Here is a 121,896-nt window from a genome sequence, read left to right on the forward strand (position 1 = left end):
CCACTACTAAGAGGGCTTGTTCTCAGGATCAAACTGAAAGGTCAAAGTGAGAGCAAGTCGCAAGAACCTGTCCCGTGGATGAATTTACTCTTGTGCCCCGGGCCCACCTGGAAGGATCACATTACGCTCAGCCCCCCACCCTAACCATGCAAGCAGGTCTAAGAGCATAAAAGGAACAGAGCCAGGGAGGAAAATCCTTCAGATCAACATAGTTTCACTGATCTTCTAGCCAGTACTGGGTAAAGGGCCAGTGGAATTTCTAAAAGGAACATAACCTTGATCCTTGTCCTCAGGCAGCTTATGATCATTGAAGAGAACCAAGATTCTCACATAAGTGAATGAGACCAGCCACCATCGGGAAGGAGCAAGTTCTCTCCAAGACAAGTCTGTGTAATGAAGAGTGAGCTATGCAAACTGTAAAGTTGGGGGGGGGGGGGCGGGCGGGGAGGCAGTGAGGCAGACGTTACCACAGGCATTCTGTTAATTTGCTGGGGCTGCTGTAACAAAGTTGTGTAAACTGAGTGGCTTAAACCACAGATATTTATTATCTCACGGTTCCAGAGATTCGTCTTGAAAATCAAAGTTTGTTCTGAGGGCCCAGAGGGAAGGATCTGTCCAGGCCTCTCTCCTCAACTTCTTGATGGCCATCTTCTCCCTGTTTCTCTTCACATCGCTGTTCCTCTCTGCATATCTGTGTCCAAATGTCCTATTTTTACCAGGACACCAGTTATATTGGACAGGGCCCAGTCTCATGACCTCGTTTTAACTTGATGACCTCTGTAAAAACCCTTTTTTCCAATAGGGTCACATTCTGATGTACTGGGGGTTAGGACTCCAATATATCTTTTCTGGGGGACACAATTTAACTCGTAATGGGTGGCTTCCAGGAGGGGGACTTGAAAGACTTGAAATTTGGCCATTTGAAGGGGGAGGTCCCCAAGCACAGGTAGGTATTGCGTAGTCTTGCACTTTGTGATTACTGAATTAATTGTAGGATTTGGAACTGTAGGAACATCTTCAAGGCCAAAAGATACCATGTTGCAGAGGCCTTCTTTATGCCTGTGCATATGCCCCACATATGGGTAAAACAGAATCCTGGCCTCTGAGGAGACTGTGCCCAGCCATAGGCATTGGCTAAAACCAAGTCCCCCAGTTTTCCCACCAAAGGGGAAATCTGCTGGGATACCCCTTGAGGACCATAGTGGAGACTGATTCAGAGGACAGCAAGCAGCCAGAGTTGCCTAAGGGGGAGGGAGGACCACCACCACACACACAAACACGGAAAAATCAAGCCCCTCCCCCTGCCCTCTTGAATGGCTTATGGGTCCAGGACCCGGACAGGGTAGAGGAAGGAGAGCCACTGGGCCTCTGCCTTACATTCGTGATCTACATTTTACTTCTGATGTTATTTCCAAATGTGTTTGTTATGAGCTGAGTTGTGTGCTCCTGAAAGGGCGGGCCTACGCCGGCCAACTCCATCTTGTTCTGTGTCCTCCACCTTGAGTGAAACCTCAGACCACGCCTCCACCCCTTGAGTAACCTCCCGCTCACCCATTCAAGCTTCCCAATCAAAACACGCCCAGCGACCTGTGTAATAGGACTCCGACCCTTCCCCAGCCAATCGGCCGAGGCCACGACCCTTCCCCAGCCAATCGGCTGAGGCCACAGCCATTACTTCACCAACTGCCCCTAGACCCTAATAAAACCTTTGTGCTTTTGAAACTGGCTCTCTCTCCCCGGCATCTCACTGCTGCGTGGGTGCAGGTAGAGGATTGAGCTGGAGCTAGCTCCAATAAAGGCTCTTTGCTTTTGCATCGGACTTGGCTCCCTGGTGGTCTTTGGGAATCACGAATTCTGGGCATAACACTCCCAAAATTCTAATGTTGAAATTCCTAACCCCTATGACTTCAGAATGTAACTTGATTTAGAGATAGGGTTATAAAGAAGTAATTAAGTTAAAATGAGGTCATTAGCGTGAGCCCTGATCCAACATGACTGGTGTCCTTATAAGAAGACAACTGGACACAGAACACAGAAAAAAACATGGGAACAGATGGAAATCTACAAGCCAAGACGAGAGACCTCATAAGAAGCCAACCCTGCAGACAGCTTGATTATAGACTTCCAGCTTCCAGAACTGTGAGACAATTTCTGCTGTTGAAGCCACCAAATCTGTGGTACTTACAGTCCTAGCAAATCAATATTCCTACCAATATTCCTATTGTGTGTGTTATTACACATTTTTTTAAGTGTATTTACATATTTTGAGAGAGATAGAGACAGCACAAGCAGGGGATGGGCAGAGAGAAAGGGAGAGAGAGAATCCCAAACAGGCTCCGTGCTGCCAACCACGGAGCCCAACATAGGGCTGGAACTCACAAACCCGTGAGATCACGGCCTGAGCCAAAACCAAGAGTCAGATGTTCAACCAACTGAGCCATCCAGGTGCCCCTTTCACATTAATTTTTAAATGAAAATATTAAAAGACTATAACATTTTAATCTGGGTATTTCTGCCTTTTCAATATATTGGAAACCACTACCACCCCTCAAAAATGAAAGCGGCTCGGGTCTCTCTGTACCTCCGAGCAGCCCGGATGCCGTGTCTCGTCTGTGAGAAGAGAATCCAGCAGCCTGCTGTCAACTCTCTGGAGATCCGAAATGATAGTGTGCCTAAACGCAGCCTTCATATCTGGCCCGACAGCCAGCTGGCACCCTTGAACTGAAGAGAGGGCTCTGAGCTTTCTCAGCAGGCTGGCAACATCCCAGCCCCCCTCCTCCCAACCCCCACACAACCATCTGGAAAATGAAAATAATACCTTCTGCTTCCTAGCAAGCCCCAAGGACCCCGTGAGGGACAGGGAGAGATTATCCACTAAGCCCCCACATTCCTAGAGAAGGTTGCCCTGGAATAGGCTATTGTCCAGCCTCCTTTACCCTAAATAGCAGAAGATGTGCATCATTGCTCTCTCCGGCTGCCCTGGCCTCAGGAGCCCCTGCTGCCTCTAGCCCACAGGACTGAAGGCGAGGCTTCCCAGAGGCTCCAGCTCCTCAGCCGGGCCCCTCTCCTCCTGCTCCCTGCAGTGTTAGGCAAACTTAGTGCACCTGGGGATTTGTTAGACTGCAGACTCTAGCTTCTGCATTTCCCCCTGGTGATACAGATGTTACTGGTCAGGGTGGGAAAGTGCTAGACAATACAGCAGGAGGGAACTGGAGTCTCACACGCACTGTGGCAGAAACCTGGACTCCCAGTCAAGCGGCATGATGGTTGTTTGGAGGAAAGTGTGCCGCTCTCCCCGGTGGCTCAGAGGGGGATGCAGATCCGCCTGAGCTTTTGCCCAGACACATTTGCACACACTTCAAGGTGGGCACACGGCCCCAGAGTTAGGGCGGCGTTTAGCTGGCTTTCGGTCCGGCGCCAGCAATTAATCTGTAAATTAGGGCCCTGGAATCCATAGGTGGGCACAGTTCAGTTTTGAACTGTTTCTCAGGGACAACGCAGCCCCTCTCCAGATGGACTTCTCTGCACCTTCCCTCCTTCCAGTGAGGGCTGGCCCAGGCCCCAGGGAGGATTCGTTCTGGTTAATTGCACTTTTCCTGGCAGGGTTTCCAGGCTTATGAATTTTGTCTCTTGCCAAAGGCAGAGTATCAGCTGGCAACCGAGAGCGCGGGCTGCAGCTAATCAGGTACAATCCTTTTTTAATGGCATCTTTCTTCCCCCTGATTATCAAAATCATGCAACTCACTTTAGCAAATTCAGAAAACATTGAAAAGTATAAAGAAGGAAATAATCCTGCAATTCTAGAAGTCAAAAAATAATCCATTTTAACATTTTGAAAAATGTCCTTCCCATCTTGTATGTACTTAAGTGCCATCAGTATACAGTTCCACGCTGGGCTCCCCAGGCTCCCTGAAAGCATGATTTTCAATAGCTACATAATACTTTCCCCAAATGAACTCTGAGCCAACTTGAGGGCAGGACTTGTTCCCTTTAATATTCCTAGAATTTGACAAATAGTAGGTGTTCAACAAACTTCTGTTGAATAAATGAAAATTTCCTGACTGTATTGCTTACTGCATGAAAGATTATACGGTTTTGCTCATTTCGATACCAGGTGAATCTCGGAAGGCTAGGTAAGGGTATTACAAAAAATACAAATAGAGGTCAAGTGCCGTTACCCTCTGCAAGCAAGGCCATCTAGAACTCTCCTATGGATCTACGATAAATGTTCAGTGGGGATTCCCACCTCTGCTAACAAATGAAAATTGTAGAAAGGAAGGATATCCTTGATTGGGGTGCTTAATAGATTGGTCACAAAGTCAATTCAACATTGAAATGGATAGAAGACATCAATTCCAACAAATGTGAAAGAAATCAACAATCTGGCCTCATCTGGGAAAGCCATGCTGAGGAAGGCTGGGGGTGGTAGATGAGTATGGGGCAGGGCTGAAAGCCTCGTCTTGGCTGCTGCAATGCAAAATCAGGCCCCTTACCTCTGGTGCGGCTGGCATTCTGTCTTGTCTTTCCTCTCCTTGGAGAGGCAGGCTATATTCAATCTCCTTTACAAACTCTAAAACCAGGCTTTCCTGTCAAGAGTCAGGGCCAGACACTTTCCATTGCCTCTTGAACTGAGGATATTTTACCTGGGCCTCAAGTCCTGTAACATCGATAGTTTCTGGGAAAAAAACAAATGAAAATCCAGCCTTGCTATGCCTCCTCTAACTGAAAAAAGGGTGGGACAGGCCTAATCAGTCCAGGTCACCACGAACCTTATAGGAAACTTCAGTCCATAGTCCCCATTTCCTTCTATGGGACTTGCGTGCTCTCTCTCCATGCCCTGTGGCTGAGGTGGGGAGTGACAGGGAGCGCTCACAGACCCTCTCCCCCACTGTGGGCAGAAGCTCAGTGGCAGAACTCAGAAACTGGTGGCTTACCTCCAAGAGGATGTCATACACCCCTCCAGTGGCCCGGAAGCAGCCAGAGCTCAGCTGGCATCCAGCCCCATGCATCTGACTCATTAGCACACCTCTGCGGAGCCAGACCTGCCTGGAGGGCTTAGCCTCCTGGAGACCATTGTTCATTCCACATCCCTGCTCTGGCCATCTAAAGTTGTGGAGCCCTGAACTGCAATGACTAACCTAAGCACGCGCTAGAGAAATAACTCAGAAGGAAAGTGGTGCAGGGAATGGCTTAATCCAACACTTGGAGGTAAGACAGACCTGAGTTCCAGTTCTCACTCTGCCACTTAACGCCATCCAACTGCAGAGGGAATATGACCTCTCTGAGCCTCCTTTTCCTCATTTGTAAAACAGCCTCATACCGGTACCTACCTGGGAACTGGTGGGAGGTTTAACTGAGGTGTGCTGGTCCGGCACTGTGCCTGGTGCCTAGCACATATTAAGTGCTCAATATTAGAAATGACGAAGGTGATGATGATGATGACATAAGTTTGCCACAACCAAGAGGAAGGCGGCAGATGCTGACCAATAATTACATGGGCACACTGACTCCACAGTTCCAGCAATCTCTTTCTCTGATTTTTTTTTTTCCCAATCTGTCAGCACATGCCATTCCATCAGCCCTGAATGCTCCCTGATGTTTTTGCTTAAAATAAATGGTTAGGGACACCTGGGTGGCCCAGTGGTTGAGCGTCTAACTTCGGCTCTGCATGACTTCATGGTCTGTGAGTTCGAGCACTGCATTGGGCTCTGTGCTGACAGCTCAGAGTCTAGAGCCTGATTCGTATTTTGTGCCTCCCTCTCTCTGCCCCTAGTCCACTCACACTTTCTCTCTCCGCATCTCAAAAATAAATTACCCCCTCCCCCCACCAAAAAAACCCAAACAAACAGATTGTATTAGTTCCCTGTGGTTGCTGGAAAAAATTACCACAAATTGGGTGTCTTAAAACACAGAAATTATTCTCTAACAGTTCTGGAAACCAGAAGTCTGAAATCAAGATGTCGCACTCCCTCTGTGTCCCTCTGTGTCCATCCCTTGCCTCTGCTAGCTTCTGATGACTATTGGCATTCCTTGGCTTGTAGCTGCTTCCCTCCTATCTCTGCCTGGTGGGCACAACACCTTCTTTTCTGTGTCTGTTTTCTGCTACGGTGTCTCCTATAAAGAAACTTGTCACCCACCTTATTAATCCAGGATGCTCTTATCTCCAGTTCCCTAACTTCATCACATCTGCAAAGGCGACACTCATGGGTTCTGGGGATTAGGATGTGGACACATCTGAGGGAAGCCACCTTTTAGTCCACCACTCAGGGTAACTAAGAACACAGACTCTAGAATCATATTGACCTGGACGCCTACCAATTCCACCACCACTAACTAGTTACATCACTTTGATTAAATTACTTCACATCTTTGAGCCTCCGTTTTTGGGAAAGGGCCAACAATGCCAATTCTTCAGGATTGCTTGTGAGAATTCAAGAAGCCAACAGGTAAAAAAAGTCCTGACCAAATGCTAGCTCACATTAATGGTGGGTTTACCCTACTAGGCTGCCAGCCCTCTGCTTCCTTCATGGGTCTGCACAGTGCACGTGGTCCACGCTCAGCGAAGACGGGCGGAAAACTTGCCTCAACAGTGACCTAGACAGCAAGCATCACTAAGTTCATGAGATCCCACAGGTGAACAGCAAACTTGGGTTCAAGTTCTCCAGAGATCTGAAAGAGGCTGCTAGAGGGCCCAGCTGCACGGGCCGTGAGCAGAGAATAGGGCAACCAGGGCAGGCACAGAACTGTGTTCATTGGCCCCGTTGTTACCATTCTCTGGACTCCCTTCCTGGTGACCTCATTCCTTGGAGTGGGGCAGGGGAAGCTACTCTGGAGAAGCCCCAGAATTTCACGAACCCCAATTCCCAGAGTGGGGCACTTTTCCAGACCTCCACTGGGAATTCACCTAATCATTTCTCCTATTCTGAAAGAGCCAGCTGCACTGGCATTTTACAAACATTACAACATATCTGAATAACCCAGGGAGCTTGCTGATGCATATTCCTGCCCACGCCCCCCGGACTGGCAGAATGAAGCTTTAGTGAAGTGGAGCTAGGAACTGACCATTTTATTATTATTTTTTAAAATGTTTATTTATTTATTTTGAGGGAGAGATAGAGTGCCCAGGTGAGAGAGGGAGGGAGGGACAAAGAGAAAGAATCCCAAGCAGGCTCTGTGCTCACAGAGCCTGACATGGGGCTTGAACTAAAAAACCCTGAGATGATGACCTGAGTAGAAATCAAGAGTCAGATGATTAACCAACGGAGCCACCCAAGTGCCCCAGGAACTAACCGTTTTAAACAAGTACCCTGGGTAATTCTGATTCACTTGGAGAAAACCAGCCATGATAAGGAAATTATAACCCAACCAACCAATCCAGAGCCATGGGTTCAGTCTCCAAACCCTCTACCTGAGAGCCAATATGTCAAACTGGAAAGAGTAAGAATTTGGGAGTCAAACAGGATTGAGATCCAAACTGAGGTCTTCAGGGCACCTGGGTGGCTCAGTCGGGTAAGCATCTGACTTCAGCTCAGGTCATGATCTTATGGTTTGTGAGTTCAAGCCCCATGTCAGGCTCTGTGCTGACAGCTCAGAGCCTGGAGCCTACCTCAGACTCTATCTCCCTCTCTCTCTGCCCCTCCCCTGCTCATGCTCTGTCTCTGTCTCGCTCTCTCTCTCAAAAATAAATAAAGATTACAAACTGAGGTCCTCCACATGAAAGTTGTGGGACCCTGGGCAAATTACTTGACTTCTCTGGATCTCAGCTTCCAGTTCTGTAAAGTGGGAGTAGTATATCACTCAGGGTTGCAGGGTTGATTAAATGACAATTATGTAGAATGCCAGCAATAGGTTGAAGCAGAGACTGCCACCGTTCACCAATTCATTTCCTTCTCTTCACTGCTACACACCTGGGCCATATTTCCAAACTCCTGATAGTTAGGTATGACTCTGTGACTAGTGCTCACCAAGGAAATGAGTGTAAGTGTTGTGTGCTTGTGCTAGACCAAGGTTTCAGGAACAGATGTGCCTCCTCCATGTTCTCTTCCATTTTGAACCAATTGTATATAGGTGATTAGTCCTAGTGAAAAGCCAAGCTACAATTATGAAAGAACCCTGGGTCTCTGAATCACTAGATAGAGGAGAGCCACCACCACCAAGAATACTTGCCTTGGAATTTTTTTTTTGCAAATGAGAACTAAGCCTGTATATTTTTGGAATCTATTTTTTACCACTAATATATAAGTGGTCAGGAAATGTTCATCTTCTTTCTGCACCTCCAAATAATCATTACACATTACCCAGAACTGGTGCAAATTTTATTCTACTCAAAATGTCTTTTTCTTTTAGATATTTAATTATTTACTTTGAGAGAGAGAGAGAGAGAGAGAGAGAATCCTAAACAGGTTCCAGACAGCAAAGAGCCCAACACAGGCCTCGATCTCATGAACCATGAGATCATGACCTGAGCTGAAATCAAGAGTCGGATGCTTAAACAACTGAGCCACTGAGGCACCCCTCTACTCAAAATATCTTTATAGGATAAAACATGATCCCTCTGTGATAGACCGAACTCTAAAAACGGCCTCTCTGAGATTCCTGTCCACTGGTTATTCAATCAACTGAACACAAATCTAGGTACTTTTGTAAAAGAATTCTTCACATGTAATTAAAGGTCCAAGACAACTGACCTCAAAGTAAGGAGATTATCCCAATGGGACTGATTCAATCACATAAGCCCTTTAATTTTTTTTTTAATGGTAATTATTTGAGAAAGAGACGGAGAGCAAGCAGGGGAGGGGCAGAGAGAGAGGGAGACACAGAATCGGAAGCAGGCTCCAGGCTCTGAGATGCCAGCACAGAGCCCGACATGGGGCTTGGTCCCACAGACCGCGAGGTCATGACCTGAGCTGAAGTCGGCCACCTAGCTGGCTGAACCACTCAGGCGCCCCTGAACCCTTTAAAAGACAGAAGGGGAAGTCAGAGAGATTCAAGTGTGCTAAGAATCCACATGCCCTTGGTGCTTTGAAGATGGAGGGCTTTGTGAGAAGGAATGGGGGGTCGGCCCCTGGCTAGCAGCCAGCAAGGAAACAAGGACCTCAGACATACAGCCACAAGTAATTGGATTCTGCCAATAATTTGAAAGAAGATTCTTCCTAGAGCCTGCAGATAAGAGCTCTGTCTAGCCAACATCCTAATTTACAGCTTTGTGATACCCTGAGCATAGAACTTAGCCAAGCCCACCCAGACTTCTGACCTTCAGAACCGTGAACTAATTAATTTGTGTTTTAACCCACCAAGTTTGTGGTAATTTGTTATAACAACAATAGAAGAGTAATACGTTCCCTAAACCTTTTTTTCACTTATTTTGTAAAAAATATGGTGTGGGATGGGTGCCTGGGTGCCTCAGTCAGTTAAGCCTCCGACTTTGGCTCAGGTCATGATCTTGCAGTTAGTAGACACCCATGTCGGGTTTCCACTGTCAGTGCAAAGACTGCTTTGGATCCCCTGTCTCCCTCTCTGCCCCTTCCCCATTAATGTGGCTCTCACTCTCTCTCTCTCTCTCAAAAATAAACATTTAAAAAAAACTTAAAAAAAAATATTGGCATGGGAGTGCCTGGGTGGCTCAGTCAGTTCAGTGTCTGACTCTTGGTTTCGGCTCAGGTCACAAGCTCATGGTGCATGAGTTCGAGCCCCGTGTCAGGCTCTGTGCTGACAGTGTAGAGCCTGCTTGGGATTCTCTCTCTCTCTCTCTCTCTCTCTCTCTCTCTCTCTCTCTCTCTTTCTCTCTCTCTCCCTCTCTCCCTCTCTCTCTGCCATTCTCTCTTATCACTCACTCTCAAGATCGCCAGGGTTGATTCGGCTGATCTGGCTGGCTAGGTGGGCGTCCCCTTCCTCCCTCACCTCTCCATGTGTGTCCCTCCAGAAGCTGTGTGCTTGGTCGAAGAGGATGACTTTCCCAGATAGAGGAGGACCGCTCTTCAGTCAAGGGTATATGAGTAGCTGCACTCCCCTGCTAGAACCTCCAAACAAGCTCTCAAAATAAATAAATAAACTTAAACAATTTTTAAAATAAATAAATAAATAAATAAATAAATAAATAAATAAACGTGTGGAGAATACCATTTGCTCAGTTCCTAGTGCCCAGTTGTATATTCAGGAGCTCCTTGCTCCTTGCGGTGGGAGCACAGCAGGGGCTGGATGTTAGCTTCAGCTTTATAGCAGTGACAATCTACCCCCCACTTCACCAGCCCCCACATCCAAAACTTAGAAGTGGCACTGCTGTCAAGAAAAAACGTTGAGCAAAGTGATTTCAAAGGCCAATGTACTTCCCTTCAAGTAATGGGGCTGAGTCTCCTGCTCTGTAGCAAGCTCTGGATAGGCGTTGCTTCTTCCCACGTAGGAGGTCTTTATCTATTTATACCAGACTTCTTTTTCAAGTAGATTGAGGGTTCTGAGATAAAGTAACATATTAGTTGTTTTTAGTAATGTGAATTATTCACACTAATTCCAATAATAAAAAGGGAATTTTTATATAAGGAGGCTACAAGAGTGTTTTGTGGAACCTCAAGGTCAGGAAAGCATCTGAGCCACAGGAAGACACTAGAACCAGAGTCTGGAAAACCCACCACAGATCTCTCATTGTCTTGCATCTTGTCTTAAAAATCTTTCTTTTCCTTGTCTAATTGAAAACAGGCTTCATTCTCTGTACTCTGGTCCACATGACAAAAAATGTGACTGTGGGAATGGCCTGTGTTTAATGGAGATTGGCCACCTGTAGAGAGACAACTCTCCCTCCCCACTCCACACCCCATCTTGATTACAAATTCTAGGGGAAGGGACACAAACCAGACCACCTTGGGTCAAGAACCATTCTAGAATAATTCACTAAGTCCCCAACCCCCTAACGCAGGCGGTGAGTGGCTGTGGGCAGTCTTGTTTAGGAATGTGGCAATCATCCCACCCCTATAACGCTTTGGAGGAAAGGCTGGGGAGAGGACAGTTCCCAGAGAAAATGTAGAGGGGCAGACAAGCCAAAGGGGTTTACCCCATTCCTGATAGCACAGTGAGATAGTAGTTATATGGTGCTAGACTGTGCTTCCCAGTATCTCAGTATCACTAACCAACGTGGTATAGTCAGATTTCCTTATGCAGCCAATCACCCATTCATTCATTTAACAAATAGAAATTGCAAACCCAACATTACACTAGGTACTTGGTAAAACTACAATCTCTGCCCTCTTGCAGAGGGCCATACCACCACATAAGTGGAAAATTACAATACTGTACAAAATATTATAGTCTAAAACCCAAATCAGATCAGGGGTGGGCCTGAGGAGAAGGCTGTCAAGAAATGCTTCCTAAAAACAGGATACTTTAAGGGAATCTTGAAAATTAGCATGGTTGTTAGACATAGGGGAAGGAAAAGTGTTCCAGGCAGCAGTAAGGTTCATTGCCAAGGAAGAGCATTTGGGGAAACCAAAAGTAGCACAGAAAGGTTGACATGAGATATGTCGGGGTGAGAGTACTGGGAGGTAGACTAGAAAAGGGGACAGAGACTAGATCTGAAGGGACATGAAAAACATAAGCATATGATGAAGGCAATGGGCTTCTTATATAGGCATGATGTAGGTAACTTGAGTTATCTTCTTGAAAGGTCAGCGTGACTTGTAATGGATTGGGAGTATCCGAAGATGGAAACATGCAGGTGGGCAGTTGTTGCAGTGACCTTGGGATGGCCAAGACAAACTAAGATAGTCGCTTTGAAGATGGAGAAGAGCAAAGTGATTCAAGAGATGTCATTGCATGGGTCAAGAAAAGGCCATGCAGTGGGTGGGGTGGTGAGAGAAAGATACATAAATAAAGTTAATACTTGAAATAGTGGAAAAAAGATTAAGAGATGGATTCTATCAGCATTTATTGAGCAGACACACAAGGCTGAATCATGAACCTTCTGTAATTTAGTCTAAAATTTGTGCAGTTCAGAGACTGAGTGAGGAGGAGTTTAAGGGTCATCTATCAATGTGGTCTCGGTTCTGTCTCCATGGGACAAAGAGGAAGAGAACACTTCAGCGTCATTGTTATGAAAGTTCAGTTAAATACAATGTGAAGTCAAAATAGTGGGGGTGGGAGGAGAACTGAAAATCTGAGTCTCAATCAAGTAGACTGGGACAAAAATGACCAACTAAGCAGAGATCCAATTTGGACTATAAAAAGCTAGTTCATCAGTAAGATCAGTACTGACTATAAAATCAGAAGCAAATGAAGAGTCAATTAAGCACAAAAGTTTTGCTGTGATGTCATGCAGTAAGATCCAAACTGTACTAAATATGAAACTTCCTGCCAAGGAGAAATATAATCTTCCCTGGTGGCAAAAGTCAGAATTTCATAACATTAGCCAGATAACCACAAAAGAATGTATCTTGTAATACAAGAGGTCTGTAAGCCATCATGAGACTATGCTCTCCCTACTAATTAACTAACATTCATCATTTACTGACTGATATATTTAAAAAACACATTCCATTTTGTAGCCATGTTCTTATTATGCTGACAGGTTGAATAGAGATATACCTAAAATGTAAGCTTGCCAACAATCATTTTTTCCTTCAATGTTGTGACATTTATCTCTTTAGAAGAGTTGCACACATACCACCTGCTGTTATTAAAAACAATGTTATCCACTGCATTTTTGCCCAAATAAAATGTATAAATTTTAATCTGGCTACCAAATAAATTTTTAATTAAAAACTTTAATTTAAGGGGCGCCTGGGTGGCTCAGTTGGTTAAGTGTCCGACTTCAGCTCAGGTCATGATCTCGCAGTTCATGAGTTTGAGCCCCACGTCAGGCTCTGTGCTGACAGCTCAGAGCCTGGAGCCTGCTTCGGATTCTGTGTCTCCCTCTCTGTCTGCTACTCCCCTGTTCATTCTCTCCCTCTTTCTCTCTCGCTCTCTCTCTCTCTCTCCCTCTCTCTCAAAAACAACAAATAAATGTTAAGAATTTTTTTTTAAAAACTTTAATTTAAAGTGTTTAATCTGGCCACAGTATCTGGCCACATTCATTGTAGAAATTCCAAATAAGAAAATTAAAATCATATAATTCTAACAGTCGGCAGCAATCAATTCTGTAAATTAGGACATATTGACAACATGTGTGACAGAAAAAAAGGAAAATGTAAAAAATTTTTTGAAATTTCCTGATTCCTGGGGTACCTTCGTGGCTCAGTTGGTTGAGCATCCAACTCTTGATTTTGGCTCAGGTCATGGTCTCATGGTCATGGAATCAAGCTCTCCATTGGGCTCTGTGCTGAGCATGGAGCCTGCTTGGGATTCTCTGTCTCTGTCTCTCTCCCCCTCCTCCCCACCCCCAACTCCCCATGCTCTCTTTCTCTCTCTCCAAAATAAATATTTAAAGAAATATAAAATCTCCTTATTCTCCTATTATAGATTATACGATTATTCTAAATATTTGCTCCCCCACCTTTGGGGGGATATATTACTTCCCTGTCTCATTACATCAGCCCTGGGTATGTGACTTGTGTGGCCCTCCACGTGGGAGGATTATATATCCCCTCCCTGCTGACCTCAAGAGTGGCCATAGTACTTGCTTTGAGCAATGTAATGGTAACAGAAAATGTGTACCACCTCTGAACAGAAGATTTAGGAATCACCATGTGTTTCTGCCATCTTCTCTCTTTCTTCCAAAAGACCAGTGTAGGGGCAAAAAAATAATTTCCCTCTACCCTTCTAAGTTCTAGACAGGGGACCCTATAACAAGAGTTTAAAAACAAACAGAAGTTTATTGACGTCTCATAGGAAAGAGAAAATAATTTTCACTTTACCCTTGAGTTCTTGGCTGAGATTCTTATATTAATGCTAGATTAGCAAGACAAAAACAAACATAAGTTTATGAATGTGTATATTTCATGTACACATGGGAGATATCCAGGAGAAAATGAGTAACTCCCTGACATGGCTTAGAATTCAGGCTTAACTACAATCTCAATAGGAAAAGGGATGAGGCGGTGGGATGGGATGTAGGCCTCATAGGGAGAGTAAAGGATTTTAGGAAAGATGAATGGGCCCTTAGGAGAATGGATGGGAGGTATGATAGTTTGGGATGGTTCATCTGGGTGTGGTGTCAACTTCTAGTCTCTCCTGTGATGAAAGTCAATCCTTTTGAAGGATCTATCTTTACACAGACAAGGAGATTTGAGAAAAAATTTCTCCCTGCATTTGCTGTTTTTAAAGTTCATACAGCTCAAAATAATCAATATGCCCAAGTGGCATGTTTGCTACCCATCATTCTATACCCCATGTAAACATGAGAGATACCCAGGATAAAATAAGTAACTCTCAGAAATGGCTTACAACTCAGGCTTAAATAACATCTTCAGCTAAGACAAAAGAGAGAAAAGTGGAGGGGAGGTCATTTACGGACAGGTAACCGAAAGAGCACGGCAAACCAGAGTAAGGTTTAAAATTTAAGTCAGTGTCTCCTCCATTGTTGACTTCTGGGATTAACATTTCTCCTTCCTGGTACAGAGAGGTTGGGGGATAACTTTGTAATTTTATGCCCTGCTTTTAGGTAAATAGGGAGAGAGCAGACCTTTTCTTCTATCTGTTTCTTCTCACTTACCTTCAGCTCACAATAATCCTTATGCCAAAGTGGCCTAGGGACACATTCTGTCACCCTTCATCAGAGAATGAAGCTATTCCCAAATAGAAGCTGTTATATCAATCTGGCTCCCAGAGTGAAGAGAACTAAGCAGATGGCCCGCAGTTGACAAGTAACATGAGTAAGAACAGAATTTTGGTCACTGTGAATCACTGAGACTTCTGGAGTTGCTCCTTACCACAGCATAACTAAGCCTATGCTGACTGATACACCCACTGTCAACAGGAGTTTTTATGTCTGAAAAGAGCTTTCTGCACTGCAATAAATAAGTTGAGTTTCAACTTACATTTTATATATTTAAGTAATGTATTTTAAAACTTAATTTCTAAGCCTTTAAACTCAGGTAATTTTATTTTCAAATTGATGAATTTTGTGTTAATACTTAATTGTCCAATTTCATTTGTTTTTGACTAATAAATTTATAAGCCTAATTAGGTAATTAGGCTTATAAATTTGATAAAGTACACCCCAATATTTATCAGCTTTTTAAAATTTTTACAAAGTTCAAATTACAATCTAATAAATTTGATCTTGTCAAATTTCTTCAAATTCAAAAAAAAAGTAGATTCACATTCCTATAGACTAAATCTTTCTAGATATTTAAAACACACTAAACTGAGGCACCTGGGAGGCTCAGTTAGTTAAGCACTCAACTTCGGCTCAGGTCATGATCTTGCAGTTTGTGAGTTTGAGCCCCTCATTGGGATTTCTGCTGTCAGCACAGAGCCTGTTTCGAATCCTCTGTCCACCGCCCCCCCCCCGCCCCCACCCCCCGCCTGCCTCTCCCCTGCTTATTCTCCCTCTCTTTTTCAAAAATAAACAACCTTAAAAACACACACACACTAAATGTAAAAAGTTTAACCATATAAGTTTAATACATTAAAACTTAAACATTTAAACATTGACTTCAAACTTAATTACCTGTATCTTCTTATGAATTATTGATATAATTCTAAAATCAGTCTCTTTACTCACCTTCTCACCCCAAAAAGCAGAAAAACACACTACATATTATAATGGTTACAAAACTTATTTCTAGGTAAAATTCATTACTAGACATAACTTAGCTTGTCATCAGAGTCTTTGAAAGTATTCTTATTTACTGACAATAACGGAATATTCCAGCCCCTTAGATTTCCTGCCCTCAAATGTGCAATGTTCTCCTCACCAGGGAGCCCTGAGCCCTACCTTGGTCTTTTGCCTGGAATGTACAGAAGATGGATTTGCAAAGTAGCCCCTGAGGGCCACAAAGGAAAAGTCGGAAATTCACAGTAACCTTTTGCCTGACATCCCTGAGATGCTAAACCAAAATCTCTGGTGTTTAAGACCCTGAGGTCCAGTAGGTCACACAAGTGCAATTTCTCACCAACATAATTGTTATACAAATAGAGAAACCAAGAGAAAACTATACACGTAAAATGGAAAAACTGACCTAAAGGGGTGATGGGGGTGGGAGGCAGAGAGAGTAAAGAGGGGAAAAGGGGTGGGGAGAGGGGAGATTTGGCCACCTCTGTAAAAACAAATGCATTTCGTAAGAATCTTAAGAAAATTTGCCCTTTTTCCTCATGTGTAAATGAGGGTTAGAACACTAAGGCCCATAGGATCTTTGTGAGAATTATGCCAGGCACAACATCAAGGACTCCGTAAACCTGAATTTACCATTATGGTTTTAAAATGGAATTCCAGAGGGGCGCCTGGGTGGCTCAGTCGGTTGAGTGTCCGACTTCAGCTCAGGCCATGATCTCATGGTTCATGAGTTCAACCACGTCAGGCTCTGTGCTGACAGCTCGGAGCCTGGAGTCTGCTTCAGATTCTGAGTCTTCCTCTCTCTCTGCCCCTAACCCACTCACATCCTGTCTCTGTCTCTCTCAAAAATAAATAAACATTTTTAAAAAATGAAAAAAATAAATAAAATGGAATTCCAGAATGGATTAGAGCTGGGGGGACTGGATGCCATAGGACATGCAGAAGCCCGTCCTCGCTCCCTCTGCCTCCCCTTTCTCTTTCACAACTATTTCTCTGCATGTCTGCTTCAATCCTGTAGCTTTCCTGTAATTTGGCTTCTTCCCTAAGTCACTAACAACATCGTTTAGTTTCCCACCTCTTTGGTTCAAGACAGCAGGCACTCTAAAGCTCTAATTTCAGTCCTAAGCCCAAATTTCCAGAGGGGTGCTGCCATGAAGACCAGAGATGAACATGTGGGTACATTTTCTGGATGTGCATGCTTGTGCGTGTGTTCTGATAAAGACCTTCTCTTCTCGACCAAACTGTAGTCAGGCTCCTCTGGGCCCTCTTCTTGACTAGGCCTGGGCCTTCTGTGTCCATCCTCTCGTTGCTGGGCCTGCACAGCCCCATCTTAGCAAGAATCCCCCACCCTTGATATCCGCTCATGTTCTTCATTCCTCACCTTCGATGTATAAATCCTTGGCCGGGCTTTAGTAAGAGTCTTGGTTTTGTCAGTTGAACAAGAATCCCCCTACAGTTGACGTCTCCTCTCATAATCTCCATCCACTTATCCTCTCCCTCTGCTCTTGGCTACACATCCCCACTTATCCTTGTTGCGTTCAGAGTTGAGCATATTAAAAGGTAAACTGAGACATATTTAAAAATTTAAGAGTTTGAGTAAAATTGGATTAAAATTGGGCAGCATCCAATCTAGCAGATAGAAAGGAGCTCTATGGAGCAGCACGAAATGGAAGACAAAGACAGAAGGGAGTAGGAATGAGGTTATACCGGCAAAAAAATGGACTGGTTATTACAACCAGTAAACACAAACCAGTATTTGTGTTGTCAGCACAAAGCTGGATGTGGGGCTTGAACCCACAACTGTCAGATCATGACCAGTGCCAAAGTCTAATGCTCAACCTCAACCAACTGAACTACCCAGGTGTCCCTGTTGTCTTGTTTTTAACTGCCTGATCTCCGCCCTATTGCAAAACTCCAACTGCAATAGTCCCAAATAAAATCTTCCTTACAGTTTTAACAAGCATCAGAGTAATTTCCTTAACAGTTCACACACACACACACACACACACACACACACACACACACACACACACGATGTGGATTGCCCTGCAATACAGTTTTCTAAATTATTTTTCACTTACTAACACACCCGAACACATTCAATGAAATACTTTTATTTTTTTTATTTTTTTTAACGTTTTATTTATTTTTGAGACAGGGAGAGACAGAGCATGAACGGGGGAGGGTCAGAGAGAGGGAGACACAGAATCTGAAACAGGCTCCAGGCTCTGAGCTGTCAGCACAGAGCCCGATGCGGGCCTTGAACCCACGGACCGCGAGATCGTGACCTGAGCCTAAGTCGGCCGCTTAACCGACTGAGCCACCCAGACGCCCCTCATGAAATACTTTCAACAGCATTGATTTATTAGTTACTTATCATTTCTAAGATGCCACAAGCAAAATGTGGCCTCAGGGTCAAGACAAAAGCCCTCTCTGCTAAGACCTCAGAAAGACTTAAGGGAGTGATTTCCAGATACTCATGGCTAGACAAAAGGACGCCTGCAAGATTAAGGGCATTGTCACATAGAACTCTGACCTGTAGTCCGAAGTAGCAGACGTGTATCTGGAAAAGATTGGCAGAGATGGTTTCTATCTGACCTAGTGAATCCCTTAAGATTCACAGAGAACACAATGTTTTTAAGAGAACTGAACAAAAGCACCAGCAGCTTAAGCTACAAGACAAGAACCATTCAACCTAAAGCTACTGACTCCCAAATCATTATGGGCAGGACTCAGGATGAGCAAACTAGTTGGCTAGAAATCAGGCCTTATGGAAAAGAGAGGATGATCCAGAAGATGGTTCCTTGGCTGTGATTCTGTGAGTTGGAGACTGGGAGCTAAGAAAAGTTATCTGTCTCTTCTGATCTTAAGTACGATGTCAACAGGAGCAAGATAACTATAATAGACAATCCCTTTCAAACCATGGAGATGAGTATTTGGATATGTGAAATCTCAATAAGGTAATTTGGTTAATACCGTCAAGTGCATCTGATAGGCCACATAAGATAAGGACATTGGAGTCAGCCACACAGAGGTTACCAATGACCCGAAAAAGCAGTTTCAGGGAAAAGGTGTGTGTAAAGCCTTGTTGCAAAGGGTTCAATTCGAGTGAAAGGAAGAAACAATGGCAACAGTAGAAGCAGAGATTTTGGATATTCCTGAATTCCCACATAAAAAGAGGAATTAGCGCAACCAAAAACACACGGACAACATTTGCAACACGAAGCAGTGAACCCCAAAGTGCAAATGGGCCAGAAGACCTGAACAGTATCAGCTTCTATGTGGGAAGAAGCAGATGTGGGCAGGAAATGAAGCAAATGACAAATTCACAGAGACAGTAGAATAGTGCTGTCCAGCGGCTGGTGGGAAATTGCTGTTTCATGGGTGTAGAGCTTCACTTTGCCGGATGAGAAGAGTTCTGGAGATTTGCTGCACAACAGTATAGATGTCCTCAACACTACTGACTGTACACTTTGGAATGGTTAAGATGGTCAATTTTATATTATGTGATATGCACAATTTTAAAACTCAGGAAACTAACCTCACATTTAAAAAAGGAGTAGAGGGGCGTCTGGGTGGCTCAGTCGGTTGAGAGTCCGACTTCGGCTCAGGTCATGATCTCAAGGTTCATGAGTTTGAGCCCCATGTCAGGCTCTGTACTGACAGCTCAGGGCCTGGAGCCTGCTTTGGGTTCTGTGTCTCCCTCTCTCTCCGCTCCTCCCCTGCTCACACTCTGTCTCTCAAAAATAAATAAAGATTAAAAAAAAAATTTTTTTTAAAAGACTAGAAGAGCCAACTTTGGCTCAGGTCACAATCCCACACTTGGTGGGTTCGAGCCCCACATTGGGCTCTCTGCTGTCAGCGCAGAGCCTGCTTCAGATCCTCTGTCTCTTTCTCTCTCTGCCCACCCCCACCCATACTCTCTCTCAAAAATAAACACTTAAAAAAAAAGGAAAAAATTTAAAAACTTACATAAGTGAAACACTATCCTAGATCAGAAGACTTACTCTAATTCTCATATTTAAGAAAGTATAGCACCAGCCCAAGAATGGGAAAAAGAAAGCAAGACCACAGAAGTTTTCAGGGGTGAAAGAAAAAAAAACTTGGGTTTTTGTGTTTATTTTCGTTCTCAAGAATTGGAACAGACTCTATGAAGCTTGAGAGAAAGCTGATTAACACTTCAACACTTTGGAAAACACCACCTAGAAGACTTCAGGTACAAACACACACACACACACACACACACACACACACACACACACACACACAAAACAACAACATAGTTCTCCATTTTAAGTTTTATTAAAGTACAGAGTTAACAAGTTTTGAGTTTTCTACCTAGGAAAAGACTGGTCAACTTCAGATGCTTCATAGAAAAATTAGCATTCAAAAAACAAATACAAACCCACAGTTGCCTTTGTGTCTAGAGGGTAGAAAATAACTTCTTAAAAAGTTACCAAAACTATAACCATATCCAAGACTATTATAAATTTCAAACAGTAAATTTACCACACATTATACATTTCAAATTCTAATATAGCAAAACATAACCAATAATTTGGCTACAGCTAATTATTTCACAAAAGTTTAAAAAATTAACAAAGTTATGATTATAAAACTTTCGTAGAATTTTTTTTGCAAAGTAAAAAAAAGAACTTAAATCTTTAATATAGGAAAGCAAAATAATCCTCTTAAATTTCTCATAAATAACTCTCAAGACATATATTACACATCTGTTGCAAGCTTTCTTTACCTGAGAGAACTTCCCAGGATCCTTCACCCAGAGGATTACCTTAAAGAATGCTTCATCATTTTACTCACATAAATATGATCAAACCCCTACAGAAGTAGATTTGGCCATAGGCATTTTTAATGTATCCTCACCCAATTAACTTTTTCTGAAGGAATTTTGCCTAAAAACAAACAAACAAAAAACCCTCTTTGGTAAAAGCCAAATATTTCCTCCTTTCAAAACGAACGCCTCTGCGAATGATCTACTGGTGAAGAAAATTTTAAAAAGAGAAAGATCTTTAGAATGACCAGCATTAGTCTGAAAGATCTGTGTGAACAGCTCTCTAGTCCTGTAAGGTAGGTCCAACAGGTCCAACATACCTCTGCCTGAAATGCAACACTAGATTAAAGTGTCTGAGGCTTTACAAGCATCCTAAAGATGGTGGGACACATGGTGGCCACCTTAAGAACAAAGCAGAGGGGGGGGCGCCTGGGTGGCGCAGTCGGTTAAGCGTCCGACTTCAGCCAGGTCACGATCTCACGGTCCGTGAGTTCGAGCCCCGCGTCAGGCTCTGGGCTGATGGCTCGGAGCCTGGAGCCTGTTCCCGATTCTGTGTCTCCCTCTCTCTCTGCCCCTCCCCCGTTCATGCTCTCTCTCTGTCCCAAAAATAAATAAAAAACGTTGAAAAAAAAAAAAAAGAACAAAGCAGAGGGAGCTCGTTCTATCAGGAGAATATCCTGATAGAGCTGGATATGAGCAGAATTCTATGAGCAGACTGGCTACTGCACTGTCCTTAAGGAGGACCCAGCGTTCTCTCTGAACATGTAGGGACTTAGCCCAAATCACCTTCATTTCCAAGAGGAGTAGAATACAAATGTATGCCAAAACAAAATGCTATTTAGAAAGGCAGTCAGAGGAGGAAAAAGCCAAGGCAGCTTAAACACAGGCTCTCAAATTCCCTTTGCAGGGTAACATGAAGCACCAGCACCAATGGTGGTAAACTTCTGGCTAAAATTAAATAAGTACATAATCTTAAATAGAGAGAGGGGGACAATATGGGGGTGGAAGTGGGATTAGCATTGCATGAAGGTCATCCAGAACAAAGGCTCCTCTGAGGAACTGGAAATAAACAATGAGGTGTGGGGGTGCAATGGGAGGCGGTTCCCCAAATCTCCAGTAACCCCACCCTCCAACAGCTCACATGCACACAGTCCATCTATTCACAAAAGAGCCCCAAGTATCTCTGATGAACAATTCTTTCAAGCCATTTCCAAGAAACCAAGAGGACAAAAGCAAAACCAACTAACCAGTATTAAAAAACTCAACCCAGTCTGGATGAAGTCGGGTTGCCAAAAGCCTGGGACAGAAACATCTCTGGCCTTCAGTGAGGTGACACATCTAGGTACACAGCAACATTCCCAGAAGACTCCCTTCCCCCACTTAGTGTTTTTACTCATGAAAACGAGAAGGGAAAAAATCTCCACATGGAAGGAATAGCACAGGGGAAACATACACATAGTTTTTTAAAAAAAACTTCTTCCACTTTCATCACTAAAGGAGTCTGACCAGCAGCTACAGGGAATGTACTTTTTTAAATCATGTACAAAAAGTTGTAGGAAGCAAAATTATATTAATAAAAGATCAGTGAATTTCTCAAATGGACACCATGACAGCAACTCAAAGCAATTGGCACAATTTTTCCAGTTTCTTAAATCACGGTAGCATAAAAATGTAGGTTCTTTAAACCCACAAACGTTGACTCATCACCTGAGTAATGTTTATTACAATTAATAATCATTAAAGTCAACTTATTTGTATGCCCTCAATCCTTAGAATATATCCACATCGCGTGCACCATTCAGATAAACTTGCTTAAATACCCAGCTGAGCATAAAAATCAGTGGCTGCAACCGTTCCTCTCGCGTCAGACTAAACTTCAAGAACTTTGGGCCACAAACCAAGTTTTAAGCAGCTGGCAACCATGGGATTGGCTGGGCCAGCTAAAGAAGGAAGCTCTGAGGGCTCGGCCACTGGCAGTGGATGTCCTTTTCCTTTGTGTTTCCCTGAGCTTCTTTCTGCAGGGGAAGTCGGCCAACGAAGGACAGCCAAGTAACAGCAGCCTTGTCAGAGGGACTGTGAGCTGCCGAGGACCAGTTCTAAAGTCACACAGCTGGCTGCTCAAGCCAGCTAGACCCTACCAGGAAGAAACCCACATTGAAACTGGCATCCCAGCTCTTGAGTTCGCAAAGCCAACCTCAGCTTACCCAGAGCCCTGTGGCACTACGGCACTGTGGCAGCTTCTCCCAGGGGGCTGTCACACATACCCACAGCCCGCTCCCTCGATCTGTCCCCGACCCACAGAAGTCCCAGTCCCACCGGCTTAATAGGGGCTGCACACAGCGGCTATCCATTTTGTGACTCCAGAGGACCTGTCAACTGCCAAGCTCCAAGAGCCTCTGGCCTAAAAAAATCAAATGGATGAAGTTTACAAAACAAGGCCCTCACACACACATGAGTGCCTTTATAAATGGAACCTTAAACATTATAAACAAGGCAAGAGTCTACAGGAATTCATCCACTGAATTTGTTTCCCCTCTGATTTTCCTGGGAGGAGGGCAAAGGAGTAGAAATGAAGAATTTGACTAATTCCCCACACCAGCACTTTGGCACACTGGGACCCAATTCTGCCCAACTCGTACAGTAGGGCACACAAAATACAGGCCGAGTCTCTCCATTTTCAGACCCTCTATGGCCAGGGAGCTCAAGAGGACTCTTTCCACCCTGTGTGAGACACTAACAGAAGCACCCCCACCGTGTCTCCACTGGGGTCTCTAACGGCCTTTCCACTGAGAAAACTCTTCCGTGACTGAGGAGAGCAACACTGAACATGGAAATCTTCTTGGGCAGCTGCGTAAAGTCACATCTCCTAGGAGTGTTCCAAGTATGTATTTTTGGAACTCTCCATGGACGTTGTTTATGGCTTAATTAAATACCCCTCCCCACGCCCCACCCCTCACCATTTCTTCTAGGTATATTTGGCCATTTCTACAACTTGTATAATAGGCTTTTATCTGGTCAGCCCAGTTGGAGGGGCTGCCTGGGATCCTTACCTCAGCAAATCTACTCTAAAAAACCACAGTGGATATTAATGCCATGGTCACATCACAGATCCTGGAAACAAAAGCCCTTTTGCTGTTAGAATTTCAAAGGCCTCAGGTGGAAGAGAAACTGGTTGACTTTCATAAATGAAAGAGGGGTACAGCAGGCTTCAGTCAAGAAGCAACTTTTTAGGTAAGGTCCTAGAATATTATTACTATTAATAAGTACAAACATGTGAGAACTATAAGAACTATAGCCCTCCATTGTTCAAGCGAAGAAAACAACCCGAACACTGTTCTATAATCATGTGAAAAACACCACAAATGGGAGTCACAATTATTGCAGTAACTCAGATCAGGTAGTAAGAATACAGTGGGGACCACACGGTAGTGATGGCAAAATTGTGCTTTTTCACATTATTAAGCAAAGATACTCAGCCCAGAAAGAAGAGGGGACCTCTGGGAAGGGCAAGGGCAGAGAGTGAAGCTGTGATTCCCAGCATCACAGTTTCAAAGGGAAACGCTGGGGGGCCAGGAGGAAACAGCACAAGGGTGGAGTTGCAAGCAGGTGCTTCCTCTTGGACCCTATAAGTACCAAGTAGCTATGAGCAAGGGGCCTGCAGGCTGAGTTCTGTCTGCAGAGCCCGCTGGGGACGAGACTCCGAGCTGAGGTGTGTGAGAGGGGTCTGCATTCTATCAGGGGCTGAGGGCTCAAGATTTTGGCATGTTTTTCTATTCCAAGGATAAGAATGACAGGCCACACAAAGGAAGTTGTATCCCTTTGAGAAGATGTTGTGCCCCAAACCCTATTTTGGTAAAAACATACAGAAGCAAAATACTAGCCTATTCCAGTTTTTAGGGTTATGACACACACAAAATACATGATCACTCGGGATCAGCCTGGCTGAAAATTTCAGTTCTTTTGGGATAAACTGGTAATTTCTTTTTGATTTTCAGAATTAAAAAGCTAATCAGGTGATTTTTTTTTTTCTGAAGGCCTTTTCAGACCCACTTCAACCAGCCTGAAGATGCTAGCTTTTCACAAAGCACCAGTCACTACTCAGACCCTTGTTCAAAGGATGTCACTTCCAGCCTGCGGGCCTGGTCAGATGCCCCTCACACGGAGAACTGCCGAGAGGGGCAACAGAGGGGAGCAACCAGGGTCCCCAGGTATAATAGGACACACATCCAGCAGGAGGCCATCTTGACCCAGAAGATGGACCAGCTTCCGCTGAAGAAGGTTTCGATGTTGGCACTTTCATAGCTGTGGAAACAAGAGACCCAGCTGTGGTCAGAGCAGGAACAGAACGAGGTGGGGGGGGGGGGGGGGGTATCTTCCAGCCGGTGTCTCCCCGATTCCATCCCCTCCAGTCTTTCTGTTTTTTTGTTTTGTTTTCCTAACAGCTCAATTCAGATACAACTTACACCATTTCTCCACCTACTTTCTATCTTTATGTATCTGCCTACTCGGGACATTTCACAGAGATGGAATCATGTGGCCTCTTGGTTTTCACCAAGCACACTGTTTTCAAGGTTTAACCATGTATTCCTTTTTATGGCTGAGTAATATTCCATTGCACGCATATGGCACATTTTGTTCATCCGTTCATCGGCCAATAGGCATTTGGGTGGTTTCTCCTTTTCCCTAGTATAAATGAGGCTGCTATAAACACGTAGGTCAAAGTTTTTGTGTGGACGTACTTTTTTTTCCCTATTGGGTAGATACTTAGGATTAGAACTGTCAGATTGTGTCATAACTCTATGTTTAACATCTCGAAGAACTGCCAAACTGTTTTCCAAAGTGGCAGCACCATTTTACAATCCTACCAGGAGTATAAGAGCTTCCAATTTTTCCCACATTCTCAACATCTGTTCCTTTCTGCCTTATTGATTAAAGCTCTCTCCTTTAAGCTTTCCACACCAAACCTTTCTAGGGATTATCAAAGCATTAGAAGCATTAGGGACATATTAGAAGCTCCCTCCTCTCATCTCCCTCAAGATGTTCTGGAAAAATCTCCCCAGTGAAGCATTCTGCTATCTCCACCATCCCCAAACTTCACCTGTTACTCCTCATTTCTCTTCCTCAGTTTTCTCCCTAATAGTTATTAGCACTACCTAGCACACTGTATTTGATTTGGATCATGGTCTGTGTCATCCATTCAATTATAAGCCCTGCCATTTGTAACAGCATGGCACATGGGAGCCACTCACACAGTTGCTGAAAGAATGGATAAAAGAAAGCACAATGAGCCTAAATGTCTATCCCATGTTTATTCTGAGTTATAACAAATTATTATCCAACAAAAACTTTGGATCAGTGAAAAGTGATTAAAAAAGAATTAAAAAGAACTTCCATGCAGTGATAGGGAAAGTCAGACCCATCACGTACTGTTAGCTTTAAAAACAAAATGAAACAAAAAAATCTCAAGGGGAAACATGTATAATCATACTTATATTTAAAAAAATGACACAGGCTTGAGGCACCTGGGTGGCTCAGCCAGTTAAGCATTTGACTCTCGATCTCGGCTTAGGTCATGATGTCACATTTATGAGATCGAGCCCCACATCGGGCTCTGCGTGGACAGTGTGGAGCCTGCTGGAGATTCTCTCTTTCCCTCTCTCTCTGCCCCTTCCCCAGCTCGTGGGCTCTCTCCCTCTCAACACTTAAAAATGATCAAACATTTAAAGACATAATAAATAAATAAATAAACAAATAAATAAATAAATAAATAAATAAAAATTTCAAGGTGACACAGGCTTGTAAATGCATGGAAAAGGAGTGAAAGAGTATGCACCATGTTAGCAGTAGTCATGGGGCATAGCGGGCGGTCAGGGAGAGGACACTGTCACTTCCCATGCTTCTATGTCAGTCTTTTTAAAAAAGATGTTTAAAACTTTCATAATAAAAGTGTAAAATTTAAAAAGACGAAATACAAAGTAGAAAAAACAGGTATTTTCTCTTTCTTAAAAGCAGATGACTGAGGCACCTGGGTGGCTCAGCTGGTTAGGCGGCCGACTTTGGCTCAGGTCATGATCTCATGGTTCATGACTTTGAGCCCCGCATCGGGTTCTGTGCTGACAGCTTGGAGCATGAAGCCTGCTTCGGACTCCCCCTGTGACTCCCCCTCTCTCTCTGTCCCTTCCCCAGCTCATGTTCTGTCTCTGTCTCTCAAAAAATAAATAAATGTTAAAAAAAAAAAAAAAAAAAGCAGATGACTGCTGAGGTGCCTGTCCGGCTCAGTCAGAAGAGCCGCGACTCTTGATCTTGGGGTTTTAAGTGCAAGCCTCACATTGGGCGTAAAGATGACTTAAATAAATTAAAACTTAAAAAAAAAAAAAAAAGCAGATGACTGCTTAAGAATTCCAAGTTTTGGGGCACCTAGGTGGCTCAGTCAGTTAAGCATCGACTTCAGCTCAGGTCATGATCCCATGGTTCATGGGTTCAAGCCCTGCATCAGGCTCTGTGCTGACAGCTCGGAGCCTGGAGCCTGCTTCAGATTCTGTGTCTCCCTCTCCCTCTGCCCTTCCCCTGCTCATGCTCTGTCTCTCTCTTTCTCTCAAAAATAACACTTAAAAATTTTTAAAAACACAGAAATAGAATTCCAAGTTCTTCCTCCATTACTATTACTGTGTTCCTCAAGACTGCCCGTATGCGGTTAACATTTCCTTCTCTTTCTTTTTTTTTTTAAGGTTTTATTTTTAAGTAATCCCCACACCCAACATGGGGCTTGCATTTACAACCCTGAGATCAAGAGTTACATGCTCCACTGACTGAGCCAGCCAAGTGCCCCAACCTTTTATTTTCTTAAAGCTGCAAGGAGCATCGTCAATTCCAAGGGTTAATTAAGAGCATAACCACAGACTGTTGAGACCCCAGCACTGTTTCTGTGTAGGTGAGCACAGCAGGACTTGGAGAAGAGCTAAGCCAACTGTAGGAGATCAGGTCTGTGACTCAGTGGGCCTCAGCACTTAAAGAATAAGACTTCACTTGGTTTTCTAAAGATCATCCCTTCTAAATGGTCTAAGACAAGGGGTCACACTCACTTGAACCAGCTGGTGACCGTCATCATCACATAGAGGGAAGCCAAAAAGAACACAAAGTGGAAATAGGAATAGCTATAGACGGTGCCTCTCTTCTCATCATAAATGACCCGTGGTCCCTCCTTCACGTTCTGCTGCTCTTCAGTGTCTGTGAACGACAGAGCGAGTGCAAGCTCATAGAGTGAACACATGCACGCCTGCCACTTCAGCAAAGCCACACTCACTAACTTCAATCCCAGGGGCTCTTGAGTAGGGAAGATGTCGAAAGCCATCTTTACCCACATCTACACCCTAAGCACAACCCCCACCCCAACTCTAAAACCATCCTCCACAGGATGAGTTACCTAACATCACATTCACTTGAACAGAGCAGAAGAGAGCCCTTCCAAACGTGAACTTATGATAAGCTCAGATGACAGTGAGGGAGCACACCAGGGGTTCTCAAGCCCCTGGGATGCTCTGATCCAAATGTTCATTCCTTTGAAAAATGTACTTCCTCCTTCTCTAAGTCTCTCTGTATAATTTAACTTACATGTGAACCAAAACATAAACTGATTCCTGCCTGCTAGAATACGAACACAAATAAGACCCAGTAACCAGGAAGAATATGGAAAGTATATCAACAGTAAACCAGCTTTGGAGTAAGAATCTCCTCTTACCATTCAAGTAATTTTGCTTGAATCCCAAATATCTACTCCTACAGCCTAGTGCCACAGGTCCGCAGCACCACAAGGCTGAAAGGAAGGGGAAGTTCTCTACTCACCCTCTCCATCGGGGCCGAAGCAAAAACAACAGCGAGCCACCTGGAAGAACAAACCCAACAGAGTCAGGTGGCTTGCATCCCACTTTTCTACCTCCACATCAGTAAAGTACTAATGGCCGTCTGTGTGACATGCCAAGCCTTCCCGTGGGAACTGTATCCCAGGCTCTGAACTGCGCACATTGTTTCCCTTCCAAAGGATTTGATTAAGCATCTGTTCTTCCCAAGTGCTCTTGTGCTGGTGATAGGAAACACAACACACATGGGTTGAGCCACGCACACCCCCTCAAAGGTGTTCACTTAGTGATTGCTCAGCTACTTAGAATGCTGTGAGCATCCTCTGGATGGCAGCTCCTAGGCTTTGGCTCAGCCACAGAGCATTACTCTGCCCTACAGCAAGCTTTTTTGCTACATTAAATGACTGCAAATGGCAGGGGTGTAAAGGCGCAGCCATTGACCCTTGGGTACAGCTCTGATGGGTCCTATCTGCTCTGGAGCACCAAAACAGTCAACAGTGGCTTTGTCCGGCCTCCGGTGCCCTTCGACTTCACCCTCTGCCCAATTCTGCTTCCTTCCTCTTCCTTCCTTCCACATGTGTTGATCACTAACAGACACACTGCACATCAACTCTGCCTTGGCAGCTGCTTCTGGAAAACTCAACCTGAATCACAAGGTGAATGAGACAGATTCTCACTCTCCTGGAGCTCACTCCTGGTGATGATTTGCTCTCCTTGCTAGGATTATTATCCCGTTTGCAGGTAAGGAAACTGAGGTCAGGCAGGGTGAATAACTGGCCTGAAGTTACAAAACTAGTTTAGTCACAGAGCTGGGATATAAATGCAGGATGGGAAATCCAAGGCCCGCAATTCACAAAAGGCAACAGGTAGCATGTGAAATGTAGGAGACGGTGGAGCTGGCAGAATCAGAAATGGTTAAGGCTATGAGGTCTGGAAGCAGGAGGCCCACCTCCATTTCCTATGAAATCAGGCTGCTCAACTGTCTGCCTCTATGGAGACAGGGGAGCCGGGGACCGGGATGGATGGGATGCTTTCCTTTGAAGACTCTTTGGCACCTTTTAAACGTGGTACCATGTTCATGACCTACTCAAAACAAGAAACTAGTAAAAAAAATTGGATTATGAAAAATTACTACATGATTGCAGAAGGACTCTGGTAAACGGGGTAAAAAACATTACATGTACCAAGACAAGGTGGGAAATGGTGGATCCTTGGCACTTCCTGGCTGACCATGTTTTTACTAGAAAGAACAGAGAGCCAGGGATAAGGACATAGGTGCTTGAGCCTTTGTCTCTTTTATATACTTCAAGGCCAAGCCCCTGTTTCCCTACTACATCAGGGAAACTTCTAATAAAGGGATTGGCCTTGACAGAATCTTGGATCAAGTTACACAGTCTAATCATTCAGTGGGCTCAAGACATGGTGCCCTGGGGTCCTAGTTCTTCTGAAGCTTCATTTAGCATAAGAAACTACCAACTCTCTCTTTCAAAGGTGTATCCTGTGAAACGGGATAGAAGGAGAGCAAACCAACTTCCGTTTTGCACGTTCTTCGGTTCAGAAGGAAACACTGGGACACTTTCCTTAGAATGAGAAGGAAAACATCCTCTTAAACCTAACTTAGAGACTTGCTGTTCTTTGAGCTTACGCTCTACACAATCGGGACATTGAAGCCACAGCGGCACAACCGCAGCAGGTGGTCACCCAGCCAGTGGTGAGAACAAACGCCTGCCTTCTAGAGACCATTCTTTTCTGTGTAATAAGCAGTAACCTATTCAGACTCAGCACAGATTTCTCCTTTTTCAAGTGACAGAGAGAGCTGCTGAATGCTGCTGGCAGACTGACAACCCTTCATAATGTTCACTATCTCCAGGTCAGGTGCAGGAAAGACCCTCCCCAGAGACCCAGCTGCACAGAAGAGTGCCCGTATCTGGAGAGACACCAGGGCTCTTCCATCCAGGGAAAGCTATCAGGATACTGTCTGGGGCCCGTGTCGGGCAGGGCTGGCAGCAGGGTCAGGAGCCAGGAGCCAAGCTCTCGGGCAGGGGCATTCAGGAACACAGACTTTGGAGCCAGAGCGCACGGTTTACATGCCGGCCAATCAAAAGTTTAAATAACTTCTGCTTTTTCCCCTCTGTAAAACAGAGATCAAACCCTTACTGGGTTTTTATGAGGATTAAATGAAATCACAAATGTAGTGCTTAGAATAGTGCCTGGCATATAGCAAGTGCTGTAAGTCTCAGCCATCATTGGAACCTCCTGTTCCATTCCTGGGCTCAGGGTTGAGTCTTTTCCTGGCTGCCTCCATGCGATTAGAACTTTCCTGACCTTAGTGGATGTTCCAGAGGGCCCCAGCAAAAGACTTTTGCACAAATAAGGAAATAACAGGCATTCTGCTGACTGATAGGCATCTGTTCACCACCCTGATTCTCTGGACACCTACTGTTCACAATTCTTTACGCGGTGAAGGAATGGACACAGTTAAATAAGCTCATGCACCGACACTGCTCAGCAGTGTGGCATGGAGCAGATGCTGGTTCCTTCCCTTCTCCGTCTTTTTCTCCTTCTTCAAACAGCTATTACATATAACCTCATGGTCATGCTATATACGGAGGACAAAGACAGGTATGTATCAGAGGAATGCACTAGAAGTTAAAACAAAACAAAACAAAACAAAACAAAACTCACACACATTCCATTATGACAGAGGAAAAGAGCAGAGAGCAGACGGACCAAGCTACCCAGGCCTCTGGTGGAGATGGGCAGCAAGGCCCAGCAGAGGCTAATTTCGTCGGAGGAAAATCAAAGGTACATTTGAATCCCCATAGTATCTACAAGGCATTGTTTTTTTCTGTACAAAAATATGGTATGCTTCTTCGAGGAGAAAAATGGGATCGTGGAATGCCAATCAATAAAGATGCAAAAACACGTAAAGAGACTTCCTGGAAAATAGGTCTTCTGAGATGAAGCAGAACAAGGGGAGGAAATGAACTTACTTCCAGTTCAGGGGCTGCATATCGGCCTTGAAGAGCGTCAGAACTTGACCTTGTCGTGGACGTCAAGCTAAGAAACAAACACATGTTATATCACATCAAAGGAAGGGCAGAGCCGCCTCCCTGCACCCTCTTGTTGGGGCTGCTTAAGTCTATTTCATCTTTCAGTACCCCACTTTATTCCAAAATGGATGCATCGTTTTTATAGTTCATGTCTTTTTACACGGATTGCATTGGATCATTTTAAGCAAAGAGAGGTCTGCAGATGAAGAAATAAATCTTTTGGTCCTATTATCTTGGTTTTCACTTCTCTCTCTCAAGCTGCCCAAAATAATTTTCTGATTTCCCTTTTATCTTTCCCCTCTCTTTGACTACTCTTACTTAGAAGGGATCGAAATCAACAAAAGAACCCAGAGACAGCAGTAAAAAAAGCAAGGGCGTGAAAAGCAAAGGTCACAGTTACTTACTGTGATAATCAACCTTTGGCAGAACAAGGTTTTCTGTTTGCAAATTCAATAGAGTAGCTGTGAGTGTGATTAAAAAAAAAAAAAAATTCTTCCTACCACTCTCCCTACACCCAGATAGGTAAAATGTTATAAAATCTGGCTTACAAGGGTAATATAGGTATATCTTCTGGGCGAAGAAAAGGAAATACTTTAAGCAAACAGAAATGTATAAATACTTAAGTTTCCAGCTAACTCTATAAATTCCTTTAGCAAATATCTACTGAAGGCCTGCCATGTGTCAGGTCCTGTTCTAAGCCCCAGGGAATTTAGTGAAAAAGACAACAAACCCTAGCCCCTTGCACGAAGCCACACATGCACGGACATATCCTATGTGCCAGCCTGGAGGCGGGTAGGGAGTGTGGCCACTGGAGAAGCAGGAATTAGCAGATTCATTTCAACCAAATAAACCCCAAGAGGCAACACTGCTTTTCTCTGTTCATTCTCATCCTCTTTCTCAAGGAGAGAAGAGACCAATGAGATGCAAATAAACAATAAAAAGACTTCCTCATAAAAAAGTCTTCTGGGATCCAAGCGCACTCCTTTTGTGAGCCACTCAAGCCCAATAGCGTCACTTTGGTTTCTGCTCTGAACAGATGGATGCTAATGGAGGCCCACTCCATTCCCACTTCCTAACCTCGAGCCTAATCAGAGGAATTGTAGAGATACTTCCTGATGGTTGTGCACCCAAGAAACACACACACCTTGCTCCTGCATGTAAGAGCATGCTGTATTTTCTGCATGTAAATAATGATTTAATATATCATTTCTGTGGAGGAAAAGTTAGGTTTTGATTCTGGCACCTCTGTTACTTTACTTCCATCATCAGAGAGCAATAAACTAAGCTTTTGTTCTTCTAAAAATACCTGCATTCAGTTCATCATTAATGACACAGAACTTCTCTAAGTAGATGCTACTATAAAATATTATTATAATTCAGTCATGGCCTTTACCCACAAAATACTCTTCTTGGAATTACCTTAGAAACGATGTTTTTACAAACTCCTTAAAAGCCTAGGAAATTCTTATTGTCTGCATTCTATTACTCAGAGCCATCTGTTTGGTGAGCACAAGACGAGTTGCTAAACAGCAGCCCCTGGATTATGCATAACCTCCTCCTTTCCAGGGCTAAGGTACAAGCAACTTTCACCCAGTGCTTCCTGTCGGGGGGTGGAAGGAGACTGACAACATTTGGTTGGGACAGTGTATCACCATACAGATAAGTCATAGCCTATTCACTGTCTCTAGTCTTCACTCACAAAAAGCCAGCACTGTCTGGCAGTTATTGTGACAACCAAAAAAAAACACCTCCCCTCCAGCCACCCACCCCCTCCCACCACCATGCCCAGGGCCTCTTCCATATCGGCAGAATGATTCAAAATGCAGGTGGCCCTCCACACCTGCTTCAGCTGCTTTTGGAACTGGCCAAACTCCCCCAGATCAAAGAAAATCTCTACAGGACGTGTCCAGACTTTCCTGTTGGAGACCATAGATTCTGCTCCCTGACAAACTTACAGGGCCCTTGAGGGATCCCATGACTATTCCCACCCTTAAAGGGAGGAAGTTCAATTATGTTCCCGGTACACAGTATAAGTGGTGATTCACAGCTCCCAAAGGAGACCACCATCCCATGTGAACTGGGCGGGGGTGGGGGTGGAGGGAGGGGGATGCCTTTACATGCCCCCGATGCAGAACCAGGAAAAAATTTTTTTAAGTTTCTTTATTTTTCACTAATCTCTACACCCAACCTTGGGCTGGAACTCTTAACCCTTAGGTCAAGAGTCGCATACTCTTCTGACTGAGCCAGCCAGGTGCCCTGAGCCAGGAAGATTTCTGATAGGTGAGGAAGTGGCAGGATTCCCAAAATAAAGGCTGTACACTGCTCCTCTTTTTTTAATAGATCCGCCTTTCTTAAATAAAAGTGGCAGACACAAAACACACCAAAAGCATAGACACCTTGATTTGCCAATTCTTCTCAGTTTAAGCCAATCTTCTCTTCAATTCTCTTACCAACCTTATTCTTACTTCTACATAGTCTACTCCATTGCCACGAAAGTTTCATTTGGAACTAGCAAGCTGTTTGACATTTAATAAAGATCCGTAGTTTTTCTAATTTTCTATTCAAATTTCTTAACATTTAAATAATTTTTTTCTCATAGGCATAGTTGACACTGAAATAGCCAGGACCATTTTACAGCACAAATACCTCTGGATCACAAAATGAGACAAATCATACACCTTATCCTTGTACCTCAGAGAAGCATCTGACTCCAAGCAATTCCAGGGGCAAAAGTGATTATGAACATGCCTCTCCGAGTACTCTAGCAAAGGAGACTCAAGGAGAAGTTTCCTGAGATCGGGGGTAGAGAATCACAGAAATAGGCTCTATGCCCCTCAGTTTCCTTTTTATGTACAAGGGAATTGAAGCTGATTGCCCCCAGGATCCTGCCAGACTGCACAGTCTCAACTTGAAGCCAACAAAATAGTAATTTCAATCACCTAGCGATGCCTAGGTGGCTCAGCTGGTTAAGTGTCCAACTCTTGATTGCTGCTCAGGTCATGATCTCACAGTTTGTGAGTTCAAGCCCCACATTGGGCTCTGTGCCGACAGTGTGGAACCTGTTTGGGACTGTTTGCCTTCCTCTCTCTGCCCCTCCCCTGCTCACACTCCCTCTCTCTCCAAAATAAATAAATAAAACATTTTTAAAAAATCTAGAGACCAAGAAGGGGATTAAGGAATAGTTAGTGGAGGGTGGGGCCCATTACAGCAAAGATCCAGGCCTAAGTGGGGGTAGGAGGGTGGATCTATAGAAAGAGCCATTGGGGAAACTCCTACATGGGGTCCAAGCTGTGACACTTCTTCACAGCAATGATGCCTGGGTACAGTAGAAGGGGCATCTGGAGGAAAACTGACTTCAGTTGGAAAGCTAGGGAGTAGGTTTAGGTTGAGCCCTCTTTCAAGCTAAAACAGCAAAGATAAAACATACTCATAGTGAGTCATGAGAGCTCCCTAAAGCAGCATGTATGTCTGTGTGTTGGTGGAGGGACAGTGGAGCTGGCTGGCTCCAGATAGGGAAAGAGATAGTGCAGTGAGCCTTCCAGGACCTTACAAAAAAGTTAACCCCAATCCCAAGCAATCATGTGACTTTCAGTGAAAATGTGTGATGTCTTCTTGCCATTTGCAACTACATGGATGAAACTAGAGGGTATTATGCTAAGCAAAATTAGTGAGGCAGAGAAAGACAAATATCATGTAACTTCACTCATATGAGGACTTTAAGAGACAAAACAGATGAACACAAGGGAAGGAAAGCAAAAATATTATAAAAACAGGGAGGTGGACAAAACATAAGAGACTCTTAATTATGGAGAACAAACAGAGGGTTACTGGAGGGGTTGTGGGAGGGGGGATGGGCTAAATGGGTAAGGGGCATCAAGGAATCTACTCCTGAAATCATTGTTGCACTATATGCTAACTTGGATATAATTTTTTTTAAAAAATTAAATAAAAGAAAAAACACTTATCACGATGAGCACTGAGTATAGAATTGTTCAACCACTCTATTGTACACCTGAAACTAATATAACATTGTATGTTAACTATACTGGAATTAAAATTTAAAAAGACATTTCAAAGCATAATAAAAAAAAAAGAAAATGTGTGACTTCTTCTCCTTGTAACATTCAAACTACACAGTCTTCAGTTTTCCTACAATGTCTATCAAGAATTCTAAATATTCCTTAAAAGGGCGGGGGGGGGGGGATTCTAGATATTCCTGCAATCATCTTTTTTCTTTCTTTCTTTCTTTTTTTTTTTTTTTTTTTTTTTTGAGAGAGAGAGCACACGCGCAGCAAGAGACAAGAGAGAGGAAGAGAGAATCTACACCTTCAGCACAGAGCCCGTTGTGGGGCTCAATCCCATGAACCGTGAGATCATGACCTGAGCTGAAATCAAGAGTTGTATGCTTAATGGACTGAGCCACCCAGGCGCCCTTTCTGCAATCATGTTTAAATGACAGTTTCCACGCAAGCAATGGGGCTTCGTTTTGTAACATTTTCCAATCTCTCATTCCTCTGAGTCTGGGAAGAGACATAATCTCTAGAAAGTCAAGATCCGAAAACGTAAACTGGGCTGCCTCCCCTTCCCAGCAGCATTCCCTGACTTGAGGCTCTACTGGGCCTGATCTCACTTCCCTGGGAGCCCAAGACACTTGCCTAGAGAGTTCTCAAAGCTGACTCCTCCCAGAGCTACACGGATCCTCACAGCGAACACTAATCACCAGCCTCCGGAGGGGCGCTTCACTGAGTCCTGGGAGAAGTAGCTGCCCATCACAGGGAGTGTGTTTGTGCCCTGCATCCCACAAACACTCCTGGTCACTCTGCACTCCGCTCATGGAGATGCTGTTAACGCCCCCCACCCCCACCCCAAATCAGGTCTCGTTACTAGCATTCAGAGTATTTGTTACCAGCATTCAGACAGATTTTAAGTAGCAGTGGTCAGCTTTGAAAATTGTTATCTTTTGGGAATATCAACCAAAAGGGGTGAGGTTTTATTTATCACCTCTCACGCAAGGGTGGCAGTGAAAATCTGACACGGTGAAAAGTCCATGCTGCAAAACAACACCATGTGGCAGTTCTATCAGCACACTAAGTAGAATTGTTGCCATCTTTCCACTGACAGATTTATAGCAAATCTAGGCCCTGTTTCATCTAAGCAGCAGACACCTTTTTTCATGTGTGATGAGGCATTCAGCAACCCACACAAACACAAGAGTTTTATTCTGTCAAATATCTTTCTAGGTTTTTTTAAATAATACAAAAACAAAAGAAATGCTACCTCCCTATAAAACAAAACCAACAACAAAAATAAGTTATCTCTAATACCACCGCTATTATAGGTTTGGTGATTTTTTTCTATATAAGTAAACATAACCATATTTCATTTGTATTCAAAAAAATTTTTAATGTTTATTTATTTTTGAAAGAGAGAAAGAGAGACAGACTGCAAGGGGGGGCAAGGCGGGGGGGCAGGCTGGGGTGGGAGAGGGAAACACAGAATCCGAAGCAAGCTCCAGGCTCTGAACTATCAGCACAGAGCCCAACATGGGGCTCAAACTCGTGGACCACGAGATCAGTACTTGAGCCTAAGCCAGACGCTTAACCTACTGAGCCACCCAGACACCCCAACTATATTTTATTTTTGAAATGGAACCGTCTATCATTACATTTTAGTAATCTACTTCCTCCCACATATTTGCCAATATTTTTTTACATACTAATACAGAAAAAACTGAGTGATAAATGATGAAATTAGTCACGCTACTGCCATTTCCCCCAAAGCTCAATAATGACAGACTCAGGAAGGAAAAGCTTACTCAGAAAAAGGAGAGCTGAGAATTGGCAGTCAGCATTTGGCTGGCTTTATGGTTTTCCTGAAAACATTCACGAACTTGAGCCTGAATCCCATCCACTACTTTGGACGTAGTACGTACTCAGTGAACAACTATGGAATTAATAAGAAGGAAAGGTCGAAATGGTGACCGTGGTTCTTTCTGGTGTAAGAAGGAGAATCTGTCACTATGTCAGGGGCAGGATATGAACCTGTATCACACAACTGTCCCTGGAACAACCACCTGCAACACAAGCAAGCATTTCATGGCTTGATGCGTGACTGAACAAGTACTCAAGACCCAGTTCCCGCATCTTCAAAACGTCTGTCGGTCCCTTTCTAAAAGTAGGGAGTGTTAGAAGCTGTAAGAGAACGTGCCAACGTTCTCAGAAAGACATTTTATTTCTATTAGCCAAGGGAAGATCATAATGTACCTATGCCAAGTTGAAATTTTTATACACTGAAACGTAACAAACAAAGCGGAAAACCTAAACGTGAAAAAGTCACTGTCAAAAGGAAGCTTAGTGATCAGCGAAATACCTATCAGAATCAGTAACTAAGCATATCTACCTGTTACTTTTCTCCCTTGGGCAAACCCTTAAACATTCTAAATAAAGGTGGAACACACCCCACGACTAGCATGTGAACTACAGTCTGCTTTAACAGCACTGTGGGTTTTAGCATAAAAGAAAAGGGACGTTTCCTGTCTTTCTCGGGCCAAACACAAAATGACTGTGTAAGTACTGCTCTGTATTCTTTCCATCAGCAGCAGAACAAATGATACTTCCCTTGGATTAAAAAGCTGCCAAAACATTCTGGCACATACTATCTCTTCCCTGCTTTGTATTCCCTTGCCCTCCAATATCCAACCGTCTCCTGAATGGCTGAATGGCCAACTAATATCCAACCGTCTCCTGAATGGCTACAATGTACTATGTATCTAATTTATTTATGCATATAAATGCAAGTAAGGAAAGTGAAGTCCAAACACCGTGCTTCCATGCTGTAATACAAACTTTTAACTTCAAGCTATTTTTCCTCTTCCTCAGATGGGATTTGTTTTGCTATCTCATACTTGCTGCAACTTACTTAAATTTTTCTCTGCACTTTTAAGTCTGCAAGGATGGTCTCAAGTTATCTCCTAAGACTTACCATGAATATAAGATGCACACGAACAAGAGAGTGGTACCTAGTCCAGTAACCAAGTTTTCGTCTCTGTACAGGTCTTGGCCGAACTCTGGCACACAGATCGTAACGTTCTTCCCATGCTCATCTAGAACTTACGACGAAAAGACAAAATAATCACAGTTAATCAGAAAAGCTTTTTGTAACTCACAGACGCATTCATTTTGGGAAAATCTGCATATCTTTAGAAGAGTGAAGACTTATCATTGGAAACTTCTAGTCTACAGCCCAACTTGACTCAGACTAGACTAGATTGTTGCTATGTCAAAGCACTCCCTCCCACCTAAGCACCCTCTTAGCACAAGACCCTCAGATCCCAGCTCCAGCGCCAAAGGGTTCTTCTGTTCCATGATGTAATAAGAGTCTTGCTCTTCTCAGTACTATTCAAACAGTAGCAAAAAGTAACATTAGATCCATTTATCAGCTGACTCAGCAGGCTCTGAACAGAGGTAGGATGCAGACATTAGCGAGTTTCCACTGTTGTCTATCCTCTGTGGAAGAGCGGTGAGGCTACTCAACAACCAGACATGACTAGCTGGTCAATAGCCACCTGACCAACAGCCTCTACCCAGATGTGAAGTCCCTTAATTGCCAGTAACAGGATGGTCATGACTCTAGTATCCTTTGCTTGCTTGTTACCCACTTTCCCAGGAAAGTTCTCCCATAGCGATTCATTTCTTTAAATTCTTTATACTTTTGTTAAAAAAATTTATATATATGTCGTGTTTCTTTTTATTGATCAGGTATCTAAATTTATGGTGCTAAAAAAATCAGTTTATTTATAAACAGAATAGCTTATTTAAAGAAAAGGTCTTTCCTCAACAATACTGCGGTTTGCATTAATTCCATTTGTTACTATTATGCACAAAAACCTTGCTTACAAGGGGATGGTATAAACATATCATTTTGTTCACTGTATTGAATAGGCATAACTGGCTAATATTACTAAATCATAATGTAAAGAAATGTGAGAGGTGCCTGGGTGCCTCAGTCGATTAAGCATCCGACTTCTGCTTAGGTCACCATCTTGCAGTTCATGAGTTCGAGCCCCACGTCAGGCTCTGTGCTGACAGCTCAGAGCCTGGAGCCTGCTTCAGATTCTGTGTCTCTCTCTCTCTCTCTCTCTCTCTCTCTCCCCTCCCCCATTCGTGTTCGTTCTCTCTCTCTCAAAAGTAAATAAAAACATTAAAAAAAAGAAATGTGACAATATTCAGGTACATGCTTTCTGAATGTTTCAAATTACAATCTATGAGGGCTGCCGATACCCATGGGAGAGAAGAAAATTACCTGTGCAAAGATGGAGGAAAAAATAGTGTCTAATCTGGGAATATTCTGAGATTTTCAGGATTTCTTAAAAATTTTGAAAGCCTACATCATAATAAAGATTTCTATCATATTACCATCAGTGGTACTTTTTACTTAACATGGAATCTCCTATCTATCTATCTATCTTTAAGTAAATTCTACACTCAACATGGGACTTGAACTGATGGCCCTGAGATAGAGAATTGCAGGCTCTACTGACTGAGCCAGCCAGGCACCCCCAGAACTTCAATTTTAAATATCCAAGTTAGATCTGATTGCCAATAAGAAACATAAACATAAATTAACAGTCTAAAAATCATCTTACACACATGTACATTCTAATTATTTGAAGTCGGACTAGAATTATTACTGGTACCCACATTTGAAACAGTAAAAATAACTGTGTATGCTGTGATTTAAGGAATCTTTATTCTTAGGCCAACAAAAAATAAAATTTCCCAGGCACCCCAATAAAATGTTTTTAATTGACCAAAATACTAACTTTTCTATTTAAGTAGTACCACCTGAAATTAAAAATAAGTTTTTTTCTGTTTTTAAGTGATACTTGCCATTTAAAAGAAAAATTCTGTAACCAAAAACCTCATTAAATTAAAACCAAAAACTAATAGTCATAAAAGAAAGTGTTGGGGCACCTGGGTGGCTCAGTTGAGTGAGCATCCAATTCTTGATTTCGGCTCAGGTCACGATCTCACAGTTCCTGGGAAAAGCCCCCTGGGCTTTGCGCTGAAAACACTAAACCAGCTTGGGATTCTCTCTCTCCCTCTCTCTCTGCCCCTCCCCTGCTGAAGTGTAATACACACATACATATATAAGAAAGTCTTAAAGAAACTAGATTTAGGGGCGCCTGGGTGGCTCAGTCAGTTGGGAGGCCGACTTCAGCCCAGTTCATGATCTCATGGTTCATGGATTCGAGCCCCGTGTCTGTGCTGACAGCTCAGAGCCTGGAGCCTCCTCTGGATCCTGCGTCGCCTTCTCTCTCTACCCCTCCCCTCTCTCTCAAAAATAAATAAACATTAAAAAAAATTTTTTTAAGTAGAGTCAAGATAGAGCTATTAAAAAAACTGAAGCCAGGATAGACTATAATTAATATAAGACCTACAACTGTATCATTTTGCACCAAAAGTAGCCATAAAGACAAGACTCACACAGTATGTGTATATAAAACTTCCAAAATTATCTTTGCATTTTTTCTACATTTAAAAAAGGAAAACAACTTCAATTTCCTAAAGACAGTATATTTATTTAACCTTATTTATACAAGACAAAATGTACCCCCACACACATTTATATATAATTATGTGTATATATGTGTGTATACATTTGTATCCACATTTATATACCACAAAAGTGAAACAGATGATGAAATAAAATGAGCTCAGAAATCAAAAGATGGAATGGTCTTTTGGTCTTTTACTGGCAAGTTTCAGGTGCTCATTATTATAACAATTTATAATATAATAGGACTCTTAGAGTTCTTCAGTAATCATTTCAACTACTCTGTAATAACAGCTAACCCTTATGGAGCACCTATTACATGCCAGGAACACACACACACACACACACACACACACACACACACTCTCTCTCTCTCTCTCTCTCTCTCTCTCTCTCTTTGAATTCTTTAAAAGCAATCCTATAAAATAAGAATCTTATTTAATTACCTTGTTAAAATAATAATTAAAATCCTTATTTTAAAGACAAGGTATCTAGGCAGAGAGAGGTAAATAACTTTCTACAAGTTACTGAAGGGTCAGAACCAGGCTATAAAGCCAGGCGGTCCGACTCCAAAGTTCACACATGTTTTGTTGTCTCTAAAAATAAACATTATTTAAGATGAGCGATTCGAAGTCACACAGCCAGCATATGATAGAGGCAAGTCAAATCCTGTCTCCTGCTTCCCATTCCCATGTTCTTCCCAGTCTCTCTGACAGAGAGATGACCACCACTTAAAGAAAATTAATTAATAACCAATTAAAAAAAAATAAGCAAAACACAAAAGTTCTTCGAAAACACAGATTAGGCCCAAAAGCAAACTCAACAGCCCATCTTTGTTTCCGTCTTTCCTACACAGCAGGAAGACTCAGAAGAAGGAATTTTCATTTTCACATCCCACGTTAAGGACTTTATTTAGAGAAAAATCTAGATCTCTCTATTTCGATTTATTGCATCTTTGACATTCTAAACAACAGTTCAGTAGAGACATATTCCTTCCTCCACAATGAAAATATTAATACCACAAACACCTGCTCCCTAAGAGTCCAGCTGGCTTACCTATTTCTACAGGTTTGCTGGAGAGAGCTGAGAAAGTGAGATAGGTCACATAGCAGCTTATGAGCCCCGACTGCAGTAGCCCGGAATGTGGCTGTCCTAGAAGTGAAAGTGATAGATTTCAACACAGCATTTTACATTTCAACAATAAATAAGCCCCCCCGCCCCCCCCCAAAAAAGGCTCCCCAAATGATATTCTTCAAACTGAGACCCCCATCGTTAAAGGAAAGAAGAGGTATAACATGTTTTCCAAATAACATTAAAAAGGTTGATTAGGCCAAACCTAACTCCCACGTTCTGCCGAGTTCTCTACCTACCATCACGTTATTTTAATAATAACTACAACTGTACTTAAACGCTCTGCCTAGTCTTCCTGAGGTTAACACTAGCTCTTAAATCTTAAGATCTCAGAAGAAAATTCACCATCATTATTTGTGAGACCACATAGCTTAGTGAGGTAAATGATAGAGATAGCACAGTGGAAAAAAGCCCAATCTGTTAACAGACAAAAAAAACTTGTGGGGATACAAGTTCAGGTCAAAGAGGAAGGCACTGGGGCTCCGCATTCATTGAGGAAGGGCTTTAATATGTTATAATATTTAAACTAATCTAAGTGTTTTTATCATTCAGAATAACCAAGATATGATAAAAAGAATTTATCAAATTTTGGTGAAATTTTCTACCACCTGTCTACATGAAAAAATTTATTTCATCCAGTCTTCCCTCTGATTAAATGTGTTTTGAGTTGTAGTTATTAAGAGTTACAGACTCTTTTATAATGTTGCTCTTTGGCACGAGAGTAAGACTCACCTTAGCAACTAATGACATTAAACCAAATATTTCAAAATATTACAACTATTTTAAAAGGTAAGATTTAACCCAAACAGTATTTTAATCCGAACACTAATATGTTTTAGGGAATTCTTAACTGATCAGTTAAAGGGACTGGGAGATTAGTACTCTCAATTTCAATAATGTACTTGAAATTTTCAGTGCCAGAAAACCTTTAAATTATCCAATGCTAGTTCATTTTTTTTTCCTTAAAGTTTACTTATTTAAGTTATCTCTATACCCAATGTGGGATTTGAACTTACGACCTGGAGATCATTCTTCCAGTAGGGACTAAACCATCCAGGTACACCAATACTAGTTAACTTATTAAATCACCATTTTAGAAATGACTTGAAGAGCTATAAATTATTGGCCACATTGCCCTTTTCCTATCTAGAAACCTGAATGTCATTTGGTTTTCTACAAGGAAATTAGGCCATGGACACTTCTTTCTATAACCAAAGATGGCAGTCTGGCTTAAGACATCATAAGTTGTTTATAAAAGACAACTTGAGTCTGTACTTTCTAAAGCACTTCCAAAATCCCATTATTTCTTCCCTTTGCCTTTGTGGATTGTTTGTTTGTTTGTTTTTAAGTAAGCTCTATGCTCAACATGGGGCTTGAACTCATCAACAGGTGATTAAGAGTTAGATGCTCAACTGACTGACCCAGCCAGGCACCCCTCTTCCATTTGCCTTTGAAACAACCTTAGGTCATGTCAGGTTTACAGATTTCTGTTGGCTTTACTGAGAAAGGACTTGGATCTGAGGAAGGTTAGCTCGTGGGCCAGATGCTGGCTCAGCCAGATCAAATTTCCTGCTTCTTCGCTCCTAGACCACATGGTCCCTGATTTTTGGTCCACAGGCCTTGAGTGAAAGATGAGCCCAGAAAGCACTCCTTCCTCAGCCTTCTCATTCAAGTTTTACACAGAGATTATAGGGAAGAACTTAATATACAATCAGGGCATCTTCCATTTAAATGCTCCTTGTGGTACATTCATTAATAATGGTTAATAGCTGGGGCGCCTGGGTGGCTCAGTTGGTTGGGCGTCTGACTTCAACTCAGGTCCTGATCTCACGGTTTGTGGGTTCAAGCCCCACATCGGGCTCTATGCTGACAGCTCAGAGCCTGGAGCCTGCTTCAGATCCTGTGCCTCCCTCTCTCTCTGCCCCTCCCCTGCTCACGCTCTGTCTCTGTCTCTCTCAAAAATAAACAAACATTAAAAAAAATAATAATGGTAATAGCTATCTTATTTCTTGCCTTTACTACATTGAGATCTTTCTTGACAAGAAGCATGCCAACTATCCCATTCAGCCCAAGTGAAGACTTCAATCCCACCCTTCCTACTGCTGACCCATCCATGATAAATTATGGAGTGGCCAGAATTTAAAAACAGAACAAAACAAACAAAAACACCGGGTTTGGTCAAAAACACACAAAAAATATATAAATCAGGAGGGATGGAAAAAACTTGTGCTTACGATTTTGGACACAAGGCGAGATGGCTACCACTGAAATAAGCAGACACAGGCCTCCGTTCAGCCCCAGGAGAATTTTGTTTTCCAGGCAGCCGTCCTTCTGGGTGTAAAACACTGCCATCAAAATCAAGCCTCCGGTGGCGATGGAGTACATGACGAGTGTCACCAGGGCCAGAGCAGCATACCACAGCTTGTTGGTAGCTGTGCCGGCAGTCCTGTTTCTCCAGAAGTGGTAAGAGGGAGAGGAGAGAAGGCAAGGTGATGAGGCCCCTGTTCTCTGACCATCTCTCAGGCGGTAACTAATGCTATCAGCCCCCAGGCCGCTATCACCCCAGTTGTCCGGAAGATTTTCATTTTATCAACAGTTAGGCTCAATCAAAGCTAGAAAGTACAGGTAAACATCTCAAAACAATTTTGGTTCAAGCTTAGAATTTTTCCTAAACACTACAACATTCCGTTTTTAAATATGTATTCATCAACTAAAATGTACTTGCACAGACTTGACTCTAACCTCCCCATTCTTTTTTTTTTTTTTTTTTTTTAATTTACTGTGAGAGAGAGAGGAGGGGGAGAGTGCACACACACACATACACATGGGTGCAAGCGGGGAAGGGGCTGAGAGAGGGAGAGAATTCCAAGTGTGGAGCCTAATGCAGGGCTTAAACACACAAAACCATGAGATCATAGCCTGAGCTGAAGTTGGAAACTTCACCAACTGAGCCACCCAGGTGCTCCGTAACCTCCCCATTCTGAAAAGGAATCGCCCTGGGATAGGTTTCGGCAGTATTAAAAAGTAGCTCCTGGGGCGCCTGGGTGGCTCAGTCGGTTGAGCATCCGACTTCGGCTCAGGTCATGAACTCACGGTCCGTGAGTTCCAGCCCCACGTCGGGCTCTGTGCTGATGGCTCAGAGCCTGGAGCCTGTTTCAGATTCTGTGTCTCCCTCTCTCTCTGACCCTTCCCCATTCATGCTCTGTCTCTCTCTGTCTCAAAAATAAATAAACGTTAAAAAAATTTTTTTTTAAATAAAAAAAAAAAAGTAGCTCTTAGTTAAGTTCTCTTTGTGGTTTCCCTCTCAACACAGAGCCTGGAGGGGCTGCTGTAGCAGCTTCTGCTAATGTCCATCTTCTCTTTAGGGAGAGACAAACTTCACTCAAAGACTGGATGACCTCGGCCCTTTCAACCCTCTGCTGCAAAGGTGGGTCTGTAGTGGTACTGCTTCTCCAAAGCGATGCTACATAGGATTAAAAGAGAGTTGGTTTTTTCTTTTTTTTTTTTTTAAGTTTACTTATTTTGAGAGGGGGTTTATTTATTTTGGGAGGGGCAGAGAGAGGGAGAGGGAGAATCCCAGGCAGGTTCTGCACTGTCAGCATAGAGCCTGATGAGGGGTTTGTATTCATGAGATCATGAGAGCATGACCTGAGCTGAAGTCGGATGCTCAACTGACTGAGCCACCCAGATGCTCCAAGGGAGAGTCTGAAAAGAATAAAATCAGCTAGGAAAGGAGTAAAAAACTGTAATGGGATTTACAATAAAAACCCTTAAAGAAGAGATTAATTTTCTCTCTAGTTTATGTAAATATTAATAAAGGGATAAGAGAAATGAGCGGTGGTTTAACAATCTATAGAAATCGCTGAGGACAATAACAAAACAAGAGTTCAAAACCGCTCAGTCAAGACGATAGAACCATAGGGAGCACGGGTGAATCACTGTCATCTGCCTTATGATTAAACTGCCACACTGTAACCACATTCTCACAAACCTTCACAGAGAAAGCAACTTGCTTAATGTTTTCACAGAACTGGAAAGTATTCAGGCAACTCAGCTAAAATGTTTTAATGATGAAAAAGTTACTGCAGCCAGAGACAAATAGGGAGGGAAGACCAAAATCATAATGACCATCATATTCCTGAAACCACGCCAGTGACCACAGAATTCGTCTAACATAAAAGGCACACGAAGGAAATAATAGAGTAAGACTCGAGAAGGGGTGGGGGGGAGTGGATGTAGAAGCCAAATGGTAATTGATGACAGGAACAGAATGCAATGTATAGAGAAAGGCAAACACTGCTGACCAGTGTGTGGGTGGGGTGCAACTGTTCCTTTACTGGTCTTTTGGGCTGTAGCTAGCATATGAAGACTTTCTTATAGTCAATATAGGTCTACGTTCCCAAATTTAAATTCCCAACCCTAACCTCTCCCTTCAACTTTAGACTCACATTATCCAACTGTTCAGCGCAGAGGGCGGGGGAAGGGGGCTGGTCCAAACTGACTTCCCAAATGCGCATCTCTACCCCCTAATCCTGCTTTTCTTCATCTTCCCAAACTCAGAAGATGGCAGTTCCATTCCTTCCTTTTGGGAAGGGAAACTTTTTTTAAAAAAAAAAAAGAACTCGTGACTACAGTCTTTTTTCCCTCCCCCCACCCAACCCCACCTCCTCATCACCACCAGCAAAGTCCATGAGTTCCAATTTTGGAATAGACTAGAATCTGACTGCTGCTACCATTGTCTGAGCTACAGCCATCTCTCACCTGGATTATCTTCCACGGGCCTCCTTACTTGCATCTCTGACACCCCCTAACCTTTCCTGGAATTAAAATATACTTTGTATCACGTTCCTCTGGTTTCAAACCCCACTAATGCCCTTCCTACCTCACACAAATGCCCCAGAAGCCCGACAGCATCTGGTCAAATGGCATCTCCTACCTCACCTCTGGTGCCCATCCCTCACCACAGGGGTGCAGCACAGTGGGCCCCCATTTGCCCCAAACAAGCCGGGCATGGGCCCGGCACAGTCCTGCCTCAGCCTCCACACTTCCTTCTGTTTGCAGTGGTCTCCCTCACACCTGATCATGAAGCCTTTCCCTACCCTGCTCTCCTCAACCCCCACACCCTGCTTTCTTTTTCTCCGGTCTTTTCCCATTGAACCTGTTACTTACTTACTTGATCATAAATTGGTTATCTGTCCATGCCTCCTGCCCTCCCCAACAGGAGAAGGTAAGCTTCATAGAGCAGGACATCACTGTGTTCACTGCTCTTCTCCTGCTGTTGAGTGCCTGGCAAACAGGTGCCTACTGAATATTAGTGTAAGAAATGTCAACTGTTAAAAAATAACTTTGTGGGGGTGCCTGGGTGGCTCAGTTGGTTGAGCATCCGACTTCAGCTCAGGTCATGATCTCAAGGTTTGTGAGTTTGAGCCCTGTGTCTGACTCTGTGCTGACAGCTCAGGGCCTGGAGCCTGCTTCCGATTCTGTGTCTCCCTCCCTCTCTGCCCCACCCCCCCTCCCAACTTGTACTCTGTCTCTTTCTCTGTCTCTCTCTGTCTCTCTCTCAGGAACAAACAAGCATTAAAAAATAGTAACTTTGTGCAGCAGTGTTTTAGGGGAATGGCTGCTATCCCTGCCGCTCCATTTTCATGACATCCTCCTGGATGACCTCTTGTTTTACAGATAACCCAAGTGCCATGACTTACTTATCTTTATACTCTCGGTGCCTACCACATTGTCTGGGACACAGTTAGTACTCCCCAAAACTGTGAATAAATGCTAAACGAGAAGAAGTGCTTCAAAGCAGATTAGAAAAGGACCAGACAACGGGGCAGAGTGCACCAACCCAGCAGTATGCTGGCACCAGGCTGGGCTCGGGTTCTGGAGTAAATAACACCTAACCACAACAGAAATGACAAATCTAGCACATTTAGAAAATGGGTCTTTGTTAGAAACACCTAAATGTACCTTCTACTTTTTGCTATTTCAATTTTGATATAGAAGTGTCACTTCAAATCACAATATCTGAGGTCGAAAGGAAAAAGAAAATTAAACATCTAACGTGACCATATTATTTTACAGGTGTGAAAACAGCGGTCAGAGAGGCCAAGTAATATGCCCAAAGGGAAACAGCGATCTAGAGGAGCAGAGGGACAGACACCTGCAGTCTCCTGGTTTCCGGACCCATGGCCTCCGTCCTACTGCCTTTGGGATCTTCTTCTCAAGATACTTCTTGAAAAGAGGAAACAGGGGCACTTGGGTGGTTCAGTCGGTTAAGCGGCCAACTCTCAATTTCAGCTCAGGTCATGATCTCCTAGTTTGTGAGATCAAGCCCCACATGGGGCTCTGCACTGACAGTCGGGAGGGAGCCTACTTGGGATTGTCTCTCTCTTCTCACTCTCCCTCTCTCTCTCTCTAAAATAAATAAGTAAACTTAAAAAAAGAGAGAGAGATGGGGCGCCTGGGTGGCTCAGTCGGTTAAGCCTCCGACTTCAGCTCAGGTCACGATCTCACTGTCCGTGAGTTCAAGCCCCGCGTCAGGCTCTAGGCTGATGGCTCAGAGCCTGGAGCCTGCTTCCAATTCTGTGTCTCCCTCTCTCTCTGCCCCTCCCCCGTTCATGCTCTGTCTCTCTCTGTCTCAAAAATAAATAAACGTTAAAAAAAAATTAAAAAAAAAAAGAGAGAGAGAGAGAGAGAAAACAGAGAGGAAAAGGGAAGAAAAAGCAGTTTGGTTGTTCCATGAAAAGTGATGTATTATATTTTCTAGACTATCCTTGTAAGCAATAGTCTCTGTTAAAAAACAAACCTAGTAAATTTGATTAATTTATCTGAAAATACATTATTAGTGAGCTGCCTCGCTTAATCCTAATTTTAGGCAGACAAATCAACTATGAATATGCTGACATTAAGGGATTTTGTTGGGATACTGGCCTCAATGTGTAGACAATAGCAACATCATCGGTTGCAAAGCGCTTAAGTTGTTCTTACTGAGTGGTTTCTGGAAGGTTTTTACAGCAGCCAAACTCTTCCAAAATGCCTGTTAAAACTTAGCATGAATAATTAGTCCCAGAAAATGGCTTCAGAACTGAGCAAAACATTCAAGTCAGAGTAAAGAAGCTCAAATATTGTCAAGAGAACATACTGCTTACTGGGTAAATCAGGCACCCAGTATCAAAAACGGTATTCTTCCACCATGAAGTTCCCTATTTTGACCTATATGTGTAAGAATTTTAGGAAACATTTAGAATGATTTTATATTAGACAAAATAAATTTCTGTAGTATCAGTTATGTGACTCCTCTATGTGTTGTAAATATTTTAGAAACTGACTATTAAGTATTTGGGTATTTAGTATTCACTAAATTATAAAATGATAACACTAGCCTTTCACTCAGGCATCTCTTGATTTGATCTCTAAAGAAACAAAACCAAACCCAATGAAACACTAACTACCACCAAGCTGAGGAATATAATCAGAATGAAAAGTTATTTTGAGGGTATCTGGACCGTATATTTTGTTTTGTCCAAGAGAAAAAATAAATTTCATGTTCATACATTATTTTCTGATTTCTTTTTTCCAAAACAGTTTAAAATAACATGATGTGAATAAAAATGACAAAACAACAAGAAGTCTTCCTAGGCACAATAGATAGTTATTCTCATTTGTTATTTTATAAGGAAGCTAAACAAACAAGAGCAGCAAAGTGCCCTGCCTGGGGGCACAAAGGGAGTCAGCCTGGCCTTTAGCACTCAAGGGGCTGACACTTACCTAGTTGCCATTTCCTGAATTGTGTGGCTCAGCGAGAAATAAAACTAGCTATTAATAATTCGGCATTTCCTACTTATCCTAGGATGTGAATTCCATGCTCAAGGCGCTTAGAAAGAATCTACATTTTTAAATTCAGGATGGCTTTCTAAGGTAGCACAACAGATCTTCGTAATGAAGGGTCTTTATAATCTTAGGCAGATTGAGAAAGAACCAAAAAAAAATTTTTTTTAAGTGTATTTATTTACTTTGAGAGAGACAGAGACAGCACGAGTGGGGGAGAGGGAGGGAAAGAGGGAGTCAATCCCAAGCAGGCTCCGCACTGTTGGTGCAGAGCCTGATGGGGCTCAAACTCATGAAAGATCATGACCTGAGCTGAAACCAAGAGTCAGACTGACTAACCCACCCAGGTGCCCTCAAAGTACTTTTTTCTAAATCTCCTGAGGATGGAGGCATAAGATAAAACCTGCCCAAGTTTTCAGGCACCTAGCGTCACAACTGGGGAGCCAGGGCCAAGAGGTGCCAGCAATGGATGTGAGTGTGGCTAAGTCACAACAGCAGCTGACTCAGAGCCCAAATGAGAGAACAGAGGGAAAAGCCAAAAAGTGAAAAAGAAATAACATGGAAGAAGGAAAGGAAGAAAGGAGAGAAAAACCGGTAGAGGAGAGGAATGAAGGGAAAGTGCGCCAACCTGTTTCTGGCACGAGCAGGCTGCCCACCCCTGCCAACACAGGCTCGGGGTAGACCCTCTATCAACACCGTACTGCAGGCAGTTTCCCCAAGCAACGACTGAGTTCACTTGGAAACCTTCCCAAAATGCACATACCAGTTCTTGTTCCATTTATGTGCAAACTCCACGAGCAGGATGAGCTGGATGCCTATAAAGATGAAGCCCCCGACGGCTCCCACATAGCGCCAGGCTGCAAAAAAAGACCATCCAAAAGGAGATGAGGTGATCACTCCAAGTGCTGAGCTTAAAGGAGAATAATAACTACAGTTTATCTTTACTACATTCTTACTGTACCTGCAACACATTTAATTTCCACGCAACCGTATAAGATGGGTGCTATTGTTACACGCACTTTACAAATGAGAAAAATTGAGAGTCTATGCAAATCGACAAAGTCCCACAACCACGGGGCTCAGTCAGTTAAGTGTCTGACTTCGGCTCAGGTCACGATCTCACAGTTTGTGGGTTTGAGCCCCGCATGGGGCTCTGTGCTGACAGCTCAGAGCCTGGAGGCTGCTTCGGATTCTGTGTCTCCCTCTCTCTCTCTGCCCCTCCCTAGCTCACACTCTGTCTCTTTCTGTCTCTCAAAAGAGAAATAAAACGTTAAAAAAAAAAAAATGTCCCATGGCCAGTAAAGGACGTAGCTGGGATGTGAACACAAAGCAGTGTGTGTGGCTCTTGAGCATCTAAGCTGAACCTACACACTGTAACTGACAGCTACCCTAAAAGACGCAGCTATTCACAAAATCAACAACGACCCACGATTTGTAAGCAAAAACACATCTTAAGAAGAAAAAAGGCAGTGAGCCACCAGAGATTAGTAGGGAAATGAGGGTCAGACTGGGGGCCTCGGACTCAGATCCACTCCTCACTCTGCTACAAGGAAGCTCTAACCTTCCGTGCCATGTCTCTAGGTTACAGGTTGTCTATGAAAATGGCTGAACTGCAGTTGGCTATAAAAAGAACTGTTGGCCCCGTCCCATTCTAAATCTATCTTTCTAACACATAAAAGTACATCTGTGGGGAACTAGTTAACTAGTTAACTAGTAGAAAACTAGTTAACAGCATTTTAGGAAAAAATAAGACTCCGAGAGGACCTCCTTCAGGAGTGCATGCAGCTAGTTATGCCCCTAAAAACTAGCCAGACCCTAGTGACCATTTGAGGGGCCATAGGCTGTTCCTTAGGGACTGACACAGTGTGAATGTTTTTACTACCTTAATTAGGAAAATGAATTCGTTTGGGTTAAACAATGTTTTGAATCTCCCCAGTTTTCATGTAGAAGGGCCCCTATTTCAGCTATGATTAACGGTTCCAAATTAAATTAAGTTTGGGAAATTCTAGGAATAAGAAATGTAATCCAATATTATATACAGTTTCACATAGGTAAGTTTAGAAATAAGGCTGGATGATGCCTTATCTCATTATAGCTGCAGCTGATTTAAAACTCAGTAGCCTCGTGTTCCACGTAGGCAGATTTCCGGGCAGTGCTCAGAAAGAACAAGGCGTCCCAGAACCCCTTCAGTGATGGTGTCATGCTGACATGCTAAACTGGTTTTCAGACAGACTTGCAGGGCCCATTTTCCCTTCAAGCCAATCACCTTAAAATTATCAATTGAATTCTCCAGGCTGTAGAGTAACACCTGGCCAGAAAGGGAGGGAATAGGGGAAAGATCCAGATGGAGAAAAAGGAGTGAACTGGAAGGGATAGGGAGTGGGGAAGGTGGATACAGTGTGAGCAGGTAAGGCAGGAATTTTTTTTTTTTTTTTTAAACCACAAGAAAATCACTAATTCGAAATATCAAAGGCACCCTGGACTACACTTTTGAACAATTTTACAAAATGGGTAAGAACAAAATAAATAGGTATCCCAAATACCCCATTTGTACCATTCAGAAAGGTCTCCTGATCTGGAATGAAGAAAGCTCCTGAGCACATGGCCCCCAACAGCAGAAGTTTAAAGAACCAAAAGCTGGAAAGAAAAAAAAAAAAAAAAAAGAGGAAATGTATTTAAATGATATTCATGGAAGGACAAAAGACCTTTTATAAGGTAAGCGTGTCAGGGGGCGCCTGGGTGGCTCAGTCGGTTAGGCGTCCGACTTCGGCTCAGGTCATGATCTCATGGTTCATGGGTTCGAGCCCCACATCAGGCTCTGTGCTGACAGCTCAGGCCTGGAGCCTGCTTCGGATTCTGTGTCCCTCGCTCTCTGCCCCTCCCCCAGTCATGCTCTGTCTCTCTCTCTCTCAAAAAAAAAAAAAAGAGAGAGAGAAGGTAAGCATGTCAGTCCATGTTTCTACCATTGGTACTGTTCCTTCCAAATCGAGAGGAAGTAATTAAGTGACTGGAGACTGCCTTGTCCCATAATTAAGACCAATTCAGCATGGCCGCTGATTGCGCAAAACACCACTTTGTTGCAGGGGGGTGGAAATGACCTAGGGGTAGGTCTTAGTACTAGAAATAAAAACGCCTATCTCTGCTGCATCTCTCACTGTGGTACTGGCGTGACCAACAGGATTCTAATTCTTGGGCCACTGAGGGGTGACAAATCCCCCCTTCCCGAAAACGAGTGTCAACAATTTCAACTACAGGAAGAGCAGTCAGATGGTTGGATTAGAAGAGGTCAAGGAACACTATTCTGAATATCAGGAAAGGGGAAACTAGGGGCGCCTGGGTGGCTCGGTTGGTTAAGCATCTGATTCTTCATTTTGGCTCAGGTCGTGATCGGATTGATGCTTTGTGAGTTAGAGCCCCGCACACTGACAGTGCCAAGCCTGCTTGGGATTCACTCCCTCTCTCTCTACCCCTCCCCTGCTCACACTCCCTCTCTCTCAAAATAAATAACTATTCAAAATAAAAAGGGAGAAACCAACCCCCCAAGACTGAAGACTCACCCGTTGTGAATATGCGCTCTACAACCTTTGCTGCTGTTGATTTTCAAGGTCAGAAGGCAGAAGATGAAGAAGAAACAGGCCATTCCAAAACAGACTCTATACACGGCAGAATACCCCACTAGTTTCTCACAGGTGTCACCAGCTTTAATGCCTTTACAAATATCTTCGTAAAAAGGAATCTGAGGAAAAAACAGAAAAAAGTCATCTGTTAAAACTGGGTAAAGAGAGGGGTGCCTGGCTGGCTCAGGCGGAAGAGATTTGATTCTTGATGTTGGGACTGTGGGTTTGAGCCCCATGTTGAATGCAGAGATTACTTTATAAACAAACAAACTTCTAAAAAATAATAATAATAAAGTTGGGTAAAGAGGGGCTGTCATGAAGTGTTCCCTGAGCCTGCAAATCAAAACCCAATGTGGAAATGTACTTTGGGCATAAAGAAACAAACAATTTTCTCTGAATCATTTTTTTTTTAATTTTTTAATGTTTTTATTTATTTTTGAGACAGAGACAGCATGAGCAGGGCAGGGGCAGACAGAGAGGGAGACACAGAATCCGAAGCAGGCTCCAGGCTCTGAGCTGTCAGTACAGAGCCCGACTCAGGGCTCGAACCCACGGACTGTGAGATCATGGCCTGAGCTGAAGCTGGATGCTGAACCGACTGAGCCACCCAGGCGCCCCTCTCTGAATCATTTTTAAAGACACAGTGCTCATAGCATACCACTTCACCTTTACTTATCCTAATGAATTTTGAAATCTAGCATCAGAATTTTTAAAAATTATACTTGTCATTTTTCTTGAAAAGCATAAACATACAGAATAAAAGTGAGAAACTTCCTTCACTCCTGACCCAAAATGTCACTCCTCTCCTCAAGAGAGTTAACAATTTGGTGGGTATTTTTATTAGTTCAGGTGTGTGTGTCCTCATCCCCATACTTAGTCATAATACACACACACACACACACACACACACACGTATGGTACCATGTATATAGTGTATACAAAAAACAGCTTTATTAAATAAAAGATTATACATATTGTTCTGTGATGTTTCTTTCCAACTAACAGTAAGCCGTGGAGATCTTTCCCTATTAATTATACATAAAATCCCAACCCACTTCTTAACCACTATTTAATATTTTATAGTAAGAATTCTAGATCAAAATTGGTAAGCTTCCCACACTGAACTTGTTAGGGACAATTTTTTGTTTCCTGTTATATGTTTTCTTGCTATTACAAATGCTGACTCAATAAACATTGCTATGCCTCCTCATTGCACACATGCCATTATTTATACAGGAAAGACTCCTGACCTAGAAATGGAATCAAGTTTTAGTTTCAAGAGTTAGAGTCAAACCACACTTCAAAGACTGTAGCAATTCATGTCTCATCAGTAATATCTGAGACTGCTCACATTTCCAACCTGAACCTGCAATTTAAAGGTGAAGTAAAGGTTCATAACAAAGATATGCCACTTTGGTGTGAGAATTACATTGATCTGAAAACAATCAAGTTCCAGAAGACTCAAAAAACTTTGGCCTTCCTTGCTAATTGCCTAAAAAAAATTAGATGGGGGCAGGGGAGAATTTAATAGAGGACTTGTTCCAGGAAGGCAGCTACCACCATAGACCAGTACAGCATAGTGCACCTGGGTGGCTCAGTCAGTTAAGCATCTGACTTCAGGTCATGATCTCACCCACCATTCGTTGAGTTTGAGCCCTGCTTCAGGTGTGCCCTGCTTCTCTCTTTGAAAGAAAGAAAGAAGAGAGAGAGAGAGAGAGAGAGAGAGAGAGAGAGAGAGAGAGAGAAAGAAAGAGAGAAAGAGAGAAAGAAAGAAAGAAAGAAAGAAAGAAAGAAAGAAAGAAAGAAAGAAAGAAAGAAAGAAAGAAGGAAGGAAAGAAAACGAACAAACTACAGCATACTATGAACTAGGTAGTAGACAAGGAGGAATTCAGCAAGGTCTGTTTATGAAAATTCCTCTGTCCGTTGCTTCCATATGGCCCAGCAAATCTGTTTACCAAGCATTTACCCTTTATCTTCCAGTAAATTGCCTTCCTTCCCATCGGAGTCTCGAAGTCTCAAGCCCCTTCCCCCTTCTCCTTAGTTCAGGATGACATATATACCTCATTTTGTCTATCTTTGGAATCTCATGTTTAAGAGATTATGTGGATTCTGTGAAAGTGTGACATTAAGTTTGATTTCCCCTATTAATCTGTCTTGTATCAATTTAATTTTTAGACCAGCCAGGAAATTCTTGAAGGGTGAGGAAAAATTTTCCTCCCCCAAAATAAAAAACACTATCTTGTTTCAATGTCCTCATTATGAGTAGTGTTCACATCTTTTGTTAAATTTATGGCTATCTGCATTTTTCTCTCTGAATTGGCTATTAATTGAGCTTTTTTTTTTTTTGATCTGTTGACACTGTTATTTATGAGTCTTAATCTTCTGATAAATATTGGCAATGGTTTCTTCTAGTCCAACTAGAAGGTTTCAATGTAAAACCTATATGCATTACCAGAATGATTAAAATCTTCCATAATAGGGGCGGGCGCCTGGGTGGCTCAGTTGGTTGAGCGTCCAACTTCAGCTCAGGTCATGATCTCCTGATTTGTGAGTTAGAGCCCCACATGAGGCTCTGTGCTGACAGCTCAGAGCCTAGAGCCTGCTTCGGATTCTATCTCCTTCTCTCTCTGCCCCTCCCCACTTGTGCTCTGTCTCTGTCTCTCAAAAATAAATAAAATAAAATAAAAAATTTTTTAATCTTCCATAATAAAAACAAGCAGTATATTTCTAACTAATGTTGGAAAATAAAGATTTAGTCAATGGTTATTAAAAAAAAAAAGAAAAGAAACTTTGCTTCTTATTAACATCAAAGTGGAACATTCTTCAGAACAAAACAATAAGCTGAAAATCACATTGTAACTGTTATTCACAAGACAAAAAAATATCGCAGAGGGAAAAAAAATGACACAAAGCTGGAAGTAAAATTGAAGCATGACAAGCTAGTTTTTTCTTCAGAAAAGATTTTTTTACGCTTATTTATTTTGAGAGCGAGAGCGAGAGCGAGAGAGAGAGAGAGAGAGAGAGAGGAGTAGCAAAGCGAGAGATAGAGAGCAAGAATTCCAAACGCGGGGCTTGAACTCACAAACTGCAAGATCATGACCTGAGCCGAAACCAAGAGCTGGACGCTCAACCAACTGAGCCACCCAGATGCCCCTCTCCAGAAATTATCTTAAAGGCTACTCAGATTTCCATCAGCAAAAGGAAAACTAAATTTAATTGGAGTTCATTTTCCTGAACGAAGATTCCCTCCACTCAGAAAATGTCTGCAGTCATTATAATACCTGAATCTGAAACATGTTTTTCCAAAATAGCATGTTTTTTCAAGTAAATGCCTCGGGCAAAAATGCATTGTTGCTGAGAACCAATTAGTATAGGTCCTTGTCTCTGAACAGATAGATACACAAGATTTCATAAAGAAATTTCAAATATTTTGTAGTCAGAAAGTTTCTACAACCGCAATTTTCTTTTTTTTTTTTTAGATCAGTTCAAGATGTAAAAGAATAGAGACACTACTGTATTTTTTAACAGGCTACAAAACAAAGTAGCATGTGTAGGATTACCAGATAAAATACAAAGTGTATAGTTAAATTTAAATTTTGCACAATGACAGATTTTTTAGTCTCAGTACATCTGCAGGAGTGCTGACAGTACGGACTCCATCTCTGGCCCTCCTGCTGGTTTGTGTTCACTTGATGACCTCTCTTGGGGCTGGGTGTTCAGGGCGCCCTGGAGATTAATATACTTAGAAATGCCTGCCAAGCCCAGATGGAGGCTGGGGGAGGCTTGTTTGGGCCCTATGAATCAGTTAGATAGAACACGGTCTTCTCTCCTCCTGAGGCACAGGTGGTGCCAAAAGATCTAATTAAAGGTTAGCTGTCAATTAGGTACATGTGAACCCTCTGACCTCATTACAGTGCTCTCACACATGTCCCCTCCCTCTGTAAAATCCAAACTAAGGCCCAGACTTTGCAGAGAATAACTGCACTTGCCGCGGATCCTTCTCTGCCAGATCCAACCCCCACAACCCCTCACCCCCACACTCAGTAAGTTACCCTAAATAAAACTCTGTATAAATTGTATCGAGTTGCCTGCTTCGGTTTCCAGTCTCAAAGTTGCCTTCTCAGTTTGGGAGAAATAATTTACTACTCTTCCTCCTCTACCTTCTAACAATGAATGCTCCATACAATATTTGGGACATACTTATGCTAAAAAAAAAAAAAGCATTCCTTGTCATAAAATAAAGCTCAAAAGAAGTCAGGCTCTCTCTGGAAGGGGCCAGGTATACTCCATGCTAGAAAGATGAAAAGATGACTGGTTTCAGTAGATGGGTAAGGTGGAAGGCCCTGGTTCAAAAGTCCAGGTAACAGATGAAGAACGTAAGCCACTGGTAGGGAGACTAGAAATTCTGTAGGTAAAAGTCCTAACTGGTAGGACTATATGAATGACAAGAATGAAGTGAAGGAGGGGGCGGTGGGTACTGTTTGGGGTGGTGGGGGAATGGGGTTGGCATAGGACAAACAGGGGAACTAGAACAGATCAGGCATTTGTTTTAACATACAGGGTTGGAGGCACCCTGGGGCATCCCAGTGAAAATGTCTAGTCTGGAAATTGTTTTAGGACAGCTATTCGGACTAGGCCCAAGGGCACAGGAAGCACTCCCATGCAGGTAATAAGAGAAGTCAGCAAGTGCTTTCTGAAGGAGTCTCAATTTTTAGCTTGTGTTTTACCATAAGTGAGCAAACTCACAGGGTTAAAAATCGTCAAATAGTCAACATCCAAAAACCAAATGATCCAATTAAAAAATGGACAGAAGACACGAACAGACATTTGTCCAAAGTTGACATCCAGATGGCCAACAGACACATAAAAAGATGCTCATCATGACTTACCATCAGGGAAATACAAATCAAAACTACAATAAGATATCACCTCACACCTGTCAGAATGGCTACAATCAACAACACAAGACACAAAAGGGGTTGGTGAGGATGTGGACAAAGGGGAACCTCACGCACTGTTGGTGGGAATGCAAACTGGTGCACTGCTTTGCAAAACAGTGTGGAGGTTCCTCAAAAAGTTAAAAATAAAACTACCCTATGCTCCAGCAAATGCACTACTGGGTATTTACCTAAAGAACAGAAGAACACCAGTTCAAAGGGATACATGTACCCCTATATTTATAGCAGCATTATTTACAACAGCCAAATTATGGAAGCAGCCCAAGTGTCCATCGAAAGATGAATGGAAAGGGGCGCCTGGGTGGCTCAGTCGGTTAAGCGGCCGACTTTGGCTCAGGTCATGATTTCACGGTCCGTGAGTTCGAGCCCCGCGTCGGGCTCTGTGCTGACAGCTCAGAGCCTGGAGCCCGTTTCAGATTCTGTGTCTCCTCTCTCTCTGACCCTCCCCTGCTCATGCTCTGTCTCTCTCTGTCTCAAAAATAAATAAACGTTAAAAAAAAATTTTTTTTAAAAAAAAGAAAGATGAATGGAAAAAGAAGATGTGGTGTTCATACACACATACAGTAGATTATTCATCCGTTAAAAAGAATGAAATCCTGCTATTTGCAATGACATGGATAGAGTTATACAGTACAATGCTAAGCAAAATAAGTCAGAGAAAGACAAATACCATATCATTTCACTCCTATGTGGAATTTCAGAAACAAAACAATGAGCAAAGGGGGGAAAAGGAGAGAGACAAACCAAGAAACAGACTCTTAATTATAGGGAACAAATTGATGGTTACCAGAGGGGAGGGGGGTGGGGGGGATAGGTGATAGGGATTAAGGAGTGCACTTGTCTTAAAATGAGCACCGGGTGATGTATGGAATTGATTCATTATATTGTACACCTGAAACTAATATATTAACACTGCACCTTAACTAACCGGAATTAAGATAAAGGTTAATTTAAAGAATGTTTTTAATTTATTTATTTTGAGAGAGTGAGAGAGACTGAGCACGCACACAGGTGGGAAAGGGGCAGAGACAGAGACAGAGAATCCCAAGCAGGCTCTGCACTGTCAGCACAGAGTCCAACGCAGTACTCGGTCTCACAAACTGTGAGATCATGACCTGAGCTGAGAAGAAGAGTCCAATGCTTAACCAACTGAGCCACCCAGACACCCCATTAGGATGTTTTGCTTATACAGAACTTATTGCTCTACAATACTCATCCACCTCTCCCTCCTTCCCTTCTCTCTTCCACTCAGTCAGCAAAACTAATTTCTGACATTCCCCCCTCAACTATGACACAAGCATGTCAGTACCCCTTTCATCTACACCAGCCCATCTTTTAACTTCAGGCGCTTCTCTGCCTAACTCCCCACAAATCCACTTCTCTCCTCTCCTCCCCAAACCCATTTCAAGGAGAACACTAATGCCAGGAGGCCTAAACTTCCACTCTAAACACCCCCCCCCCCCCCCCGCTTATTTACTCCCAGAGGCTCTCAGGATCATCAAAAGGTGAGTATGTGTTTCATCCAAAATAAAAGTAGCCAAACTACCCACTGCTCCAAGTACTAAGACCTGCTTTATACTCGGTGGGTGACTTAGTCAGTTAGTCCTCAGTAAGTGGTGAATATTTTTAGGCAAAGAACCTCTACACTGAACAAGCTGGCAGGATTCACGAAGGGGAAATTTGCTCTGGTTCAATATTTGCTCTTCCAAGTTCCATCCCAGTTTTAAAAAAAGAAAACACACATCATACACAGGCTCCACACTGTGGAGTGAAGGCAATGGGCTGGCTCAGGGTGTTGCCTCCTTAAGTCGGGCCCTGGGCATCCAAGGACACTACATCTATGTTGGTTCTGTAGGGACCTGTGGGCAAAGGGTTTCCTTTCAATCCTCAAGGCAGCCAAACTCAAAGCCATAAAATTATCAGAAAAAATAAACAAGGACTCAGTGGACTTCCAACCCCAACTCCCCTACTAACTTGAGCAAATTACACACCCTCTCTGAGCTTCAATTTCCGTATCTGTACAATGAAATAAAATTGCCATCTACCTTATGAAGTTGTCCTGAGAATTAAATCAGTCAGTCCTTGTAAAGTGACTGCCACAGTTCCTAATCCATAATAGCCATTAACTAAACTTCCTGGGGTGCCTGGCTGGCTCAGTCTCAGAGCATGAGCCTCTTAATCTCAGGGTCAAGAGTTCAAGCCCCACACTGGCCACGGAGCCTACTTAAAAAATTAAATAAATAAACTGCCTTAAATTCTAAAGTACTATCTACTTTATAAAAAGAACTTTTGGAGGAGGGGTGCCTGGGTAGCTCAGTCAGTTGAGTGTCCAACTCTTGATTTTGACTCAGGTCATGATCTCACAGTTCCTGGGATCGAGCCCACGTCGGGCTCTGTGCTGACAGCTCGGAGCCTGACTGGGATTTTCTCTTTCTCTGCCCTTCCTCTGCTCGCGCCCTTTCTCACACACACAAAATAAATAAACATTAAAAAGGGGGAGGGTGCCTGGGTGCCTCAGTCAGTTAAGCATCCAACTCTTGATTTCAGCTCAGGTCATGATCTCACAGTTCATGAGATAGAGTCCCACATTGGGCTCTGCACTTACAGTGTGGAGCGTGCTTGGGATTCTCCCTCCCTCTCTCTCTGCCCCTCCCCTTACCACCCCCCCACAAGCTTTCTTGATCTTTCTCCTAAAATAATTAAATTAACATTTTAAAGAGAAAGAAAGAAAGAAAGAAAAAAAGAAAGAAAGAAAGAAAGAAAGAAAGAAAGGGAGGGAGGAGGGAGGAGGAAGGGTGGGAGGGAGGGAGGGAGGAAGGGAGGGAGGAAGAAAGATCTTTCCAGGGAGGGAATCAGCACATTACATGAACAACTGATGGGTTGCTGCATTCTGACTTAAACACAGTGGGGAATAAGCATCTTAGAAATCAGGAGATGCTCTACTCACTTTACCAAAGGATTGGTGTTGCAAGATACAGGCTAACTTCCAATAAGATGACTCCTTCCCTGGTATATTTATATAAGAACTGAGTTCCAAAAAACAACATTTATTTATCTGTTTTTCAGAGACCTAGCCACTGGTCAAAGAAAATATATCTGAACTCCCAAATCAGGGAAGATATTTTCAAAACATCAACACAAGTATGAAGCTCAAAGACATGGAAGCTAGAAGGAAATCCACACAATTTTTCCTACACAGGAGAGATGCCAGCTACGCCCCCCAAACAACTTCAATCTCAGAGGAGTAAGTATCAAGAACCCACAGAAGAGGTGTGGAAAGGCGTACACACAGGTCTGGTTGGCCCAAGGCCCAGATGCTACAAACTTAGAAAAAAGTATGGACTTTGGGAGGGTTCTTACAGAAGCAGAGAGGAGGAAGATGAGAGGTGTGTCCTCCTAATATGAAAGTGTTATTTGGGAGAGATGAGAAAATGGCATATTAGTAAAGCTAAAGATTCTTACATTATATAAAATGTCCAGGACATTTCCATTTAAAATTTCCATATAAAAGCTGCAAGGAAAGCTTTGGGCAGGTTGGCATGAGTAATAGCATGAAAACCAGAAGAACTAGCTCTGCAAGTTCTGTTTAATATCTCTTGACAATGAATTTCATAAGCAGAGCCTCTTTCTGTCTGCCTCTCCTCTTTCTGGTATTCCACTTATCTTCAAACTTTCTAAGGCAATTTGTTTTTCTCTGTGGAATAATGTCAGGTCCGTATCAGTGATGTCTATCTGTCACCCGCCAACAGACAGGAGCTGTGAAATGGGGAACACTGAAGTCAGCTTCCATCCTCCTGTAGACCACCTCTGGGCTCATTCCTTGATAAGTGATTATCTCTGAGGCCATTTTCGTGACGGGGTACAGGTTTTTATTTTCATTTTTTTATTTTAGAAAGAGCGCACACGCATGAGAAGGGGAGAGTGGCAGAGTGAGGGCGAGAAAGAATCCCAAGCAGGCTCCACAATCAGCGCAGAGCCCAATGCAGGGCTCAATCCCACGAACGGAACCGTGAGATCATGACCTAAGTAAGCCCAAATCAAGAGTCAGGTGCTCAATGGACTGAGCCACCCAAGCGCCCCCTGGGGGTAGGGGTGGGACTATTTAAAATCAGTACCAACAACCAACACTCACTTCTCTTTGGGGTGGGTTTCTAAATATTTTTAAGATGCAAGTCTCCATTTGTCATTGTTAAAAACCACAGGAGGAACGAAACTTCCACAGTCTAGTTTTATCTGACCCTGCCACCTCTGAAATCAGGAACTCAATGCCTCCAACAGTAACTCTGCAGAATCACAGAGGCATGATACAGAGCTGGCATTAGCACTCACAGCTCCTCCACCTCAAGCATTTCATCAGGATCGGCACAGCCCCAAATATGATTAGACAGAAAACAACTCTGTTCAAACTGTCAACAAAAAGCTTTCAACAGAAACAAAACAACTCCCCGAGGACTAATTATGATGGAATGAAAGGATCTTCCACAGGAGAACAGGGATCAACTAATGCCAGTCTCTAGAAGAGAATTAGGTAACATCGAAGGTAGAATGTACAAACTACACCACACCAGTAACACAAGTAAGAGTTAATCCCAGTGAAAGCTTTTATAGCTCTGCATTCAGAAGGCAACAGCATCGGGGAATGGGTGCCATGGAATGGATAGGTCCCATTTGCTGATTTGATGTAAGCCTGTATACAGATTAAGGCAGAGGAACTCAGGTACAGGAATCCTGGTTTCTAGCTTGAGAGCTGATCTGACGGCAGACCAGTGGTGGGGCAATAATTCACTTAAAAAACAGATTGCATTGGAGGTGTCTGTATCAATGGGAAGCATGAGCCGGTGACTAAGCAAGGTGCAGTGCTCCAGGAAGATAGCTGGACTAGAGATAAAGATTTGGTAGACCAGCAGAAGTGGTAAAAGAGGCAATCATAGGTAAACTCACAGGGAGAGGAAAGCAGTGAAGGAGGGGAGGGGGAACAGGGGTGGACACAGCCCCAAATGCTGGGGAATGCAAATATTCAGGGGCTGGGAAGAAGGAAAAAACTCAAGGAAGAAACTGAAAAATTACAAACTGAAGAAGAGAAGTGGAAGGAGAGGCATTCAAGAAGCAGAATGTGGACCATCTGGGTGGCTCAGTCTCTTTGGCATCTGACTTCAGCTCAGGTCATGGTCTCGCGGCTTGTGAGGTCATGAGTTTGAGCCCTGAGTCAGACTGCCTGCTGTCAGCACAGAGTCCATGCAGATCCCTCTGTCCCCCCTCTCCCTCTGTCCCTCCCCAACTCACTCTCTCAAAAATGAAAACATTTAAAAAAAAAAAAAAAAAAGGAAGCAGAGTGTGGTCAGCAGTGTCAAATAATGCCAATGTGAGGGGACTGAGAAGTAACATTGGGTCTGGCAGCCAAGAGTCATTTGGGACATTGAATCAAAATATTCTCTAGAGCCAGTGGGAGCAGAAGCCGAACTACAGATGGTTGAGGAGATAGCCCATGTCTGGGTATGGGTCAGGAAGGGAACCCAGCAGGTCTTTTGCCCATACTTCCAAGAAATCAAGCAGCAAAGGCCAAGGATCATTCCTAAATTTTATTGATTTGTGATTACTCACGCAATACTTAATAATTACATTCTTGTTGCCAAGGAAAATGTAAATTACAATAAAGGTAGAGAAAATACAACCCTCTTGACCATTATCACCCCACCTCCAACTTGATTGCTCCCCAGAGGTAAGCACTGTTGCAGCTGCGTGCATACCCTTATGGACACTTTGCTGTGTTATTCTACACTCACTATGTCTTGGGGATGGTTGCATGTCTGTACCAACCCTAATTTAGTTTCTGTTACCCAACTGCCAGACATTTAGGTTGTTCCTGATTTTTCACTCTTATAAAAATAATGCATGGGAATGCAAGATGGTGCAGCCACTCTGGAAAATAGTATGGAGGTTCCTCAAAAAACTAAAAACTAAAAATAGAGCTCCCCTACAACCCAGCAATTGCACTACTAGGCATTTATCCACAGGATACAGGTGTGCTGTTTCAAAGGGGCAGGCACCCCCATGTTTATAATAGCACTATCAATTATAGCTAAAGTATGGAAAGAGCCCAAATGCTCATCGATGGATGAATGGATAAAGAAGATGTGGTATATCTATACAATGGAGTATTATTCAGCCATCAAAAAGAATGAAATGTTGCCATTTGCAACTACACAGATGGAACTGAAGGATATTATGCTAAGTGAAATTAGTCAGTCTGTTGCATCCACACGACTCCTGAAACAGAATGCTACGGGCACCAGTGACAGTCACAACAAAGTTTATTACAATGAGAGGCAAGGCCGACCAATCGGGACCAACACTCTTGATAAGAGAGCGCCCTGAACAGCCGGGTACAGAGTTTTTATAGCCGATCACATCGTTTTATCATCACCTGGGAACAGAACAAAGAAATAGTTTCCAGATGAGTTAGAAACAGTTGCCAGATGAGTTAGAAACAGTTGCCTAATGAGGTGCTTATTTTAGACTTTCTGCCTCTAAGTTGCAACCAGTAGATCTCCTTGACCCTGCCTCTGATGCTCTTTTCTTTGAACTTTTGTTTCCTTAATTGGTGAAGCCTAATTTACAAGAGTATGAGGCTTAGTTTACAAGAGTAAAGCAAGGCTGTTATCTCTTAACCTTCAGTGTCAACACAAAGCTGTTATTTTTCAAGCTAAGCATTAGCCCTACACTACAATTTAACCCTTACAAGTCAGAGAAAGACAAATATCATATGACTTCACACATATGAGGACTTTAAGATAAGGGAAAGGAAACAAAAATAATATAAAAACAGGGAGGGGGACAAAACAGAAGAGACTCTTAAATATGGAGAACAAACAGAGGGTTACTGGACGGGTTGTGGGAAGGGGGATGGGCTAAATGGGTAAGGGGCACTAAGGAATCTACTCCTGAAATCATTGTTGCACTATATACTAATTCAGATGTAAACTTAAAAAAAAACAAAAAATCAAATTTTAAAAAAAACTTGAAAAAAAAATGCATGATGGATATTTTCCCCACTGTACATATCTCTCTACACGCGTGTAAAACATTAAGGAGGGCAGACACCAAGAAGGTAACTTTGGGTCATAAATTTAGTATGTTTTAAATTTTAACAGATATTGCCAAACTCTCCCCAGGGAGGGTTTTTGTGAACTGTAGGGTTAGAGTAAGAGGGTGAGTAGAAGAAAGGAAAGAAAATGTCAGGAGAGCCACATATATACTCCTAGGAGCCAGGAAATCCTCCACTGGCCCCCTGGGGGTCAGCATCTCAATCCTCTTTCCTGAGTGTCTTCACCCATTACACACTGCCCCGATAATCAAGGCAAGTGGGGTGGGAATGGTACCCTCTGAGATCAAGGAAAAAATCTACACTTCACCCCAGAAACAACTTAAAACTCACTACAGAGGTTTGCACTTTGTTTTAGTGGTTACTGCCCCCCTACTCCTCCCACAGAACACAGGGTCTGGATGCAGGACTTTCTGCTGCCCTGGGAGGAAAAAGGTCAATAAAGAATCACTCGTGATGCACTCGAGATGCTGGGGGTTCTATAACAAGAAAACTAAACATCTCAACAGGAAAACTTTTCTATTCGGATAACTTATCAGACAAAAGACATGCTTATAGCCTAAGTGAGCCCCAAACAGGCTTTCTTTGTGAATATGTGGACTTGCAATACAGCGATGACATGTTATACATAAATTCAACTGTGTGTGACCGTCTTCTATAACCAAGTTCTTTAAACCAGCGAAACTAGAGCTTGCATGTGAAATCTTTCTTCCATACTACACATTACATTGTACAATTCAATATACAATATAGCACAGAGATCATCGTTCACTCACTCATTCACATCTACTATGTGCAGGTATTGTGCTAGGTTATAGGGATACAAGCAGTGAATAAAATGGGTTTAAAAAATCCATGCTGGGGTGCCTGGGCAGCTCGGTGAGTTAAGCATCCAACTCTTGGTTTCGGCTCAGGTCATGATCTCACAGCTTCATGGGCTCAAGCCCGGCATTGGGCTCTGCAATAACAGTGCAGAGCGCACTTGGGATTCTCTCTCTGTTCCTCTCACACTTGTGCTGTCTCTGTCCTCTCAAAATAAATAAACTTAATAATAATAATAATAATAAAATCCATGCTGACAAGAAGCTAACTTTCTAGTGAAATGTTGTACACACAGAACCACTTGTGCTCTCCTTTATGGGTATTTCAAGCATTTTCATGGTTAATTTTCACTGCTCATGCATGGTTTTTGCCTTAAGTGGGACATGAGAATCTAAAATCCCCAAAAGATCGGACTCTACCATACACAGAACCTCAAGTTTCTGAGAGATCCTAGTCCCCAGTCCTCGTACTGAGGACCAGGACATGGCAGACACTCAGGTTTCTGACCCAGCATCTTTCCCATTTTGCCATTTATTGGACCTGGAATGGGGTGTCCCCAGCAACAGGGGACCCACAATCTCATTTTCTCCATCCCCACTTCTTGCTGACCACCAAAATGCTTGGTTTGGCTATATTAAAAAAATGTAAGTTTTCTTTTCTTTTTAATCATTACCATTTATTTCAAAAGGCCACATAGAATAAGACAGACTGTTAAACGTGTCACACTAAATTTATTGGTACATTATTCTTGTCTCGTTGACACAACATGTGGTTGACCCATCCTAGTTATCTGCAACTTCAGGACTCTGGTGTCTTCAACACAAAGTTTAAGCCACTGAATTTCTCCCCCCAGAGAGGAGAGAATTAACTGCATACGACAAGCATAGAGCCACAAACACAAGAATCAAACACTCACAGCCTATGGGTCAAATTCAGCTAGCTTCTGTTTGTGCAAATAAAGTTTTATTGGAACACAGCCATGCTCCTTTGTTGGCACATTGTTTGGGTGCTTTTGCCCCACAATGGCAGGGTCTGAGTAGTTGCTACAGGCCACAAAGCCCTCAGAGCAGAGAATGTTTTCTAGCTGACTCTCCACAGGAAAAGTTAACAGCCTAGACTACCAAAAATAACAGCTGAGGAGTTGTGTAGCAAGGGTGAATAAAATTAACATCTCAAAGGCAAATGACAAGTGGTGATGACTTATTCTACAGATCAAAAGCCAAAGGACCAGCAGAGAACAGAGAGGTCCATTTGGAGGATTTTCTGAGTGTCCAGGACTCCGCCCTGCCTTCTCACCTCCACTGAGATTCTTTCCCTCCTCCAGAGCACTGCTGTCCCAAAATGGAACTTGTGCTTTAAATGAATTCAACTGTACATCTCCTATATGCCATTTTTAGAGCAGTACATTAAGTGTTTTAATTTATCTGCCGGGTGGTGGAGGAGATGGGGGGAGGACATGCCTGGGAGTTCCAATGCTCCTCTCTGCAGGCCAGAAGCCCTCAATAGCTCTAACAGAAAAAAGTCCTCACATCTGTTATGCAAACACACCATGTGCAACCAAAAATAAAAGCCACACTGATGAAAGCCGACATTTTGGAAGATAATTTTAGACTTATTTTAAAACTGTAGAAACAGTCTCACTGAAATGTAAAAACCACAGCCCCAAAATGCCTGACCCCCTAGTGATTAAGCTCAAGGCTGCTTTAGAGGTCAACACGCTCCATTCCATTACAAACCTCCCACCTCACCTTAGCTTCGCTGTGTCCAAAGACGCAGAGAAAACATTCCTGAGTGCTAATGTGACCCCAAAGGTCAATAGAAATGATGGCTAAGCTGACAGCAAGGTCTCCAAGTCGCTAATGGAGTTCTCGTACTTGGAGCTTTCAAACACACCCACGTGCATATGGCCTCTCTCACATCAAGGGGTTCCTTCTGCATATACTCACCAAACTGGTCTCTTTCTCCCCGACCTGAGGTCTGGTTCTCTAAGGACAACAACCCTATTACTCATACTTACATCCCCTGCACTTTGCACAGTGCTTGGCATCTACATAGTAAAGAAGGAAAGACAGGAGGAAAGAAGGAATTATAGGATTTAAAAGACTTTTTCAAGCACGAACTCAGATTACAGTGTAACCAAGTAACACGATCACCCTGTTAAATTCTGAAGAGCATCAAGACTCAACTATTCACAATATTTACGTAGCGTTTTGAGGCTACCCACTCCTAGTTCCCTCTGTGTTGTGCCATTTGTCTGCTCCCTCGGGCCCATTTTTATAATGACAGAACTGTTCATTTCCAACTGTAAGCTCTTGTCTGCCCTATTTATCTGCGGAGCGCTCCAAGGTCCCGTTGGCAGACAGCTGCTGAAGAGATGCTTTTGAGGATGACAGAGAAAGGGGGCAGGAAAACTTGAGTTCTCACATCCTATCATTTCTTCACTTCCCATAGCCAGATCCACCCTGAAACAGAGATCCTCTTAACACCTGATGCCCCTCCCCCAAAGTTTCTAGGTAACAGACCCGCAGGTCTAAGGACAATAACTATTGTTTCTTTTTCTCTGGCTCCGGGCAAGCTCATTATTACTGGACAAGGATCAAACCTCTCTGCCCTTGGTTCAGACTGGAAAAAAAAAAAAAAAAAAAGACTCTCAGCAGGGTATCCATTAGTTCAAATGACTGCTTGTAGTACAGAACTATTTCCCACCATCATTTTCCCCCTGGAATTCGGAATTCACTTGTGTGCAGAAGGGTGAGGCCTGAGGGAGGGGAGGGGTGAGGGATGGGAGGGTTGCAGGGACTCTGTTTTCTCCCACATGTTGTTAGGTCTAGATGGAATTCACACCAAAGATAAAACTGTTTGGAAACATGTGTCCCCAAAGTCCCTCCCCCTTGGAAGGGAGGGGACCCAGAGCATTTAAGAGGTGGAACCTCACTACCAGCTCCCCACAGGAAAATTTTCATTAGGGCACAGTGAGAATTTTCCCACGGTGTCCTCACAAAGGACTTGGGGTTTGATGGCCCAAATCCACCTTTAACCTGAGAAACATACTCACTGATAAACTTGGCACATGCAAGGCACAACAGTACCATGAACTCAGCTGCTGTTCAGAAAGACAACTTCTGGGAAGCATTCTATCCCAGCTGAGTTTAAAAACAAAAACAAAAACAAAAATAAAACAAAAAGAACAAACTCCAGAATCAAAGAACTGGGTCAGGTCAGCAATTATTATTATTTTTCTGCTAATGTGACTCTGTTCTAACACAAAAACATAAAATGCCAGCTAAGAATGGGGAGTTCTACCTTACAGAGCTCTAACCCTCCATAATAACACCTGCCAGGTCTCAGGTACACAGTTTTCTTAACATTCAGCCGGTAAACATCAAAATCAAAATAAGAGCCAGATTTTCCAGCTTCGGTGTGAATACCTGCCATTCTATGCTGGGACAAACCACTCAATGTTTTGGATCAAACTGGAATATTTTTCATTGCTGTTTGCTTACTTCTAAAATATAATTACAGCACACACAACTTGAAGGCAGTTTCTATTTTACATGCAAAGCCACTGGATAAATAAATACTAGATTTGTGACTGCTCCTATTTTCTACTTCAGACCAACAAGTCGTCCCTTGAGCCCAGCTTTTCGCCCTCACAACAGGAAGGAAGCAGGTGGGGGAGATAAGCTAAGAAAGCTGCTAAAGATGGTAGTTTCCAGAAGGAATCCTCCTCCTCCACTGGCTACAGAAAAAAGATTGGCAGTCAGGAGGAAGAAGTTTGCGAAGGCCTTCCCTGTTATACTTCTGTCACCATCTAAGCGACAACCAGACCCAGCGGTGCAGAAAAAGGCACTGGCCAGGCAGCCAGGAGACCAGCACTCCTGGGTTCTAGTCTCAGCTCTACCTGGGGTCACAGCGTTGGACAAGCCACTTCCCGGGGCCCCACCCACTCACCTGGCAAAAGAGGGGTCTGGTTAGGATTAAGATGTTAGGATTCTCCCATTTTAAAACTTCTAACCTTTGGGGCACCTCGCTGGCTTTGTTGGTGGAGCATGTGACTCTGGATCTTGGGTTTGGGGGGTTGGAGCTTCACACTGGGTGTAGAGAGAGATTACTCAAAAATAAAAACCTTTAAAAGCAACAACAACAACAAAAACTCCAAAATACCTTCTAACTTATCATTTAAATCATATTCTAAAACAGATAATAATTTTCTCTGCATAACCCTTATCATATCATAACCAAAGGATACTTGTTGTCTCTTCACAAAGTAGAACACATCATAAATGTAAGCTGGATTTTTTTTCCATTTATCTGTTTAACTAGATCCTTTGCCTAGAAACTGTGTTTCAGTGTTTCTTTTTTTTTTCTTTCCTTCTTTCTTTTTAAATCGCCTGTGACTACCACAGGGAGGGCTTTCCCACCAACAATACCAACTCTAATGCCTTCACATTCCTCTTCATACTACAGGTTAAAAATATAAGTAAAGTGCTCATCTACCAAATTTCAGAGCCTCAAACATATTGCATCAGAACTCTGTCAACACTAGGAACTACCGAAGTATTGTTAAATGTCAATGGACTAAAGCATGTACTTGTAAAAAGCCTTCTGAATTCAAAGTTGTTTCTAAGGAAAGTAGTTTTCCTTAGAAAGCTCATCTGTACACTGTGGTGAGAACAGAATTTGGAAACGGGGTGTCATCTGGGAGAAATACAAATGGCAAGCAGTCATTCATGGGATTTAGCCACCTGGAGAAAGATGTCAAAAGGAAGTGAACGTGTGAAGCTGGGGACATTCAGGAACAATCCAAATCCAAATAACACAACTGGAATGTGACATCAAGGAGCATGGTAGAGGTGAATCAGAACTGACTGGAATGCACAGTGGAAACCCAATACTTTTATGACCTGTCTGTGGTTAAGTACGTGGTCAGCACTAGATCTGGAAAAAAGAAGGGGAAGGCAACTCCCAGAGTCCCCAGCACAGCCCTGAGAAGAACATGCCCTAACTAGCAGATAATCCATACAGGTACAACCAAAGCTAGAAATGAATGAGCTGCCCCAGGGAAAGGGAAAAGGCAGCAGATGAGAAGGGCAGAGGACCGTGTCTCAGGCTTAGGCAAGGAGGAGTTGACCGCTTTGTTCTGGATGATGGATACTACAAGATTTGGATGTGGCCTTGGCACTAAACTGGCTACAAATAATTCTTTCTTTTTTTTAAGTTCATTTATTTTGAGAGAAAAACAGCACACATGTATGTTGTGCACCTGAGTGGGGACAGGGCAGACAAAGAGGGAGAGAGAGAATCCCAAGCAGGCTCCATGCTGTCAGCCCAGAGCCCAATGCAAGGCTCACACTTATGAACCCTAAGATCATGACCTGAGCCAAGATCAAGGGTCAGACGCTTAATCGACTGAGCCACCCAGGCGCCCCTGGCTTAAAATAATTCTTTAACTATTTTGCTTTCATCTACTTCCACATAATTTTATATTAATGTTGGTAATATACATGAATTTCCTGCTACCACATCTCCTCCTTTCTCCTTCTAACTAAGATAATAATGAACAGTGAAAATTACTGAAAAATACAGATCAAAAAAAATTATATAGCATACACTAGGGAATGTGTCATGAGACAGAATTTTCTGAAATAGAGAAAAATTCTTTAAGCCTATCTTGTTACCTTTGTTCAAAGAGCCTAAATCCACAGTTAGCAGCCTTAACATCCACCTCCTTTCCTGTTACCTGGTGCATTTTGGACTTCACAATAAATGTAGAAATTGTAATTACAGTATGTAGTTAAGATTTTAAAAGTGGTGGTGGGGTACGGGGGGGGGGGGGCGGTGTAGTGATGATTATTAGTTGGGAAAGAAAGGGCCTGGTTTAGATCCAACTCAGTGTCCCACCTCCACCACACATTAGTCCAGAAATGGAATGGTCCATTGAGCCCAGTGGACCAAAGGGATCAAGAAAAATTCTAAATAGTTACTTGGATAAAAATGCCTGATTGCAGTAAGCAAGGGGTAGACTACTTCCAGTGGAGAAGGGTTCCTTGGATCTCAGCCTGGGGCTACGGGTGTAGACGTGCACAGACGGCTCTAGCACACTCCACTCAGCAACTTCCCTATTGCTCACCGAAACAGAGGTTGGGTGAAGAGAAGCCTGGTGTCCACTCTCATACTTACAGCTTTTTCTCAAGAGTTTAAGCTGTTTCAGGAGTGGCAAATCCAAATGCCTTTCTTCGGGGCAAGGGGTAAAAGTAAATGTGTGAGACACTGTAAGCAAACAACCTGTGTTGGGACCTATGATGAGCTACGGCATGCTCGCCCTCTCTGAAGGAGCCAAATATAAATTTTAAAATAACAACACCAACAACGATAATAACCACTGGCCAGACTCACTTGCAGTCTCTGGGAGTGGCACTGGCTGATGGCAAGGGCAGGGTTCTAACGTCAGACTGGCTAACTCTCACCAAGTTCAGGGAGAGAATGGAGTTTAGGAAATGCTTTTAAGACACTGAGGAAACTGCAGCCAAGAGTCCTGCTCACGATCCTATTAGACCTGGTCCACAGTTCTTTTAAAGCCCACTCTACCCTGTAGCATTATTACCCTGTGTTGAATAGACAAAAAGCTCTTTTCATCCAGGGCAAGAATAACCAATGACAGGAGGACTGCAGTTTTCTGCCATTATTACTCCCTTAAAGGAAAATGGACCTAAACCCATGAGGAGAAAATACCACAAAAAGTAAAACATGTTTCCAAAAGTAAGATTACAAACAAAGCAGAATGCCTTCTAAAACAAATGAAGGGGGGCGCCGGGCTGTCTCGGTTGGAAGAGGACACGATTCTTGAACTTGGGGTCATGAATTCGAGCCCCATGTTAAACATGGAGTTTAATTATTTAATTAACAAATAAAAAAACAAATGAAGGAACAAAAAAAAGGCTGCTATCAAAAACAAAAGATCTTAGTAGCCTTTCCTCTCGATACACAAACTAATTCTTCAAAATTTAAATTTAAAACAAACATACAGCACAAAAACCAGTCTTCCACAATATGGAAGATGTGTTTTGGTTCTGAAGAAAACAAAACGCAAAGGTCCAGCCATCTCAGGTATTGACCTACCACCCATCTCAAGGATTAGAGCAGTGTGGTGATAACATAGGATGGGAGTGAAGGAAAGGACCTAAAAAGTTTCTGGTCAGGTGCATTTAGGGCTCTTCCTACTTGGCCTGGCTCACTGAGCTCAGAGGGAAGAAGGCCCGAGGGCCATATCAATCACCTGTCCTTCCTTCTCCAATGTATGTTTGGTTTCAGAGGCCCCTCCTCCACAGGAAACAAGAACCTCTCTTTCTTGTCCCTCTCAAAATGCCAGTGCAGAGGCACCTGGGTGGCTTAGCAGACTGAGCATCTCTTGATTTCAGCTCATGTCATGATCCCAGGGTCATGGGATCTAGCCCCACATTGGTCCCCACACTGAGTGTAGAGCCTGCTTGAGATTCTCTCTCTCTCCCTCTGCCTCTGCCCCATCCCCTGCTTGCATGCACTCTTTCTCTCTTTCAAATTAAGGGGAAAAAAAGAACTTTTAAAAATTAGAAAGAAAGAAAGAAAGAAAGAAAGAAAGAAAGAAAGAAAGAAAGAAAGAAAGAAAGAAAGAAAGAAAGAAAGAAAGAAAGAAAGAAAGAAAGAAAGAAAAAGGAAGGAAGGAAGGAAGGAAGGAAACAAACAAACAGCAGAGCACCTGGGAGGCTGGCTTAGTTAGTTGAGCGTACAACTTCGGCTCAGGTGATGATCACAGAGCCTGCTTCAGATCCTCTGTCCCCCATTCACTGCCCCTCCTCTGCTCACACTTTCTCAAAAGTGAATAAACATTTATTGAAGGTGGGGGGAGGGGCACCTGGGTGGCTTAGTGGGTTAAGCGTCCGACTTCGGCTCAGGTCATGATCTCATGGTTCATGGGTTTGAGCCCCACATCGGGCTCTATGCTGACAGCTCAGAGCCTTGAGCCTGCTTTGGATTCTGTGTCTCCCTATCTCTCTGCCCCTCCCCTGCTTGTGCTCTGTCTGTCTCTGTCTCTCAAAAATAAATAAATGTAAAAAAAAAAAAAAAATGGGGGGGGAGCCAGTGCAGATTACAGGGGGGTCAAAACCTCAAAGTGTCATCATTTGCTTCCAGAGAAGTTCCATCTTGATTTAGTGGTGCAGGTCAGTAGACTTAAATCTCTCTCAAAATACCTACCCTCCCCATTTGGGAGTTGTTGTTTTGTGGGGTTTTTTTTGGTCACCCTACATTCTGAAATGGATTTTTAATCCCCTAGGCATCAAGTATCTCAAGACCATACCTGCTTGAATTACATGCCTAATGACATGAATCTCCTGCAGTAAAATGGCTCCGCCATTTAAGATGGGAACCATGCTCCAGGAGAAGACAGAAGTCTCGCCCCACTCCACCAGCACAGCAATTTCCTCTGAGCCCAAGTTCTCACGGGAAAGAGGAGTTTGCCTAGTGACACAAGGCAGCATGAAGTGCGGCCCCGTGGCTCCCTGCAGTTCCCTCTTGCTCAATTTTAAACACAGGCCACCTTTTGAAACCAAGGCAAACACTGAAAACAACTGAATAGGAGGGCTGCCCTCGTGTTCTTAACCCCAGCAGCCCCCGTCCCTTGCACATAAAGGTGAGAATGCCGGGTGGGAGGCAATTATACACTCCCATCTGGGCAGTTACAAGCACACACGCTTTCTCCTCTTCCAGTCACATCCTCAAACGTTACCACAGCCCAACAAAGCGGGGGAAGGACCGCAGCAGAAGCCCAGTGTGTGTCCCCACAAGGGGACCTTTCAACGCCCGCCCTCAAGCATCGCCTGAGGATGAGGCCAGCCTCTACTCTATAGGCTGCAAACAAGCGGACTTTGTGACCAGCTGGCCTGCCCACTATGAAGCCCTAAAGATGGAAAAGGATTGGTTTCGCCCACAGGGACCTCATTCCTTATGCAGAAAGCCCAGCCAAACCATTTTTAAAGAAGTACATTCAGGAGACAGGCATAGAAACATTTACAAGAGCCAGTGTGAGGTGTCCGGGCAGCCCCTTCTCCCTCTCGCTCTCTCCCTTCCTCCGTCCCTCCCTCTGCAATGACCCCAAATCACACTGTACATACACAGGACTGCTGGGCTCACCTCCCTAAATATCCATCTGTTTTGACAAGGACCTACTGTTACTCAAGAATTGATAATAGCTTCCAACTGGCCATCAGACCACGGTCAAATGCCTAACTTTGGCAATAAAATCCCCGCAAGGTCATTTTACCTCCCCATGTCTCATCTCTGTCCTTCTACACGTGCCTCGTCCTTGTTCTCTTCCCTCCTGTCAACCTACACAGCCAATCACTAAGAACGCATTCAGCCTGGGTTCAAATCCCAACTGTACCCCTTAGAGCTGGAGACCTCGGATAAGGTACTTAAAGGATGCAATGCCTCAGTTTCTTCATATGTAAGGCAGGAATAATGCTTAGCTGAGTGCAGCAGTGATGAACCGAGATAATTCAGGTAAAATGCTCAGAATAAAACCTGGTGCGTGGTATTACCCAATAAACATTAGCAATTAAAGTACTCATTATTCTCACACAAGTCACTTCCATGAAGCCTCCCTTAGTGATACCACTCCCTTAGTGAAACGCTTTCTGTTTCTTAAATGTTCTACCAACACTTAGAAACCATACATGCTAGCTGGAGTTGTCAGGGACTATTTCATGGGGCAGGTTTGTTGGATGGCAATCAAATATTAAAATTAGTATTATGAAAGTTATATCCTAGGGGGGCCTCAGTGACTCACTTGGTGGAGCATCTGACTCTGGATTTCAGCTGAGGTCATGACCTCATGAGCATGGAGCTGCTTAAGATTCTCTCTCTCTCTCTCTCTGCCCCTCTCACCCACTTGTACCCTCTCTTTCTAAAATAAAATTTAAAAAAAGAAAGTCATGTCCTAAAATGTATACCGGTGGCTCCCAAATGAACCCTACCTCCAGTAATGTTGCTCATGGGTTCACCACTACACATTTGTATACTTTCAGGTTTTGTTTCTTGGATCCAAAGCTAAATTCTACCAAGACTGAAAACTTCTTAAGGGCTGGAAATGCACCACAGACAACTGACACACACTGAGAATTCCTATCACAACCACAATGGATCCTCAAACTGATGCTTGCTGAATTGACAAAGAGAATATGACGTTACCTGAAAAACAAAGGTAATAAAAGGGAGATGAAATGCCCTTTCAGTTTTCCTCCTCTCAAACGTCCTGCCACAAACATACAAGATTAAACCATGGTATGCGGAAGACAATTGGTGGTAACTACCACCAAGGTGCAGTACAGCCTGATGTAGCCTAACGAGGCAGTCTTAGCTCTGGGTCTCCCCACCTCCAAATTTCCAAAGCGCTTCATGCATCCTCTCATATGGCACTGACTAATTTCCCCCTTGTTCTATGCCTCAGATGACTGATGGATGATAAGCTCCATTTCTCACAAGTGTGAATGCCCCAGAGCTCCCACTGCAGTGCCTTACTGAGGAGACATCCAATGTTTAAAGCACGGAGCAGCTGGGTGGCTCAGGGGTTAAGCATCTGACTTTGGCTCAGGTCATGATCTCATGGTTCATGAGTTTGAGCCCCGCATCAGGCTCTGTGCTGACATCTCAAGCCTGGAACCTGCTATGGATTCTGTGTTTCCCTCTCTCCTGACCCTCCCTTGCGCGCACTCTCTCTCTCTCAAAAATAAACATTAAAAAAAAAAATTAAAGTAATCAGGGGAGAAGTACAGTGTCACAGGTTTTGACAGTAGTTTCCCCAAATTCCAGACCATACATTCGCAATTATAAAAGCAATGCCCAATGGGAATGCAAGCTGGTGCAGCCACTCTGGAACACAGTATGGAGGTTCCTCAAAAAACTAAAAATAGAATGACCCTATGACCCAGCAATTGCACTACTAGGCATTTATCCAAGGGATACAGGTGTGCTGTTTCGAAGGGACACATGCACCCCCATGTTTATAGCAGCACTATCAACAATAGCCAAAGTATGGAAAGAGCCCAAATGTCCATCGATGGATGAATGGATAAAGAAGACGTGGTGTGTGTGTATATATATACAATGGAGTATTACTTGGCAATCAAAAAGAATGAAATCTTGCCATTTACAACTAATGGAATTAGAGGGTATTATGCTAAGTGAAATTAGTCAGAGAAAGACAAAAATCGTATGATTTCACTCATATGAGGACTCTAAGAGACAAAACAGATGAACATAAGGGAAGGGAAACAAAAATAATATAAAAACAGGGAGGGGGACAAAACAGAAGAGACTCATAAATATGGAGAACAAACAGAGGGTTACTGGAGGGGTTGTGGGAGGAGGGATGGGCTAAATGGCCAAGCGGCATTAAGAAATCTACTCCTGAAATCATTGTTGCACTATATGCTAACTAATTTGGATGTAAATTTTAAAAAATAAAAAATTAAAATTAAAAAAAAAAGTAATGCACAACAGAAAACTTCAGAGAGCCTAATGGATAAGAATATGTTGAGTGTTTCTAAGGCAATGGTTGTTCTGAATCCCCTGATGTGGGACCCAAGGAATTTAACAAAAATCCCCTACCCCTGGACAAGCAGAGCAAGACTAACTCCATTTTGTGCTACACCCACCATCTCATGTATAACCCCCACATGACCTACTTATTGCTTAAGACACTCCCCCACCCCAGTCAAGCCACTGAGCACACCCTTACTGGAAACCGGCTCATATAGGAATGCGGAACCCCTAACCGCCAAAGAATGTAAACCCTGTCTTTTGCCCGCAAAACTTGCACGCCAATTCTTAAACCCCACCTTTTGCCCGCCAAACTTGCGCGCCAATTAGGACCAGAGTGATAGGCTAGTTCAAACTATAGGGTAAATTGTAATTCAGTTGGCCACCTGTGTGTGGGCCGACATGACTATGCAACTTTCTGTGTGTGTTACAATCTCATTGGCCACTGGCCCCTATAAAACTGCTACGCCTCTTAACCTAGGGGTCCAAGTCCCTGCTCCGCTGTGTCAAGTATACTTGGGCCCAAGCTCGAGCTTGCAAATAAACCCTCGTGCGTTTCCATTGGTATTGGCTCCTTGGTGGTCTCTCGGATTCGAAATCAGGGGCATTACACTGAGAGTATATTTAAGATAGCCTGTAGCTTCAGCATGAGGTTGGGGAAAAGAGACACTTGCTCGGGAGTTGTTCCTGGTGATGGGGTTCCATCAGAGTGCTGGCCCTAGCCTTCTCTCCCTCCTCATTCTGCTGGGCCCCAGGAAAATGGGGTTTGGATAGCTAGCCTTTGCTCTCCCCCTTTCCCTTAGACAAGAGCTGCCCCTGGCAAAGAGTGCCCCTGCCACTCTTATCGGGAAACTGTATCTCTGCAGGGGAAGTATGGCCCAGCCTAGGGGGACTGGCGCCTGGGTAGGCTCCCTCAGTGGAAAAGTCTAACTTGTTTTGGGGTTCAGTACTAGGAGGCCCACTTCTCTGCAGAACCAAGCCATACTCTCTCATATGAGCTTTATGAGGGAAAGAGGGTGATGTCTGGCATCTATCTACTGACACTTCGGTCTTTTTTGCCTATTTGTTTAGAGACTAAGAGGGGAAATGTTATTTACTGGGCTCCCTCAAAAACCCCAACACGTGCCCCTGTCATCTGGCTGATTAAAATGCCTTCTATGGGGAAAGTCCAGGAAAACGCCCTGCTTCATCAGCATCACAAACCAGGCTTACTTCTGCATACATTGCCCAAGAAATGTCTAAAAATCCACTCCTCACCCCTGGAGACACCCGAACCACAAATGACATGTCAGCAAAGTAAAAATCGCCCTACTGCCCACTCCTCATCATCTGTGGAATTTTCTAAGCTTTATCAGGCTTCCCAAGTAGGCCAAATAGAGTTTATTATAACAGCTGCTACTTGAGACACTGGAAGCCATCCTTACAACAAGGAAAAAGTACCAAGTCTACAAGAAAAGACTGTACATCTAGGAGGAACAGTTATAAACAAGGCATAGACCAAACACACAATACACCAAAGAACAGACTGTATCTGTTCTACTGCTAAAGTTCAAGACTTTAAATGGTTCCCCTGCTTGGCAGGAAAGCACTGAAGAGGCTTCAGGAAGGTCTGGAGATAATGAATATACACCTACCCACACCAGTGTGGCTGGGCCCCATCCTTTACAGGGAAAGTTTTCCCACACACCCTCACCAATCATCATCAAATGAGAAGAGTTAAAAAGAGGCCACGGCACCTGAGTGGCTCAGTCGGTTAAGCATCTGACTCTTGATTTCGGTTCAGGTCATGATCTCACAGCTTGGGGGTTTGAGCCTGGCATCGGGCTCTGTGCTGACAGCATGGAGCCTGCTTGGGATTCTCTCTCTCTCCCTCTCTCTCTGCCCCTCCCCTGCTTATGCTCTAAATCTCTCTGTCAAAATAAATAAATCCAAAGCATTAAAAAAAGAAAGAAAAGAAAAAGAAAAAGAAAAAGAAAAAGAAAAAGAAAAAGAAAAAAAGAAAAAAAGAAAAGAAAAGAAAAGAAAAGAAAAGAAGGGAGGGAGGATGAGGCAGACTTACATGCTCCTTCATTTCATTAGCTACGGTTTTTGACATCATGATGCAGCAGAGAAGGACGACCAGAATGAAGTACAACGCATACATGAAGCGGGTGCTCCGGGACTGTCGGATCTTGGGGCAGCAGTCACAGCAGAGGGAGCAGCCAGCGGACCCACAGCAGCAGGCCAACTAGGAAAGGAACACAAAACATCCTCTTAGAGCCATTGATTTACGGACCCATTAACCCCAGACCACTGCAGGTCGACCTCCCAGGCTATCAGTCTTCTGAGCCATCTTGCCTACAGAACGTGCAGGAACAGTTTAGTGTGCAAATGAAGCTTTCACCGGAATTGGACTGATATTGTCTTTAATAAAAAGAAGGGACTGTGGCTTGGGAGATGCCCAATCATTAAAAAAGAAAAGTCACAGTTCACCTGAAGCACTATAATCATTACTCTGAGGGGAAACAAAGATTTCAGGGATCAGCTAAGGAGTAAGAGAAGAAGTCTAAAACCTAAAAATTCAATCTCTTGGTGATGATTTGGAAGGCACTTCAGGACCCTGCAATGGTTTGAAAACAAGCATCACACTGTAAATATCACTGCCAATGAGAAGAGATCATAGGTATCAGACAAGAGGCTATAATCACATCTTACTTCATTTACTGCAGGAAACTGCCTTTGTAACACCACTCCAATAGGTCTTAGGGCTTAACCAGCATTAAGCTTATGCACTCCCTTGGTCTGAGTAAGCCAAACTCACTTACCTTCCTTGAGATCTGCAGACCACTGGCCTGGAGGAGAGAAGGACCAGTCTTGCCCAGAAGAGAAGTCCTGACGACATTTGAAAATAGCTGCTGCTGGCGCCCGCAAGCCTGTTGAAGGTTATGTCGGCATATGCAGACTAAATGCCTGGGCACCACCTTCTCCTCCAGGTAGCCCACCCCCAACCCCAGTGTCCCACACTTTCCTCTTTAAAACCCTCCGGCTTCGCCTGGACGAGAAGATGATCTTTGGGACCTTAGTCCGCCATCTTCCGAAGCTGCTGGCTTCTTCAGTAATGCCAACCTCTCCTTTCCCACCATCACCTGTCTCTCAAGTATTGATTTTTGAGAGGCGAGCAGCCAAACCAGAGTTCAGAACAGGTTCTCTGTCCAGTAACACCACTGTTTGAGCACTTTGTGTAGTACTTCATCATTTCACATGCTTATAATGGGCTCTCTCCATCTTACGTTGTTTTCCAAACCATCTTCCTCGCAAGACTCTTCTGGAATCCTAAGGCTAGGCTGCTTTGTAAGATAAGTTACTCTACTCGGGCGGGGCTAACAGATCACACGAGTGAGATCTAACACTACTGCTTGTATGGGGTCCTGATAGGCCACCTTCCTTCACAGTTCACTCACATTCCCTATCCCTATGTCACAGACCTCTGTCAACCCATCTGTTCAAATTTCCCCCTCTCCTCCCACTGGCAGGGCTGGCTTTTCTCTGGGCCTTGCCTTCCTCCTCCTTGCCTCCCAAATTCTTTCCCAATTGTCTCCTTTGTTGCCTGCTAACTTTTTTTAGTTCTATGGTCTTAAATAACCAGTCTTACTGACTGCATTTCAAATTCAAATGCAGTAAGATACTTATTCTATTTGGGAAAGGAAATACTTTTATTTTCTTTTAATTTTTTAATGTTTGTTCCATTTTTGAGAGAGAGACAGAGCACGAGTAGGGGAGGAGCAGAAAGAGGGAGACACAGAATCCAAAGCAGGCTCCAGGCTCTGAGCTGTAGCACAGAACCTGACACGAGGCTCGAACCCACAGATCGCGAGATCATGACCTGAGCTGAAGTCAGACGCTTAACCAACTGAGCCACCCAGGTGCCCCAAAAGAAATATTTTTAAAGCAGTTAATCCTTCCCATGATAGCCATTCCCATAGTACAATCAACATTTAAACTATCTCCACAGAAGGGGGAAAATAAATGGATTTTATGTGTATATATATATATATATATATACATATATATATTCTATTTATATCATGTTTATTATATATATTTATATAAATCATTTTATATATTATTTGTTATTATTCAAAGGTAAATAGTAACAAAAGAAATGTGATCATGCAAACTGTGAAATGAAAATCACACTGCTTACTTAGAATAATCCTATCCTATCATTAAAGTCATGTATCATTGTATGGATTTGACTTTTCAAACTTTTCTCATTTCACTCTCACTCTATATAGTGCTATGATGTTTTTTAAAACATACATATACATGTGTGAGTGTATCTGTGTGTATATATACAGGTAGGTGTGTGTACATGTACATGTGAGTGTATCTGTGTACATATATACACACACCTAACATTTCAACTGGAGCCCTCCCACTAGAGCAAGTGAGCAGCACTTGCTTGGGGCCTGTGCATTCAGGGTATAGCTCACAGGGCACTGTGAGAACTCACTCACCACGTCCCCTTCATTCCTCTTGGGAAGGCAAAGAAGGATACTTCTGCCGCAAGAACCATTCCAAAGAGGGTCACATGTTTTACTTCCACTGCTTTAGTTTAGGAGTATGTAAATCCCTAAGCAATGTGGAAAACCTTCATTCAGAAAGACTTACTCCTTGAGAGTTCTGGATAGCCCAGTTGGCTTTGGTTTGTCTAAACTAAGTCCCAACTGGAAAAAGAAAGACATCTTGACCTGACACCAACTGTCATTCAGTTGGTTTTCCCAACTCAGAAATACGGGAGCCCTAGCAGAATAGAGGAAAGACATCAGAGACTTCTGTTAACTACAATAATTCTAATACTGTCCCTTAATAAATGGTGGAGAGAGAGGGGGCAGCAGTAAGGAAGTTCCCCAAATACTGAAGCTGTTGAAGCTGTGAAAAGCAGAACCCAGGTGTTCCTGAACATGCTGCAGGGCTTATAACATCAAAGAAATAGAAGAAAAACATTAAAGCATAAAACTGGGTTTTATTATGTTTATTTATTTTTGAGAGAGAGACAGAATGTGAGCAGGGAAGGGGCAGAGAGATAGGGAGACACAGAATCGGAAGCGGGCTCCAGGCTCTGAGTTGTCAGCACAGAGCCCGATGCGAGGCTCAAACTCATGAACTGTGAGATCATGACCTGAGCCGAAGTCGGACGCTTAACCGACTGAGCCACCCAGGCGCCCCTTTTTTTTTTTTAATTCAGGTAAAAAGCGTTCTCTATCCTTTAACTAAATTTGGATTTCCACATCTTTCGGTAATATACAATACTTCACATACAATGTCTCAGCCTGCTTTCCTTCCTTCTCTTTTGAGGTTTTAGGCTTACCTATGAATCACTGGGGGTTAGCAGAGAGATAGTCAACTGATTCCACTTGGACAAGCAATATTTATTTAAGTTTTAGAGCCCCCAACCAACATTTTGCAGCTCATTCTCCAGGCTCCAAGTGCAAAAACAGCTTCCCATCAAACTTGTACACATCTCTCACTACTACTAGAAGGCAGAGGTAGTGGTAAATTTCAATTCCTGCCAGCATGGAGCCACGTGCTGTCCTTTAGTGGTAGCTGTGCAAGGGAATGGTAAAACTTGAAAACTAGGAGGTCAAGAACACGCAGCTCCCTCTGCTCAATAAAGGAGGAGCTCCCCAAAGAACAAATACACTTGGCAGGTAGTCCCTAACACACAAAATGATCATGCTGTCGGAAACTCAACAACCATGCTACAATTGCGTTAGTAAATTGGGTTGGGGCTTACAGTGGATTTCTCCCATACAAAAGAACATAGGGCAATTTACTAAAGCTTATTTAGTTTATCATATTAGCTAACAATAGCTAACACTTATTGATCTCTTACTCGCTGCAAGGCACAAATAGTATTATTAGCTGTTTTGTCACCCCAAAGTTACAGAGCCGAGACAGGGGCTCAGAGGGGTTAGGCAACCTAAGGTCAGAAGGCTGATGAGTGGGGGGAGCCTGAATTTGAATCTGGTTGTCTCTCCTTGCTGCTGGCACAGAGAGGGTGAGCAGGACAGACAACGCTGGCCTGAAACTTTGGTTCCCTACAAAAGGGAAGCTGGCTGCGTGGGAAGGAGGCAGCAAGACAGGAAGCGCTTTTTCTTGCCTGCCCTTGGGTGTGCAGTAAGCATTCAACAAATATCTGAAGAAGGCATCTCCTTCTCTGTGCCCCTTTCGCTCTCGCAGGCAATCTCTGGCCTCAGTGGACCTTAATGATCCCGCTTAAATACAGCCCTGCCCCAAGCAGCTCAACACCCCCAATCACCAAGCTCCCTGAACCACCGCGTCCTACCCCACGTTAAAAGCCCTATTCCCAATCCTATGGAAATAACTAAGCCATTCATTCACTCAACTAATATTTATTATACTACAAACCTACTATGCACAGCATTAGTTCCTGGGAATGAGGCAATTAAAACAAGAGACCTTTTTCTTCCCTCGCTAAGCAAGAATACAAAGATATGTGTTAAGAACGACCATCTACGTGCCATTTTGGAGAGATAAAGGAAACCTGGATGTTCAATGAAAGAGTACTAACCACTGAAATTATGGTACATTCACATCACTGAATTCAATGCACCCACCACAATGATTACATAGTGGATACAGAAAAATTTACTGCCATGGAAAGATATACACAATGTATTAACTGAAAGTAAATAACACACAACAATATAGAGTATGAAAGCATTTGAGGTAACAATATACCCAGACCTAGAGCAGTAACAATAACAAAAAAAGGAATCTGAAAGGATATACCAATATGGCAACAGTCATTAATAGACCTGTAGGATTAGGAGTTAACTATGTTTTTCTGTATTTTCTAAGCTCTTTGCAACAAGCACATAGCTTCTAATTAGAAAAACATGACAACACGTTTCTATTTTGGAAGAAAACAAAACAAAGTTTCTGTTCTCACAGGTGGTAAACATTCAAATACTTATTAATTTAATCAGCCAACAAGTAAAAGAAAAATACTAATTTAGCTATATGAGAGAGAAAAGCCAGAGTGAACCATCTCTGTAACTGGGGGGATAAAACCAGAAAATTCCTACTGTACTGTATCTTTAAAATTGGTTAAGATGGTAAATTTTCTATTTTTTACCACAATAGAAAAGTGATAATTCCTTAACCCTTGTAATATTTGTTAGTATTTAATACATATAAGGAAACCTCTACTTGGTGGAATTTGAAGCAAATAAAAATGAAACGACAAAAATTAAACAACTACCTAAAAGTTCAAGGAGTTGAACAAGAAGCTATACATTTGCCTAACCCAAAAATCTGCTCTTATATTTCCTTCATCTAAAATTCATAAGTTCTTCGGGTGCCTGGGTGGTTTGGTTGGTTGGGCATAGGACTTCAGCTAAGACCATGATCTCACAGTTCGTGAGTTCGGGCCCCATGTCGGGCTCTGTGCTAACAGCTCAGAGCCTGAAGCTTGCTTTGAGTTCTGTGTCTCCCTCTCTCTCTGGCCCTCCCCTGCTCGCTCTCTCTCTCTCTCTCTCTCTCCCAAAAATAAATAAACATTAAAAAAATTAATAACAATAATCAAAAATAAATAAAATTGTTAAGTTTTCTCTTTTGAGTTCAAGAATCCCTTAAAACTCTGAGGTTTTTACAATCCTGGCCATGACCGTGGGAACCAGATTCTGGGGGTTTGCCAGAAAGGAGTTTCTGACAGGTAGTTTCTCACGCAGGTTTCGACATACCAGAATATACTGGTTTCTACCCTTAACATCATTTCAGTGAAAAGCACTGTCAAGGGTCAGTGTCCTTCCTTAAATGGCACTGGGTACCCAGGGACTGAGTCTGAAACAGGCACGCTATGAACACACACGATGCCAGCACTTGCTTCTGGGGATCAGTGGTACCTGGATAAAAATGTTCTCACTGAGAGTCTCTTTTCTCATAAGGTTAGGGTTACGTTTCAGCACCCAAAAAACAAAGTGGGAGGGGCCTGGTGGCTCAGTAGGTTGAGCTCCAACTTTGGCTCAGGTCATAATCTCGTGATCCGTGGGTTCAAACCCCACATCGGGCTCTGTGCTGACCACTTAGAGCCTGGACCCTGCTTCAGATTCTGTATGTCTCTCTCTCTCCACCCCTCCGCCACTCACGCTCTGTCTCTCTCACTCCCTCAAAAATAAACAAACATTAAAAAATTAAAAAAAAAAAAAAGTTGATCAAGCTCTCGGTCCTCAGATAGCAGCTGGATTCTTTGACTCATTCCATCATGCCACCCTCCACTTATATCTCTTCTAAAAAACACCACATTTGATATAGTTCTGTAGGTCAGAGGACAGAATCTATTATGTTTAAGGTTAAAAGGTTAACTAACTCCACTTCCTGGCAGTTCAACAGAAAACAAACATTCCCGGGAGGCAGGTCAAACTCGGCACTAGGGCATTTTGGGGCCCTGTAAGTCTTTGTTGGGGTGCTGTCCTGTGCACGGTAGGATGTTAAGCAGCCTCCTGGGCCTCTACCCACTAGATGCCAGGAGCACCCTCCCTGTCTCCTTCACAAGTGGTGACAATCAGAAATGCCTCGAACAATTGCCTCCCCCCTTCTGCTGCAAACCACAGCTTTCAGGGTTAAAATCAAGAGCTATGAGGTCAGGCCATCTGGGTTCACATCCAAGCTTGAATACTGCCTGCTTATGTGGCCGTGCACCAATTCTTTACCACCTCCTAAGTATTAATGACCTCATTTGTAAAATGGGAATAAAAACATCTACTTCAAAGGACTGTTAGTAAGATTAAATGAGACAATTCAGATAAAGTTAACACAGAGCCTGGCACAAGGTGATAGGAAAAAAAAAAAAAAAGAGCCAGGTATACACATCATCAGTCCATCTGTCATGTCCCTCCTCCCTAGATCCCCATTCTCCTTGGTCCTTGAGGTTCTAAAGAAAGAGGTAAGGATGAGAGGGGGGTGGGACCAAATGATTAATACCTCTTTTATAGCAATGTTTTCATTTCCTGCTCTAACATGGCTGATAAATCCATCTGTTGGAAGGAAACTACTTTTGGGAATAAAGCTCCTGAGATCCAAACCCAGGAGAGCATCCTAGCAACCTGGGAAAAAGCTGGACCAGTTACATAGAAGCACTTCCCACCCGCCAAAAGCTACAGTCGTCTTTGTACTTTGCTTCCAGTAAGGAACAAACAAGGCAGGCAGAACATTCATTTGCACCCACTAAAGCCACAAATACCGGCAGCAGAACAGACCTAAGAAGGAGGAGTTAAGCAAGTTCTGGAGGGAGAAGAAAAAAAAAGTGTAAGAAAATGAAACCTTGAAATTCAAAATGGTAAGTGTAGGATGGGAAGAGAGGTGTTCATTTTTTAAAACTTTTTCAATCTTCTCATCAAAATGAGAGGAAAAATCCTGCTTGTTCTACTTATCAACAAGCAATTATTGAAACACAAACCCCAAAATTCGCCTAATTCTGTCATGGGGGTTATGTTGCAACGGGAAAAATCTGCCAAACCCCTTCCAAGAGGTGCCTCCTGCCAGCCTGATCCCCAAACCCCGCCGAGTCACGGAGCACTTCCCAGGCTGGGGATGGAGGCCACAGAGCCAACCTGATGCAAGGATGTTCTGGGATGGAGAACAGAAACGAGCCTGTCTCAGCGGATCAGACAGTTGGGGCGGGGGTGACCTCAGAGCTCAGGTGGGTTGGCGGGGCACTCCTCTCCCCAACAAATGGAAGCCTTTGTGCAACTCCAATGTATAAAACGTACGGATGCACTATAATACTACAAATGTGCTTACGTGTTCATACACCAAATTTACCTAATGCTTACTGGCGACCAGGCACTACCAGGGGCGGGTGGTACAGTTCCTCATGAAGCTTGCATTCTAGTCGATTTAGGTCAAACTCAGCATTCCCCAGATTCTACCCAGCACTTAGGGTGAAAGCCTCTGGTCCAGTCCAGTCCTCTCATGTTGCTGATGTGAAATCTGAGGCCCAGAAATGTTAGGTGATTTGGCTCAAGGGCAAATTCAGGGATGAGCATCAGTGGACCAGGAAACACACGCCGCTTGAGACAACTGAGTACATCTGGAGGAGGGACAAGCCTTTGGATCCCACACTTCTGTATCTATAGTGCCAAAGACTAACGGATATTCAAAACAACTAAATGAAGTCTCCATAAATTGGTTTTAAAAAATTTTTTTTAATGTTTTTATTTATTTTTGAGACAGAGAGAGACAGAGTATGAGCAGGGGAGGGACAGAGAGAGAGGGGGACACAGAATCTGAAGCAGGCTCCAGGCTCTGAGCTGTCAGCACAGAGCCCGACGCAGGGCTTGAACTCACAGACTGTGAGATCATGACCTGAGCTGAAGTCAGATGCTCGCTCAACCGACTGAGCCACCCAGGTGCCCCTCCACAAATTGGTTTAAATGACACTGTTGACCACAGTAAGAAGGCAGTAAGGGTCTAAGTGTCTAGTACAGTTTGAAAAGTTTCCATCACAAAACAGTTAAAATGAAAGGCTGGCACACGATGAGTTAACCCTGGGATGGCCACAAAACTGAATGCTGTTGAACAGCCACAGGCTGTGGCTGGTAAGTGCCCAGTCCCCTGTTGCACCTCCCTTCCCCTCCCCTCCCCCCATTCTGAGAAGACAGAGAGCAGGAAGTCCCTCCCCCACCCCCAATCTCACACACAACCTAAGTGCAGGGTCAAGTGCTGGCCAGTCCTCTTCCAGGCCATAGAAAGAAGCCACTACTCAAGAGACACCTCTGACACTCCGTGCACTGGCAAGATGCCTCTCTGTGAAGGTTAGTCTAGCTCCAGTGGCTCTGTGCAAGGAAAAACCTGTATGCGCCATCTACCTCGGGTTTTCCAGCAGTCAGGATTTCATTCGATCCTATTTTTTAAGATTCACAAAAGAGCCCAATAGAAGGTGACATCTAGAACCTCTTTGCACGTAAATGAATACATAAATTGGAAACAAAAATGTCAGGCGTGGGGCCTCTGGTTTGGAAAACCCGTGGGCGGACCCAGAAGGCTCCAGCACTTGGGGGCAGGAGCAAGGAGGGGGACAGAGGAAAGGCCCACACTGGCCTGGACTCCTCATTTCTTAAGGGTAAACTCACGTCCCTCCCACTGGCCGCTCTCCACCCTCTAACTGCCTCTATCTTTCAGGATGAAAGCCTCCTGGTTTAACAGCTTTTTCTTGGAGCTGAAGTAACAGCTGTACTGCTTTCCTACAGCTGAGAAAAAACTTTCTCGCCATTAATTCCACCCTTCCTCAGTCCTTCAAAACTTCAGGAAGCCTTATCAACTCTCCTCTTTCATCTTCAAAATCTATCTCTGTCTCCCACTTCTAGCTTAAAGAGGAAGGAATGAATGGGTGTATGCCTTTCCCCCCAAGCAAATATCTGCAGTTAATTGCCTTTTTCATTTGAAGTGCTGTGCAGATGCCCAGCGAATTTCATCACCACCCCTTCTTGTGAGCCTGGTCCTCACGACAAAGCCAGCTGGCACAAAGTCCGAGGCAGCATTTATGATGACGCTTTTCTTCAAGTATAGCTGCCTCGATGGTACCAACCAGCAGAGAAGTGTCATACACGTGCAACTCCTCCCCTGCAACCAACCCCCAATTTGAGACGCGTCCTGTTGCTATTCCTAAAATTTGCAGAAGGAACCAGGGCCAAATGAAGGAACCTATGAGTCACATTTTTTCTATCAAAATACCAACAGAAATGTAAATATTCTCATAGAGGGGACCCTACCCCAGCTTTTGCCTTCTTATTTTCTACTCATCCGAGCACTGGTTATGTGACCAAGTGCAAGGTGGAGCAGAGGAGCCTAAGAGAGAGGATTCCCCTGGGGCATTCTTTTTAATGCAGGAAGTTACTTACTCATATTGGGAGTGGTGTTCCCTCTGCTTTTTAAAACTATAAAGACAGAGCTCTTCCATCAGCTCTAGACTGAAGTTACCCTGCATCAAATGGAACACAATGGCCCACAAGACTAGGCTGACACACACACCAAACGAATGGTTATCCGGCTACAAGGTAAACAGGCCCCAGGGGTGGGCAGTTCAGAAAATGGACCTTAATTACTGTTATTTGTTCAATCAAACCTAGCATTTCTCATCTAGGCAAAGTGGGTGATGGACCAAATAGAGGGCTCTTTTGAAGATTCTGGACCTGTCTCGCCCCTCCTTCCTTCACCAGAGAAATCCAAGGTCTTGTAGTTCAGGGAACCCCAGGGGGTGGGACAGGTTGGGGCGGGGCTGCCAGTGAAGTGGGTACCACCACCCTCCATGGAGACCAAGGAATCAGCACTGTGCCTGAGTTCCCAGGTGGGAAGCTGAGGGGTGAGGGAGGATGGCAATAAAGTAGGAAATAACTGAGAAACTTTTCTGGACCCAGACTTGCTGGTGATGGTGGGAGTGTAAGGGTTAAATTGTAGTGTAGGGCTAACCTGTAGCCTTGAAAAATAACAGCTTTGGTTGACACTGTAGGCTAAGAGATAACAGCCTTGTTTTAAAAGGGGCGCCAGAGGCAGGGTCAAGGAGGTCACTGGTTGTGGCTTAAGGGCAGAACTGTTTCCACCCCCATCTGGGAACTATTTCTTTTTTCTGTTCCCAGGTGATGATAAGACGATGTGGTCGACTATAAAAACTGCACCCCAGCTGTTCGAGGCTGCACTCTGATCAAGATCAAGAGTGTCAGTCCTGATCCGTCGGCCTTGCCTCTCGTTGCAATAAACTTTGCTGTGACAGTCACTGGTGCCCGTAGCATTCTGTTTCAGGAGTCGTGTGGATGCAACAGGAGGAGGCCTGGGGAAATGTCACCTACTCTCAATTAATTAGGTATGCAGGCAGAGGGCAAGCAGAAAGAACACATCACAACCATTCATGGAATGGAATACCAGGAATCAGAAGGTGATATTTAGCTTGCTTTTTCATGAACAAACATGTTGGGATTTTATAGGCCATATATAATAATCATGTTCTGCTGTAAAAACTTATCTAGTTTTTCAGAATACTCCGTAAGGGACACCAGACTTTACAGAGGATCCCCACTCCGAGAACAAGTCTGAGAGTCAATGCTCTGATCAAATTAAAACTCATTTTGCAGACTAAATTCCAGGTTACCCTTAGGCATCCAGGAGACCTTGAAATGAAGCAATCCAAAGCAGGAAAAACAAAACAAAACAAAAAGTAGTTGTCAGACATACATGGAGAAACCCGGAAGATTTAAACCTTTGATGATACAACTGCCCATTCAACAACTAGAAAGGAAGAAGGCATGATGCAGAAATTCTAGCCAATGTCCAGTCTTCCCAAAGAAGGCAAGGAAGAAACTGGGGAAATACTGAGAAAACTTAGAACAAAATGGGTAACAGAAACAATGCTAACATAAGCAACTGACAAGTTTGTTACGAACACAATTTAGTGAGTACCTATTCTGTGCATCATATACTTTACTCAACTCCTTACATGTTATAGAATTTAATGTTCACCATAACCCTATGGTGTTATCCAGCTCTATAATGCATGAGAAAGTTGATCAAATAACAAAGACACACCCAGTAAATGAAAGAACTGGGGTTTCTGCTTCAGTTGGGTGCCTTCTAAGTCAATTTCTTCCCACTGCTTTATAATGTTTAATTATCAGTGTAATACCTTTGCGAGGGGCTGGGAGGGTGGGGAAAGATGGGGGGGCTCGGTTAACAGGAACTGCCCCTTGGTATTCTACACGATGCATTTCTGGAAATTAGAAAAAGGCACAGCATGAGCAAGCCAGCAGGCATAGCATCTCAGCTCCCACCTTCCCTCTCAGCTGGTTACCTTTGTGTAGTACTATGCAACCTTATATGGTGGCCCTAGGGCTAATGCTTCCCCCAGCTGCTGCCTGACCGGCTTAATCCTACTGGCTGGATTAAGTTCCTTTTATAAACTGTCTTAACTTCATAAAACTAATCACACTGGAATTAGGTCTCTTGGGAATGATTTAGTTAAAATCTGTCCCCCTCACTAGACTCTATATTTCATCAAAGCAAAGACTGTCCATCTCATTCTAAGCAATGTCTGCAGTGCCTCGCCTGAGGCCTGCAACAAAGCAGGTGCTCTGTAAATATCTGTTGAATATTTCAGAAGCTCATTGTCTACCAGGAGAGACAGAACTCTTATTGAAGTAACTGGTATGAGATGGACCGGCAGAGAGCTAAATGAATGGTGCAGCCCCCCAAGAGGGAGATGCTACTTCGAACTGAGGTCATCAAGGATGCTCACGAGACAGGTCGTGTTTTATTTTGCCTGCTTATTTGTTTTTTTATTAGCGCCAAATGTCTGGCATAGACCAAAGTCAAATATAAAAATATTTCTACCACCTAAGAGAAGGCATTTGCCTCTTAATTTTTTTTTTGTTTGTTTCATTTCATTTTATTTTTTTCAAGTAAGCTCTATGCCCAACATGGTCAGCTTGAACTCATGGCCCCAAGATCAAGAGTCACAAGCTCTACCTACCGAGCCAGGCAGGTGCTCCTCTCTTTTCATTTTAAAGATTATAACGGCAGGTAGGCCTATTATGGAATCAGAACTGTGTGAATTCTATGTTCCAGGGGCCTGTACCCTGACTTCATTCACTCGCAAGGGCTGAACTCTTTGCTGAGGCCTGTACTTACTTCCCGCATGAGGCTAAATGCTCCATTCTTACACTCCCATCAAAGGGTTACACTTGGGGATGTCTGGGTGACTCAGTTGGTTGAGCGTCCCGACTCTTGGTTTTGGCTCAGGTCATGATCTCACCATTCATGAGTTCAAGCCCTGTGTTGGGCTCTGAGCTGACAGTGCAAGCCTGCTTGGGATAGTCTCTCTCTCTCTCTCTCTCTCTCTCTCTCTGCCTTCTCCCTCCCTCTTGCTCAAAAAGAAACATTTAAATATATACATATGTATGTATACATATAAATTTTTTTTCAAGGGTAACACTTGGATCATACCTTCACAAACTTCCTCTTGTTCTATCCTGTTAACCACCCTACATGATGGGCAGGCAGAGTAGCATTATTCCCATTATAGACTTGAATGTAAAGCCTAGGTAAGTTACATCCCTTTCGGAATTCATTCTTATTCTAACATAGCACAGTGCTATGGGTAATGAGCAGCAAAACCTTGACGGCACCAAGGAGAGAGTGGAGATCACTAACACTAGAAAAGGCAGTTGAGATAACTTCAATACTGCCTTGAGAGCATAGGGTTATTTCCTGTGCAGGTATAATATGCAGTTGCATATGTAAGCATGTTTGTGCACGGAGCACGTGAATTCAAGAAGGGCAAACAAACTTTGCAGCAAGTTCCACAATTTAAGCAGAGAATTCCATAACTTAAGGCAGAGAATTATATGCTGCGCTGCTACTAAACACTGATAATTAAAGATGAGACTGTCTCAGGCAACCGGATCCTTCTACCCTGTACTCATTATAAATAATACTTACCTACCATTTCTTAAACACTTCCTCTGTATCAAAGCACTGCAGTAAGGTGCTTCCGTGACATTCCTCCATTTAATCTTCAAAAGAGCCCTATGTTGTAAGTGTCACAATCCTCATCTTACACATGAGGAAACCTGACTTTCTGATTTCAACGACCAGGAGGATTCCAAAAACAGTTCTGCTACATCATCACATCTCCAGGAGACCTGGAGTGCAGGGTTTTGAAGCCTCCTGCACCTGACCCCACAGAGGTACATAAAATCAAGAGACAGTAAAGCAGATGGATACATGCACGTAAGGCCCGAGGCAGAGCCCGCTAGACCCGCATCTTCCTGATCTGCGCCCACCACTCCGATGGCTTGCTGTAAGAACACAGACACAGCCTCTGGCATCCCCGTGTTTCTGAAAGGCATTCTTCACTCTTCTTATAAATTCTGGCAGTGGTAGTAATACTAATACTTTAAATAATAAAACACTGTGTTATGTATTTTCTAGGTGCCAGGCAGGGTCCTAAGTTCTTGGCATAGATTCATATTTTTTTTTTCCTAAAGATGTCTTTATTTTTAAGTGATCTCTACACCCAATGTGGGGCTCGAACTTACAACCCTGAGACCCAGAATCATATGCTCCACCAACTGAGCCAGCCAGGCCCCCCAGCATAGACTCAATTCATCCTCACAACCTCACAAGATAAGATACTCATTTAACCATTTTTTCATTGGCATTTTTGCCATTTTTCACAAATGAGAAAGTATCACTTAATTTTTTGGCATGAAAACTTATATAAGCTATAGGGACTCTAAAAAGGTATTGGAAAGACAAAATAGTAAAGTAGCCATGTGGTAAAAATAAAACCACAGGCCCAAAACAGTGTCACTTAGATTAAGACCCCGGGTCAGTAAACCAAGACTTAATACCTAACCCAACTGCAGTATTAACTCCCCGGAAATGTAACCTTTAACCAATCAACATAGAATTTCCTGACCAGCACCAGGAAGTTTACTGACAGATCCCTTCCACTCCCCTTAGGAAGGGGACTTTGCCTAAATCAATGGATTCTCTGCTAGTAATTTCCTTTTTTCCACTCCTTGTCTACCTTTAAAAACCTTTCCTTTTCTCTAGCCATTTGAGCTCCCCTCTATTTGCTTGATCAGATGTCGCCCTTCATGAATGGATGAATAAAGCCAAATCTTTAAAATTGACTTGGTTGAATTTCTGTTATTTAACAAAAGACACAGAAAAAGAAGGTAGATTCCATTTTGTCACACATGAGAAAGCTGAGGCAGATAGAAGAGAAGGAAATTTCCTATGGTCCTGAGGTATGAACTCAGTCAGCAATGCCCTAAAACTTACCCAGACTTCTCCGGTGCCATCTCTAAAATGGAGCAGCCATCAAGATCTGCAGACATACACGCTTGTGATAAAATTATGTTCTAGAGAGAGAGGTGATGTTCAAAAGTTTCTAGCAATTATTTGGGGCCCCAGTTAAAAATGCTGACACTGGGGCACCTGGAGTGATTCAGATCGGTGTCTGACCCTTGACTTTGTGATCTCACGGTTCTTGAGTTTGAGCCCAGCATCAGCCTCTGGGCAGTCAGCACAGAGCCCACTTTGGATTCTCTGTCCCCCTCTCTCTACCCCTCTTCTGCTCGTGCACTCTCTCTCTCAAAAATAAACAAACATTTAAAAAAAAAAACAACTTTTTTTTAATGCAGACACTAAGCATAAAATAGAGTGAAACCAAGCTTGGCACTTGTAGTAAGTCTAGAATCCAACCCATAATCCAAGTCTCCTGTACCATTAGCCGCCTTCTTTCAACTAGTAAGTACAGAATTTTACAGGTGCTTCCGTTTTCATTCATTATGATTCTGTACAAAACGTCCATTTCTAAAATGTCCCATGATTCACTTTTCCCATTGCTAATACTAGAATACCTTCTACTCCTTCTAAGATACATAGGAAATTAACTATTACAACTTGATTCAAAAGCAAAAGACAGAAAACAAAAATTATACGTAGGCTTAAAGCAAATTTAGTGATAAGTTCAGAAAATTCCCTTTCCCTCAAAATACCACCTTCCAAGATCATGGATCGTATAAAAATTACCATACATATATATTTTTTTTTATTTACACATATCACCTGAAGACTTTACATACATAGAAACAAATTTTTGCCAATTTAACATCTTGGAATCATCTCTTTTCAGACTGCATGAAATAAAATAGTTTTGCGACCAACCTTGAAGCTAGCAAATAACTGAAAAATGATTAATAGGGGCGCCTAGGTGGCTCAGTCAGCTAAGCATCCAACTTTGGCTCAGGTTATGATCTCATGGTTCATGGGACTGAGCCCCATGTCCAGCTCTGTGCTGACCGCTCAGAGCCTGGAGCCTGCTTTGGATTCTGTGTCTCCCTCTTCTCTCTGCCCTTCCCCAGTTCACACCCTGTCTCTGTCTCTCTCTGTCTCTCAAAAATAAAGTTAAAAAAAAAGACTGAAAAATGATCAAAAGAAACAAATAAGAATTTGAACTCCCCTGCATTAAACATTTGTAGTTTAAGTCAACACTATAAAAGAGTAAAAGTGAACAACAGAAACTTGCTCCCTAACGTAAGGCAGAATATCTTAGCCAGCAAGGCAATACGAAACACAGTTCCCCCATGATCAAAGTTATGATGATGAACATCTGTAAGGATTACAGGAGATCAGCCCTCTAAAGTGCTTATTTATCAGCCCATGTGCCTGGCACATAAATCAGTGTTCTACAGCAGCTTATATTAAATGCTTGTTCCAGGGGTGCCTGGGTGGTTCAATCGGTTAAGCGACTGACTCTTGATTTTGGCTCAGGTCATGAGTTCATGGTTTGTGGGTTCAAGCCCCAAGCTGGGCTCCACACTAACAGTGCAGATTCTCTCTCTCCATCTCTCTCTGCCCTTCTCCCGCTTGCAAGCTCGCACACTCTCTCAAAATAAATAAACTTAAAAAAAAATAATAAACGCTCATTCCATTCACTATAAGGTTATTTAACTACTCTGCGCCTTGGTCGCCTCATGTACAAAATAGAAATAATAGTATTTCCCACATCATGGGATTATTGGGATAGAAAAGGTATTCAAAGCACTTACAACAATGTTAGTGACCGATATTATTCTTAGTGTTCTTAAAAAGGAAGAAGCTTGGAGATTTACAGGACTAGGATGTGAACCTAGCTACTCCAAAGCAGCTATCATCTCATTTCCTCTCACTCAACATGAAGCTGACGCTTAGGAAGACTTCCCTGGTTGCCAGCTTGCTTCCCAACACTCAAGGAAACTCCCAGTGGTTCCCTTCCTCCCAGCAGCTCAACCTGCTCCAGGAACATGCAGCTCAAGCACTCTTAGCCCCATCACCCAAAGGTCACATCTGACCAAAAAGCGAATCCCCTCAGTGTTCCTGTTTGTCAACGTTTTCCGGAGAGGGCTTGGGGGATGGTGGGAGCACAGGGAGCGGTAGGTTAGAACTATCTAAAAAATTACAACAAAGGCAACCACACCCATGTGTGCAGCACTCAGTTCCAAGTGCTCTGATGGCTCTGTTATATGTGGACAATCTCTCCCAACTCAGGAGGCAGTTACTTTTATTATTATCTCCACTGTAGCAATGACATACTTGGGCTTGAGAAAATAAGTCACCCAAGGTCACAGCTCATTAGGGGTGAGGACAAGGGCCAGACCCAGACGTGACTTCAAAGCCAGCCCTCTTCAACTAAAAAAGAAAGTCAGCATTCTTAACCACCTAACCAGGTGAATATAGAAAATATGAAAGGGGGGGCACCTGGCTGGCGCAGTCAGTAGAGCATGCAACTCTTGATCTGAGTCATGAGCCTGAAACCCATGTCTGGGGGTCGAGATTACTTAAAAAAAAAAAAAAAAAAAAAAAAAGCTAAAAAGGAAAAAGGTAATAGCGCTTTAAAAAATTATTATTTTGGAAAACTGAATGAAAATTCATTTTCCAATTAACTTATTTTTTTAATGTTTTATTTATTTTAGAGAGAGAGAGACAGAGCACGAGCGGGGGAGGGGCAGAGAGAGAGGGAGACACAGAGTCCGAAGCAGGCTCCAGGCTCTGAGCTGTCAGCACAGAGCCCGACTCGGGGCTCAAACTCAGGAACGGTGAGATCAGGACCTGAGCCGAAGTTGGATGCTCAACCGGCTGAGCCACCCAGGCACCCCAACTTATTTTTTGATAAGTGAAAATATCAAATAAAGAACCAGCTACTGCTCCATATGGCAAGGAAGTGCACTTTAATCCTGACAACTCCATTACCCAGGAGCAGTTCAACTGTGATATATGAATGGTCCCAGTTTCTACTGCTGCAGTATTTATATTCTGTGATTTGCACAAAGAAAATCATTTCTCACGCCTCTAACAACAGCCTTGTGTTACTTATAATTAAACCACTGTAATATTTAACCTCATGATCACACAGAGATGAGTCAACCATCTAAGAGTGACTAGTCACCAGTCACCAAACTGCCATTTCCAGCCCACTGATTGACAGTCCCACTGTATCTAAATCCCAGATGAATAATTCCTCCAATGTATAGTCAATTTTTAGAAATTAATTGAATTGAGAGGCCAGAAATAAATCCTAACATTTATGGTCCAATGAATTTTTGACAAGTGGGCCAAGATAATTCAATGGAGGAAAAAAAGAGTATTTTCAAAAAATGATGTTGGAACTGGGCATGCAAATGCAAAAGAATGAAGTTGGACCCCTTTCTTATGCCATACGCTAAAATTAACTCAAAATGTACCCAAGACCTAAACGTATTAGTGAAAACTATGAACCTGTTAGAACAAAACACAGCACTAAATCTTCATGACATTGAGTTAGGTAAAAATTTCGTAGGTACAAAGCCAAAAGCACAAGCAATGAGAGAAAAAATAGATAAACTGAACTACACTGATTAAAATATTTTATACTACAAATGATATCATCAAGAAAGTGAAAAGAAACTCCCAGAGTAACAGAAAATATCTGAAATTACCTACCTTATAAGGAGTTGGTATCTAGAATATATGAAGAACTTATAAAATTCAGTAATAAAATGGGCACCTGGGTGGCTCAGTCGGTTAAGCGTCCAACTTTGGCTCAGGTATTGTGGGTTTAAGCCCTATGTTGGGCTTTGTGCTGACAACTCAGAACCTGAAGCCTGCTTTGGATTCTGCATTTGTCTCTCCTCTATCTACCCTCCCCCGCACTCTGTCTCTTTCTCAAAAAGAAATGAACACTTAAAAAAAATGTTTTTTAATTCAGTAATTTAAAAAAAAAGCCCAGTTTAGAAATGGGCAAAGGATCTGAACAGACATTTCTCCAAAGATATACAAATGGTTAGTAAGCACCTGAAAAGATGTTCTACATCATCGCTCATCAGGAAAATGCAAATCAAAATCAAAATGAGATGCCACTTCATACCCACTAGGGTGACTCTAGTTTAAAAAAACTTTCTTTAGGGGCGCCTGGGTGGCTCAGTTGGTTAAGCGTCCGACTTTGGCTCAGGTCATGATCTCACAGTCCGTGAGTTCAAGCCCCGCGTCGGGCTCTGGGCTGACAGCTCAGAGCCTGGAGCTTGCTTCAGATTCTGTGTCTCCCTCTCTCTCTGACCCTCTCCCATTCATGCTCTGTCTCTCTCTGTCTCAAAAATAAATAAACATTAAAAAAAAACTTTTGTTTTTAAAAAAACTTTTTTTAATTTAAAAAAAAAAGGACAATGACAGTTGGTGAGAATGTGAGGGGACATACAGGGACACCTGGGTGGCTTAGTCAGTTCAGCATCTGATTTTCGATTTTGGCTCAGGTCATGATCCCAGGGTGGTGTGATCAAGCTCAGTACAAAGCTTGTTTACGATTCTCTCTCTCTCCCTCTCCCTCTGCCCCTCTCCCCAACTCACACACATGCTCTTTCTCTCTCTCTCAAAATTAATAAACATTATGGGGTGCGTGGGTGGTTCAGTCAGTTAAGTGTCTGACTCTGACTCTTGATTTCCACTCAGGTCATGATCTCAGAGTTCATGGGTTCAAGTCCCGCATCTGGCTCTGGGTGTTCTCTCTCTCTCTCTTTCTCTCTCTCTCTCTCTCTGCCACTTCCCTGCTCTCTCTCAAAATAAATAAATAAACTTAAAAAATAAATAATAAATACATGTTAAAAAAACAATTAAGCATTATTTTTAAAAAGAAACAGGACAGTGGGGGGGGGGACAACCTCAAATCATGACTTTTTTCAATTTTTTTTAATGTTTATTTTATTTTTGAGAGAGAGAGAGAAAGAGAGGCAAAGTATGAGCAGGGGAGGGGCAGAGAGAGGAAGACACAGAATTCGAAGCAGGCTCCAGGCTCTGAGCTGTCAGCACAGGGGCCAACGAGAGGCTTGAACTCACAGACCCCAAGATCATGACCCGGGCTGAAGTCGGATACTTAACCGACTGAGCCACCCAGATAGTATCCCCATGATTTTTTTTAAAGTTGGATATTTCACAACAGAAAAGTAAAAGCTTAGGCATTTCTCCAACTCCACTTTAAGAATAAAAATGAAACTATGAGATTTTTTTTGAACACCTGTTAATTTAAACAGGAATATAGTGTCCCCAAGGACAAATACCTAGCGCTTGGAAAAGCTGAAATTGTTTCATGTGCTTAACTTATTGGTCAGCTATAAAATGCTTTGTAAAGTTTACATAAAGTATTTCATGGACCTTTCAACATTTAGTTTTCTTAAGAGACTGTACAATGGCAATGGATGATATTGGAGCTCCCATTTCTCCAACAATTTTCTTGTCATATCAAAGCAGCCCTTTCAATGCATCCTAATAATCCACAGCCAGCTGGAGACACTTACAAAAATTGATTTGACAGTTTAACTATAATCTTCTTTTTTTTCTAGCTCTATTCACTTTAGTATACTTTAGTTATGAAAAATCTATATTTACATATGCAACTTGTGGATAATGCAGATACACTACATATCTATACCAACTGTGCAGCCAAATTAATCATCTCAGTTTCCTGTCTTAATGTAAAAATGAGTTAAATCTATTATGTCTAAACCCATTTCATATATATAACATATATACTACCACCACCATCTCCTTGAGGGGTAGAGGTAGTATCAAGAATGAAAACAGTGCCAGAAAACGCAATTATACAACATGTTGAAATTCACACATTTGTTTCAGTTTGCTACAATCTAAGACTGAAAATTTTGAAAGTAACCAACACATGCTCACAATAAATTCAAACAGCACATCAAGATATCAAATGAAAAACAAATGCTCCCTACATTATCCCCTACCGCCCAACCTCCTGTTCTTACTCCAAAGCAATAACCACGGTTGACAGTTTCTATATATATCTTGTATATATAACAGTATATAGTCCTCCATATGTAACAGTTTCTACACATGACAATAGGTCTTTAAAACGCTCAGAAATTTTTATGCATATACAAATGCTGACATACTTACATACATATGTGCCTATTCCTTTTGAACCCCTGTACATTGGGTTCATTATACACACACTTTTCTTTAATCCCTATTAAACACCACATCTTAGACATCTCTCCCTGTCTGCACACACAAATTTACCTCATTTTTTTAGTGGCGACCTAATATTCCATTGATGGAAGACTAATAAATTTTTTTAAATCAGTTTTCATGATTAATGATGAATTAAGATGTTCCACGTTTACTTCCAATACAAAAAAACAGTAGAATTACTAGATCCACGAACACAGACCAATTTAATGATGATTCAAAATGATTATGCTAATTTAAATATTCCTTCAGAAATGAATGAGCCATGAACCCACAAAGGTTGGTTTCTCTATCACCTTGTCAACTCTGGGTATTATACTTCTTTTTTTTAATGTTTATTTATTTATTAGAGAGGGAGAATCCCAAGCAGGCTCTGTACTGTGCGGGGCTTAATCCCAGGAACAGTAAGTTCATGACCTGAGCCAAAATCAAGAGTCAGATGCTTAACCAACTGGGCCACCCATGTACCCCAAGGGTATTATACTTTTTAACTACCAATCTGATTAGTGAAAAAATATCTCCATTTTTAATTGAATTTTTTAATTATGAGTAAGACTGTTGGGGCACCTGGGTGGCTCAGTCGGTTAAGCATCCAACTTCAATTCAGGTCATGATCTCACAGTTCATGGGTTCAAGCCCCGTGTCGGGCTCTGTGGTAACAGCTCAGAGCCTGGAGCCTGCTTCAAATTCGGTGTCTTCCTCTCTCTCTGCCCCTTTCCCGCTCATGCTCTGTCTCTCAAAAATAAATAAACATTAAAAAACTTTTTTCTTTTAGTTATGAGTAAGACTGAGCACCTTCTCACATATTTACCAGCTATTCCCATTTTTTTTTTCCCTAAGGTATCTATCCCTACCCTTTGTCCATTTTTCCACTGTGTGTCTTTTCCACTGATTTATAAAAACTCTTTTGGCACACTAAGGAAAACAGACCTTTTTCCTATAAATCACTTTGTTCAACTTTATCTTTTACTCAGGACAAGTTCCTAAACTTTCGTATAGTCAAATTCATCAATTTGTTTTATGTATCTTCATCACAACTAGAAAAACCTTAGGCATTCCAAGATCATTATTTTAGAAGTTCACTAATCTTTTCTCTTAAGACTTTTTTGGATCCCTTTAACCTACTTTAATATGGTTAAATATTAGAGCTACACATTATCTATTCTGATGTACAGGGCACGGATCAAACCTCAAAAGAGGCTTATTCACAACTTAGAATTTGGGTACTGTTATCCCAACAAAGAGTGCCAGCCCACCCCTAACAGGGAACATTTATGAACCCACATTCTGAGTCTGTTCCAAATGCAAAATCCTGTGAAGATATCAGTGACTACATTTCACAGGTAAGTAAACTAAAGGACCAATGAAAGGCACACCAATGGTAAGGGGCAGAGACTACATCTAAAAGACCAATGAAAGGCACACCAATGGTAAGGGGCAGAGACTACATCTAAACTCAAGCTGCCCATCACAGCTACTCAACTATACTGCCTCTGGACTATCAACAACAACAACAACAAAAAAGCCTTTTTAAAATGCACACCAGAAAGGGGCACCTGGGTGGCCTCAGTCCATTGAGCTTCTGACTTTGGCTCAGGTCATGATCTCACAGTCTGTGAGTTCGAGCCCCATGTTGGGCTGTGTGCTGACAGCCTGCTTCAGATTCTGTCTCCCACTCTCTCTGACCCTCCCCCATTCATGCTCTGTCTCTCTCTGTCTCAAAAATAAATAAACATTAAAAAAAATTTTTTTAATGCACACCAGAAATAGGTCTAAATGAATTCTCTCTCCCACGATAAAGCATGCTTTTTCCTTCTCCTATCAAACATAAGCTCATTTAACTTGCATATCTAAAGCACTAAATCTTAATATAATACTTCTGAGTAACATTTAAAGCAAACCACATCCGGGTGCCTGGGTGGCTCAGTCGGTTAAGCGCCCTGCTCTTGATTGCAGCTCAAGTCATGATCTCACGGTTCATGGGTTCCAGCCTGCTTAGGATTCTCTCTCTTCGCCTCTCTCCCTCCCACTGTCTCCCCCTCCCCCCAAATAAATAAACTTTATTTTTTTATATTTATTTATTTTTGAGACAGAGAGAGACAGAGCATGAATGGGGGAGGGTCAGAGAGACAGGGAGACACAGAATCTGAAGCAGGCTCCAGGCTCTGAGCTGTCAGCACAGAGCCCGATGCGGGGCTCGAACTCATGGACTGTGAGATCATGACCTGAGCTGAAGTCGGACGTTTAACCGACTGAGCCACCCAGGCGCCCCATAAACTTTAAAAAATAAAACAATTAAGTAAACCACATCCAGGGGTGCCCAGCTGGCTCAGTGGGTAGAACATGCGACTCGATCTCAGGGTCATGAGTTCGAGCCCCACATTGGGTGTAGAGATTACTCAAAAATAAAATCTTTAAAAAGTTTTTTTAAATAAAAAAAAATAATAATAAAGTAAACCACATCCAAAGTACAACCTGCCATCATTGTGTCAAATTTTTACTGTATTTCCTTTATGTCAAGGTGGTGCTGTGGGAGAGAATAATCTACTTTGCTTGTGTCCTTTTTCATCTCTATAGCTGTACCACACTGGGGAGGATTTTCAGTCTGTTTTGCAAGAACTCTAACCTGTATGAAAAAAAAAAAAAAAATCAAGCCCAGAGCATTCAGTAGTTCTTATCTAGGCAGCACCAGGCCATCCTCCTGGGGCTTTGTGGGTCACAGGTCATAAAGGTGGGGACAGTTTTTTCACAAAGGCTGGTGAGTGCTACTGACATCTGAGGGTTATTAAGAATGCTATATATCAGCTCTTCATAAGAGTCCCTCACAAGAAAGAACTGACGTACCCAACATACCAATAGCACTGCCCTGGGACACACTAGCTCACATCCGTCCTTCCAAATGCTATAGCTCATTTAACCGGTCTACAGCTTTCTCTTTATTTCTTCTAATGACAGCCTTATAGAATAGATAATATGTGATCAGGAGCTCCAGACTTTATTAACAGTACTAATAGTTACTATTCTCAAAGTCTTACAAACATCAGGAAGAGGTAATGGATGGATAATGCTACTTGGAAGAGAGGAGAGGCATCTCCCAAGTAACCTGGGAATACCCTCAGACTCTCCATAATGAGAGGCAAGTGGAATGAGCATTAATTAGCCTTCTTCTCCAGCACTCCAAGCCCTGCTTTCTTTCTGCCACACCACAGCAGGTAAAAGAAGTCAGAGACTCAGCTCTGCTGGACCTCTTGCTCCTAAGAAAATGTAATCCCATGACAACCCTCATTGCTCTCTTCCCCCCCATCATAAGGAAATAATTTACTACTTCATGCTTTTCAAAGCCTGCAACCAGAAGCTACTGCTGAACACGATAATTTGCATAGAGTGGCTCATTGGTTAACCAGCTCTTTCTAAATGGCCTAATATCCCGTATTCAGCAACCTGCAACTTTCACAAACTACATCACTGGGTAAGAAAGCACATTCTTAAAAACTGCTTTCTGTTAAATCCCATGACTCACAGACAGAGTAGAATTTTCTAGGGAAAAAAATTTTAAAAACATTTACTTATTTTTGAGAGAGAGAGCAAGCATGAGCAGGGGAGGGTCAGAGAGAGAGGGAGACATAATTCCAAGCAGGATCCAGGCTCTTAGCTGTCAGCACAGAGCCCGACATGGGACGAACCCACAAACCACAACGAGATCATGACCTGAGCCGAAGTTGGATGTCCAACTGAATGAGCCACCCAGGTGCCTCGCTGGGAAAAAAATTTAAACAATTACGTGGGAGTTTAAGAGAAGAGAGGGGATGGGACACCTGGGTGTTTTGTTTGTGAAAACAGTAACCCACGACCAGGAGTGACAGCTATTGCTCCCATCAGAAAGTCAGCAGTGAGACTTTAGGTGACTTGCCACCAACCAAAGATATCCCAAGATGGTTCTAATTTCAAACTGCCTGACCATTATCCTTAAAAACTATTTAAGTCTACTAAAAGTTCCAAATACTTTGGCTTCCAACTGAAATTTCTCATACCCAGAGGCCCAATTCCCCTTTGTCAGCATGTCCCAATTTTCAGTATATGGTTTGGATAGACGCTGTGGATTCCCATAAGCAACAGCATCAATACAACTGTGGTCCTCTTTTTTTTTTTTTATAAATTTTTTTAAAGTTTATTTATTATTGAGTGACAGAGAGACACAGAATGTGAGCAGGGAAGGGGACAGAGAGAGGGGGAGACACAGAATCCAAAGCAGGCTCCAGGCTCTGAGCTGTCAGCACAGAGCCCGACGTGGGGCTCAAACTCACAAACTGTGAGATCATGACCCGAGCCGAAGTCGGTCGCCTAACCAACTGAGCCACCCAGGTGCCCCCAACTGTGGTCCTCTTATGGCCTGTGCCCACCTTCAACACTGCCTGCCTCTTCTTACTACTATGCAAAATGACTGCCTCCCCCTCCAAGATCCCAGCCACTGGGTCATTTCAGCCTTGGGAGGCCCACAGGAAGAATTAAACCAGAGCTCCCTAAAATGAAGGAGAGCTGCTTCCAAAGATAGGAAGTTCCGGTCTCTGGAGTTATTTGCTTATTATAGTACAAGAAATCTGAGCACAATTGGGGAGGAGGAGCAGAAGACCCTTCCAGCCACTTCCAGCACCAACTTTCTGGGAGTTAGTCCAAAGGGAGGCAGGGGGGCCAACTCCTCCCTCATACGGCTAACAGGAGCATGAACTGGTCGCTCAGCCTTAGTGAGGAACATCTCCAATGCCCGGGGCTTCTGAGCTATATTTGTTCCAAGAGGATTGATTCTAAAGGACTTTAGAGCATGTCACCCCAAAATACAATACTTTGCTATATTGATTATTTTGAGTTAAAGGCGCCCGAGAAACAGCAGGTACAAGAAGGGCACTCTGGCCTTCCTTTTTCTCCTTGAAAGCAGGGGATAATTCCTGTAAGGTGTCCTCCCTTTACCAGGAAGAAGGAAGACATTCTTATGAAGGACCCATGAAGGACCAGAAGTTGAGATGGAGCAAATCCTAAACAAACATTCCTTGTGAAAATAATTCTTGGAGCACCTGGGTGGCTCAGTTGGTTAAGCATCCAGCTCTTGATTTTGGCTCAGGTCATGATCTCAGTTTGTGGGTTCCGAGCCCCACTGCACCAGTGCAGGGCATGCTTGGGATTCTCTCTCTTTCAAAATAAATATACAAACTTTAAAATAATTCTTTTCTTTCTAGTAGATCTGCCCACACAGTTAAGTCACTTTTCCACACCTGCCTCTCTTTGTTCAATCTAATATAAAAGCAAGCAGGTTATGCCATTTTTTTAGGTCTTTATTTCATTCGGAGGGCTCCCAAATCACATAAAACTTATATTAAATAAACGTGTATGGCTTTCTCCTGTTAATCTGTCTGTGTCAGCCAGACATACTAGGAAAGTCAAAGAAAAGTTCTTTCTCCCCTGCCATGTTAGAGAACAATTTGAACACAGCAGGACGTGTAATTATGTCTGTGGGAGACACTCACTGAAGGCAGAAAACTGCACTCAGCTGAATGGAGCCACACAGGAATACTTGAAATGCATGCCTCAGTTCAAACAGCACTTAGGAACTTCCAAAGCACATGTGGTGTGACACACATCCAATTTCAGATAACCCTCTTTCCACAACTTCACAGTAACTCATAAGCTACAACTCTTTCAACACCCACTTCCACAAATTTCCATCTTTTTGAGATCAAGCACCAAACTTTTCATAGTATTTATGTATTTCTTCTTAACCACTTAACATTTGTAAAACCGTAATACCATTTTAAATAGTTTGCCTTTTGTTTTGTTTTGTTTTTAGAAAGAGAAAGAGTACAGGTGGGGTGAGATGAGGATTGAGGGGAGAGAGAGAGAGGAAGAGAGAATCCCAAGCAGGCTCCACACTCAGTGCAGAGCTCCACAAAGGACTTGATCCCGTAACTCTGAAATCATGACGTGAGCCAAAATCAAGAGTCAAAGAGGGTCAACCGACTAAGCCACCCAGGCGTCCCCATTTTCCCTTAAGGCCTGTGGTTTTTATTACGCAATTTTGCATAGTGTGACTTTTTAGGAATGCATGTTCACATTGTGTGACAACAGGAATGTTTCCAGAGCTCTAACCTAAAGAGGCAGGGCATAGAGAAAGAGTACATAAGACTTATTTATAATAATTGTGTGTGTGTGTGTGTGTGTGTGTGTGTGTGTGGTGTTGTTTTTGTTTTTGTTTGTAAGAAATACAATAGGGGTGCCTGGCAGGCTCAGTTGGTGGAACATGTGACTCTTGATCTCAGGTTGTAAGTTTATGCCCCATGTTGGGGGCAGAGATTACTTTTAAAGTCTTAAAAAATGAATAAATAAAAAGAAAAAGAAAAAGAAATACACTAATAAAAGAAAAATATGAAATAAATGTTGATATGATAGATTAAATGCGATACACCAATTACAATGTTTACTTTTAAGAATTTTCAGTTAATCGTTGGTCTTCGGCTCAGGTCATGGTCTAGTGGTTTGTGGGGTCGAGCCCCACATCGGGCTCTCTGCTGTCAGTGCAGAGCTGGCTTGTGATCCTCTGTCTGTCTGTCTGTCTGCCACTCTCTCTCTCAAAAATATATGTAAACAGAATTCTTATGTAAAAATGCTCACAATGTCATGTGATAACAAGTTAGGATATAAAATAGTACACACCATGGCACATGGGTGGCTCCATTGGTTGAGCATCTGACTCCTGATTTCAGCTCAGGTAGTGATCCCAGGGTCATGAGATCAAGCCCCACATCAAGCTCTGAGCTGGGCCTGGAGGCTGCTTGAGATTTTCTCTTTCTCCTTCCCTTTGCCCCCACTCCCCACTCATGCACAATACAGACATACATACATACATACATACATACATACATACATGCAGTGCATACAGTATGGTCTAATTTATTGCATTTTTTTTTAAGTTTACTTATTTATTTATTTATTTAAAGAGAGAGCACACGCTGAGGAGGGGCAGAGAGAGAGAGAGAGAGAGAGAGAGGGAGAGAGGGAGAGAGGGAGAGAGGGAGAGAGGGAGAGAGAGAATCCCAAACAGACTCCACACTGTCAGCACGGAGCCTGACATAGCTCAATCTCATGCAATGTGAGTTCATGACCTGAGCCAAGATCAAGAGTTGGACACTTAACTGACGGAGCCACCCAAGCAACCCTAATTTACTGTACTTTAATACTAGAATGAAATAAAACAAAATAGTAACAGGGTTTGTTCTCTCTGGGATTACAAATGATATTTACTTTCTTCTTTATAATTTTTCTGTTATTTCCTAGATTTCCTCTGATAACTATGTATTATTTTTTATAAGGCAGAAATACAGTTTTAAAATATCATCAATGTTACTTAATTCATCATTTGCTATAAAGATTTGGTCAGTATCTAGTACTGACGCACCTATAATGGATTCCATTACTAATGGTGAATTTCTGACTTATATCCCTTCTTCAAGATGCTACAATACCATAATGCTTACAACATTTTAAGAAATAAAAAGGCAATAGAGGAGGACAGACTACTTAAAAACATTCAATGAATGCTCCCCTCCTCAAAAAAAAGATAAAAAATTAAGAACTGAAGGGAAAATGAAAATGGCCAATAATACATAGTCTCAGGTTCAAACATGAATAATTACATTAAATGTAAATGATCTAAACATCCAGTTAAAAGGCAAAGATTGTCAGACTGGATCAAAAAGCAAGTCCTAACTACATGTTGCTTATAAGAGACACACTTTTGAATATAGTAAAACCTTGGATTGCGAGTGACTTGTTCTGCAAGTGTTCCATAAGACTACCAAACATTTCTAATAAACTTTAACTTGAGAAACAAGCCATGTCTTTCAATACGATTAGTATGTGACGCCAAATATCACATGATCACAACTGAGCCAATGGTTCTTGAAATGAGCTTTGATATACAAGTGCTTTGGATTATAAGCATGCTTCCAGAATGAATTATGCTCACAAACCAAGGTTTTACAGTATAAGACACAAATTGGTTGATGGGGCTCCTGGCTGGCTCGATCAGTAGAGCATGCAACTCTTGATCTCTGAGTTCAAGCGCTACATTGGACATAGAGCTTACTTTTAAAAAAAAGGCTAAAATGGGGTGAAAGTTAAAAGTATGGCATAACCATCAGACAGACATTTGAAGATAAAGAATATTACCAGAGATAAAATGGATCATTTTATAAGAGGATCAATTCATTAAGGAAACAACAATCATAAATGTGTGTACACTTAATAGAACTTCAAAATACATTAAATAAAAAATGACAGAATGGGAGAGAAAAAAAACACAATCATGTTTGGAAAACACCCTTCTCCCAGTAACTGAGAGAATTAGATGATTTCCACCACCACCACCACCAAAAAATCAGTAATGGAGAAGATTTGAGCAATACCAGCAATCAACTTGAACCCTGTACCCAATAACTGTAGAATATATGTTCTTTTTAAGAGCACATGGAACATTCACATAAAACAATAGCTTTAAAAGGAATTAATATGTACAGAATATGTTCTTTGATTACCACAAAAGTAAATTAGAGGGGTGTCTGGGTGATTCAAGTCGGTTGAGCAACTGACTTCACCTCAATTCATGATCTCACAGTTCGTGAGATCAAGCCCTGCAGCGGGCTCTGCACTCACAACAGAGCCTGCTTGGGATTCTTTCTCTCCATACCTACCCCTCTTCTAAATAACTAAATAAACAAACTTTAAAAAGATAAAAAATCTTTTAAAAATTAAAAAAATTAGAAAGGGCATTTTAAAAAGACATCCAGGGGGCGCCTGGGTGGCTCAGTCAGTTAAGCACCTGACTCTTAATTTTGGCTCAGGTCATGATCTCATGGTTTGTGAGTTTGGGCCCCACATTGGGCTCTGCGCTGACAGTGTGGAGCCTGCTTCGGATTCTGTTTCCCTCTCTCTCTAACCTCCCGTGACTTGCTCTCAACATCTCTCTCAAGATAAATAACAATAAACTTAAAAAAATAAATAAATAAAATAAAAAGACATCTAAGCTTCAGATGGGGAATTAAAAGGGATGCCTTTTAATGTCTTCCAAGGGAGACTGGGTGGTTCAGTTGAGCATTCAACTCTTGAGTTCAGCTCGGGGCATGATCTCAGTCTGTGGGTTTGAGCTCTGCATTGGGCTCCACACCGAACAGGATTTTCCTAAGAATAAAATCCAAAAAGGGGCGGCTGGGTGGTTCAGTCGGTTGAGCAGCCGACTTTGGCTCAGGTCATGACCTCCTGGTTCATGGGTTCGAGCCCTGTGTCAGGTTCTGTGCCGACAGCTCGGAGCCTGGAGCCTGCTTTCGATTCTGTGTCTCCCTCTCTCTCTGCCCCTCCCATGCTTGTGCTCTGTCTCTAAGATAAATAAAGCATTAAAAAAATTTTTTTAAAGAATAAAATCCAAATGGATCAAAGAAATTTAAACAGAAAAATAAGGGGAAGGAAGTTAGAGAGGGAGAGAAAAATCAAGGGGATGGAGGCTACCTCCAGACAAAATTTTGACAGGTTACAGAACTTAAGAGTACCTGAACTTCAGAATCCTGCAATCTGGAGACAGGAAGTATCCAAACCTCTTCACTACTCATACCAAGGGCCAGCCCCAACTCTACTCAGGTTGTAACCTGCTCCTCTTTCACAATGGCAATCTGTTCACATCCCTCTCTAAAATCAACCACAGGCCCATGACAGAGTCACTGACACCAAGGCAAGTAACCAAACTAGGGCTTAATACCTAACCTAATTGCAGTTTCAACCCCTCTGAAAAAGGTAGTCTTCCCTCCCCCCGACCCCCGTCAAGAAATATAGTCTTAGCCAGTTAGTCAGGAATTTTGCAGTCAGCACCAATGAGGTCATCTGCTGCATGGCCCTCTCTATCCCCCACCCAAAGGATATGAGGAAATCTACAAGTTAAGACCCCATGTTATTCCTCCTAAGGGAAAGTGACAGTGCCTGAAACAATTCTTTCTTTTCTTTGTCTAGTAACTTCCTTGCTCCACTCTCCTTTCTATAAAAATCTTCCATTTTATAAAACTTGAAGTTCCTTTCTATTTGCTAGATGGGATGTGCCTGACTAATGAATTGTTGGGTTTTTTTTTTTCAAATTATTTTATTTTTAAGTAATCTCTATGCCCAATGTGGGGCTCGAACCCACAACCCGGAGATCAAGCGTTGCATGCTCCACTGACTGAGCCAGCCAGGCGTTCCCAATTCATGAAGTGTTTAGTAAGGCCAATTATATCTTCATATTTACTCAGGTGATATACGTTTTTTAACACCCCAAACCACATTCCACTGAAATGCCACATCCCCCACTAGTTACTCGTCTCCCCTCCATTGCCAAAGGTCTTAAAAGATCATAACCTCCCCTCCCTGGCTTCAATTCCTTAGTTCCCCAGTACTCTCCAACCCCCAGTGCCATAGCTTCTGCTCTCTGGAAACCAAAGATGCCAAAAACCCCAGGAATCCTGGTCTCCCCCTTACTAACTTCTAGAGTATAGGGTGCTGTCTGACAAAACCCAAGCTTCTCCCACCCCAAGCCCCCAGATTCTTTCCTCTTCAGACAGGTTGTAACCTCCATCACTTTATTTTCTTTCTATGTTTGCTACAGGAATGTCTGCCTTTTAACTTTTGGGTTTCTTTTTTTTAAGATTTTCTTTTTTTTAAGTAATCTCTACACCCAACATGGAGCTAGAACTCACACCCTGGAGATCAAGAGTCGCTTGATGCAGCTTGATGCACTGACCGAGCCAGCCAGATGCCTCAGAATGCCTGCCTGCCTGCCTTTTAAATGGAGAGGTCTCCACTGCTGGTCTTTCCCTTCTCATTCTACATTAGGTTTTTCCAAGGTTGTAAGATTCCTTTGAGAAGCTGAGAGATACTAAGAACTCTCTTCCAGGAAAAGTATTCAGAAAAACTGTGTAACTGCAGGAAACCACTAGAACACATTCTTGAGGACCCCAGTTCCCCCACATGTCCCCATGGGTTGGTTCATTTACTCCTAGGGAAGCGTCTCCCCCAGTGGACCCTTTCACAGGCAAAAAAGGTCCAAAACTGAGATATACAAACCTCAAATAAGTCTTTGAAGATGTTCTGCCCCAGGAGAGATCTTATACTAAGAAAAGCCAGCATCAATTCACTAGTTGTTCCCAAGCATGAAAGTAGGCTTAGTAGCCTTGGACTAATATTATGCTAGGTACCCAATGAATATTTATCAACTGACATATTGCTTTAAGAGTTATAAGCTTTTTTTTTTTTTAACAGTAAAGAAGTTGACAGTGTCCTTAGGAATGTTAAAAAGAAAACCACAGGCCCAAAATGGTGTCACTTAGATTAACCTAAATGCAGTTTCAATCCTTGAAAATGTAACTGTTAACCAGTCAACAAGGAATTTCCTGATCAGCACTAGAAGTTTACTGATAGAACCCTCCCCCTTCTGCTCCCCTTAGGAAGGCAACCTTGCCTAAAACAATGGATTCTATACCAATAATTTCCTTTTTCCCTCTCCCTCCAACCTTTGAAAAAGGCTTCCTTTTCTGTAGACTTCTGGAGCTCCCCTCTACTTACTAGATGGAATGCTGCCCAATTCGTGAATCGATTAGTAAAGCCAATTAGGTCTTTAAAATTTAGTCGGTTGAATCTTTTGTTATTTAACAGGAATGATGCTACCAAAGCCGAAGAAAATTCGTGCTGATAAAGAATCCTATTACAGAGAACATTTTCATTACTATGGTTACAAAATACTGCCATTGTTTCTGAGAACACCACTGGAGGAGTTCAATGAGCGTGGAGTGAACCCCAAAAGACTGAATCCTTTCCTAGTTTTGGTGAACTACACACACCAAGGATCCCGGCATTAGGAGACACAGTCCTCTGTGAAATCATGGAGATACAAGGCAAGAACAAAAAACTGGAAAATAAATCCTATGAGGACCTTGTGGGCTTTATTTCAAAGTGTAGCTGACCAGTTTATAAAAATGATAAACAAACCGAAGTCTGATTTTCCAGCTCTCCTAGTTATCTTTGCATAAATAAGATTTAAGGGGTTGTGTGTACGTGTTTTTCCCACTTTTGTTTCAACTGAACAGTGTTCATGAGGGGGAAAAAATGTTGTTTAATCACTGTCTACTGCAACCTTACTCCAAACCCGCAAGTGGTTTCAAAATCTATTCTGTGATAATAACCTCCTCTAACTTTTTCCATAACAGCTGCTTTCCTTAAACAATCAGCTCAACTTTAATCTTACAAGGCAAACTACAGCAGAAAAGCCAAAGTAAAATCCTGTTTCCTTTAAAATTCAAACAGATGTTTTATGTAACCAGACCAACCCACTATTTGAATTTCCTTACACACACACTACACTGATTCCCACATTATGTTCTAAAATCTTGCAAAGGCTCACTTTAGACTACTTGGAAAACCTGATCATTTAAGACAATCACAGTGGTTTAGATTAGTAACTGGATTAATATTGCTCTGAAGATCCAATCTCAACCCAAATTCAACTGACAACCTCAACATGTAAGGAAATTTCACTAGACACACAGAACACAGGATCTTTAGAGTGTTAAAAAGAAAGACCCCCAAGTCAGTAAACCAAGACCTCATATCTAATCTAAGTGCAGTTTCAACCCTTCAAATATGTAATCTTAACCACTTGGCATGAGAATTTCCTGGTCAGCACTAGGAAATTTACTGATACATCCATTCCCCTCCCCTTAAGAGGGCGACCTTGCCTAACACAATGGATTCTTTGCTAATAGTTTCCTTTTTTCCACTCCTCTCTTCTTTAAAAAAACCTTCCTTTCTTGTATTTCTGTGATGCTCCCCTCTACTTGCTACATGGGATAAGCTTGATTCGTGAAACAATTAATAAAGCCAATTAGATCTTTAGAATTTACTCAACTGAATTTTTTAAATGATTTTTCTTATTTATTTTTTGAGAGAGGGAGGAGGGACAAGGGTGGAGGGGACAGAGGATCCGAATCAGGATCCACACTATCAGCACAGAGCCCGATGTGGGGGTCCAACCAACTCTCGAACCGTTGAGATCATGACCCAAGCCTAAGTTGGACGCTTAACCAACTGAGCCGCCCAGGTGCCCCAAATTTTTTTAATTTAACGACAGTTATAATTACAGGTACTGAAAACAACTCAAAAGATAAAATGTAATTGTATCCAATGGCTAGCTCTGCAGACATCCCATCTTATATAAGGACTTCCTTTTTAATGTCAAACTATCTATCATGGATGAACTGGCCACAATGTACTCTGAATTGTAAGCCGACGATGCCATCCTTCTTGTTCTACCCTTGCAGTTCACATTAAAACACCCGGGACATGGAAAGGTAAGATTCCAAGGATCACAGCTGACTCACTCCCAGGTCTTGAATAGCTGTAGCAAATCTACAGGTGACATTTATACAGAAAACCAGGCAGAAGCAAACAATGGAGAAGAGATTATCTCATTACAGTCAGAGGCTGCCTTCCACTCCCTACAGGTCGGCCCTCTTCAGGCCTCCCAGCCAAGGCATCCCACTCAGACTCCCAGCCAAGCATCCCACACAGCCGAAAGCTATTTGTCAGCTTGCCCAGGTCAGCTATAAAGCAGCCCAAGAAAACAAATCTGAGTGATCACCCCTCAAGCTAACTCTCCAACCAACATGGCCACCTTCACTCTCTACTGCTTAAAGTAAGTGACAGACTGGTGTTCATAACAACCTGAACTTGGCTAACTACACATCTCTGAACGTTCTTTCTGTCTCAGCTCACCAGTGAGCTATATTAGTCAAGAGTTCAACATCAGCCAGTCCCCTTGTCCCACCCTTTGTCAGTGTGGGAGAGCAACTATGTGGGCACTTTACTGCATTCTGCCTGTGTTTTTCAAAAATGAACAGAAAAATAAAAGTGCTGATACTAGTGGTACGACAAGACTCAAACTTAATGTAACTGAAACAGAGATGGGCACCTTCGTACAGCAGGAAAAAAATGACTCAAACACCATCTAGGTAGATAGTATCTATATAAATCTATACATATAAAGAAAATCAAATTTAAAGAAATTGTTAAAAATGACTGAAATAAATCTTCAATGATGATTATGAAAGAGGGTAATTCAGATTTCCTTCATTATTTTTGGTATTTTAGGAATAGAAAAACACAAACCTATTAACACATATGCTTATGAATTCACTTCCACTCATCCAACTTTATTTAACACCTCTGGAGAATTCATCATGTTTGAAGGCAAAAGACTACCTACACCTGACTGTTAGCTCAGAAAACATGAATGGCTGCAAAGCAGTACTCAGTGCCTGTTAAAAACTTCCCTGACCAGAGGGCATCTCGCTAGCTCAGTCTGCAGAGCATGCGGTTTTTGATATCAGGGTTGTGAGTTTGAGCCCCACGTTGGGAGTAGAGATTACTCTAAAAAAATAAACAAGGGATGCCTGGGTGGCTCAGTTGGGTAAGCATCTGACTTGATTTCAGCTCAGCTCATGATCTCACAGTTCATGAGCCCTGTGTAGGGCTCTGCACCAACAACAAGGAGCCTGCTTTGGGATTCTCTCTATCCGCCCCTTCCCAGCTCAGGCATGCTCTCTCTCAAAATAAATAAGTATTTTTCAAAAGTAAACAAATAAATAAACAGAAACAAAACTTCCTCAATCACCCAATATTTCACAAAAAGAGTAGGACCAAATACGGCACAGCACCTACAGTATAACCTTAATTTTGCTAAGTAAAATCACATATACTAAATATGGGTGACTGGACTATAAAATATCAGAATATGGTTCTCTGTGTGGTAAGCGTGATGTTTTTCCCTTTGAGTCTCACAAATACCCCCAATTCATTCAAAAGCACATCAGTCATGAACAGAATGTGTGCCTGGATGTTTTCCAAAGGGTGGAAGCATCATGTGATGTAATGAGGACCTAATATTTCCAATCACTATTAACAAAGAGCTATCGGGAGAGTTTTCCATCCAAAAGCACTCAACAAGGGGATCACCTAGTTCACGATAGGTACTCCGTCTAGAGGGAGAAAGGAAACTCATACATGCAGTAACCAGGAAACAAGTCCTGTGCATCAGATGACCGAGTACTAGGTGGTGTGGACAAATTTAAGTGCACATTCAGAGAGAACTCTCAAAGCTCAGGGAAGATCATTCCTAAGGAAATGCTTCTTGAGCTTATTTACTTTTTGTGGAAGTCTTCATCGACTCTGTGTGTGTGTGTGTGTGTGTGTGTGTGTGTTTTCAGCTACAATCTGGAGGTGATCAGATGCCCTGATGAGGAAGACCCGTTCCAGTTCCCACTTCCTCAGAGGCCACAGTCTAAGAGTCTCCTGTGTGGGCTTTGGTTACCTCTAACTCTGAGGAACCCAGGTTTTGTTAACCACTGTTAATAGTGAGAAATGGTGGAAATTACAAGAAATCTCAACACAAAGCCACTCTTCACAAACCCTTGCATGAAGGAACTTGACCAAACTCTAACATGGCCTCTGGCAGCCTAAGGCTGCATCCCTGGGATGACCCAGCTGTCTTTTGCCTTTCAGTTCTAGTCTGGAAAAGCTCTGAGCTGTAGGGAATACTTATACATCTCAAAGGGACAGGAAGAATGCACAACTGTAAGCCCTCTTTGGTAAATGCTCTAAGAAAAGGAGGTTGGGGCCTGTTTCAGGTGCTGGCTAGAACAGCAAAATCTGGTCTGGAAGAAGCTAGACCTTATCCACCTACGACTGGCAGCTAGCAATATCTATCAAAACAGCCCAATAGCTATGTATTCAACTGCCTTTGGTCCTTTATAGGCAACCATAATAAGCAACAGTTACTCATTATTTATACAGAGCAAGAATAAAGAGGAATGGCAGTCTTGCAGTTAAGAGCCCCAACTTGAGTCAGGTGGGCCAGTGTTCAAGGCCTGGCTCCACTACCAGGTAACATCAGTCAAGTTAATTATTTCTCTGTACTTCAGCTCCCTCCCCTGCAAAAGAAGGCCAATTAGAACATTAATTGCCCCTGAAGGTTGCTGTGAAAAATGTATGACATAATGTAGGTAAAAACAGGTAGCACATTGTAGACATGAAATTAAAACTTCAGCTATTGCTTTCACTATCATAAATGTTTATACTTGCCTGGCGTAAACCCTGCCAAGCTTTATTCTCAAATTGCCTTGAAAGCATTGTCTGGACTTTTTTCCTTTTTTTTAATTTTTTAAAAATTAAAAAAAATGTGTTAATGTTTTATTTTTATCTTTGAGAGCGTCGCGCGTGTGGGGGAAGGGGAGACATAGTATGTGAAGCAGGCTCTGCACTGACAGCAGAGAGCCCGATGTGGGGCTCAGACTCACGAACCGTGAGATCATGACCTGAGCCAAAGTCGGATGCTTAACTGACTGAGGCATCCACACACCCCTGGATTTTTCACTTACACATCTCATTTCACCTGACGGTGTATAGTGTCATTTTCTGTAGCAAGTTTCCCCCCACACTTCCACCCTTAACTAGCCCTTAAGTTCCAGGAGAGCAAGGAATTTCTTTGTTCATCATCCAGTCCTCAGGGACCTACCACCACAGTGCTGAGTGACCAAAAGTGTTGAGTGACCACTCTCTCTTGTAATCTCTCCTTACATTAGCATCCATTAGCAACAGCATGAGCAAAATCTAAGTGTATAGCAGAGTTAGGGCAAAAATAAGATGAACTAGAGGTGAGGTGCAGGTGGGTACGGGCCACTAACAAACTAAGAGTTTTGGGATTCCTTACTGTGTGCTAAATCACGTACTTTGAGACTTTATGTCTAGATCACATATAATCCTCATAACCCCAGGAAGTATTATCACACTCATTCTACAGTTGAGGAAAACTGAGGTTAATAGAGGGTAGGTAACACGTGCACATTCACACCAGCCCTTGTTGTCCAGATTTCCCAATTCAAACCCAGACGTGAATCCATAGCCCAGGCTCTTTTCTGAGTTACACATCATCCCGTCCTCAGTTAAAGCCCACAAAATTTTATCTCCAGCCTCACACTTCTCCCAACTTAAACATCCAACTGGTGACTTACCCTTTCCATTTAATTTATAATAGGTTTCTCAGGGCGCCTGGGTGGCTCAGTCATATAAGTGTCCAACCTCGGCTGGCGTCATGATCTCATGGTTCACGAAATCGAGCCCCACATCAGGCTCTGTGCTGACAGTGCAAACACTGCTTCGGATTCTGGCTGTCTGTCTGTCTCTGTCTGCCCTTCCCCTGCACATGTGTACATGCTTGCCCTCTCTGTCTCTCAAAATAAATAAATAAATACATAAATAAATAAATAATAAATAAACAAATATCTATAATAGGCATCTCAAATGTAACAAAGCCAAAATAAAACTATGGCTCTTCCTTCCCTAATGTCCTCCTCCTCCCTTTAAGCCTCCTATCTCACCTCATAAATGGCACCATCATCAATCCAGTTGCTGGAGCCAAATACAGAATCGTTCTTATTACCACACCCTACTTCTAATCCACACAAAAGTGCAGCTCTACCTCTAAAATTTGCCCAGAAGCCAGCAACATCCCACTGTAAGCACAACAGCCTACATTAAGGTACCGCACTCTCTCCTCCTCGGGCTATAGCAACAGCAGATCGCCAAGATTTAAGCTCCATCAGGAGGCATTTTTGTTCACTGCTGCAGCCTGCTTGCACACAGAACAGGCAATTAAAAAATACTCACTGAAGGAACAGCTCTGACTGCTCTCCCTACCTCCACTCCAGTCCCTAATATGGCTGAGTCTTCACAGCTCCCGAAGTGATCAAAGTGTAAATCAAACCACAGTTCCCACTGAAACAAGAACAAAGCCCAAACTCCAAAGGCAGCTGACAGTCCCTGGCCGCATCGGGACCTGCCTGCCTCTCTACCTCACCGGCCTCACCGATGATACTCCAGCCCCCCTGGACTCCCTTCGGTCCCACCCAAAGGCACTCTGCCACCAGGTCTTGTTCCAGTACTAGCACTTACTGTTTCATTGTTTACATGGTTTGCGGAATACCCCCACCCACAAATAAATGGACCCCTGAGGGCAGAGATGATTTTGTCTGGCTCACTGCCCTATCTCTAGCTCCTGGAACAAAACAGATGTTATGATATCGTGAGATAGCCAGAAATATGATTATTTCTTCCTCCCTGGTATGGGAGGCCAAGGAGACCTGTGACTGGCTTCTGAAATTCAGGGCTAGGGGCGGTCTTACCCAACTAAGCCCTTAACTTGTGGGACACTAAATCCAGGTGGTGTCATAATTGAATTGAATTGTTGTATGTCCAATTGGTGTCCAGGGAGTTGGGAAACTGGTTGGTATGAGGGGGGAAAAACCCCACACATTTGGTATCAGAAATGCTGTGAGTAAAAAGTTTGTAGGTGCTCAGATTAAACAAAAGCTTGGTAGAATAAAAGATAAACTAAATAACACAGTTAAGTAATTAATTTCAATAAATAGGTAGGTAGACTTAATTACAATATGCCGAGTCCTTTTAATGTACACCTGACAGCCTCATTCGTAGGAAACCATAGTGTCATCACCCCCTCGCTGTGTTGAGACCCACCACAGTGTTGCCTCAAGCAGTCCAGAGAAAGCAGAAGTTAACTTTCCTGTGATGAATGGCCAGGATTTGGTTCTTTCCAAAGTCCTGAGAGGGGGATTTTAGAAACGAGTCCTTCAATCCTGCCAAAATATCAACCATACCAATAATTCTTTTACAAGACCCACTTCAGTACTGGTAATCATTTTCAAAGCCCTAAATTAGCTGTTTGGAGTCACAGAAGGCCTCAAGGGCCTTTCAAGGGAATAGGGGAGGACAGATGCTCCTAAATATCTATAATTACTAAATAATGGAAAGTGTGGCATCAAATTGGAAAGCAACTGGAAACAATGAAAGATGTGCAAAGTTTTGAGATTGGGAACATTCCGAAAATAGCTTTTCCAGTCCACATTGGTCTCAGAAGCCCTGGTAAGGGGGTAAGCATCCTCTCTCTCCTTGCCGGACTCAAGGCAAGGCATTACACCTCGAGTTAAAAATAGTTTCCTCACCTCCAAGAAGAACAACGCGAATGCATGTCAGGTACAGTATTAGACCTCTCAGCGTCACACGGCCACTCAAAGAGGGCGTATTATCTGCCAGAATAATCGGCCAGTAACGAAAACTCACAGTTTAACCCCTGCATCACTTACCGGCAGGCTTTGACTGCCGTGAGGTTGACTGGATTCGGAAGCAAGAATATCCCCGTACCTGAATGCCCCCCGGAGTTACATTCATTTGAAAACAAACAAACAAAAACACCCCATTAAAATTATGTGCAGAAATGCTGTACAGAATAGGGAGGATAGGCAAGAGGGAGTTCGACATCCGGAAGGCTTTGCTTACTTCGTTTTTTCTTACTCGGCAGGAAGGCGTGAAATTAGCATTAAAGAGTTAAAACCTACTAATTCTGCCCAGATGCGCTACTAACCAGTAGGAGTCGCCTATCCAAAGTAGACAAATATATTTTAAGATATTATATGGGGGTAACTGGCAAGTTCAGTTGAAAGAAGGGACGGGAAGGCTCGAGCTCTGCCCAGGCAGCAGGTAGCGTGCAGCGAGGGTTGCGTCGGGAAACTCAGGAAGCAGGGCTGGGTTAGTCTTCCCTGCGCGCGGCCCTGAGAACCATACTTTGGAAACAAGGTTTCGAGACGTTCTGGAAGGCACAGAGCCAATGCTCTAGGCTTGCAAGATGCCAAGGGCAAACTGCCTGCGCCATATGACCCGAGTTTTGTTCACCGCATGAGAAAGAAGACGTTGCCCAAACGTACGTCTTTTTCTGGACTCATCAGGTAAGCCGAACCTGGTGGGCTACGGGGCTCAACCCCACATACCCTTGCCTTGAGGGGTCGGCGACACTCTCCAGGAGCAGTCTGGATCCTTCGCCCGAGCCCTGCCTGCCCCGCCCTAAGCGAAGTCCCTAAGACCGGACGGGAAGACCCCAGGGTCTCGTCTTGGGCTTCCCCGAGTGCCTTCCAGCTCGCGCGCGACACAGGGCTTCCCCGACGGCTGAGCGCCGCGCTCGGGCCCGAGGCACTCACTCACTTAGACTGCGCAGTGTCAGCCCCGGGCGACCCACCACCCGCCTCACTTTCAGCCGAAGATCTGGATCTGGGACTTGCACCCAGAGAAGCCGTAGGTGCCTGGGCTCCCACCCCGTAGCCCGACCCACCTCCCCCCACCCCCCACCCAGCCGCACGCTTCCCCAGCTCACCTGGCCTGCACAGCACTGCGCTGACATCCTGGCGGCTGACGACCACGGGCTTGCTCGCCCGCTCCCCGCGTCCCTCCGGCCCTCCTGGCTCCCTCCAGCCGCGATCACCCCTTTCTGGACCAGCTCACGCCTCCACGCCGATCTGCCCCAGCCAAGCGCGCCAGGCACCGCCGCCAGGGTGAAAACAACCGCCGCCAAACCCCGCCCCGCCGCTGCAGACCCCGCCCGCCCCCTCGAGCCACAACAGCCCTTGCTCCGCCCCGTGCCCGCCCCCTCCCAGGCGGTCCGCCGCGGAGCAGGCTCGCCCGGGGCTCGCACTTCCGCTGGCGTCAGGCGGCGGGGCGGCTGCCATCACTTCCCGGTGCAGTGAGAGCTCCGAAGTCCGCCCACCGTCGGGCGGGCCCGGCGCTCCCGTGCTCCCGCACCGGCCTGACTGCGCTCGGTCCTGAGGAGAGCGCAGCGCCCCTTTGACCCCCAGCTCCAGTCAAGGAGCTGGTTGCTAGCTCCAGTAAA

General features: G+C 43.1%; 1 protein-coding gene across 1 annotated transcript; it reads right to left on the bottom strand.

Annotated features, from left to right (window-relative positions):
- Nucleotides 1-21,475: 21,475 nt before the first annotated feature.
- On the bottom strand, nt 21,476-121,626 carry SERINC5 (serine incorporator 5). Its single transcript, XM_027039228.2, has 12 exons — nt 121,384-121,626; nt 80,044-80,211; nt 53,469-53,647; nt 52,466-52,548; nt 50,675-50,768; nt 44,322-44,533; nt 42,013-42,108; nt 38,383-38,509; nt 31,342-31,408; nt 28,335-28,374; nt 27,575-27,719; nt 21,476-24,794 (listed from the first exon to the last, which is right to left on the bottom strand). Exons 1-12 carry the CDS (start codon nt 121,408-121,410, stop codon nt 24,647-24,649), a joined length of 1,386 nt encoding a protein of 461 aa, XP_026895029.1. The 5' UTR covers nt 121,411-121,626; the 3' UTR covers nt 21,476-24,646.
- Nucleotides 121,627-121,896: the final 270 nt, after the last annotated feature.

This window comes from Acinonyx jubatus, chromosome A1 (genome assembly GCF_027475565.1).
Source record: "Acinonyx jubatus isolate Ajub_Pintada_27869175 chromosome A1, VMU_Ajub_asm_v1.0, whole genome shotgun sequence".
In the NCBI taxonomy this organism is placed as follows: domain Eukaryota; kingdom Metazoa; phylum Chordata; class Mammalia; order Carnivora; family Felidae; genus Acinonyx; species Acinonyx jubatus.

Excerpts from the sequence above, each read along its gene's own strand:
- SERINC5 (XM_027039228.2), bottom strand. The coding sequence starts at position 121,410 with ATGTCAGCGCAGTGCTGTGCAGGCCAG. Across the intron at positions 44,534-50,674 it reads CATAAATGGAACAAGAACTG|GACTGCCGGCACAGCTACCA; the intron begins GTATGTGCATTT and ends CTGGAGAAACAG. Across the intron at positions 27,720-28,334 it reads CTTCGGCCCCGATGGAGAGG|ACACTGAAGAGCAGCAGAAC; the intron begins GTGAGTAGAGAA and ends TGTCGTTCACAG.